At 41.0% G+C, this 141,969-nt stretch overlaps 4 protein-coding genes across 5 annotated transcripts; 1 reads left to right on the forward strand and 3 right to left on the reverse strand.

Annotated features, from left to right (window-relative positions):
- The first annotated feature begins 10,882 nt into the window (after positions 1-10,882).
- On the forward strand, positions 10,883-69,984 carry sema4bb (sema domain, immunoglobulin domain (Ig), transmembrane domain (TM) and short cytoplasmic domain, (semaphorin) 4Bb). Of its 2 annotated transcripts, none has more exons than XM_075463965.1 (15): positions 10,883-11,031; positions 32,818-33,262; positions 49,295-49,455; positions 49,638-49,700; positions 50,285-50,383; positions 52,628-52,739; positions 53,118-53,234; positions 53,690-53,847; positions 58,209-58,390; positions 58,602-58,752; positions 59,618-59,828; positions 59,936-60,051; positions 60,915-61,072; positions 63,305-63,396; positions 64,823-69,984. In XM_075463965.1, the coding sequence occupies exons 2-15, from the start codon at positions 33,142-33,144 to the stop codon at positions 65,593-65,595; spliced, it is 2,514 nt and encodes an 837-aa protein (XP_075320080.1). In that variant the 5' UTR covers positions 10,883-11,031; positions 32,818-33,141; the 3' UTR covers positions 65,596-69,984. The 2 variants fall into 2 exon arrangements, with proteins under 2 accessions (XP_075320080.1, XP_075320072.1); XM_075463957.1 differs by lacking the exon at positions 10,883-11,031 and adding an exon at positions 19,997-20,195.
- An 8,076-nt stretch (positions 69,985-78,060) lies between these two features.
- On the reverse strand, positions 78,061-79,774 carry serf2b (small EDRK-rich factor 2b). Its single transcript, XM_075471767.1, has 3 exons — positions 79,623-79,774; positions 78,680-78,788; positions 78,061-78,457 (listed from the first exon to the last, which is right to left on the reverse strand). Exons 1-3 carry the CDS (start codon positions 79,627-79,629, stop codon positions 78,388-78,390), a joined length of 186 nt encoding a protein of 61 aa, XP_075327882.1. The 5' UTR covers positions 79,630-79,774; the 3' UTR covers positions 78,061-78,387.
- Positions 79,775-80,641: 867 nt separating this feature from the next.
- wdr93 (WD repeat domain 93) lies at positions 80,642-93,146 on the reverse strand. The gene is made up of 17 exons (XM_075469389.1): positions 92,871-93,146; positions 92,537-92,658; positions 86,526-86,619; positions 86,139-86,340; positions 85,335-85,399; positions 85,117-85,195; positions 84,940-85,025; positions 84,570-84,654; positions 84,224-84,320; positions 83,865-83,935; positions 83,482-83,589; positions 83,221-83,355; positions 82,391-82,595; positions 82,183-82,243; positions 81,909-82,065; positions 81,597-81,783; positions 80,642-80,820 (listed from the first exon to the last, which is right to left on the reverse strand). The coding sequence occupies exons 1-17, from the start codon at positions 93,144-93,146 to the stop codon at positions 80,697-80,699; spliced, it is 2,154 nt and encodes a 717-aa protein (XP_075325504.1). The 3' UTR covers positions 80,642-80,696.
- A 3,708-nt stretch (positions 93,147-96,854) lies between these two features.
- On the reverse strand, positions 96,855-121,855 carry LOC142378956 (RNA polymerase II elongation factor ELL-like). Its single transcript, XM_075463976.1, has 12 exons — positions 121,584-121,855; positions 120,962-121,009; positions 108,475-108,602; positions 107,422-107,585; positions 103,709-103,953; positions 102,011-102,135; positions 101,539-101,641; positions 100,620-101,100; positions 99,960-99,999; positions 99,548-99,719; positions 99,392-99,436; positions 96,855-98,302 (listed from the first exon to the last, which is right to left on the reverse strand). The coding sequence occupies exons 1-12, from the start codon at positions 121,719-121,721 to the stop codon at positions 98,192-98,194; spliced, it is 1,800 nt and encodes a 599-aa protein (XP_075320091.1). The 5' UTR covers positions 121,722-121,855; the 3' UTR covers positions 96,855-98,191.
- Positions 121,856-141,969: the final 20,114 nt, after the last annotated feature.

Genomic DNA, 141,969 nt, shown 5'->3' on the forward strand with positions numbered 1-141,969 from the left:
CTGACTTACTGTCACTTTTAGAGAATGAACGTCTAACTCTCTTGCTGACCTCTTATCGATAAGGGGACCAACTGGCTGGTTTGTTGGCTGATTCCTCTCGTTGCCAACTGAAAATAAGAAAAAGGCTATATGTCCCATGAAAACAACAGTGTAAACACACAGTGACATACGTACATGCAATGACTTCCCCCAAAGCCCTCAGCCTCAGTAAGCATGTTTACACGGCAACAGTACAAACAAATTACTGTGTTAGTCTGACCACAGCTGAACTTTTGCCACTCATGTAAACATGTTAAACCACACAAAATCTAGCTTCCCAAAACTGGAGTAACACACACAGATAATGCAGTTTGGAACTGAGTAACTCCTGCATTTATAAGCTCTACTGGACTCAAAGGGGCCTATAGGTGCCCTGTGCGTGCTTCAAAGTTCCATCTTTTTGCAAATGTTTAGCAAAAACATTATATCATTTTAGATATATCAATACAGCCAAATTTCCATTCATATATTTCGGTTTCTTTTACATGACGGTTAAACTTGTCAGAAATTGTTACTGAAAATCAGCCCATCTAAACTCTGTGTGAACTCTTGGTCATATTTAGCAGCTCTGTTCCAGTTAAAATCAAGCTGTAACTGTAGATCTACTCATCTGTGCATGTAGCCCTGCTGAATCTAATTGGCATCTTACTGACGTTAACGTGTTGTTAAACTGAGCATTAAAAAAAAACAGCCGATGACACCTTCATTTTCAGGAAAAAGCCAAATAAGTTCACCAAACAGCAGATCAAATCCTGCTTAAATTGGTGGGAGCGTCGTTTTTGCTGGGAACTATTTTCAGCAGTCGTGTTTCTTTGGTGAGCAAAAAGGGAAGATGAACAGGAAGAGGAACTGGTAGGCCATCCAATCACTGCATTTGGCTCGAATGCAGTGATTGGCTGACCTTTCAACATGCCTTTGACTGACCCACAAGACTCCTTTTTTTTTATTATTATCATTAAACAAATTTATTGATAGCTTATTTAATTTCCCTCTGGGATAAATAAAGTATTTTTTTTTAATTGAATTGAATTTTGGGATGTTGAGAGGAATGTCAATACATTTGACCAAAAGTGCAGTTAGAGAGGATCAGATACTGTGCCTTTGATTAAAAAGTTAGGGTTATGCTGTCACAGTCAAAGAGATAATGCTATGCAAGGTTATGATGTGGATGTTCCCATATTAACTTTTGGAATGACTCATTGAAGATTGAATAATTATCTTATTTGGTTACTTGGAGGATTTGTGTCTTCATTGCCATAGTCAACAAAACAAGCTGTTCCTGCAGATCTGACCGTGTGTCATCTTGTGGGGTCACAGTGAGAGATCTCGCTCAAAAAAAACTCCATATTTGTCGCGTTTCTCCACAGTTGCCCTGTCAAACATGGTTAAGTGTTGATTTAAAGCAGAGACATCCTGTGTTTTCCTTCTCTTGTGTCTCTTTCACTCTCTTGCTCGCTCTTAGTCACTGAAACAAGTGCCGATTTTGAAAAGCAATACATGACAACTTAGAAGTATTTGACCTCTTCAGTTCAAAACATTTTTAAATCTACCACAAACATGACATGATACGAAAATATGATAAACCCTCCTGTGTTTGAATTGTGGTTTTCTGTAGAAAATGAACGTGAGGCAGCACCTAATTCTTTATTCCATAAGCTCTTGGAGACCCTTGACCAGAGAGTCTTTGAGATTGGAAGATCTTGTTAAGAACAGAACAACTTGTTCTGCCAAAGGGAGGCCAGACATATACACACCAAGCAAAAGCTCCTTCAAGACAAAAACAGGCAATTAAAGTAGATGAGCCAAAGCTGAGGAGACAAAGTGATAACCATTGTCTTGACACGTCGTTAAATTCCTGGTAACAGAACATGAGAAAAGGCCCCTTGGTCTGTTCACATTGTATGGTGTTGATGTTGGGGTGGAATTGGACATGAGGCTGAAAATGACAGCGGCTGCCCTGCAGTCATCAACCTCACATCTCCTTTGTCTGCGTTAATCTGGCTGTGGTGACAATAATGATCATGTTTATATACTTCACTGCTACACAGACCTGTGCTGTTTCAACAAGCTCGGTGTCAGACGAAGCAATCTGTGCTGGTATTTTGTTCTGTCACTGCTATTGGAGAAAACAGATATGCCACATGGCCTGTCATTGGTATTTGACAGAATCCTATGAAAAAAAATTCTGGTTTATCGACTAAGTCTGAATGATGTCTGATGAATGAATGTAATTTTGACGAAAACAAAGGAATGTTTTAAGAATCCTTTCGCTGCTGCGTTATTATGGCACTACCACCTGCAGCACCAACTTCAAGAGCAAAACTTAAGATTAGCTTGAATTCACCAAATTAACATCTTCATACAAAACCTCCTGTGCACCATCCTGCACCCGAGGAAACTCTGCTTCAGAAGACTCAGAGCCTATTTCAGATTAGATCAACCCAGTCTCCTCAACCAAAACGCATATTTTTCTCCTGTCTGGTTTTGGCACATCTGCCGTAACTTCTTGTAAATGGTCCAAAAATCTGGACCGTCCTTAAAATGGGGTTGTGGAAAAAAACTATAGCTCAGTTTGATTTAGACCAATGCAGTACTATATTTCAGTCATCAACAGGAAACTCAGCAGTCTCAGCAAATGTACTAGTAAACAACTGACAAAGTTCTTATAATGTACAATAACATTAAAAAAAAAAAAAAGTATATGTGTGTGTATACTGCAGATTCTGATGCATGTATCAAAAAGTTTTGGATTAGCCTGAACTGCTTTCAGCTCCTGCAGAGAGATGAATTTGGAGGAGGATACTCAAAAGTATTAACATAAATGGGATTTATGTTATAAATGTCTCACTTTAACACAATGATGAAGCACTTAATGACATGTACTGTATCTCATGTCTGAAAAGAGCTCTGTTGATGTTGATAGACATTGCTTCTTTGACGCACAGCCTAAAGACAGATGACACAAAAGACCCTGAAGAATGGATGAAAACATTGGGCTAAAATCATTTTGCGATGAAAGAAAAGAAAATATGGCTGACATTGTGGAGGGTTGGCAACAGTGAAGCTTTCATGTGAAAACAAAACGGATTAAAAACAGTTTCTTTCAACAGAGTACAAACTGTGTGGATCAGGCTTTTCCCACATCTCAGCACTGACGCCGGCCATAAATAAGCACAAAAGAGACAGTTCCAATGGCTTTAGGCATGTACCCACAAATGTTTCCAAAATCTCACTTGTTATGTCGTGCCTCACCAATTTTGCTCATAAATCTAAAATCTGTTGAAAACTGAAACGTCAGTAAAACTATGTGACTCCAATGAAGATTAAATCAATCAGGCTCACCATTAAAGAAGAGTATTAGTATGCATCCACGTGAACAGACAAGGTTGCCTCTGTTTCTTTGAAGGAGTCTTCTTTCTGGGTTTAAAACATTCTTGCAGCGCCAACTAGCAACAGGATTCATTAGAGTGACAAAGCCCGAGAATTACACTTAGAACACTTAACAACAGCAGAAACTGAATAGGTTATGCTCAACTAACAATTACTATTACATTTCAAATTATTTCAAACTGGACCCTTTACTAGAGTGAGGTTCAGCTAAATGCATACAGCAGACAATGGAAGCATCAGAGACATACTGTTTCCTCTTCTAACGTTCCCTCGCTGTTGGAAGTAATCGCATATTTTTTTTAACCAAAACTCGCTGTTAGGTCTTGGCAGAATGTGACACACATTCCTATATACTTTCGGGGTTTTCAGATGTAAGCAGGGCAGGTGTCGACACCAAATGAATTTCAAAAGGCTTCCTCTTAGATTGACTGAAGTCATTTCCATGTTTGGGCTCGTGTGAGTGAATCACTGGGGAGAGAAGAAAAGGACAAGCATGTACCTTTTTCTCTGTGCCACCTAAGTGAATCCTCCTTCAGCTGCTTAGGGGCAAGAACAGAAGTCTCTGTGTATCTAGAGTGAGAAAGAGAGAGATAGAGGCCTGACTGGCCATAAGGTTGCCAAGGCAACAGGGAACATTGCAGGCATGGAGGTGAAAGAAGAGGGGGTCTTGGCTTGATAGGGACGACTGAGACGCCAGGGGACACCTTTGTGCATTAAGATACTCCACACTTCCGTCTGAAGGGGAAAAAGAGAGCATTTTTCTTTTTAAACCAACTAAATTAAACCATAAATAGTGCTGTTTAGACAGTCTCTGAAGCTGAAGAGGCCCGAATCAGCGAATATACCTCATGCATAGATGCAGAGTATTTTACGACAACCAAACAATGGTGAATGGGTACTTTGATCTACTTCTCACGTCAGTGCCACAGATATATGGTTTCTATTTAACTGAAAATAAACAGACTTCAAAATATGTGCTTTTTGTGTGACTTGAATGCAAAATACAGCATGTCCTGGAGGCAGTTGTATCTTTGTACCAATAAGAAACATTTTAAGAAGATGTGGGAAAAAAAGAAAGACACGTGAAGTCTCATTTCTTAGGTATCAAGCCATTGGAAATAACTTCATCCATCATCTGAAAAAAAAGAGAACCTGCTGATTTTTCTTCTTTCTTTGTATAGAACATGTGTGTTAAAAACGTCAGAAACATCTGCACCCCATGTACATTGTTTGTGGAAAACGGTGTACCCTACTATAGCTGTTTTCATTAACCTGCCTGTGTTGCATGGACCTTTTAAGGTTAGAACCATAAATACCTACATTTCAAGAGGGTAAGATGGTTCGTTGGTACTTTCTTTTCTGAAGAGACAAATCAAATCATTTGCTGTGAAAAGAACCTCCGGATGCAACAAGTATCTGCTCATTGCTCATACTGCGGTTTCATAACTGAGGAACACGTTCTTGTCACTATTTTGGAAACACAGAGAATATTTTCTATACTCACAAACTCAATCAGGAACTAAGCAACAAGGCCACAAACATATCTGCAATATTTAATAATGCTTGTGGGACTTTTTATAATGAACGCATACCATACTGCCATATTGATAGTCCATCCACTGCAGCTTGGCCTGCCATGTTCATGTGAGTCAGTCTTAATTACTGCTAAGTTCCCCGAGCCTGGGAACCCTGCCACCATGTTGACTCTAGATGTGGCCCCTTCCCAGGAGAGCATGGTTTTGTTTTTGTAAGAGGAAGATGCAGCTCTAAGGGAACTTACTTGTAACAAGCTGGTCAGAATAGGCAAGTAAAGCAGTGTCAACAGCTTCAGGATATTGTTTTATTTCTAAATTAAAAAAGTGCCTCTTAACCTTTTAAAACTGAGACTCCCTTGTGAGGATGAAAGGAGTACACATGGTTCAGTTCTTCAAAATTAGGCTCGTTAGTGTTAATTTTCAGTTTTCTTTAAGGTAGGCCTACACCAATATGCAAAGCCAGCCTCACAGAGATCAGTCTGCAAATGGAAGAGGCATTTTTAAAGCCATCACATTCAATGCAACTCCCTCTGATTTCCAAACTCCAGTTGCTTTTCTGCAAATGCCTGCATAAAATTCATTATTTTTACCACGTCAGCCTTCAGCTCATTCATATCTATGAACTTCATCACTGCTAAAGCATTTTCAACCATATATTTTGAACCAGACATTGTATGATTTCACAGCAAAATCTGCTTCCTCTACATAAATAAAGTGGTTATTGACACCTTATTGTTCTTGATCTGATAATCTAAAAGCGTCAAAGTTTTTTCAACAAGTGAATCCCAACTAGAAGTTTCTGATGCATCGGTCTACCAGAATTCTGCAACTACTAGAATGACCATAGCAGTCAAAATGACTGCTATGGTCATTATTTGTATATAATTTGGATTATCATTAATAAATTGGTGGAATAGGTAAAAAACACAACAGGACACTAAATGAAAACTATAATGTTTGAGCTTCTTCCAGACACCAAGAGACATCACTCTCTGAACCTGCTCCTCTGTCGGATTCTTCCTCATCAAGGCTCTGAAACTTGGCTAAAGCTTCCATAACTGTCATATCTTTCTACTTGTCATTTTTTGTCTCTCTAGGGTTTAGAGTGAAGTTATAACTAGGTTTTAGACTCACAAAGCATAAAAAACAAAGAGACAATAGAGCAGGACAAAAGAGCGGGAAAATGTAGCAAATAGTAAAATATGACACCCCATGTAAAAAGCATGCAGTCAATTTGACTGCTATGGTAATTCGAGGTAGTAATACTCAGGTCTTTTTTGTGGTTTGAAATTTTAATGGTAAAACAATGTTAGAATAAAATATACACATATTTAGGAAAAGTCAGGGTCCTATTGGTAGGCTACATAGGTTTTTTTTAAACAGAGTTATGACGTTGCAAATTTTGAAAGCAGTCAAAATGACTGCCTTGGTAGTTCGAGTGTTAAACTGTTTTGATTGAGATTCCTGCTTTGCGAAATAGCCAGTAAACCACTGTGTTTGGCTCCTGCAGCGTTTTCCAAGAGAGATGAATATGGATGGGGATACACAGAAAGAATGCCAAGGTAAATATGAATATGATTTGGGCATAATGATTGATGTCATATGTTCCAGTCTGGGCCAGATTATCCCGCAATACATTCTGTCTTTGCCGGTCATCTAATTTTTCAACATGTTTGAAATGGAATTATTCTGCCTCTGAAGAACTGAGGGTCCGATCAAATAGTCATTTTTTTTGCTTAGGAAGGTTCCTAGCTGAGTGAAATGACCTGCAAGTATCAAAGCAGTGGCCGTGATGATGATGTTTGAACTTTCGAAATAGAAAAAAAAAAAGAAGCTTCATTACTTCTTTTATTATTTAGAACAATGGACCATTCTTTATTTAAGAAAGGAAACAGTTTTGTCCCACAATTCCTTGCATCTGCAAATTTCAAAGTGATGTTCGATTATATCTATCCGTACATACTAATGATTTATGTGAATAGATATGTGGACAGAAGGGTGAGTGTGAGCATGATGTGACAACAATATATTTCACCTTTTGGTGTTTTTTTCGCTCAGTTCTTCATTAAAAATCTTGATTTGAATATTTTATCATTTGATACACTATTGTAACATGTAACATGAGATAAGATTACATTAGATAAAGCAACTATAGCATTTTTTGGAAAACCTACAACACAACTAAAGTCGTTGCAAATTCCTCCTAATATCGTGACCTATTCCAAGTATGCCAAGAAAAAGGGCTCAGGAAAAGATTATAGGAGGTCTTTTTGTCTATTCCACAGTACTCTGGGTCTTTTACTGGCAGAATGTCTGATTAGTACTGACCAGTCAGTTAGTGGGATTTCCTCTACTCAGCTGAAAAGTAAAACCTTCCTCTTTATAAGATGATGAAAAAAATATTAATCTGTGCCTGGTCCAGGCATAGCTGTCATCCAGTCTTGCGTTTTACAGAACTCCTGCTGATTTAACTTGGTCATCAGGAGTGAATATGTTTCATTTTAGGTGTAAGTATTTCCATTATCCAGGTTGCCCATATGTTCATAGGCTACAACACTGAGGTCCTGAATACTAATTATGGGACTGATGAAGAAACTTCTTTTGGAAATATACTGCCAATTGAATACGCCTTAATCCTGCATGTCTGATCAAGTATTCTGATATCCTAATCCTCACACTTGGATGGCATCATTTCATTACAAGTTTCTTCTCAATTGTATGGCTGCTTTGATCAGAAAAATATGCACCATTACCTTAAAATTTTGATGCAACCACTGCTGCAGCAATCCTATCACACCACTTAACAAATACTCTAATATGAGGTATTAATATAAAACAAGATACAGCCCAGATCTCTGAGTGCCCACCTCACATATGAGGGATGGTAAATGTCCTGTCAGCATTTCCTCCAGGAAGTGACAGATGAGAGGACAAAAAATTATTTTTCTTCAGCCTGCCACTAAACATAGTCTGTGTGTGTGTGCGTGTGCAAACAATATGAAATGTCTCATAAAATTGGCAGGGGAAGCTCAGGGCAGCACTTCAGAAAGTCAGTGACTGTGCCAGTGCTGTTGTAAACAACAATCATCAATCATTCCAACTAAAAGGAATCTTTTCTGTTTGTTTTCCCACTGAGATTTACGCCAGCTCTTTAAGGTACAATGGTTGCATTAGTTAACCCTCGTGTCTGTTGAATTATTGCTCTTGTTATCTTTCTAATAAAGCCCTTGAGTCTTTAGCCTTTCATGCATATGATGATCTGTGGTAAGCAGTCTCAAAATGGCTTGGACACTGAAAATCTGCTAACGTTCTACTCAGTTCCACTTTCCACTTTGGTTAATGTTGACTGGCAAATTCAAACTACAGACTAACAGCAAACCATCTTAGTAGCTTCTGACTCAGATCCATGTTGCTGATGGCGATTAAGCCATGTTGCTTAAAGGCTTTATAATCATATTGCACCACTCTTTTTTATTCAATCCCCACTGTTAAGACGAAAGGTGTTCCACTCCAGAGAGCAATTTGCAAAGTTGTGCAACAGAATTTGCTGTTCAAAAAGTGTTAGCTCTCTAATTTTCTCAACAAGAGTCCCATCTACTTTTTCACTGTGGCGCATCATTAGGAATTTTAAGAGTTTTCACATAGACGCTGTGGCCCAAGAGGATCTATCTCCAGCCTGCAAGACTTCAAAATATACCCACTCAGTGAGCATTTAAATGCACCTGCACGTGCCTGAAATTAAAATCAGCCTTGCAGCTTGCTGTATCATACTGTTCTTTAGGCAATCACTTCATTTCAGAGAACCTCACAAATTTGTACTGAGATTCATTGAAGATCAGAGGGCTCAGTCATTATCTAGTACTGTCAAGCACTTGAATCAAAGCAAAAGCATTTTTGATTTTACATAAATGTTTACAGCTGCTCCCATTACGATGTCCTAGAATCCTCTTGTTGGCAGCAGTCATCTTTTATTGGTCTATATTTATGACATCTTAAATGAAACATCAAATGCACTGAAGATGCATCTTTGAGTAAACCTTATTTTTTCCAAATGCCGGCAAAGGTAAATTAACACCTATCAAGAAATCAACAGTGATTTCTCTATCATCCTACAACTGAATACATGGTCTAACTTTCTTTTTTGTTTTGTAGCCCATTTATCTCATAAATGTGTGTTGGCTGGTGGAAAAGATCCTTAGATCCTAGTTGATGCTAAACATCTACATTTCATTTGGTGTCAAGTCTTCTGTGTATTCAAGACAACTTCAAGTTCTCATTACATCCAAGTTATACTCCTCTCCTGAGTGGATCATCCAGTAATCAGAGGGTTGGTGGTTTAATCCCTAGCTCCTCCACTATGCATGTCAAAGTGTCTTTGACCCCCAATGTGGCATCACTGAGTGAATGTGTATGTGATATAAAAAGGATTCAATAGCCACTGTATGAATGTGTATGTGACTGGTTTAATATGCTTCATAATGTAAAGTGCTGTGGGAAGTCAATAAGACTAGAAAAGCACCATATGAATTCAGTCTATTTACCACAGGCTTTTCCTAACCTCTCACAAGTCACATGGGACTGAGGTGGAACTGCGTTTTTAAAGTGAAATTAAAGGACGAAACATCTGTCTCTTACTGGAGTTGAACCCAGCTTTGCAGTCAATGGTCGAGCAACTTGGTCCACCGGTCTAACCCTCAAAAGCATTCAGACCATATGCAAATCCATGTTTCTATCAATGATTTCTAAAAAACTTAAATTTCAACTGCCTTAGAGCAGAGACATGAGGCAGATTTAACTGCATAAGTCAGACAAAGCCTGCAGAGCTAAACACCGACATTACTTATGAAAATTAATGAAGGGAGCAGGGGGAAGAGACTTTGTTATCTTTGTGTTCCTGACACCAGCATCCCTCTTATCTCATATTCTGCCTGTCTTGTGCCAGATTGGTACAGACAGAGCAGAGGTGTGAGGATGACCCTGAGTTGTCATTGTTTTCCTACAACGCCCTTCCTTCTCTCTCTCTCTCTCTCTCTCTCTCTCTCTCTCTCTCTCTCTCTCTCTCTCTCTCTCTCTCTCTCTCTCTCTCTCTCTCTCTTCCTCATCAGTGATGGCAGGCTGCATGAAGACAGGCGATTGTATATGCCTATGTATGTGTAGGTGGGAGGGATGGGGGGGCTTCAATTTTTCTCAAAGCCAGCAGAATGTGTTTGCAATCATTCACATGAAATGTCAGTGACTTCCTAACAGGTTGTCCGTCTGTGCTTTTTCAAACTGACACAGGAGCCATTAACAAGCTCTGAGCATGTGTTCTTGGGTTAAAATGGGTGGAATTGTGATGTTTTGTGTGTGCGCTAGAAAAGAATGGTAAAGAAAAATCAGCATGAAAAAAAAGCTGTGTGAGTATTTCTTAATAGTTACCAGGAAGTTTGGGTACATGATTCACAAAATGTGATTGACACAGTTGTGACTATAACTCTCCTCTGATATAACGTAGTTCACAATCTCTTATGAACGTAACCACATACCCCACACACACACACACACACACACACACACACACACACACACGCACACACACACACACACACACACACACACACACACACAGGTGCAGGCATCATGACGACACAGCAATGAATGCAGCATGGACACAACCCTAAATCATCCGGTGGTCTGCTGCAGAGGGAGAATATACAGTGTTGCAGACACAAACACAAACACACACACCTTCCCCCACCCGCAGCCCACCCCCTGCAAACCTACCATCCCTTAGTCTATGATGTAATGCTACCAGATCCCTCCTCTGCTGCCTCTCCCTCCCTCCATCTCTCACACACTCCTCTCTTTCCTTCTTCTCATTCTATTGGTGGCTCCCGACTGCATCTGCTGGATCAGCTCTGACTCCCTACACACATGCACACACACGCACACACACGCACACACGCACACTTCGATGCGTCTTCTCACACACACTCTTACACATACACTACCAGGGGGATTCCTCCGCCACTGCAGCCTCAGCGCGCTCCACCTGGCTCCTGTCTTCCGCCGTAGGGGGGAGAGCACGGTGAGTCCCTCCTTTCTCTCATGACAGCAGGCAATTTTGGCTAAGAGTAAGACAAAAGGATGGAAGGACATTGTTTTATTCTGCAGAGAGGGTCGGACAAATGCCGGGAGGCAATGCTGCCACTGCAGCCTGGGAGGAGAGGCTTGCGGCTGAGTTTGTGCTTGGAGTAATGAAGTGGTGTGAGGGAGGTTGCTCAGTTACAACAGATACCGGTCATCTACTCGCTGGGTGCCATGGCAATAGATTGCTCGCTGTCAGGGTGCAGGCTCACAGTGTGTCTGTGTCCTGGTAGGATGCTGAAAGCCATGGTGTGGTACACGTGTGTGAGCTCTCTGTGAGGTGAGAGATGGGTTTGAATGCATATGAGTGCACGTGTAGCCTGAATTAGGAAGCCTTAATATATACTCTAGGTTGTTGTGTGTTGAGCGATTGGCTGTTTGAAAAATGTAGAAAAATGTCACCTTGCTTTAAAATAACAAGGGATGAAAAAAGAGGTTGGGAGCTGAGTGACCTGAATGTGAAAGCAAAGCTGCTACTGCATTAAGTTCCTGTGATGGTGTTTTTTTGGCTTTATAGTAGGTGGTTTTGACTACTGGCTATGATAAAGGCCTTCCAGTCTTATTATGAACATATAGTTCTTCTTGTGTCACTGACAAAAAAGGGTGTGTACATAGGGTGTGAACTTGTGCGTCAGTGACATTTGGACAATCGCAGCACCCTGGCTGTCTCTTCCTTTCCCATTATGTGCACTGGGCTCTTTCACTGTGAGGCGCAGTAACACTGAGTATAATAGAAAAAGTAATTCTATTATTGCCTCAGCTTTTGACTGCTAAATGACACATTAATGATAATGGAAATGAGCAAAATGAAATCACTGGTGCATTTTTCTTCCTCAGCCAAGGCTGACCAATTTGCAAGGTTTTTGTAGCATTGTACTACAACTTTACCTTTTAAAGTCAGTGTGCTGAAATGTTAATATTTTATACAGCAGCTCCATGGTAATTCACATGTGGACACTCTCATAACTAATTCACCCAGATTTATAGTGGACTGAACTGACAAAAAAAGGCCCAATTCAACTGTACGGGTGGAAAAAAGACACATGAGCTCAGGGAGCAATCTTTACAGGGTTTATTTATAATGATTTCAGGGTTTTTTGGACAAAACTAAGGTGTTCTAAGTTATTTTAGGTGTGAAAAATGCAGATAGACCTAAAAGAACATAAAGAAACTTAATTACCAACAGAAAAAACAAGGCTAAGCCCATGCATACAGGAAGTTCAACTTCATCCATGAAGTAAAACTCTGAACTTCCCATGGCTACTTTTTTAGACCTTATATACCATAAGCCCCACAAGAACAAACCTAGACATTTATCATTAATCAATGCCTTTTGTCCACCTTGGTGGTTACAAGGAGTGAAGCACATTCAATCATATAGGTCAAATTTAAACAAAAATATATTCAAATTAATACATTTATTTGAATGTGTATGTACAGTGTGTTGTTTTTTCTTAGGAATGTAACTGATGAGAGTATGCGTCATAAAGGAAATATAATCAAAAACATTATGCTCGTTGCGTTAGCTTAAAAATCCAAAACTCACCCAATTAGTCCTCAAGATTAGTGTGCAACGCACCTACACAACAGAACAACAACTATACATAGCCAGCTTTAAATAGTATATTATAAGGTGCTTGTGCATTGTATCTGATGTGCAGCCTTCACTCTAGACAGCATGGGGTTGCCAGCATGACATCAGCACATTGAAGGATAAACTATGGCTCATTGTAAAGTATTTTTATCCTGTTTAGCTGAGAAGTACATTGGTGGGATGCGTGATTCAAACAAATATCTGCGGTTTAATCCATCAAATGTCACCAGCTCATGGGCTACAAAACAAACAAACATTCCATATTTGATAATCTGCATGCCACTCTCTACAAACCAACAAAAAAAATTAGCTTTGATGTGCCTGTCAGCAAATGTAATTATTTACTAAAATAGCAGCTACAACCACATTGAAAAGAAGAAAGCCGACCAAAATGTTTTGAGAATCAGCTGGCTGGATTCAAATTTAAACCATCACGGAACAGTGGGTGCAAATATGCTTGTGGATTTATTTTTTTTTTTTAATCAATGAGTAGCACATGAAAAGGCTGTTCCTCAAGGCTATTTTACTCCGACATAGTCTCTGTGGGCATAAATGGAAAGTAATTAGGATCGCGGTTCAACAAAAACTAATAAACCGACAGGCAATGAGGAAGTGTAGAATATACTCGGTTCCTATTGGCTGTTGGAGCATTATTTTTATGCTTAGTAGGTTAGTGTGTATTCATTCTGAGATAGTTTATTGATTTCTTTATGTTTGAATCCCATTACAGACTCCGTGTCTCCCCACCGCCCCAAAGACCTTTAGAAGTAAGACCAACACTGAGTCTAAATACTCATTTTCTCCCTGAAGCAGCTCCTTAGTTATTGAATATTTTGCTTGGTTCAGTTATTTTGACACAAATTCGGAATTTGGAGCTTTATCTGAAAGATCTGATGTTGCAGATCTATGTCAGTACGAGTTTCATGCTGGCTGAACTGGGTAATTCTGCTCTTGCTGGCTTCAGTGACGTTGAACCAAATAGCTGCAGTAAAAATTAATGAGTAAAAAAAAAAGCTACTAAAGGTGAGAAAATGACAAAATTAAAAAGATAAATGAATTCTTCTGCCAAAAGGACCTTTCGCTTCAGGTCTGTCACTGCTTCAGTCACGCCGTCGACACAGGTTTTTTCCTTATGAGCTGTAGTTTCTCTCCTTCTGTGACCTAAACACAGACACCACAAGTTTTTCCAAGAATAAAACAAGCAGTGATGTGGGGCCTACTTATGGAAAAAAATACCCCATGACAGCTGCTCTGGTACTTCCATCCCCAAATGAAAACACTTGTGTCTTCAACACAAAAGCACTCTTTCACTTAGACTTTCACAAAGGACTGTCATGGAAAGAAAAACCTCCAACATCTAAATGTCCTTAGTTCAACCTGTACGTATCTCATTGCACTGATATACAGGAAATGTGGAACTGTGTTTCTACTACATCACCATAATTTTAAGTCCAGGAATGGAGAGCGCAGAGCCTAAACACTCAACAGAAGGTTGAGAGAGCAGTAAAATTTTGTTGCGGCTGAAAATCCCACCGTTTTCTTCGTACATTGTCATGTTAGCTAAATCTTCTAAGTATTTGAGAGGACGTTTGATGTCTTTTCTGTCCAAGCAGCTGCTTGAGACCTTTGTTTTCTGTCTGGCTGTCTCTCTTAATATTCCACACACCTTCACCGAGCACGCAGCAATGCTCAAAGTTTTGATTTTCAGGCCTTTCATTTCAGAGAGTGATCACAAAAGGTTTAAAGGACCAAACCTGCTATTCAACTTCAGAAATATAGAGGCAATCTCATCATTTCTTACAGTATTCGTCTCTAATGATGTACCATATTCAATGACATGATTGATAGACTTATTTACACTGAGAAATTCATTTGAAAAAGCCAAAAAAAAAAACTCATTAATTCTCTCTTGATGCCTGGAGGCTTTCCTCTACAGTCAAACCCTTTCCCACTGTGCAGCTGTGCAGGACCTTCACCTATGCCCTCCTAGTGAGGCACCCACTGCCTCCCAGCTTCAAAACCATGAAGAAAGAGCCAGACAAAGAAAAGCAATGCACTGAACAAACACACACACACAATGGTGTCTTCATTTAAACTGCACAGACCGTAACTGACATCACTTCCCTCAAGCTCTCAGGGGAAAAACCAAACCACATTTAGGTGCATTAATCTCATAACATCCTATAGAATTCATATTATCGCCACATGTCAGCCCTTCCCCCAGAAACTGCCGGAAAGCTGATATTGACTCTTATTCATTAAGGGATACGAAGAGTCTTCGAAACAGTTCAGCTGGCTCCAGTATGCTCTATTTTGCCACAAATCAGATTATTTTCTCTATATTCTTCTTTTTTCCGATTGCTTTGCTTTTCACTGACATTTGTAGTGAAAATGCCCTAAGGTTAACCCACTAGCTACTTATATTTTTTGGATCCTTTTCTCTCCACAATCATTCACATTCATTCAAGTATGTCTTTTTTGTTGTTTTTTTTTTGTGAATTTTATCAGGAATCCTGCAGAAAACTTAAAAATATATATTTTTTATTTTGGTTGCAACATCAAATCTAACCCACTGAACAGCTTTAAACGTTAATCATCCAGTCATCAGCTTGGGCCGTTACTGTGTGGAGCTGTGTGAAAGATCTGATTAGCTTAGGGTGTTAGGAACCAAAAACCTTCACGATCTCACTCTGAGAAGACTGAACATGTGTGAAAGAAGGAGCCAGTTAAAACTGACAGGATGATTTGCATCTTGTGTTTAATTATCTCCCCTATCACCATAAACACAGGCCTTTTTCTGAAGTGTGTGGGGATGGGGAGGACAGAGAGTTGGCTGTGAGGCAGCATGAAATAAAAAAAAAAATTATTCGATATGGACATACATGAGCTGCCATCTGTATCAACTGTTATTTTCACTCTTTCTCTGCAGTGCTATTTTGTCAAATTATTTGCTGTGCAATTGGCCATTTCACCAAAATTGATAGAAAACGTTTTTTCATACCCCGACATTTTCCTCTATTGGCCAAGTAGACACAAGTATTGGCCAAGTAGATGGCGGAGTACTTAAAAGCTAGAATTTCAAACAACAGGGATTGTTTCTGTTGCACAGTGAACTCTGGTGCAGACTAAAATACCTATGCAAAACTCATATGAATTAGAATGAAATTTAGAAACGTGTTCCCTTCAGCAGGTGTGGCAACCAACTGAGCATTTTTTGGTTGAGAAGACATCTAAAAGACATCTAAATCCTCATCGACACCCATGCTAAAACTGAATTAGATTTGGTTCGACAGGAAATGTTTAGTACATGTGTATGCCTTTTTGAAGATAACAAAATGTTTGCTTTTAGCCCAGAATTTACCAGGATTTGCAATATCAATCAATTAAAACAACCACATATATATGCCACCACTGTCATAGAAAATATTTCTGTGGTTATTTTAAGATTTTTGCACACATGCATATAACCTGCACAATTACATGTTTATGGGAATTATTCATTTAAACGGTGTCATCATGAATACCACATTTCATATGCCAGTAGAATATGAGTTTGGAAAGATATCACCATATAACCTAATAATATGATCTATGAATTAGGTAGTAAGGACTAAACTGCTTAGGCTAAAAGTGACAAAAGTTGAAAGCATGTCTAGTTCTCTCTAGAAGTGTTAGCCAATTGGCTATGTGCAATCAATGAGCCAAAATATTTCACCGTCCACTAAATAAGTTTCTGAACCAAACAGAATGATCTCAGTTTTGTCTTCATTTAATTGTAGAAAATTCTCTCTCATCCAGGTGTTTACTTCCTCCAGACACTGACACAGTACGTCTGCTGGGCTGCAGTCGTCTGGTGACAGAGACACATAAAGTTGTGTATCGTCTGCATAACTGTGATAATTGATGTTAAAGTTCTGCAGTATCTGACCCAAAGGGAGCATACAGAAATAAAACAGAATAAGTCTAAGAATTGACCCCTGGGGGACTCCACAAGTCATGGCCACTCGCTCAGATTCATAGCTGCCAATTGTAACAAAATAACCAGTTAAGGACCGCTCCAGAAAGTCCAACCCAGTTTTCCCAGGATTCTGTGATCTACAGTATCAAACGCAGCATTGAGGTCCAACAGGACCAGGACTGAAACATAACCAGAATCAGTATTCACCCTAATGTCGTTTAACACTTTGACCAGAGCTGTTTCAGTGCTGTGATGACGTCTGAAGTCTGAAGTTCATCATAGAGGCGTCTAGAGTTCTCTTCTTTAGGAGTGGCTTAATGGCCGCTGTCTTTAGTGACTTGGGAAAATGCTTGATGCCAGTGAGCTGTTAACTATTTGTAGGAGATCACTTTCTACTGAGGTAAAAACAGTTTTTAAAAAGTCGGATGGTATTATGTCCAGAGAACATTTTATTGATTTCAGATGCCGAACTGTTTCCTCTAGGATTTTTAAATCAACAATATTAAATTGTGACATAACGTCAGAGTTATTTCTAGGTTCTAGACACAGATTAGTTTTCCTGTTTGTCTGTGTGGTGTGAATGTTTTGTCTAATTGTTTTGATTTTTTGGCTAAAAAAGTTGGAAAATTTGTTGCATTTCTCAGTGGAGGGGAGGTCTGGGTTTGACTGTTTAGGAGGATTTGTGAATTTTTCAACCATAGCGAACAGAGTTCGAGAATTGTGACAACTTTCTGATAGCATGTTCACCATCTTAGCCTGTTAGCATGCTAAAACTCACCTGTTAGCATGCTGCTGATATGAAACAACAAATTCGATGGCCGTAAAATCAATACAAAAGTGGTGGACTAGCTGGATCCTAAACTGCAAGAGTGTTTTAAGGTTAAAAATAAAACTATTTCTTTTTACTGCTTATGCACGATCAAAGCAATATTTCATCGCATTGACATGAGCTCTTCTGTTGCCTAAGGCTTTTGCTGGGCTGGTAAATCCCACCAAACATCAAGGCAGATTTCCAAATCTGATGTTGCCTGTCATATACTTAACCCCAATAAAAGCTCCACGGGTGGCCATGACCTTAATATGCATGGCTGCTTCACGCCCCCTGCATTCAGGTTCTCACGCGACAATAAGGGGATGTTATTTGAGTCATATTGTGGGTGATATGTTCAGAAGAACTGAATTTTAGTCAAAGTCTTCAAATTGCAAAATGCCCCCAAATAAACTACAGTATGCTCATTAGTTACCGTATATGCTTTTGCTCTTGTCAAAGTGCTCAATCCAAAGCGCAGAGCTATTCTGCATCTTGTTATAGAATCCTCTGTTTGTGAGTGGTAATGTGTGAGAGCTCCTCACAGACCTTTGTCTTCTGTCCGCTGATTATTTTTTCAGCTACAGTTTCCTTCTGAACAGTTACTTTCAATGAATTGCTGCAGAGATAATAGGAACGAATAACAAGTTTCTGCAACATTCTTGGAGGAGTTCTTACTGCCGCACAGTCTATCCACCCCCTGATGTGTCTAGCCTGTCTTTGGCATAAGTTGGATGGTTTTAATCTTCTCAGAGGTAATCCTACTAAGGATTACAAAGGTCTCAGCAGATAAAGAAGATAAACTTTGATTTGGTGCCAGCCTATCGAAGAACCACAGAGAAATATGCGTTGTCAAAGCAAAAGTAAAACGGGAAAAGAAGCCAGAGTAAAATTAGGCCTTGGCATAAGTTTAACCTCCACCTGTCACAGATTTTTCCAGTGTTGGGTGGAAAGTGTGAGGGGACGATTTTACTGTATCTAAGAGAGAGTCCCACAAAACCAGTCAGAGAGTGACAACATCCAGAATAAATGTCAGGCCTCTGTCAGACCGAGCCATCAGGATGCAGCCTCCAGCGTTCTGTGCCAGGCTCAGTTATTGTTATCACATTTCTTTGTGTTAGCAGCCAAAATATCTGACAAATTCCCAAACAGGTGCATGTCACTGAATGCAACGAGCCAGAGACTAATTATTAATGTTATCTTCTCCCCTGTGGGTGTGAATAGTGTTTTGTGTTATGTATAAGCTCTATTTGTGTCCTCTTGTTAGGACAACATGATAATGATTTGATTGGATGTATTGAGCAGAGCAGAAAGACCACTTCCTGCAGTTGAAATTTTAAAGGGGAAACTAGATGACTTGGACTTCACAGTTCTCTTTCCTTCTCTCTTTCTCAAAGCAAAAAGAGATTACATGAATGGCTGAGTCTGGCCGTGCTCAGGTCTTCGCTTTGTACATAATCCCCCGTAATTCTCTTTGTGGTGGACACTCTCAGCTGTCATCCATTGTTTGATGACTGCAGTGAGAATAAAAAGGGAGCTCTGATACCCCAAGCCAACAGAGCAAGAAAACTTTGACTCTGCAAAGAATTCTGCTGCAGTCAGAATCCGAGGCGGGGCGCAGCCAGATCTGAGTCTCTGTCTTTTCTTCTGCATCACATTGCAAAACACATTCAATTCATTCTTCAGAATGTTTTCCAGGGTTAAGTCGCCTAAAAAACAACACTTCCTAATTCCCGCTTTCTAGATTATGACAGCTTGTCTACGGCATGCATCCTTTGTGGTGACATCACATCAGTTCGTAAACTTTTTTGAGAATCAACTCTGTACAAGATGGACAGATGCAGACAGACTGTCCACTGACGACTTCCTGTTAGGGCTGCTTTTAAGTATCAGACAACAGCGGACAACAGAAGTTGTGGTGGAGAGTTACAGAAATGACCATCAGTGACCCTAGTTTGTCTCCCTGCCCATGCTTTCTTTACTTTTTCCCAAAACCTCTTCATGCCTGCTGCATGTAATTAATCTCCTTTCTCTGGCTCACTACATTCAGGTGTTTCACCCGGTCTGCGACACGCAACATGGTGCAGGCACAAAAACAAAATAAAAATGAAGGAATAAATAAATATTTGCTATATATCATGCATCAGCATCACATGCTATAGTTTTGGGCTGGGTATTGAAGCAAATCGGCACAAAATACAACCACGTTCGATCTGCAATGAGGTTGGGAAATTAAAGAACAATTTGTAGAGATTTGAGATTATTTAGACATTCAATTTTCACAAGACGTTACCACAAGTCTGGCAAACGTCCCAAACAGAATTCTTTCTAAATAACGCATTCGTCAACAGTAGGACATCAGCATAGCACACAGCAGAAACGTGCGCATTCAGTTTCGTCATTTCTTTCCTTCGGCCACATTGGGGGCTCCCTCCACAGAAAGCAAACGCTGCCCACATGAACTCTGACATGCTGATGTGTGCGCGTTGCAGGCTTTGAGTGTCTGCAGGAAGGCAGCGTGTGCTGTGGGAGGAGCCAAAATTTTGGAGGCTTGAAAACGGCTAACGTTTACTTTGTAGCGGAGGAGGCTCGGCTTCACATGGACGGAGGATGCGCTTCACCTCTCGGAAACAGTAAAGGATTCACGGCTGATTCGGTTGTCATTTTCGCTCTTTTTTTTTGTTTTAAACGCATTTTTGAAGACTTCGGCAGTGACGGAGGGATTTGCTCTGCGGTTCGTGGATGGTAAGGTCCTGCTTTTCTTTTTTTCTTCTTCTTTTTTTCCGTCCGCTTGGGGACACCTTTACCACGAACAGAGAAAGGACGCGATATTTTTCAGCAAGTTCCAATAAGCGAGTGACGTTTTGTGAATCTCTGCCGCTCCGCAGAAGTAAAAGTTTGACCCCTTCAGATGAAGTGCAGATTAAATGTCTCGGCCCGCTGCTGTTTTTCTCTTTTATTATTAGTACCTGAAACTGCTTGCTGCCTTGCGTGCGACTCGCGCGTCGCTCACCTCAGAGCTGCCACATCTACCCCTCGGTGGGGGCAAAACTCACCTCTGAACAAAGTACCAGCGTGTGGATGAGAACAAATGTGAAGTTCAGCGCCGCTTTTGTTTGAGATTTTCCACTGCATGCAGGTGGAGAGAAAAACCTGACGGGCTCTGTTTTCTGTCTACTCGTTTGGGTAAGCAGCTGCTTTTTCCATCTAACCTTCAGTCTTATAAGACTGTACTCTAAAAGGTTCACACCAGAGAGCGCCTTTTGGAGTTTATGGCTCCAACTTTAGACTCTTTGTGAATATTTAGTCTTCTGATATGTTCTTTCCAAATAACTGTCCTGTGTTGACTCTGACGTGTTTCTGGTATCGCTCAGGGTGACCCTGCACAAGGCATCACCTTTTCTCCAGATTTGATTTCGTGTAAAATCTCTGTTTTATCCTGAGCCGCTGGATCAGATCTGGTGGTTGTGGTGCCTGTGATGCGCCAAAGAGCGTCTGTGTTTACAGTGTGCTGATATGCCTTGTTGGCTTCAGGCTGTGGAGCCGACCTCTCTGCTGCTCGCCTCCTAAGATAGTAGATTTCGTACCGTAAACAAACCTTTACTCTGGAAGCAAGTGTAGGCACGGTAACCCCCCCCCCCCCCCCCCATCCTCCCTCTCTTTCCCTCACAATTATGCTTAGGCAGACCCCCACCCACACATTCAAGCACTCAAAACAAACACACAGTCTCCACCCAACACTCCACCCACTGTAACAACTTCAGAGCAATGGTCAGCATGTGGGGAGGTTGTGGTGAAGAGTTGGAGGGTAAACTGGCCGTAAAGAGACACTCTGCTGCTTTTTAACCCTCAAAGGGTTAGCAATATCCTACAGGGTCCAGAGGGACGAGTATTGCTCAGTCCAAATTGATGGGAACTTGCCTTTTTAGAGTCCCCGTGCAGCCTCCCATGCGGAGCTGAGATGTCGGTATTTGGTCATTTGCTGGGCTGGAGCCAGATCACACCCAGAGACATGAAGCCAGTCACGCTGACTGTTCATCAGCTGAGCAGAAGTCGAGGGAGGGTGGGGGTGTTGTGGATCCCAAACAGAAAGGAGGCTGTACAAATCCCATTTAGGTTTTCGAGGTTTTGCTACAGCTAAATGAGTTGGCAGTGTGGCGCCTACGGTTGAGGAATCTGCAAGAATTCTTGTGAAAAGTCACACGTAGGCTTTACACGATAAGGTTTAATGGTTTGCATTTGCATGCAGTAAAACTTGGCCGGAGCCCCCTTTACCGGCTTTCTCTGCTGTGCTCTCGCATAGCTTTGTCTGTCAGTCACAGGCCCATTCGTATTCAGTATGACCTGCAGGTCCTGTTGAAAAGCTGGCCAGGCCCTGCAGGAGTTTAGATGTTGGGCCAAACCAGGACTGTGACTGCAGGTGATGTTCCTCTGAATCTCTCCCAATGAGGCTGAAATTCTTTAAAACGATGGATTTTTCTGCTTTTCCCTGGTGTTTCCTTTTTTGTTGTCCCCCCCCCCCCCCCCTGCAGACCACTTTATTCATGCACATAATAGCTTAGCTTTCCGTCGTAGATAAACTGCAGGTTTTCTTAGTTCTGTTTGCAAAGCACAAAGTTGCATTGTGCTATACCGCGTTGGAAGCGGGTTTATTGTGAAGGAGGTTCTGCATCACATGGCTGTGTCTGTCAGTCGGATTCTTAGGTCATAAGAAGTGCCCTCTTCAGTCACTCGCATGAGGGCTTAACTGAGATGGCTGTCTTCGGATGGAAATATGTTACGTAAGACACTCTTCTCCAGAGAAAAAATGAATGTCCTCTCCTTTTTCCTTCTGCTGTTTTGAAAGGAGCGCAGAGGAAAAGATAAACTGTGACTTTTGTGATGGAAAAAAGACGTGTTATACGACTGGAATGTTTTTCCTTTTTAGAGTCTGCTGATAGTCAAATCTTATATTTCATTCAGGGGGTGATGGAGACTGTCTGCTTTTACTTTGCCCCAGTATCATCTTGAGATTGAGTTTTTCATGGAAATATTCAGCTGTGGAAAAACAAAGAATTTCATTTTCCTACAGATGTCGGGCGAGGGGAATTTATTAGGTGCCTGCAGCTTAAGAAAAGCAAATAATTTACTGAAGGAAAAAACTGCAGTTTGATTTCTTTTTAAACGTGATTGATGTTTCGGTGACTTTCATCAGTATCAAGTCACTTTGCATCATGCGATATGAAGTTGCAGTTTTGCTTCAAGTAGAGAAAACTCACTGATATTCAAAGCTATGAAAAATACTATCGATGGAAGGCACAGAGGATGCTTCTGTTTTTCTTCTGGCTTAATAGAGGGTAGTGAGACTGTTTTTGGGAGAGCGGTCGTAGATCTTTTGTTCGGTAATTTGTCAGCTCTCCTTTGCAACATGGTTAAAGTGCATGTCACATCTGTTTTGTTTTTTTTTGCTTTGTTTTTCTAGGTGTTGCTTGGTTTATCTTGTAAGAGGACAGGTGCACGTGGGTAAAACAGTTTACAGCCCAAGTTTGGTGTCAGCCCGTTTCACTGATCAACAGGTGGTGTTGACACTTCAACTTAGGAGACTGTCCTGCCCCTTTGACTACTCCACTATAAGCTGTTTAAAGGAGCCATCGTTCTTTTTGAAAAATAAACCACATCTAGCAGCCATGTGGGAAAAGTCCATTATTTGTGATTCTCAGCTTTCCCCAGACAAAACATGAAAGAATTGTAGGACTATCTTAGATTGCGGTTAAAACGGTAGCTCCAAATAATTTTTTTTGAGTAAAAGCCTCATTGATATTAAAATACCTCTTTTCAAAAAGTGTCCTGGACAAGACGGCAGCACGTGGGTTAAAAAATGTACAAACTGAGTGATGTATCACTATCAAAACCTGAAAATTAGGCAGAGCATGTACAAACAGATGTATCAGCCTCCAAGTCATCCAGCTTTTTTTTCTTTTTTTTTTTCCTCCAATGGGACCATGTCATGAAGCCTTTTTGCAGTTCATTCCAGGAAAAGGGAGCAGCGTACATGAAAGCCTTTTTTTTTTTTTTTTTTTCTCATCTCAGTTCGTACCCTTGGGACTGAAAATGATAATGAAAAAAAGAAAGTCCTGTGAACGAAGGCTATAAGGCCCTGAACTCTTCAGATGGAGGAAGCGCAAGAGGTAGGAAGGGGGGAGACAAAGAACAGCCTCATAAACAAAAATATGCCAACGTCTTGGCCTACGTATTGACGAGGAGGACCATCCAACGCGTCCGTATAATGGGTGAAGGATGTAAAATTAGTGATGGACCTCAGAGCCCCGTGATACACGGTATCAAGAGCACACAGACCCCGAGACAAGGTGTGCGTGTATATAACGGCGCTATAAGCAACCAGCTTCCTTTTTGATTCGGCTGATGAACAACATGTGGGGTAAAAGAATGACGGTCGATCAAGACACTGGCTCCATTGTGTATAAACCCAAACAGACCTGAACATCAGATCTCCATAAGAAGTGCGAATGTTGCGGACGTCTGCGCTCTCATAAAAGGTTCATATGTTCGTTACACCAATAGTTAACAGGAGCTGTGTCAATTTTGAGTGGGTTGAACGTGCGTTACTTTATTTTTGCGTTGCATTGTACAGTTTCCAGTTCCTCCCGTTCATCTTGATTGTAATGCTCTGCCTTTCACATTTAGAAATGAACGTTTAAACTTGTGAGTTCCAACTTTTTTTTTTTTTTTTTTTTTTTTTTAAAGGAAAAGGTTTCAAAGGAAACGTAATTTTTGTAAGATTTTACCACTCCACTCTTTACCCAGGTTGTCTTAATACAGACCCTTAAATATTAAAGAATCCCTTTTATGTTTTTCATGCAGCGTCTTCGGAGATAATTGCACGAAAATTGCTTTTCCCTCTCTGTTCCATGTATCAGCTTTTATCAACAGAACTGTTGGCAGGAGGGACCACACTGTTGACTTATTACTTCCTTTATTGTCGCTGGCTGCTCCCACAGACAAAGTCGGGGCCCTTACCTGACGGTAAACAAAGAAGTGCTTCAGCTGCTCCCTTTTTGAAGTCGGCACGTTTTTTGAGAGTGAACAGCCAACTGCTTTAAGGCGATAAAACGAACAAATGACTCGAACCGTACCAGGTTTCCACCTGGAATGACGAATGGGAACGGACGTGTGGTCAAGGCTTGTGGTCACAATCGTCAAAATGTGTACCTGTACATACTGAAGTGATTGCATTTTAGGTTTGACAATGTGAAAGCGCGGCCAGAAGTGGAATACAGTCATCTGACACGCTTTTAAATCCTATTGCGCTGCTTGTCAAATCGCGTAAAGAAATGAGTCCTCATGTTGGTTTAACTACAGGGATTAATCGTGCCCCCCCCCCCCCCCCCTCCAAACTTGATGTGTTAGTCATGAGATGAATAGCCTGCTATGGACAGCCAACCCTTTTGGATTTGATGGTGTAATTAGCAGATGAACTGTGATGCTAACACAGCGTGGTCCAAACCCTACAAAGGCCTCTATTGTGTGATTACATGACTGTAAATCTTTCAACTCTCCTTTGTCACGCCATGCTGAGTGTGTCCATTCTTCACCTACATCATCACCAGCCCAACACATGAGTGAGATGTTGTCCTGTTTTCTAGCCATTTGTGGCCCTGAACAGCAACAGTGTTCCCTTGTATACCAGGGCTAGAAATCACACGGGGACCAAAGTTGAGTAAATCTTGTGACCGCCTTTTGAGTTGAATTATGTCAGCTTGTGGATCTTTAAGCAAGTGGAAATGTTTTTGAGGATATTCCCACCCGAGGCACAATGTAGAGCTCTAATCGGGAGGATTTCCTGATTGGTCAGTGCACTTCGTTAGTCCAAATGGGTCATCAGGTTGTAAAGTGTGGAGAGATTTTCGGCTCAGAAGCAGAGAATAAACAAAAGGGAATTGGTTCAATCTCTTTTCCAGCGAGTTTGTAGTCTAACTGCAATTACTTTTGTCAGTACTGTAAAGTACTTTCTTGTGTGACTTTCACTTCTGCAAAGGTTTCTGTAAGAGATCTGTGTCGGATGGGAAATTATACCCCCCTATCACACTGCGTTCTGACTCACTCATGGCTCATTATTGACACTTTCAAGAGGCGATCTCCCACCGTTCCCCCGTCAGGCTCGAATAATTTGAGGCAAGGGCAAGTCTGTATCAGAGGCAATAAGGTGACCCTAGCTCTCCTTTAAGCACTTATCTCTTCTGCCAGTTCTGCTTCACTCATTCGTTTGAAATGATAATTGCTACTTCCTGCACGGCAAAGCTGAGCGGTATGTACACTAATGTAAAAGGGAGTTTTAATATTCCTCTGAGCCTATTGGAGCTTGGATTACACTGAAAGTGGTGTCACAGCTCGCTCTCTGCTCCTCACTTCAGCACAGTGCGGATGCAATATGCTGGCATGAACGTCATGGAAAGACACACTAAGCTTTAAAGAAGCCACAAAAAGATGGAAAAACTCTCATATCGTCGCTGCATTTCTATCAATGCCACAGTGTTGGAAAGAGTGCGTACAGTAGTCAAACAATTAACACAGAGCATTCTGGTAGTTCAGGGTCACGTAAACCCAGTTGGGTATATTCAATTCCCAGCATGGTACCTGATTACCAGAAGAGAAAGAAATTTGATGCAAACAGGTGGAACCAGGGAGTGCGTTTATATGCTCTCTAATGGACACTAAAATGGATTTCCTGTTTCCCAACAAGAATTTCTGATTTGTTCTCAGAGAGCTGTATGTATGATTAGTCTGCATGCTGTAAACGCATTTACTGGGAGGTGCTCTTTCCAATTGGAGTTTGAAGCCGCAGAATGTCTTGAGCGTTCCTCAAACGGTCCACAGCATCGCAACGTCAGATATAGCTTCGTCGATGACTCGATTTTCCCCTCCTGTGCATGTATACTGGGCAAAGGAGTGGGGTCCAGTTAAATGACAGTCAAACTTTAACCGTAGCTTGACTCAACTGTGCATGCAACTGTTCTGGCTGAGTGTATTTGGACTCATGAGAAACCTGAATGCGAGGAGCTGTGGAATGGTGGTCGGTGCTCTGACTCTTTATTAAAAACCCATCTTTGCTTGGATCACTCTGAACGTCATCATGATTGTGTGCTTGAATGCACCAGGGACGAGCCAAAGAAGGATGCATTACAGTCAGTCATCAACACAAAGATAATTGTGTGAATAATTAATACCACATGCAGTGGAAAGTCCTACTTCTCCTCCTAAAAATCAATCCGGGATCGCACATGAATTATTAATTGAGTCTTTAAATTAGTTTCTCAGTTCTCGGTGACTTTCATATTAATATTGGATGATACATCCTGTTGTATCCACAACATGGTAACCGATAAAGAGTACGACACTCGGAATGGACCGACTTTATATTTGTAACATGGCGCTGGCCATCTTTACAGGATAAATGTAAAGATTTCGGACTACAGTTTGAAACCTGTTAAATGGTTTTTGAGATTTTCAATGAGACTTGCAGCTCATGATCAGTCGCTCGCCATCTTTTCTCTAACCACGTGGTGGAAATGGAGAGGATTTGCAGCCAGAACAGTATTTTGTGCGGTTTGTAAACATTTGACTGCTCCAGAGGAAGTTTGTCTTCAGGCCTCAGGATCCTGAATCTTCAGCTTGCAGCTGCTCCATATTACAGTAATAAAAGTTGGCATGTGCATAAAGGTTTTATTTTATCCTGAGTTAAAATCTCTGCTGCTGCGTACTGACACAGAGGCCTCAGATGATTTCAGAGCCAAGAGAAAGCGTTACCTGCAGGGCATAAAATCATATTGTAGAGTCGATATCAGAGCATTTTTCTTTTATGGATATGAAATATCTGTGCATCTTTTGTTGTTCATCCACATTGTAACAAAAGGGAGTCAGTCAAACTTAATAGGTGGTTGCCTTTTACTTTTCTTTTCGTCTGTTGTTCTAAGAGTGTTTACATTAAATTTGAATTTGATTTCCTGCTCCATTCCTCTTTTTTTTTTTTTTTTTTTTTTTTTTTTTTTTTTTTTTTTTTTTTTTTTGTCCCAAGAAGCAAAAACATCAAATATCTTGATGGAAAGATTGAACTTTTTCCTCCAGGCTTGCATTGTGTTGGACTTGTTATGGGAAAGTTGTCCATATTAAAAACTACTCGAAGGCTACTGTGAGAGGATATCCTGGAGATTTGTCTCTGACGGACATTTCAGCAAAGAAAGCAACGAGTCATTTTAGTGCCCCTGCACTCAACATTTGCCATATCTTAGCGTAGACTTCTTCCTGTTTTTTTGTTTTGTTTTGTTTTTGTTAAGTATTCCACAGGCCCGGTAGTAACTTGTTTTGGATGTTTTTACAGTTTGAAATAACATTAGTCCAGCATGGTGATATATGAGCCACATATAGATCAAGCCACTTTGAGAGGCCGTGTTAGGTGTAGAATGTTTTTTGAAGGTGTGCTCTGTACAAGCAAGAAGGGATTTCACTGCAGTCATCTACTCCTCATCTTTGTCTCTGCTTTGACATTGGCAAACTAAAGAGCCGCTGCAATAATGAATTTACTGTGAGCTCTACCAGTTTAGAAAACAATTGTTGCGGTCCCGTCTGCTGCATGGGGTGCTTACTGTTTATTTTTATTCCAGACCTAATTTATTTAGCAGTCTGCTTTCTTGGTGCAGGGAGCAGTCTGCTCGGCTGAAAGCTGCCACTTCGCTCCCACCTCATACCGTTCCCAGGTGGTCTGTGGTACAGGTTATAATGTGGTGCCCCATTTTTTTTTAAATTTAAAAAAATAAATAAATTTCCTGAAAGTACTGCACTCGTGAGTGTACCATAGAGATGTTTGATAATGACACTGCTCTACCTTTTTATCCCTAAGTAAAAACAGGAGCGTATCCTGCCCCGATTTGTCTCAACTACATGCAGGTCTGTGAGTGCACTAGAGTCCAATGGAGTTCATTGAGCAGAAATATTATTCATCAGAGGTAGTGTGCAAAACTCTTGGTGGCATCTATCTTTCCAGCAATGTGTTGTGACCACATGAACTTGTATGCTGACTTGATTTGTAATGCATATTTGTGGAATACCTGTTTCTATAGCTAGAGACTCGGCATGCAGGATGCTCTACCCACTTGAGTAAGTACACAAGTACTATACTGCCTACTATAATTGTCCATCTAGCTGTCCATGATGCTGTACGAATGGCCTTATTGTCCTTTAATAACTATGTGTGCAGTTTTAACTTGGTTGTTTTCTTGGCGGTCCGTGTTCAGAGAAACTGAGTTTAAATCCAACGGATGTGTCATCGAGTGGGTGGATGGGGTTTGGATGAGGGCAAAGAAAACATCTGAAGGTTTGAGTAATCCGAAATCAATCAAGTTTTGTCACTTCTTGGCCCAAATGTTTAGAGCGGAGCCTGTGCATTTATAGTCCTTTTTAAGTCGCATACATAGCCTATTGATGTATTGCAGATGGATACGTTTTGGAGTAAGCAGAGCTTTTCTTTAGAGACCTGTTCACATAAAAATGCTGTGTAAAGTTCTCAGTTTGCTTGTCTCCAGCTCTCCAGCATCAAAGAAGGTGTCATTTAATGTTTCGCTTCACCCTCATATCCCATCTATTATGTAAAAGCTTAGCCACCTACAAACTCTCACGCAAGACTGACAGCAAAGGGAGCCATAACATCCTTGTTTTCTGTATTCATTTGATTGGATATTTTCATACTTGTATGTGAACTAAAACAGATGTTCCATGACTTTGTTGACCTTACAGTTCACAGTGACAGTTTTGGTTACCTTAAACTTCAGCTACACTCAGTCTCAAAGTTCCCCTCAGCTAGTTTAAGAAACTTCTGGAGGTCCTTCTCCAAGAAGCTTTAAAGCATGCACGAACAGGAGGAGCTCGCAGATGGATTAGTTGGGAGGTTGAAAAATATGTCCGATTTTTTTTTTTTTTTAAGTATATCCAAGGGGTAATTGCTCACATTTTTTGTGACACCCTTTGATATAGTTCGCACCAGTGACTCTACATTAGAGCTCTTAATCGGAAAGTGAATTTGCAGGGAGATTATCAGGGTTAATGTGAGGAAACTGCTATTTTTTAATTATTTTTTTTTTGATTAAGGATTATACATTTAAAATAAAATAAAAAACACGTGTGCCATACAGTCGGGGAAACGTACCCCTCCCCCACTTGCCCCTGCTTGATTTCTCAGCCAATCATGCTCTACCCACTCAGCGAGGCAGCCTGCTATAAGTCTGAGTTATAACGACAGACACAGGAAGGAGTCTCTGCTTTGTCAATCACCCACTGAGTGGGTGAGCAGAAATGTGATATGAACCAAAGATGCTGTGTTACTTAAGGGTCACGTATAGGGGGGACGACATATTTTTCCCTGTAAAAACAAAAAAATAATTGACCCCAATAAAACAAATTCAGCCTTTTTTTGTGTATTTGTGTTATTAGGAGCAGCTACTCATTTGATTGGAAACTTTGAAATGCCTTTTATAATACATTTTTCTCTCAGAACTATTTCATGATGAAATGAATGGATTGGATGCTTGCCTAACTTTGCCTCATGTTGAACTCTGTGACAGTGGTCTGTTCACACAGTGCTGCCAGGCAGCTGATTATCTCCATAAGTGTCTCGATCTGTGCCAAAGACTAAATGTGAGACAAGCCACTTTGTAAAGATGAATTATCAGGAGCTGGTCTTCGAAGAACAAAGCCCAGTCCTTTATAGGAAGCTGGCCAAATGGCATGAGTATTCATGCCGTTCCCCGTCCACTGAACTTGCCATGACCCGGCTGAGTGCATCGTCCAGTGGGTCTTTCACATCCTGTCTCCCTCTGAACAGATGCAGGTATTAATGGGGAGCCTCGAGGGAGGTTTGGAAGGTTAATGAATCTGTAGCTTTAAGCAATATGGCACCACATTCACCCTTCAGATACAAGGAGCCGCGGACCCTCGCCTAGATGAAACAGATGGGTCCTGTGGCATGGAGCTTTGTTGGTCTCTCGTTCTGTAATGGCTCAGGTTGAGTAAAACTCCTAATTCTATAAGATTACAATTGTTTTCTATCAAAAAGATCGCCTACTCTGAGCACTGGCTGTCGGCTATTATTTCAGGATCATTGATATTTAGCACACTCTTTCAACACATTCGCGCTCCGTTGTTGCTAAGAATGGATTAATCAGGCTAAAATGTGTGTTCATGTGACGCGGTGCTCAAGTGGATAAAGTATATTAAATAAATGAGGACAAGTACGGTCTTAAAAGGCATTCGGAGCATTCATCCTATCATGCTCCAGTGCTGGGCCCAGCTATATAAAGATTTCAGTCATGATGTATTTAGATTTTTTTCAAATACCTTGTTTTTCAGTCAGCTTCTTCATATTTTATTAATTATTAACCAAGGAGTACACGATAGCTTCCCCATTGATCAGTGCTGGGGAAACCCTCTAAAACGACTTCCTTTTGTTTTCATTCAAATTTAAAGGACCTTAGGAGTTGCGTAAGGATGCACCCTGGGAATATTGAGACCTGTAGCTGCCCGCCACACATGGGGCTGCCATGCTTGCTGTCCCGGTAGGAATGAGAGGGAACACCAGTGGAGAAGGGAATGTCACAGGACTGTGGGTGGATGTTTCAGCCTGCAGTGACTCAGCTCGCTGCAGTGCAGCTGTGAGAGCCAAAGCAGGCCTGGCAGTGGAGAGGAGAACATTTGTTCACTGCTTGAGGCCCTTAAGTATGGGCGTGGCATTCAGGTACAGATGCAGTGTGTTGGTCCGCTCCCCTTAAACAATGAACAGGTAGCAGAAAGGTTGTAAATCTGGGTTTTTACCATGTTGCGTTAATATATATTTAGGTTGATGAGGGGTTTAAAATGGCACACCACACCAGAAGACTACGGGCTACTCATCGCCCCGCACTTGAATTATATTGTTGGATTTATTAGCAACCATAAATATTTGAAAGAGGTCATCTGGGAGTCGTTGCAGTGATGCCCGAGACTCTTCAGTGTTTACTTTACAAACGTTACCACTCGTATAATCTGCTCTCAGGAGACATTTGAATCGAGCAATAAGGCGTATTGAGTTGTGTATTCACACAGAAACGGGCTTCGTTGTGTTCACTGAAGTTATGTGCCTCTACTCATCTGGAACAATTCATGAGGACTTGTTTGCTTGGTCAGATATTTCCTCCTTCAACTGTTTGATATGTATTCAATCGGCTTGTTACCAGAATTTAATGATTTCTATCTCGTTCGATGCGTCAGTGTGACACAGTCAGCTTCTCTGTCCTCTGAACCGGACAAAAGTCACTGGTTGTTTGTGCAAACAGCAAAGCTTAAAAAAAACACCCTGGACGCCGCCTGTTCAGCAGTAAACAACGAGCACACAAAGTTGACAACTAAGTGCCGACTGAAGCGTTAAACAGTTTCTCTCAGATGTTTATGGAGACCAAAAAAAGAACTCGAAGAGTAAATATTGGACTTAGACGGTGGCCATAAACGTGACTGATTGGTTGGACACGTGAATGACTGTTTTCTAGAAAGTGTATTATATTAACTTAGGTCAGTGATTAACACTGTGTGTATGTTTTACATTTGTGTATGCGTGTGAAATGCCCCCAAAAACATCTAAAGATGTGACAGCTACCAGTTTGTGGTTTTTAGAAAGAACCGTATGGCTTGTGTTATCTGCAAAGCTAATGGGAACGACGTCCTATAGAAAGGAAAATATCAGCGTACATCCATGTTACGAGCACCTTGCCTTCAGTAAAAGTCAGATCTACTATCTGTTCATTGTCCTCTCCCATTATATTTTGTCTGGGATCTTTAACCAGTTGCTGATTATAACATAATTAAGCACAGGGATTTAAAACAAAAAAAAAAAAAAGCAGGCATTTTATCTCACAGGAAAACTTTGTGGGCTGCAGCATAAACAACAAATTCAACACTGGCTTTGACTCCAAAGTTTGTGAAACCCTGTAGGCTACAGCTCGATGAGTGTGTTCACATCAGCTGACTGGTGCCTTGAATTGTTTTGTTTGAGATTTGTTTTTTCTTATTGGAATGGAAAAAGTAAAGCAGAGGAAGAATAAACCGTGTGTGCTCTGCTACAGGTCAATATTTAAGACTCAGGGCAGTGATATGAGGTGGGTGGTTTGTTTTTGAGCATTCATCTTCCAGAATGAACTCAGCCAACAGTATCTTCTATGCCTTTTATAGCTGTTGGTTGCACATTAAAAAGCTGGATATGGATCTGTTGCTGATGCTCGAGTGTCTACTTTCACCAAGCATCTTCTTGGATCCGACATAAAGAAATCACTACTCTTTCTTCTCTCCACAGATCCGGCATGACTTTCACTAAACGGCCGCTCATCTGAGTTCAGCACTGACCCATCGAAGGGGCATTGTAAGTACATGAAAACAAGCAGCCTTTCAGCCTGAAAGGATTCCTCTTCTCTGTGCTAAGAGTCTGCAAACCATCTCTAAGGACCACGGGGAGTACAAGAATTCAGTCAAGGACACATTCACCCCCCCCTCCTCCCCTCATTTTGCAGGAAGATGGAACTGAACAAATAAAAACACCTTGGAATCGAGAGGCACTTAATGAATTCAGAGGAATCTTAAAAACCGAGTGCATTTGTCTGTGTTCGAGAATCAGGCAGCCATGTGCGCATTGGCTGCAACCGTCCACTCTCTTCTGGCTGCTGTCCTGCTATTGGCTAGTAGCCTCAAATCAGCAACTGCAACCGAGGATGATGTGACACCCCGCATCAGCTTCCCATACAGTAAGTAAAAACGATCACCCGTCACACATCTGTTCAGACATTATTGAAAGCATGTTGAGTTCAAGTACACATTTTGCAAAAAATATTGTTGACTACTAAAGCCCCTCCCACAATTGGATGTCAATCATAGCTGAGTGTTGCATGCAAGCATGGTAAGCATGCTGTGCTTGAGGTTTTCCCCCAAAAATTCAAGTGTGCACATGAGGCTGGGATGTTTTCAACATCATTCAAGAGCAAAAACATTGGAAACGAAGAGGCAAATGTCTTCAACTGCAAACGTAGGTTTTTTTTTTTTGTTTGTGTTTTTTTATTTTTTTTTTTTATCTTCAAAGTGGGCCAAAAATGTTAAAATCACAACAAGTAACCCTAAATATAAAATCTTGAAAGCTAAAAAAGGACAATTTACTCATTATCTAGAGCCGGATAAGCAGCTACGAGAGCTCTAATGTGAAAACGTGGACAGCGATCCGTCACTTATGCGTGAGAAGCGTGCCAATGCTGTCGATTTGAAGGCCCGTGCAGGACTGTGCAGTTTTACAGGTGTTAAGTAAAGGGGGCGTGGCTTACCAAATTCCCAATTTCACGCAAAGTAACCACATTCAGGTCAGTGTTGGGCAAACACACCTTCAACAAGCGTGCGGGGAAGCAGACACCAAGTGCCCTCAGGCCTGGCAGCACATGTGCCAACTATAAAGGAAAACATACAAACTCCACTGCTCATGAATATATGAAATGACATGTTTTGGTCCCTGAGGGCTTTTTTTTTTATTTTTTATTTTTTTTTTGTGAAGGATCAGATGTCACTTTGTAGAAAGAATGTTTGCCTGTGTTGTTGTTGTTGTTGTTGTTGTTTTTCTTTAGCCAGAGCCTTGACAAAGTGTCCGTGGCATAACGCATGACTCCTTAGAGTGTGGAGCAAATGAATTGCAACCACTTTATAGAACAGCCTGGTAGTTGTTCTGCAGCCTTTATACATTCAAAGGCATTTGCTTCTTTCTCCCTTTTGCTGCAATTGACCTTTCGGTGATGTGCAGCTGAGTGCAACAATGTGTCGCACAAATGGAACCTAATGTCTCTCCTGGTCAATACACTGATTAAATGAAGACCTTTTTGCACCTCACTTCATCATTGAATATAATTAGTCCACACACACACACACACACACACACACACACACACAGTTGCTCTGCTCATAATAATAATAACTCTGGATTAAGCTTTTGTAATCCAAAGACATGTTGCTGCTTTTTTTAAATATTTGCTCAGCTGACAGCTTTTTGGTTATGATTGATTGCGCCGTGGGAGCTTATGACAAATGAGGAACCTGTTTGGATGTTGCTCTCTAGGGAAATTGTCAGCTTTTCAAAAAAGTCTCTCTGAACACTTATTATTATTATCTGCGGCGTAGCTGTCGAAGCGAGCAGTTCGACACAGCCATCGGGATGCTCCGTGAAGCTTTTTGCTCCCAGCTTCCTGGAATCATCCCCACAAAAATGCCGATCCAGCAGCAACCAAAGTAAACGCTTCCAGAGCTGTCAGGGCGCGTGTTGGCTCCTGGAAAGGGTACCTGAGTGAGGTTTTCATCCCCCTGAAAACACATTCTTGTGCTTGTTTTTCTTCTCGCTTCTGCCAACTCGGTGAGGCGTCATCCTGCAGTTCACATGCAGCACCTTTAAATCATCACTCAGAGCCAAGAGCAGCCCTTCTCATACTTGAGCGTCCCTTATTTCTTAAAGGGCTAAATGGATTGGATTGACTCTCTGGATCGTGGCAAATTAGTATTTTTGCCAATCGCTGAGGTTGCTTTAATTCACTTGGCATTTATAGTCTAAATTTGATAGATTTTGACACAAGTGGTTAGTGATTTAGGTTTTCAGCTGGAGAGCTCAGCTCGCTGTGCCCCCCCCCCAATAATGGGGACATTTTAACTAAGATTTTCTTAATTGTAACCTTTTTTTGAGAGTACAGTTCTGTATAAACGGGACCTGCAGCTTCATCTCCATGTTTAATGATTCACAGACGAGCTAACCTCGTTTCAACCTGCACCACTAATGCAAAACACGTTAAATCGGTCACCTCTTAAAACCTTTTGTTTCAGGTTTGGATTCGTCTGTAAGAAAAGGGGGGGAACAGGGCTGTTTTCCTCAAAAGACCCTTGCCCTTCTCCTGGAAAGGCGTCCTTTTCCTTTTTGTCCTCTTTCCCTTCTCTCTTGCTCCTTCCTTCTCCCCTAATGAGCAAGCTAATCTCTCATGAGTAGCGAGTGAATTTTTTTTTTTTTTTTTTGGGTGGTTGCTGGAGTAGAAGAGCTTGTCTGTTTTTCATTAGAGCACTTGGGCTGAGAGACGGAACAAAGGATCATGGGACTTGAAGCAGAAAGTGTCGGTTAGACATGCAGAATGTTTCTCTGCTACTTGACAGAAACTTCTCAGGCCCTGTGTTGCTCTCTTTCTCCAGAAAGGAGTGGATGCAGATTTTTGTTTGTTCATTGAAGAAATAATAAAGAAAAAAAAGAATAATTCAAGATTTGCTGTTTTGAAGCTTTAAAACTGCGTTTACTTGTGTTAAATAGTATCCTCCTAATGCTTTGACGAGTGCTGATTTTGTTGTTTCTTTAATGATCTTTTAAAGCATTGGATGACGGTGCGATTGATACCATTTTCATATCTGTTAAACATAAAGCCACGACGGAGGTGGAGACTGTAGCCTGGCTCTGTCATCCGTGATCGTTTACAGGCCAGCCCTTTAATATTGTGTCATTTTCGGTTCTGTTTTGTGGCTTCTGATTGCTTTTCATGGCTGTAGGAAAAGCAGAACATTAAGTCTGAACAACTTCTTGTTGTTTTCCACACTTCTAATTGAGGATAATGTGTAGAATTTATCGTTTTTTGGTTTTGTTCATCCATTGGATGTACTGAATTACTCTCCTTCCACTAATTAAAAGGGACTTTCAGTGTTTAGATTTAGAGGTTTGACGAATGGTTTAACCTGGCGGAAACACGTCCAAATGTCAGGGAAAAAAATGTAAACATTCTTCACTGGAAGTTCACATTAAAACATGATTTGCTGTAGAAGGAATTTGTAAAATAGGAAAAAAAAGAATCTCAGATCTGAAGATGCATTCATTTTCCTAATCCATTCACAACTTTTCTTTTAACTCGTCTTTCCTCGGCATGTGTTTCAGTCTGTTTTGCAAAGCCATTTACACACGTCGGCATCTACGCTAGTGTACCCATTGGTGATGTCAAGGCAGCGGCGTGCTGCTAAAGTTTGGGATGGGATGTGTTCCCACACGGACCACCATCTCTTTCTATTTCTCACACACGCAACATCGTCCCATCCTCTCTCCACACACACACCAAATCAAAACATAATCATCCAAAGGTCAGATTGTTGTTGGGTTCAATTGTTTCAAACTCTGCTCTTCTGCCGCTAAATGTAATGTTTTTTTTTTTTTTTTTTTTTTTTTTTTATTTAGTGATCTTTTGGCAATTTATTTAAAAATGAAAAATGCCATCTCACAAAAACCTTTTGAAATGGCTCCTTTCTGTGGTAAACGGTGTCTACCGGTGACGGTGCCCCACCACTGCAGGGGACAGAAAAGGAAGAGGTCGCGTCTCTAGATTAGAGTGAAGATCATAATACGGGTGTGCTGCAAATTTAGTGGCGGCCAACTTGACCTCAGTTTACTCTGTGAGTGGCAGAGAAGAGGAGGAGGAGGAGCCTAAAAATACATTGTTGAGACAATGTAATAGATATCACAATGACATTTTTCTGTTAATGTTCATTTGAACTTTCTCCTTAAAGACCAGAGATCCTCTCCTTCCTTTATTATCATTATTCATCAGCCTCTGCTGATCTGAGCTACGACATCACGGCTGATGACTGGACAACGATGCTGAATTGTAGGCTGTGATTGTAAAGGGTAACGCAAAATTAAAAAAATTCTTCAAAGAAATTCTTATTTACTACTTTGTATGATGACCGCTGCTTTTAGACTTACTTGGAGGTTGTAATTCCTCTATTTCCTCCCGTGTAGCGTCTTTATTTTTTGTGGTCATGGTCTGAGCTGGAGGATGTTTCCGCTTTGTTATGGTTGTCGCCCGCACGTAACTCCGTGCTGATTAGGACAGTTGGGTTGTAACAGCAGACGCACACCAGGATGATCATCCTAAATGAACTGAGATTTTCAGAAAATGGTCACAGCACCATGCCACCGACCTTCTTTGAACCCCATCTCACAGTTAGACATGTCACCAGTGTCTGGGTGCCATAAGAGACAAAAACGCCACAGCTGTCTGATGATGGTCATCTTTTGTCTGGGACAATCCAAAATTGCCTGAGATATATGGTGGGCATTTAGGAGGAAAATATCTCACTCTTGAAATGCATAATTTACATTCCCTGTATGTTTCTCCCAAATCGTCACAATGTGTTTCTCTCGGTGGCAGAAAGCTGAGTTCCTTTATCTGAGGAATACAAGATCCTCGAGTGCATGAAATTCAAATGAAAGTCAAATTTGAAACGCACAGCATCACAAGGAGCATTAAAAGGCTGTTTACATCCATTAGGTTTTGTATGTGATGTAGTGACCAGCAGCTAAAACAAAGGAAGGGGAGTGGCCCACCCGGTCAACGCGTTCACACAGGCTTCTCGTTGAAAATCAGATGACGAGGTCTCTTTAAGCCGAGCTTTTCAAACGCGCGGTGTCTGCTCGGTGTACACGGTGTCCTTCCTCGTTTATGTTGGGTTCATGTTTGGCAAATATTGTGCGCTCTCTCTCATGCATGCTAATCCACTGACCTCGGGGGGGTGTGTCGATCGCAGTTCGGGAGAAGGGGAGGGGCAGCAAAGGGTGGGTGGGTGTGGGGGTCAGTTGGGGTCAGACAAAATGCTCATGGGGTTTTAGACATGCTCCAATGGCCACCTAAAACCCGCCGAGGACACACCCACTGATCCTGAAAGGAAAACGGCCTGCAGCTTCCAGCAGAGGTGGCACTCACAAGTGCCTGCATGTAAAGCCACAACAGCCGCAACAATGGAACATAATTACAGCACATCAGATCCTTCTGTTTCAGACGTTTTAATGACTTGCACGCTCCAGGGAGTGTATAGAAAAGTTCAGTCTGTGCAGATTTTGATCAGGAGCATTTGATTTGATGAAAGTGGCAAGCAGTGAAAGTTAATTGTGTGGCTTTTAATTGGGATGGACAGAGAGGAATGTGAGGTTTAAGGGTGTCATTAGGTGATTTCTGGATAGCAGTGACCGGGAGCAGATTTTTCTAAAATATAAATGTGGTTAGTATCATTGCGTTTAGTCTTCCAGAATAGATCGTCCATATTCCCATTGCTGTAAAAATGGTTGTTTTTATAATAAACTGACTTTTCCTAGCATAATGAAGCATTGACAAGGTTTCAGTGGGGCTGGGTGTACACTGTTCTGAGTTGCTCTGAGACTCAAACAAATGCTTTTTGTTGGGCTTTTATGCGCTGTCAAGAAGGCATTGTTTGTTCCAACTGAACTCACCGTTAAGAGAGGAATAAAAAAACACTGCTTTTTTCCCAGGGCAATGTATTTTTCTTCGATCGGGGAAGCCATGTCTGACCTGCAAAAAGAAACCGCTATCAGGTTTTGCCAGCGGATCATAAATCACGACTCAAAATCAAAGCTAACTGCATTAAGAGAAGATTCATAAGTTACCTTAAAACCCCTCTGCGGTTGCTATTGTTTACACTCTGAACGTATAATGGTCAAACATGCTCAGAGCAGAGAGATCTCAGCGTTGTGATGTGACAAATGGAAGTTTTCACTGATTCTGATGACGTACAGCATATTGCAACAGTCTTGAGGCTCATTTCTTTGTTTTGCTTCCATGGAGCCAGACTTTCTTGTGATCTTTTGAAGGGGTCTTGATAAATAGTTCTCTAGGCTTTCTGAAGGTCTTTCAAAGCTTTTCTTTGAACATTAGCTGTTTTTTGTTTGGTTTTTTTTTTTTTTGTTTTTTTTTTTCTCTCAATTTCAGTCCAGTCCTTGTTGGTTAGGCTACTTAACACTGACCCATGGATCATTCATTCATAAAACAGGCTCCTAACTCAAGAGGATGAACCAGTGCCAACACATAAAAAAAATAATAATAATTTGAAAAAAGAACCTATTTTCAATGGTATCTTGTGGCATTTTGTTGCTGCAGGCTGTCACATAATTTTTTTTTCCTGACTCTTTAGTTGCTACGATTAAAAAATTCCCCAGATAACACGCTTTAATAGACATCCTAAATAAAAATCCTGCAAAGACCTGACACAGGAGCTGAGCATGTCGCCCTTCAGTTGATCCATCTACTGTTCACTGAAGCCTCATCAGAGATGGTCTCCATGGAAGGGTGGCTGTCAAGAAGCCGTTCTTTAAGAAGAGAAGCAGGGAGAAAAGGCTGAGGTAAGCCAAATGACACAAGAAATGGACTGAAAATCAGTGGCAACAGGTCTTAAGGAGGGATGAATCCTCCCCAGAGCCTGGACCATAGCATTATGGAAGCAGTGTAGGATCATGTTGACAGAACGGAACAAAAGGCAGCCGACATCCAAAGAAGAGCTTTGGGATGTCCTTCAAGAAGCCTGGAGAACTATTCCTGAAGACTACTTAAAGAAAGCTTGTCCAAGAGGGTTCAGGCTGTGTTGAAGAATTAAGGCAGTCCTTCCACATACCGGCTTTCACGCTCCTTAGAATTGTAGAACCTGTTATAACTATCATGCAACACTTCTAGAAACAACCATAGAAAATAAAGTGTGTACTTCTTAGGAAAAGTTTTTCATTTGAGTCAAAGCAGAACTGAGAGGGTTAAAAGCAGCCATCTCGTGTATTTTTCATTACAAGTCAGAACTTTCCTGACTCGGTTCCAGTGAGTTAATAAACTCCACATGCCTCCTCGTCCTACTGGAGCACATGTAGGAAAAGAGACTGAGGTGTCGGTGTCCCCATCTCCCCATCTCCTTTACTCCTGGCTGATAGTAGACCCAGCTCAGGGATTTCATCAGGGTCACAGATCTGTCAGATTTTCTCTGCAGACTTTTTTTTTGTTCATTTATCTTGGTCAGCCTCAACAATTGACAGTTGATGTGTTTATTTGAATGTCAGGGTACAGTAATCCTGATAACGGTACCTGAGCTCACCTTTCCCTTCATAGCAACATGACTACAGGAATGCATTTGAGAGTGGCACAGCAAGAGTAAAAGCTTGCAGCCATTCAACTGTGTGTGTGTGTGTGTGTGTGTGTGTGTGTGTGTGTGTGTGTGTATATAAGACAAGACAAGCCTTTAGCAAAAAGTGTAATCCAATGTGTTTGACCACTTCTCATCCTCGATCACTGCGGTAGATGAGTGGAGAGTTGGTGCAACTCCATCCCGCTCCTCTCATCGAGAGCCTCTCCAGGGACACGCATACACATGAATACAAGGTGGAGGGCTGTGTTTGTATGCTGTGGCAGCACTTAAAAGACCTTCAACACATGCCAGTCCAAAGTGAGAGCACTTTGTAAACTGCAAGCAGCTCCACTGGTGCCCTAAAAATCGACAAGTGTGCAGAGTCAAAAATGGATGCATTGACTTTTGCTTCGATGGGACTCTCACTGAAGCAGGAACCATCTACAACCGTGTGCAAGCCAGCTGGAATTAGATTTTGGCAGTGCAGACACATACGGCTAACCCCCCCTCCCTCTTCAGATCCACTTGGCTGAGATGTTGGATATCATGTAATTCATTAAGCAAGTCTCTCATGGTGTGCACATGTTCATGTTGGTGCTGTTCTCTCTGTAGATGGTAATGTCAGTAAATCCCCCACTTTGGTCCCGACATGCGTCTGTCTAAAACTGTTGGATTGATTCCATTTAAAGTGTGTTCATCTGAAGATGAATCGTCTTGACTTTAATGATCCTCCGGGCTTTGTTTTATGCCAGTACGAGACTGGAATAACGCAACAGTCTTTGTTTGGATTACCATGAGCTTTCGTACAGATTTTTTTCTATCTTCCCCAACATCAGACGTTCTAAACTACATGTAAATGTGTTTATCGGACGAAGTTGAACTTCTCAAAGCCGGACTTACACGACCAGATAATGTGGCTCGGAGTTGAATTCCTCCTGCATGCATACACCCAAATGGTGCTAGGTGCCCTGCATATGCTCCAAATTTCCATCTTTTCGGATCTTTTTGTAAAACCCGTGAAAAGCTTTTTCCCGTTTCTTTTGTCAGACATTGAGACCATATATCAACTCTTGTCAATCTGCATCGATAAAATCCTCCTGATTTTTGTATTCAATTCCTGTATCCTGATATTTCGCCATTGAAATAACTTAAAGAAGGCTCCCTTTTTGTCATTATTTTTTTTGGCCACATTTACATGTATGATGATCTCCCAAAAAATTGAAATTTCTTGAATATCATTTTACAGTCCTAGGTGTACCAATGACTGATAGACTCGGTTCAATTGATTGATTCCTCTCCTGTGCATGTACAATGGGGCAAGAGCGAGTTGTCCAATAAGCTATAGATGATAGAGCCATAAACCTAGCTTGACTTAAAGGTGGCATAGGGGTTCTTTCTCTTGCTTGAAATACTCTTCACACCCCCATTGCAACCAATTAATTAAAAGTTTTGACACAAAAATGTAAAGTTTTAGTGGCCTCTAGAACGTAAAATCTAGGAAAAACACTATCCAATCATACTGAACAGACCGTTAACGATGATTGGATTCTGATGCCGTCTATCAAACTGCAATCTGCTCCTCCCTCCCCCTGTGTGCGTACCCTTCTTCGTGAACAAATTACGCGTCCAGAAGCTTGGCAGGAAGCTAAACTAGAGCCAGCTTGGCTAGCACCTAGCATTATTAAACGTATAGTTAGCATATACTAAATACTAAATACGGCAACGATCGATGCTTGCTGTCAGAACAGTGCTCGTGCACCTTCGTGCCCGTGAACAAGCATTGCACGTTCATGTACTCTAGAGGCGTGGCTTCGGGGGGAAAGTGAAGAAAAGGGTTGGGACTTTTGACCTGTGTATTTTCAAAATGCAGCTTCGCTGGACTCAAAATCGAGGATCTCCTACCCTACCTTTACCTGTGTAAATGATGGCACTAACGCCCCCAGAACCTGCTTTCAAGGAGCACAGTGTTATCCAAAGTTCAGCGTCGAGTGGAATTTCTAACAATCAGAAATCTTGTGGTATTTTCCAGTCTTTTGGAGGAGATTTAACCGAGCAAGAGTAGCCTCAGTCGTGACAAGCGCAGGCACGTTTGTTTTGAGTTGGGAGTGCGGAAATTATACCAACTATCTGTCTCCCTCTCATTGGGGTTTACTGCCTTTGTTTGAGCCCCTCAGTCCGACACCACAGAGCGTCTCTTTGTGTCTTTTCCAGCTTACATCCAGGATTGCGTAAGCTTTCAGCTGCAGCAGACCAATGCACAGCCGCTTTGAGTGTTAGGTGGGTGCATGGCGATCCATAGTGCGTGAGGGATGACACCTGAAAGCCTTTAATTACAGAGCACAGTGTTATGTCTGTGTCAACCCCCAGTTCTCTGCTTTTAGAGGTATGCTGTGTTTTGATGCGATGACCTCATCCTTGTTACTTGATTGCTGCATAGATGTTTGTCTGTTTGTTTGGTCCCTTAGAGGATGTAGGAAGAATTTTTAAGAATTGCAGAGCTTCTAGACTACACACAACATTGCCAAAAGACATTCATGTCATGGTTTTCTGTTGTTGCCTTTTTCCCATGTGGCACCATTAACACATTTTTCATTCAGCCAACGCTGGACCTGCACACCGTCAGACTCTGTTTATTATCTGCAAGGTCCAGCTGCCTCGTAGCGTGACGTGCACAGCTTATGTGTGCACGGAAAGCTGCAGCAGTAATAAAGATGAACAACCCAACACACATATGAGCCGTAGACATACTGTTTGTCTTTGAGAGCGATTCAGCCAGCTTTTAATTCTGGTCCAGCCCGATCCAGATTTCTCTCTGCCCACTTTCCTCGTTTGTCTGTATCAGCAAGTTTTTCTTTGTTCAGTCTTTCTACAGTTTTGGCTTCTCGCCAGCAACGACTAACGCTCCTTCCATATTTTACAGTTGTAAATCATTAAATGATTGGAAGGGGGGGCGGGGGAGCATGTTTCTCCAAAACTGGTGAATTACTCCTTCAATTGGAACGTAATTCAGTCGAGTAACCCAAGCAACTCCTTATCGGAGGTCTGTGCCAACGCTGTTTCTGCCCTGACTTGGCTTACATGCTGCAGTGGAAGAGTTCAGGGCCACCGTGGGTTACCAGCTTTTAAAAACGAGAAGACACGAGGCTGCGTTGGCATTGAAAGTGGCTTATTTTGGCTTCTGTCAGCCGCACTTTTCCATTGTTAAATCATCTCAAAGAGAGCCTTGAAGCTGTAAACTGCTGTGAGGGTAGAGATGGCTTTTTTTTTTCCCTGTAGGATAAGATCATGCCAGTTTGAGATTGATGTCCACGGTGTAACTCTCTGCTCTTTTTTTTTTTGGGGGGGGGGGGGTTTCTGAGCCTGGCTGTAAAAGAACCCCCTTTGTCCCTGTTGCCCCGCCGCCTTGTGACTCGGCTCATGCTGCCATAGTAAATCTGGGGCATGTTTACACTCGGCTTTTAGGAGTGTCCTGGCAGGCGTATACCTACCAAGCAGCTAATCAGTCACCCCGCCCCTTCATGTGCTGTTAAACTTTAGAAGAAAAACAGGTTGATTCTGCAATATGACGCTTGCCAAGATGCTGGTGTGAACTGTATTTCTCAGCCACACTGAATTTGCAAGCTGGCACCTTGCAGTGATATGTTAGTTACCTCAGTGTTGACTAAGCGCACACCGAACACATTCAACTGTGAAGTGAATAAAGGGGTTTAGAAGACTGTAGATCTCACTAGACGTCACCGTTATTTTTGGGGGGGTCTGCGATTTTAGCACAACTAGCCTCCCAAGATGATCTGTCAACGGATAGTGTTGAGCAAGATACTGGAATGTGTAAATCCAACGGGTTACCCAACTGTCACAACAGACCCATAAAAACACATCCTTTTAGAGGCACATTATGTAGACTATAAGTAGCCACTGTTTTATTAAGGCAGCCTTTCAACCATAGCCCTCTCCCTTCCTAAGACCGCTACACATTTTTAGCCATCTTATAAGTTCACCACAAGCCCCGCTGTGTGACGAGCATCTGACGAGCTTGGCTTTGACATAGCATGTGATGCCTGGTACCTGCTTGTATCGTGCTTGTCTGTGAATCCACGGGTCGTATTAATGCAAAGTCGGCCGTAGGAGCTGATTCATTTAACTCAGACGAGTGCTAATATGCCCACTGTTTTTGCTGCTTTGGTCATCTTTCATCTGGGACAGAAGAAAATGCTGCAGTCTGTCGGGCTTTTGCTGCGGAGTGAAGCTGCGTTCTGTCTACCTCAGAAGTGGGATGCCAGCACCGGGAATCACATGATCTTTGACAGTGAGAGAGAACAACAAAAACGTTTTTGTCCTGACTGCGTAAACTGCTTTGCAGATGAGAAAATCCAAATTCTCTGGGCATTTTCTTTGTTTTTAATCAATTGTCGTTGTTATTTTTTTTTTTTTTTTTTTTTGTATTTTTAATTAATCTCAGGAAACATTGAAAACGCAACATTTATAGTTGACATAGACTGCAGCATAACAAGCTCAAGAGTTTTCAGGAAGTCTGTCACAGAAGAGAAATTAGTAGGAACTGTATTTTCTGCTGATGAGATTTGTGGATTTTTTTTTTTCTTTTGTGCATGATTTGTGGTTTATTTTTTTTATTTTTTATTTTTTTGTCTTTTTTTGGCCTCGGACGCACATGCTATCATCGGCTTGTGGCTATACACCATCTGCCCAGCCTGGCAACATCCCATTTAAAAAAAAACAAAAAAAAAACAAGGAAAATACCTGCAGAAAAAATATGCTAGCATACACTTCTACTGGGACTGACAGAGTTTACTTTAATGAGTCAACTTGTAACTGGGGGGGACATGTTGCAACTTATTGTTAATGTTGCTCATTTCCCCTTTCGGTGGTTTTAATGTTACCTCTGATCAGAGTATTGATAGAAAACTTTTATATTTTCCTAATAAAATTGATATCAGTACGGTAGTTAATATAATGATATAAGATGGCCCTTTTGCATATTTCTGCTTCTCTGCAGTGAATTTGCACTGAATTAGTCTGTTTTCTTGCTATTAAAAAAAACAGTTTCCTCATGTCTGAAATCCTTATTTCTGCCATCTTTAGCTCCGCTCATTAGAAATGAAAATCGCAGTAAATGAACGGAGTTAAAAATTGAATTTCATGCAATTAATTGCTGAGATAATAATAATGCTGTAATATCCCGGTGGAACAGACAATCTGCCTGTGAACGTGGTTGTTATTGAACTCGGATCTTGTTTCCTTCGCTGTAAACTGTCCCCAGACGATGCGTCTTTCGAACTTTTCCGCTGCCTTCCTCATAACCATGGAGAAGGGTGGCGAATGCACCCAGTTTGACTTCCAGGCTGAAGTTTCAAGAACCTGTGGCGCTAACTAATTTACCATGTTAACACCGGCAATAAAGCAGCTATGTTGATGGTAGGTGTGATGTGATGAGCGTTGGCAGAGGTTCAGAGCCCGACTTGGTGACAGCCAGCTGATTAAACAGCCGGGTGATGAATGGAACTGGAGCCTGGCTGTGAAACGGCCTGCAGTTGCTGCCGCTGTCGGTGGATGCCCGACATTCAGCTGCAAGCACGTCGAAACACTCGCGCAGAACTTCTAAAGGAACTGCTCTCTATTCACGGACAAGGAAATAAAGAATGCCTTGACTTTCTGTGTGAAGTGGCTGTAGCTTGACATTTCTTTCTGAGTGATCCTCTGCTCTTATCAAAAAATCCATCTTCGAGGGCTTTGAATGCTTCATGTTTCTTCACAGGTCGACATCTCTATCCAATCTGCCCGGTTACCACAACTCCCTCTCAGTCCCCCGACCTTAACCCCACCCCTCCCTGCTATCTAGCCTCTGCCTGCTCTCTGAGGGAAGTTTCATGAGTTTGCTCTGCGCTGCTCATTATTCCTTTGTCTGTCTAAGAGACTGTCACTGTGATTTATGTCAGTTTTATTATGCTGGAGAGAGGCTGCAACTGATTCAAGTGACTGTCCAAAACCCATGGGAGCCGTGACAGTCGGGCTATGATATGTCTCCCTGTTGAGACGAGAGATGGCACTCCTTTGTCTGCCAATTGCAGGGTCCACTGAGTCCGAGGATCCCTCTCTTTATGAGCGTTTAAGGATATTTTAACGGACTTCGTTTACCTTTTAAACACAACCCCTTTTTTCTTTTCTCCTCTGCGTAGGAAAACTTTCCTTGTCCTTAAGGACCCTTGTATGACAGTAGGAAGTCTTATTATTTTAAATGCTGTCCCTTGTTTTTTATTTATTTATTTAATGATAGGCCCCCTCTTCATTGACTCCAGATGTCAAAGCATTTTAAAGAGAATGAGGGCTGTTGATCTGAAAAGGGCCTAAGATTCGAATCTGGACGAGATGTGGCTTGTGCAGCTGGCTCTCACTCCCAGAAGGGGAAGATGATCATCTGCCAAAGTGCCTTGAGTGTTAGATGAACCATTTGTTTGTGAGCATATTGAAAAGTTTAAGTCATGGGCTGTAAACATTTATTGCAGTTTTCTGGCAGCGTTTGCATTACGGTCGAACGTGCCACCTGGAGCGTTACAGATAAACGAACTGCTGTTGTCCTTTTTATTTGTTTATCTATTTATTGCACTTACTTATAACTCGGTTTGCCGCTTGTACATAGGGAGGGGGGGGGTTGTAAATGGTTTAACTGCAGCCAAAATCAGTGTTTACCGACGCTGCTTCAAGCTTGTAATCTTGTTTGGGTAAGCAAATGGAGTCTTCGACCCTTTGTGTTTTGGCGTGGGAGGGACATGGAGTGTGTTTAAACATTTGGAATGGGACGCAAGAGAACAACATTTACAAAGATGGTCAAAAACTGGAAAAAAGTTGCAAGTATGTAAACGGTGGATGTGCAGATTTTACATTCGATGTCTCTGCTGAGTTCTCTTCATATCTGATGGATGATTGCATTCACCCAGCATTCCTCTCGAATAAACTGCTTCTCAGGACTGGTTTGACCCAGTGTTGGCCTCTTATATGCAATGTTTTATTTTTATCTTATTTTTTATTTTAGAATTTTACAGTTGTTAAACCTCTTATTTTCTACAACACTTGGTTCCAGAAATCAATCAAGTCCTCTTCAAAACGTGACGGTCACAGTAGGATGCAGTGAAAAAGAGGACTCCGAGTTGTTTGGTTGCTCCCATTTTTATATTAAAAAAAAAAAAAAAAAAAAAAAAAAGGAAACTGTACATCAGATCTGCAGTTCATCACTGGAGTTATTTGGAGCTGCAGGAATAAGATGATGGGAGGGTACAGTAACTCATTTGACTTATGGCCCAGCACTTGCAAGATCTATTTGAAGAGGCAGCAGAATGAAAAGAGACGTAGATTAGTGTTGCGTAGAGGAGCCCTTTACCCTGCTGCCAATACATAGTCGAGCAAAGAGAGCCTCAGCCAGCTGAGAAAAGTGGGGACGTCTCTTCTTGTGACATACATGAAATGATCTCATGGAGCCGCAGGAGCTGCTGGCTGCCTTGTGAACAATAAATGGAGGAGAACCTTCAGGACTGAGTGTTTACTGGAATGACAACAAGCCTGAAAACTTTTCCTTTGGTTCACAAGCCGATTTGACTACCTCTCTTACCTCTTTTCAGCCAGGGCCATTCCAGTGCTGGTTTTGAGGAGATCGCCAACCTGTTCTTGAGCATTGAAGGCTGGTTCCAGAATGGCTTCAACTCTCTGTCAGTCCAAAACCAGGAACTCCTTATGGTGGAGACTGAGATGTGATTGTGATGACCAAAAAGACCAGTTCAAACCTTTCAACCTTCATATTTAGAGATACTGTAGCACCTAGTCTACAGTTCCTCTACCCTAAGGAAGAACAATTACAAAAGAAGCTTCAATATGGTCATGATGAAGTGTATCTAAAAGCGTTGGTTGTAGCAAAGGCCATTTATACATGCGGACTGGCAGTATTACAAAACCGACATTGTGGAGGAGACGGTAGTTTTGTTTCCATCAAGTGTAATTTTAAGTTATGAAAAGGTTGATGGAAATAAAAGGGTTTATGCACATAATCAATCAAAGAGGAAATGGAAATATCTTTTTTTGTGAATAAATCATTTTTTATTTATTTTTTCCTCAAAATTGATCATTTGAATGATCTACCGTGCCTGCTTCTGGAGAGAAACCATGGCCAATACACACTAACATAAGAGTTTTTTTTAGTTTTTTTTTTTTTAGATCGTATATGGCTACAGTCTCATTTATGGTAGCAGGTAGATATCTGTCTGCATTGCATAGTGTGGGAATTTGGGTGTTCAACCAGTGCAGACGGGCGTAGGTAAAAAGCACAACAAAAGCACGATAGCTGCGCTGGACACTCTTAGTTGTTTAGTTTAACTCCTCAACGGAGCCGATCTCACAGCAGAGCAAAGCTGCAGGACCAACAACATCACCAACGCAGCCAAGAGCAGCCCATATTTCCAGCAACTGATGGCAACACTAAAAGAGTACAGAATATGTTGTTTATCTAGCACATGCTTTTAAGGAGAAATTTACACATGAGGAGCTCATGTGAACAGTGGACGTGGTTGTGAATTAAATAGATGACCTTAGTGAAAGATTCCCTGTCATGAACAAAAGCCACCTCACATGTTTGCAAAGTACCAATGTACTTAAACTTTCCTCGTAGTAACAAATCCAGTATCCTCTAAAAAGAAAGATGAGCCTGAGCAGATCTGTGTTTACTTGTACCACAAGCATCAGGACATGTTCTGTGCCACTCTGTTCTCTTCTGTTCTGTCCCGCTCTGAGATGATAATCTGCTGCCTGTGTGTGTATCTTTCTGCTCCATCCAGATGCAAAAGAGAGATCAGCCAAGAGATTCTCAGTGGACGGCGTCTTCAATTACACCTCTCTGCTGCTGAGCCAGGAGGACGACATGCTGTACGTCGGAGCCAGGGAGGCACTGTTCGCCCTCAGCCTGTCGGACATCAGCAAGGCCAAGCTGCAGAAGAATGTTAGTATGACAAAATGCTCCACAGGTTATCGGAGTCAATGTTGCAATCCAGCTTTATAGAATTGCTTGTCCACAAGAAATATGGAAAGTATGACTAGCCAATGATTCAGGGTAAAGTTCAGAATCAGCATGGTTGGCCTGCACTTCACACAACTTACTCAGGTTTTTCTGTTTATATTCAGCTGACGTGGGGCACTCCTGCCGGAAAAAGAGAAGAGTGCAGCTTTAAAGGGAAGAACCTGGAGGTGAGAGGCTTTTTTTTTTTTCTCTTTTCTTCCCCCAAATCGGTTCCACAAACATGGCATCGAAAGCGAAGATATTTTCCGCACAGTGTTTGAACTCCCCTTGCAGTCTCCCATTTGTTTCACATTTGAGACATTGAAAAGAGCTGAGTTTCATGTTGACAAACCTTTCCAATAGTTACAAGCCGGTTCATCAAGTGTGCTCACTCACTGGGGAATTACTCCTTTCTACTTTAGTCTGTCTGTTGCTTTGTTGTCATGCCAGCTGTTGTATCCCTGGGCGACACGCCTCGGTAATCCGTGTGCTGCGTACAACTCTGGCCTGTGTATTACAGAAAGCTCTTAAGGGCAACTGCTGTGGGATGCCGTTAGGTTTTCCCAGCAGTGTTTGAGGAAAGGGGAATACTTTTCAAACAGCTTCTGTCAAACAGTGTCTGAGGCATTTGTTTTGTATTTTCTATCAAAGAATTATATCTGATGTGTTGTATTTCAGACTGAGATTTTAAGGAGCTCTCAAGCGAATGAGTCAGTTCTATAAATTTCTTGTGAGTTTATGGACCTGACACTCCTGATTTGTTCCCATCCAGACTGATTGCTTCAATTACATCAAGATTCTTCTGCGGCTGAATAGCACTCATCTCTATGTGTGTGGCACCTATGCCTTCAGTCCCATCTGCGCCTACATAGTAAGTAACTGCAGCTCAATCTAATTGTTTACAAAGTAGTTTTTTCTTTTTTTCCTCCCATCATTTAGCAAAATCTTTGGTCTTTTTCTTTCCACTCCTCTTAATACAGCAGGTTTCAAATCCAGCTTATTTCATCCCCTGTGTCTGTATTGGATCTGTTGTGATCCAAGCGTAACCAAATCCTGCTGAGACCTTTTAGCCAGACATGGCAACAGGGGGTACACAAGCTGTGTGGTTCCCAGAGAGAGGAAAGAAGTAGATCTGTTTATCTAGCTGACGACTACATCTGGAGTGCTGGTAACCGTCAGCTAAGACGAGAGTGATTTCACTGAAAGGGAGGGGTCAATTTGAGCTCTTAAAACGGGCATTAAACTCGGCCCTTTGACGTCAGAGTGAAAAGAAAAACACGGGATGTCTCTGACCGAAAGATGACTTGGCAGGACGTTGGGCCCTGAACTGGGATTCCAACCTGAGCCCTATTGGCCATGTTGACAGAGTCCACAACTCTGTGCATATGCGTGTCAGTCAGCCCGCACATTCCTACCAGCCAGACACTCGGATATGTATATTATTAAGACTGATAAATGTGTTGTTTTTATAGCGCTTCTCAAAACAGTCACAGCCGTGTAACGGGACACTGAGGCCCGAAAGAGACGCTGAACAATCGAAAGGTCGGACATGTATTAAAACAAGCTCTAAGCAAAACAGCATCACTTATAACGAAAAGCATGAGAAGAATTTCCAGGCAACGGAGTCATTTCACACTGCCTGTCTGTTTAGACTGCTGGCCACTTGAGCAAGTTCTGTCTGTTGGTGCAAATTGTCCACATATTGTTTGTCATGTCACCCTCAATATTTATTTTCAGTCACTCACTATGTACATGAAATACTTTAAGGATGGCCCTAGTTGTCAGTGTTTGCTACAAAGGGAATTCTTTATGGAGAAGCTTTTGGTTTAGATGATGAGTAACAAAGTCTCCAATGACATTGCAGTGAAAAGAAACTTCTTTAATGACGTGTGAATTGAAGAAATATGTAATTTAAAGGAAATATTTCGTTTACGAAGGCATTTTAAATGGTTTCACTCACCGCTTTAGGCAAAGGCTCGTGCCCCTTTAGTGTTGGAACAGCCAAGAGTTTTAGCTTCAGTCTCTCTGCGAAGCCAGCGTCGTACTGGTCCTTCAGAAAGCGGTCGTCCTCTAAGCGTAGCGAACAACCCACACATTTTCTCGCCTGTGTTGCTAGCCAGGAAACGCAAACCGCAACCACTCATCCAAAATCCCTGGGTCTTTGGGGGAAGCTGAAAAAGGGTCGACTTGCCCTCACAACCAAAAACACATTTTCTTGAAGAGATCCCTGCATAGTGGTGTGGTGGTTAGCATCATTGCTTCACAGCAAGAGGGTTCCTGGTTCAAATCCTCTCTCTGTGGAGTTTGCATGTTCTCCCTGTGAATGCCCGGGTTCTCTCTGAGTACTCCGGCTTCCTCCCAACACCCAAAAACATGCATGTTAGGTTAATTGGTGTCCCTGAATTGACCCTAGAAGTGAGTGTGAGTCTCGTTTGTCTCTGTGTGGCCCTGTGATGGGCTGGCAACCTTTCGAGCAATGGCAGCTCAGATGCCAAAGATTGGCTCTCTCTGCATAAATTACTAATACATGCTTATACTTCCTTATTTTTTATTTTTCGGGTGATATTATTTTGAGCAAGAGATTAAAACAAATTCGCCACCATTTCTAGCAACAGAGGAATGCATGAGGAAAGGAGTGAAATTAATGTTCTCGGGCTGTGGTCAACGCTTGGTGAAACAACTTGGCAGGAATACAGAGAATTAGACTTTGATTCGAAAGAAGCACTGGATTGGTTTTGTCATGCGGTTTATTTATTTATTTTTTGTTAAATAATTTTTCTATTTATTTGTTTTTTTGTAATAATGAAAATGAGGACTAATCTGAATAATCTTTTAGCATCTGTTGTAGCAGACGTGCATCGTTAAAATGAACAATCCTTACAGATGCTCTCATTTAAACATGAAAAATTGCATGCAGTGTCCAAAAAGCTTAGGCTTGGTAATCTTTCAGGGCAACATTACACACATGTACGTTTCGAGGTGACCAGACTTCCAAAATGTCAGTGACCTATCTGTATTGTAATGGAGAGAATGAGGTGGAGGCCGCTGAGCTCACTTCAGCTCACTCTTTCACTCTGAGGAGAGTTTTAATTGGACTGTGCCTGATTGTCTTCAGAACACGTCAACGTTCACGCTGGAGAGAGACGAGGTGGGCGAGGTCGTGATGGAAGATGGCCGCAGTCGCTGTCCTTTTAATCCACAGTACAAATCCACTGCCATCATTGTTGGTATGTAGTAACACACGCGCTTGGTAACGGCTTCCACTTGGGAAGAGAGACATTTCTGAAGCCACTTTGATGTTTGCAGCATCTTTGATTCAGTAATGAGTCATGATGTGGCTGCTAATGTTGTTTGTCTGCATCAGACTCTCTAATAAATAGCCGGACACAAACAGACATTGTTTGTGTTCAACTTCCTTAAAAAGCAATTAGTAAGTAATTGAAGTGGATATGACGGGGAGGTGGTCTTATCCCTCACTCTGTTATGGCGCTAACGGCTCTCTTTATCACCGACTTCATCTCCAGCTTATAACTTCTTCATAATTAGTGTTTGTTTATAGCAGGTTGACTTGAATCTTGGTTCTTTTCCTTTTGTTTTTCTTCCAGATGGTGAGTTGTATACAGGTACTGTCAGTAACTTCCAAGGTAATGAGCCAGTCATTTACAAAAGCTTGGGTCAAGGAACTGCACTGAAGACGGAAAACTCCCTAAAATGGCTGCAAGGTAAACTCCCGTTTCTTTCTTTCTACGCATCTTCAAAACAGATAAGCTCCAGAAAGTAGCGATCATTAGTGAGGCGCATTCACTAATGCATGCAGGCAGAGAGTAAAGACAAGCCCTCGTAGATTGCGGGAGTCCGGGCCTATCAGCCGCCACACATGTACATCAAAACAGCCTCAGCCGTCTGCCATCGCTGCCGCCAGAGTAAACTGCACTTTGCGCACAATTAAGGCCTCTCTTGTCTTTTTATCTCTTGGTAATCCACGCAGAGTGCTCCTGATGAGGCATCTGAGTACAATTATATCGAGAATCTGGTCGCCTCTGCTCTCACGGGATTGTTTGACGCAGCTGGTTTACGATGATGCAAAAGTGACGGAACAGCTGGGCAAAAAAACAACAACCTTTGTGTTAATGATAAAGGTATAGCATGTTTACTATGTGTTTTCTATTCTTGACAGATCCGGTCTTTGTCGGGTCGGCTTACATCGAGGAGAGTCAGCCAGTAGGTAACCCGATGGGAGACGACGACAAGATTTTCTTCTTCTTTAGTGAGGCGGGAAAAGAGTTTGACTTCTTTGACAACACCATCGTGTCGAGGATTGCTCGCGTGTGTAAGGTAAGACTCGTGGGGTAAGGGTGAGGTGATGACACAAGATGGTCATGCAAAGGAAACGGGTGCAGCAGGGCTGGTCCCTCCTGTCATTAATCCTGATACAATTGCCTCAAAACAAAATGGAACGCTCCCGTGTCAAAAGCACATTTGGTAACGTTAAACTGTGTGTCATGCCTGTTTGGGTGCAATGGAAAAATGTCGCTGGTGCGTTAAAGGTTTCTCTATTTGACTGTACAAACATGTTTTCAGCAGACTTTGTTTCCTCTTGTCTGAATCATCACCTCCCTCCCTCCCTCCCTTCTCTCCCGTTTCTCTGCAATGTCATATTCCCCTCTCCTTCCATCTCCCTCACAATGTCAGCAGCACTCGTCCATCCCACCAGCTCCTTGCCTTTCTCCACCAGCCCTTTGAGCTTTGCAGGCATTATTAGTATTCAAGGGTGCTTTGCAGCAAAATGAAATGCCTCCCCCCCCTGTTTTTTGTTGCGGGCAAATTATGCAAACTGTGGCAACCGCAGATGTCCCTCGGATCATTTAAACTATCTACACTGTCTCGACTACCCAACCCCCACCCCCCACCTCCTTGAGAGTTTAGTTTGGTCGATCAACCTTGATAAACTGCTGCAGACTTTACCCCTTTTCACCCATTATGAGATCAATTAAAACGCTATGAAGCTGTGATGTACATGCTCTCAGCATCCCTCCCTGACTGATGCCTCCTGTTCATGGAGGCAGTAATGTGAGTAATCGTGGGGGCAGCTTAATGACTTGGTCCTGCAAGGCTCTGGCACTCTGTGCTGCGACACCTCTTGCAGCCGGCAGAGCAGCTCCTGGGTTCTATATATGGAAATCACTGACAGAAAGGCCCCGCAGACAGTGGCAACTTGCTGCAGTTGAACTGTGCAAGAGAGGCAGAAGAATAGCTTTTCTGCTCTGTAAAGCGCCTTTTATTTCACTGGAATGCAGCAGCTCCCTTTTTCATGGCATCTTTTCAAACGCTGTTCTGGAGCGGTGCAGTCGTGCCGCATTGGGTTTGCTCTTAAATATGCTCGATGAATGCTTGATAAGATGAACTCATCTCGATCGGTTACAAGAATCCCATTTACTGTCGAGCTGTGTGCAAAAGAAACTTGCATTGATTACCTGGTGAAGAAAATGGGCGGACAGATTTAAATTGGTGGCAATGGGTTTCATCTGCCCTTTATTAGCTCTATTTGACTGTTGCTGCAGCTGCCGTTGTAAAGGTCGGCTGTAAAATTGGTGACCGTAACACACACAAAAAAAAAAAACGATTACGATATCCAGCTTTTCCTTTCCCTTCATGCAGTAAGCCTGCACAGCGTGCTGAACTCAGAGGAAGGTTAGGTAAAACCGAGGTATGAAGACTCCTCCCTGCCGGCAGGCTCCATATCTAACACACTTGTGCGAACTGACAGAAAGAACACACCATTTCCTCCCGTGTCCCAGGCCAAGTAGTCCAGTAATACTGGAATGTGGTTTTATTTAATATCTGAATCCTGTCCGGTGTGTAGGTTCATCTGGGCGTACGCTTAGAAGGAGAATGTGTTTCTCATCAGATAAGATAAATATTAAAAAAAAAAAAAAGAATAACAACGTGACAGTGTTGGTTTTTTGTTTTGTTTTGTATTTTTTTTGATGGAGTATTGTAACTACTGCTTTACTTGAGTTTGCCAAGAATTCCTGCTTCCGAGTTGTTGTGTTTTTTTTTCTCCCTCCTTTCCTATCGGTCCCCCTCCCTTCTTCCACTCCTTCTTTCTTGTGTTTATTCAGGTGTGCTCACTAAGGGACGGTGGAAAGCAGGCAGATTATGAACACTGTGCAGCAGCATTTTTCCTTACCTCGTGTTCACCTACTCCTGAAGTTGATAAACACGAGGAATCTCAAGTGGGATAAAAACGTGTGAGGGGCGGATAGCGTAGCAAAGAGGAGCGTTTTGGAGGGCCAGCTATCAGAGGGGAGTGGTTGCAGCGATTGAAAGTACAAGCTTTGCAGCAGAGCACAGCAACAACAAGCAGTGGACAGCTGAGAGAGCAGGAATGTGGGCTCCTCGTTATACAGACAGACTGCCAGAGCAGCCTTGTAATTGGTTCCCAGGCCCTGCATCAGTCCCTCAAGGGTTCAACTCACTTCCGAGCGCAGTGATTGTTTGTGTGTGACAGCACACAAAAGGAGGAGGTAGATACAGTTTTGAACTTAATCTCCCCAAAGGTGATTCACCCTTTTCTACCGTTATGAAGGAGTTTTTCTGGGTTTTGAAGGAGTTGCTCATGGGATAGTTTGGATCTGATGCAGTGCAACTGCCCTGAGATTGGGCGCGACCACTTGTTTTGGTCCTCCTCCTTCGGCTCCTCCTGCGATTTCCTGCTCGTTGGCTGGGAGTGTGTTGGAGGAGTGCCTTTCTGTGCGTGTTTATAAGCGGTTCGGTAATTGCTAGTAATGGCTAACTCATCTGAAAGCTGTTGGGAGTGAAAACCTCATCTGTGTGTTGGGGGAGACATCAGACGTGAGCCACTGATCTTGATTTCAAAGCTGTAATTAATAACTTACTGTTGTTTTTCCATTTCCACATTTCCTCTCCTTCAAAGAGGAACTGATAGTTTGAGCTCTTTTTATGCGGAGAGTTGGTTGTAAAATATTTTTTGTAACTCCACGGGAAAGGATTTCAACACATCAGATTGCATGAAGACATTGAACTCCTGCTTCTGATTACTGTTTGTTCGGCTTATTTTATTTAAGAGGTCATGAATGGTCACTAAAACCAGTATTTCTTTCCTTATTTGACCTCAACTGTACCCTTTGACACAAAGGGGATAGATTGCGGCATGATTTCAAAATACTCTGGGTTTTTCCAGCTGCAGTTCAATTGCAACGTACATTATTTATTGGGACTTTGTGATACGTTTCTAACTTTTGTACTGTCTGACAGTAGAGGAGCTTCTCCTCATGAATCTGCTGCACGTTCCTTTATGAAGCCTTGAACCCATGCACATCACCAAAGAATAGGTTTCCAGGTCTGCAGCTGTCTTCAGTTGGGAATTTGAGCTTACACTTCACATCCTCACAAAACTACAGTCAGCGAAACCCGGGTTAGACCGGGTGATTTGGTCACTGCAGAATATTCCACTCCTTTGCCTTGAAAACCTCCTGGTTTGCGTTCACATATGTTTTATGCATTGGGTCCTCGTCCATCTGTACAGAGAGGCGTAGTTAAATCAGAATCAGAATGTATGGACACTTCAGATTTCATTTGAATGGATCCTGTCACATGATCAATAAAAACTGGTGTCACACTGCCACTGAAAGCAGCCAAAAATTTAACAGATGATGCTTTGGATCGCTGTTTAATTTTTCTTCTCAGGATTCTGGTATAAGTTCAAGTTTTAAAGATGGTTAGTCTCATCTGGCCTTTCTATTATTGAAGCTCGCAGGCAGGTTTTCAGCTATGGAAAGGATCCTCTGATCATCTATGGCTGTTGTAAACCATTGTTTTTATGTTGAAGAGCTCACTGGTTCATGTTCCTGAACTCTTTCTATTGAATTGGTTTATTAGCCAAAACATTACTTGTTTCATTTGCACTGAAAGCTCATTTGACTGTATATTGTGGGTTCGGAGCAATAGCTTCCAAAAAAGCTTCCATCTCTGGACCTTTAACCTTCTTAATTAGATGGTTTGATAATGAACAAAAAGCCTGCACCTGTTCACGAGGTGCCTTTCAACTCGACTGTTCAATTACGTTTGAGCCTCTGAAAAGTATCGATCTAAATGTTTAAGATGTTCGATTCCGAAATTCTTCCTCCGGTTTAATTGTAAATGTACATTAAAGCTGAGAGTCTGCTCCGTAAGCCCACATTCATTATACAAGTGTGCCTTGTATACTTTTCTGGAAACGGCTTTGATTACAAACTGGGTGAATGGCAGTGACCTAAATCTGAAATAGTTTGCGCTCTCATTAAGTAGCTGTTCCCTTTGGCTTCAAACGGTAAATGTAAACTCCAATTGAGGGCTAACTAACGGTTCGCTTACTCACTCCTGTTTCTGGAAGTCCTGGCTTTTTTTCAGAAGCCAGGACGTCTTTTACACAGCAGCTGCAACCTCTCCGGCTGAAATCAGATTTTCACTTGTATCAGAGTGGAACTCCCGCCCACTGCTACGGCTCACCTGCTTGTGAAACACGCTCCTGTTCACCCGTGTCCTCTCCTGCCACTGGGTCATCAATAGGCCTGTATCCACACCCCAAATGAAAGATTAAGTCCCCTTCGAGCTCACACAAAGAAATAATTTATGGGAAATGAAGTCTTCTTTGATATTTTTGCAACATGCTGAATCTCCTGATCTCCTCTCAGGGTGACAAGGGAGGTGAACGAGTGCTGCAGAAGAAATGGACCACCTTCCTGAAGGCTCAGCTCCTGTGTTCCCTCCCCGACGACGGCTTCCCCTTCAACATCATCCAGGATATGTTTGTTCTGAAGCCCATGGGAGACAGCTGGGAGAGCACAGTGTTCTATGGCGTCTTCACCTCTCAGTGGTGAGACACAAGTTCAGGAAGTGGTTCAGACTGTGGCCACGCTGTATGTCAGCGGTCCTTTATGTCACACGCAGGCGCTGCTCTCACACGCCGTCCTGAGCCCCAAAAACACCCTAAGCAGTTTGATGGGTTACACTGTCAAATGCTATTTTCACAGGTATTCACACAAGTCAAAATCATTACAACTGTACATTTCTCCATTTGTTTGCAGGTATAAAGGGGCATCGGGAAGCTCAGCTGTGTGTGCCTTCAGCATGGCGCAGGTGGAAAGAGCCTTCAGCGGCCGCTACCGTGAAGTCAACAGGGAGACCCAGCAGTGGTACACCTACAACCACCAAGTACCAGAGCCACGGCCCGGGGCGGTGAGTCATGAAGGCAAAACAAACATCATTTAGGACAACAGTACAACTTGTTTTGATTCAGTTTGTGCATTCAAGTGACATCAGAGGAACACGAGTTCACAAAACGACTACAATCAGAGGTTGTCGTACCGCCTGGAATATGTGCTTTAGTTATCACATGCTCTAAAAGTATATTATAGGCTTCTAAAGATCCACCTAAAGATGTAGCCCGGAGCTCCTCAGCTTGTGAGCCTGATCTATGGCAGATGCTCTGCTTTTATTTTCGTGACTCAAAGATGGGATCCAAAATTGCTGCTTTGCCAATATATTTTGGAGGCATTTTTAATCCCAAACAAACTAACAATATATATCCCATTTTTATTTTAATTACAAACAGGGATACACAGCAAAAGGAACACTCCAGTTAAAGTTTACATGGATAAAAGCTGTAAAGGTAATGGATCCAGATACAACAAAGCGTTAACTTAAATGTTTTCAAAAGGAAAGTAAATGGTCCGGGATAAGGAGTTAAAAATGACCAAAGGTTACAGAAGACATCATTTTTACGTTGTAAAGACTTCCAGGTTTTCAGAGCACAGACACTAAAAGCAGTTTGGTATGGACTGGGGGTACCAATGCAGCACTGATGTGAGGTAAGAAGGTGGCTTCTCAATGAGAGTCGTACAGATTAACGTAAACTCAGCTCTGCAGTAGGATTCAGTGTTAAGCTCTACAAGCAATAAAAACCTTTGTGCAGATTGATTAACAGCATCTATGGCATCATCGTAATCCAAAATAACAGTGAAACTATATTTGAAAGAAATGATTGTATGTGTGCACTTATAGATTTATTTTTTTATTTTTTCCCCATCTCATTCTTCTACAGTGTGTGACTAACCATGCCAGGCAAATGGGCATCCAGTCATCCTTGCACATGCCCGATAAAGTGCTCAACTTTGTCAAGGACCATTTCCTGATGGACAGCGTGATCCGCAGCGCTCCGCTGCTGCTGAAACGCAGCGTACACTACACCCAGATCGCTGTTCACAAGATCCAGGGCATGGAACGGGCCTACGACGTGCTCTTCATTGGGACAGGTGCAGCTTGTCACCACAGCCAATCGCTTTCATGGAGAGGAATACGGTGCCATTTGCATCATCGTGACCACATTATGACTCACTTCCACTACTTCTGTTTCTCATAGATGATGGAAAGCTTCACAAGGCCATCAATGCCAATGATAAGATGCACATCATAGAGGAGATGGTTCTGTTCGCTGAGCCTCAGCCTGTGCAACACATCGAACTCGATCCTCAACGGGTAAAAATCAAGCAATTCAGTGCAGAAACCAATTAAAGTGCAGATGCTACAAATGATTATACACATGTAATAGTTACTATTGTACTCTCTTTTCTCAATTTCTATCAAACGTTAATTCATTTTCAATCAATGAGGATGTGAAAGGGCACACTCTGGCTGCAGTTATTTTCCTCCACAGGGGCCAATCCATTGAGTTTTGCAGTAAGTTATAGCGCTGTCTGGAGTAGCATTTATTATCCTCTCTGGCATCTTACCCAGGGCTAAATTTCATTACCTTTTCTTCCTTTATTACATAAAGATCTCTCCTCTGCCCAGTGCTGCCAAACTGCAATCTTATCTGCCATTATGTCATTCTAATAAAGTCTAAGATTCTTTTTGCGAGTGTATTCTTAGCTCCAAATGGGGACATGAAAGAGTAAGGTGGAATCCACTTGATGTCTATCTAATGCACCATTAGATAAGCTGGCCTAAAAATAGACTGTTTGAGAAGAAGGGGTACACTGTGTGTTAGGACGACTGCACCATGGGGTGGGGAAAATCATGTGTTAAACACATGTCGACGTGAAGAGTATTCAAACTGCAAGAGAATGAATAGAATTTGTTTCGTAACTAACGCTCTTTTGATTTTGAACACGTTATCACAAAGTTTAAATTCCACTCAGCTGGATTGAAGACAGAGAGCAGCTGGCCAGAGTTAGCTCATTATGCAGGTTATGCCCCTCTGTTTCCACCAAGTAATTGTTTCAGCATGGTTTCCCCTTTTTGAAATCAGAAACCCAGAACCAGAAGCGGAAGGCCTCTTGGGTCCTGAATTCACCTTTGGTGTCGCACACACACTCACAGATGTTTTCTGTCTTCTGCAGGGTCTATTGTTTGTGTCGTCCTACTCGGGCTTGGTGGAGGTTCCCGTGGCCAACTGTTCCAACTACCTGAGCTGCGGCGAGTGCGTGTTGTCCAGAGACCCCTACTGCGCCTGGACCGGGCGGCTGTGCCGGGACGTCAGGATGGCTCCACCCGACAGGTGAGATGTCCCAGTAAGGTCATTGGCACCGTTTGACATGTACTGCGACATTGGAGCAACGTTAAAACTAAACATTTCTAATATCCCTACTTTTAATTTGTCCGACCGCTGCATTTGGTCATAAGCCTCTATAACAAAATGGTGCTTTTGCTTTTCTTTTTAAAGGCCTACAGAAAGCTGACACTACACCCAATACATAATGATAATACATACACAGAGGAACAATAATGATCATTGGACTCTACACCAAAACATTTCATAAATGCATGAAATTTGCGATTTTGAATTTGCCGCTAGGAAACCTCCTAGAAAATCCGTGTGACGTCACAAGTGCATGGTTTTTCCTGGTTGCCGTGTTGCCAATTTAGCGACTTTGTCAGAAGACAGAAGCACTGCAGGACGGCGGCAACCCGGCATACCGTCATTTCCTGTCAAAACGGCAGTTTCAAGCTAGCTACAACGAGGGTAGGTTCACTTCCTGTTTTCAAAACAACGGCACGTAATGGCTTCCCTATGATAAAAGGCAACGGGTATTTTATTTTGTCAAAATAACCGGAAGTGCGTTGCTCAATGCGGCTAGCTTTAGCAGCGCCGAATTCGTCGGAACAAAATGGTAAACAGCCGGTATTTTGTCAGGTTTTCAACACGTTGGGGATCTAAACGACTACTTTCTCACCTGAAAAGTTTCAAATGTTGCGGGGACAGAGGAAGCAGAGAGACCTGCGGTCGGAACTTGTGTCTGTGCCTCCCTGTCCGCCTGCCTCCTCTCTGGTGAAATCAGCCGGAGCCATCCCGCCATGTTCAGCTCCCTGCGGTGCGGACACTCAGGGGGAATCCACCTGGCGGAGAGCGGACACACCGCGGGATGGTTGCCCTGAAATCAGCCGGCAGAGCGATCATCAAGAGCCCCGACGTGGACATGATCGCTCTGCCGGCTGATTTCCACTCTCCACCTGGCAGAGTGTGTTCGCTCTCCGCCAGGTGGATTCCTGTCCGACCGCAGGTCTCTCTGCTTCCTCTGTCCCCGGTGGTGTGAGCTGCTGGTGCTGAGGGCAACACACGCACTTCGTACATCTACTCGCAATAAAAACTGCACTGAACCCAACGTTTTATATTTCCAAGCGACGTCCCGCGGCACACATCGAAATTTACCTTGAAGAAGTTGTCCAGGTCTGGCAAACTGCTGGCTTCGCTACTAGAACTACTGGTATCAGACATGTTTATTGTTTGTTGCACTCGTGACGTCACGCACCTGTCGTCGGTTTGCCAAAATTCGAATCAAAAGTGGTGATAGTTTATTGGGTCTAATCAGGACTATCCAGGGACCTAAAATTATTTTAAAATCATAAAATAATTCCATGGTATATAAGGAATCGATCTGCCATTTCAGTTTTGTGCAAAAAATCACCTTTCTGTAGGCCTTTAAATATTATATTAACATTGAAAAGTGTTGAATATTTAAGAAAATGTATGGAATTTAACAATTTTTTTTCACTTGAATTTTAAAAATCGGGGCAAATAAGTAGCTTTACCTGCATGTCAGAAAACAACGAGGCTAAAAGTCTGCATGTTGGGTATTTAGGCGTCATTACGAGTGCACCATTACAGTATTAGCCTGGCAATGCAGAAATGCAGTAATTGGGATAATTACCACTTTCCCCAATTTTGTTTAAAAATCTTAAATCCAAAGAAATAGGTTTGCCATTAACTTTGCAGACTTGTGGTCATAAAACAAAGACCTTAAATCTATTAAATTCTAAGACAGGAATTAGCCATATAGAATTGGTTAAAGCTATCACAATATTGGTGTTTAATTGTTTCCATCATTAGAGCTGACACATTTTTTTTCCCCCCAATTCCAAAAATTCAAGGTGGTACTTGATTAAAAGTCAGAATCTTCACAAATTCAATGAGGTTCTTTTTTTAATTAGTATTTGCTACTCAGTCTGTACAGGAGGACGTGCACTTAAACCTTAAACGACCACATGATTTAGTTTTTGTTGTGAACATTCACCCAGACAAACTCATGAAATAATCACTTAAAGCTCACGGTCATGTGCCTGTGCTTGTGCTTTTAACAAAGAGGATCGGCCTCTTAGTCACGCTGATGAAGCTGAACACACAGATTTTGAAATAACGGGCTTGGGAAGAGGAGGTGAATCCATATAAGGTGCCTGTAATTCCAGCTGCTTCCCCTCACTCTGTTGTTTTCGTTGGTATGTTTTGTTTCAGCCACTGGCAGCAGGACGTGGAGGAGGCTGACACATCAGCGATTTGTAACAGGACTGTTTCCAGCCCCAGATCTGCCAGACCAGCGGCTTCTCGTGAGTGTGTTCAGTCTGCGCACTGGTCTCTAATTTCAAGTGTTGCGATCTACTTGACGCATCCCGCAAACAACATGCACAAAGACGAGATGAAACATGTAATTTCTGGAAATGAAGTTGGGTTCCAATTCTCACACAACCGTGGTCCGTAGTTGGTGCATGCTACCCTTACATGACAACTTGTGCAACAGTTCAATGGAACATTTCAACATTTGCTTTCTTGTGTAGTTACAGTAGATAAAAGGTTTGATACACATACAGCAATGAGCAAAAGTCTTGATCCGCCCCTCATTTCTTTATGTTTTGCCTCCAAGCAGCCAGACTTTCTTGTCATCTTTTTAAGTGTTCTTGAGCGAAAGGTTTTCTGAAGTTTTTTTTTTTTTTTTTTTTTTTTTTTTTTTTTTTTTGATCACTGGCTGCTTGTTCATATTTTCAGTCCGGTTCTTGCATCTGACCATTTCCAGAGGAATGTGTCTTTTGTTTCTTAAGCCACTTAACACTGACTCAGTTGAATGGGTCATTCAAGCGTTAAAAAAGCCATTTCACCTAAGAAATGAACCAGTATTGTGTCTACACATAACAAATAACCCAGCAAAGAGCCAATTTTAAATTGTATCTTTTGGCACTTTGCTAGCAGCTTGTCACTAGGACCATGATTCATTCCCATTTCTTTAGTTGCATCTACAAAAATACCAAAAACAGTATGATGGACCTAAAATAGTATTTTTGTACCATGAAAGTGATTTCCAAAAGCTATTGGCTGAAGACGTCATATCATCGGCATGTGTTACTTTAAGAATTGGAGAAAGCTGAAGTGACTGCTGTACCTGCCACTTCTTTTGTCGTCTAAATAGCATCTGAAAGCAATATCCTCAAGAAGTAAGAAATAAATCCTTCAAAGACCTGACACAGGACCTAAGAGAAGCATCTGGCCCATCAGTTGATCCATCTACTGCTGGCTGAAGCCTTATCAGAAATGGTCTCCATGGAAGGGTGGCTGTCGAGAGGCCATTCTTTAAGAAGGAGAAACTGGAAGAAAAGGACGATTTTATGTCGAATGACGCAAGAACTAGACTGTCAATCAGTGGCAACGGGTCTTATGGAGGGATGAATCCTCCACAGAGCCCGGACCTCAGCATTATTGAAGCAGTGTGGGATCATCTACGTTTGCATGATTCAATAAATCACTGCAACTATTTCCTGGACTATGAACTAGGGGCTTTCTAACTCTACCCTATTTACGTGCATAATGATAATTATAATTATTGTAAGAAGGAAAAAAGACCCATCCCCGTCCTACTTCCAAAAAAAACCCATCAACATGGCATTTATCCTCACGTTTGATTGTATCTGGCATTTGTTTTAAAGGGATCTTGAGTGTTTTAAAACCATTTCTTTTTTTTTCTTTTTTTTTCTTTTTTTATAGGTGGCTCCCATTGCAAACTCATTACGATCCCAGCTAACACCTTTCGAGTCCTACCCTGTAAGCGGCGGTCCAACTTGGCGCAGAGAAGGTGGCATTACAGTGACAGCGCCAGCCAGTTCCTCTACGCCACCCCAGAGGGAAACCTTGTAGTGGTGGCCCAGTCCCACAAGATGGAGACCTACGAGTGCTGGTCTGAAGAGGAAGGATTCCGCCAGCTGTTGGCCAACTACTGCGTGAGGGCGGAGCCCCGCCAGGAAAGCACAACTCTGATCGGTCATTCACGCACACCTCACGTTGCGCAGGAGGAAACCATCATCATGCCCGGCGTGTCTCGCTCTGAGCAGGTCCACATGAAGACGTACTGGAACGAACTCATCGTGGTGTGCGCGCTGTTGGCGTTCTCCCTCGTGGTGTTCTCCTTGTTCGTCATCTACAGGAACCGAGATCACATGAAGTCCATGCTGAAGCAGGGCGAGTGCCCCAACATGCAGCAGAAGAAGCCGAGGATCGTGGGAAAGCCCACTGAGAGCTTACCCCTCAATGGCAACACAATCCCCGTTTCTACATCGGATCACAAAGGCTACCAGACGTTGAATGACAACTACATCTGCAGCACCCCCACACACGAGTCCTCGCCAGACAACAGCAAGAGCTTCTCCGAGTCTTCCGACCGGCGGCCGCTTAACGTTAAAGAGAGCCACGTGGAGTACTCGCCGACCTGCCCTCGGCCCAGAGTGAGGTTAGGCTCCGAGATCAAAGACTCCATCGTATGAGAGCACAGCATTCGCTAAAAACGACGAAACCCTGCATTTCCATGAGGATACAGGCCACCGAGCAAAGGAGAGGAGCACTGGACATCCTCCTACATCACAGCACAATTTTTATTTTAGCCATCTTAGTTCTGTGATCAATGCGGAGGTCATTTCATTTAACCATGTCCACTCCAAAGCCAGAGGTTGTTCCGGTTTGCTGCGAAAGGCAAGAAGAGGAGGCGGCATGACACTCCGTTTTCAACCAGGATAACAAACCATGGCAGCTGCTGAAAATAATTTTAAGTTGTTTTTGAGTCATCCTGCAGGGCACTAACACCATACGTGTGTGTGAACATTTGGACCGGGTAATATAGGTAGAAGCAAATAATTAAACTATAAACAGAAGACCTTCTTCTGTTACCACAGTATCTCTTAGGTATACGTGCGTAAATTATTCAGTCTAGATGTCTGTCACACACAATTCCAGCAAGACAAACTAATTCTAAATTACTGATAGTTATCCAGGCCTGTTTGAGTATAAGTAATCTTGCACATTTTCTGCAGGAGGTGGCCCCCCCACACTTCTGTTATTATGCACACTAGAGCCAAGCTACAGCTATATGGTGACCAAGCGTTCAGGTTTAGGTGAATATTATCCATGTAATGCCTTTTCATTATTATCAACGCATTATGGAGGCAAGTCAGACACACATTTGTCCTGTTTTGGTGAGTAAATGTCATCACTGTACGAAGACTGTGTTTCACACAAAACTGCCATGGACCAGTTTAGGGCGAGACTTGCATTTCTTCTCATCTGGGACAGACTTGTTCTACAGTATTAACCTGCAGGTGCCATGATGGTAAATAATGGACTGTGACACGCATGCCCAGTTTTCTGAGGCGAATATGGAAAAGAGAGACCTGACACTGCAATTGCAGAGAGGCTAGTGAGGGGTTGGGGGGGTTGGGGAGGGGGGTTGAGGACATCCACACCTTCTAACATATTCAGGGCAGCACTGAAATCATCGTGTGTACTGTGCCAAAAAAAAAACAGGAATAACTTGATTGTCTTCTCTAAATGCAATAGTGCCATCCTGTCATGACCATCTCATGCTTTGTGTTAGCATTGATCACTGTTGAAGAGCACATGGTGATGGACCCATGGGTTGGGTTTCACTAAAAAAAAGTATTGTGGCACTAATGCTAAATAAATGTGAAATTCAAGTTGGGAATTTCTCAAAGACTGTTAGAACTTTAAAGAATGCGTTGGGCAAAATATCTGATCTTCGTGTAAAATGGAACTGTGGCCAATGGACATGGCGTGGATATTGAATGTCGTGTGGATGTTAAAATTCCAGTTTTTCTTCTGCCTTCTTACTGTAATACAGGTACAGCCACTTGGAGACCGCTGAGCTTGACTGGCACCAACAGTAGAAACCTTTTGGTTTTGTAAAGTGCTTATAATCTAAGTCAAGATGTTTAAATCAGAGAATAACTAATGGCAAACATTGCTGTAGGTAGGGAAGAGATAAAAGCGTGTGGCCTCGTGGCCAGACTACAGCTACATGGTGTAATTAGGTAGATACAAAGAACTTTGTGTAACCTACACCCCCAGCTAGCCAGGTTGCATGTCTTACTTTCACGGCATTCACCACACTCAGAGGCCAAGGGGATGCTAATGTGACAGCACAAGTAATCAGGGTTACAGGTTTGCACCTTTCAGTACCATTGGCTGGTTTTTAATAATGCAACTACTGAGAGACGAGCGGTGTGGCTGCTAAGAATGATGAATCTTTAGATATTAGTCATAATGGGGACCAGTGCAGCCATCCCGAAACACTTTCATTCATAGTGCATAAACCTTTCGAGACTCCAGCAGAGATTTCCAAAGATGTGGGAAGCTGACCGTGTTCTATAAGTCCCATTTAGAACCATCTACACGACCATAAGGACAACATGGCACCACGTCGCCACCTCACTGTATTGATCAAGTAACTCCCGGTATCAACGTTTTGCTACTTCGGACAGTGAGCAGATGACAAAATGCAACGTAACTGCTACAAGTTGACAAAGTAACTGCTCAGCATACTGCGCTACAGTGGTCAGTGTTTCCCTTATTTGGTCTGAGTTTTTGTTGTGTATATACGGTACCTGTGCTTAATATTGTGTGTTTTCAAGGGACCTTGTGCAAGATGTGTTGTAGAGGTAGTCTTAAAACTAGAGAGTGAACACTGCTGAGTTTTTTGTTTTTTTTTAAACATATTCATAGTGCTTTACTGCTAACTTCAGCATATATTTCACCACGCAGTCCATTCAGCAACTTTGATGCTTTTTTTAATCAAGCACATCAAAACAGGAGTTTTTTGGTTTTTTTTAGTTTTTTTTTTTTATCCACGTCAATAAAAGGGTTAGTTTGGGATGGATGAAAATAAGCAAACGTCACCTTATTGCTGAGAGTTTGATGAGATGTTTGACACGGATCATATCTGCACACTAATTCTGGCATCTATTTTCAAACTGCATACATGTGATGCACAAAGTGCGGATGCCTTTAGGCTTTGCCATGTATTCCAATGCATAGACGGTTGCACAAAGCAAATACCAAATAAGGATGCAAAAGTAAAGTTCATAGAAATGGAAGCTTTAGCAGTCGGAAAGCTTGAGTGAAGAGTGAAGCTAATGGATTGAATTGGCTCTTTTAGAGTTCAAATCATTTCATGGACTGACTGAAAACGTGGATGTCAGTTCTGACGTGTTATCGAGTTGGAAATTAAACTTTTGCTGGAACTTTCATCATTTTGTTGCCATTAAACCACCTCTATGAGGCTATGGCTAATAGCTGGTTGGCTTGGCTTGCCATTGAGACTCCAAATGGAAGGAAAGTGAATGCAGTTTGTTGCTGTTTTTTTTTTTTTCATTTTTTTTTTTTTTTTTTTTTTTCTCCTTTTTTCTATTAAGTGGATAACCAAGTCTTGCTGCATGCAAAGATGATCAACACTTTTAACGCTTTCTGGCAACCTGACATTGCTGTAGTCAGCCAGAGTCCAAGAAGTAATTGTTTTCGGCCAATAGTTTAGCAAATACCTTCCCCTGAAAACATATTCTCATCCTTTGGTTGTTGTACATTAAAGAGTGATACAGATACTATGGGTTCAGACAAGCGGCTTCCTCTTCATATCAGCCTCTGCAGTAGGCTAAGCTAACAGGTTTTTAGGGGTACTGTACAATTACAAGTATCAAACTTCTCATTCAACTCTCATCAAGAAACCAAAGGCTGTTTATAAGAATGTTTCCTGTTGCAAGCTGAGACTGAACAGATAAACCCAAGGATTTTATTTCGCAACAGATCGATAATGAATTAGATTGTAAAGGCCTTTGTGTAGAGTAGAGAATAGTTTCGCCTCTACCAAGACCGCTTTTCTAAATCCTCAGAAACCTGTGTTGAAGTGCTTGGTGGATAACTGCACTACAAAGAAAAAAATAAAATAAATGCCTTTACAGTAGGTGTCAAGTTACTTTGCCTTTAGCCTTGTGCCACGTTGTACTCTACCCTGCAGTGACCTCGCCAACAGAAAAGTGTTGAATGGCGTGATTGTAGCCCTCAGTGGGCACACCTTACTCCACATGACAACACGGGTCAGTAGTAAATTTGCAGTATCCTTAAAGCCACCACCAACTTTCTCGGCATAAAAGGCTGGAAGCTGCTTAAAATATTGTCGCATTCTGTCGCCTTTTGCTTCTGTAAAAAGTGATTGTAGAAACGCAGGAAATGACATCTCTAGAGGTCTGTGTTGAACCATAATACTCTGTAATCTGACATGGAAAAGCTAAAGCTACAATACAGTTTAACCTCACTGGATAATATTACAAAAAGAGAAACTGTCATGAACGTTGGAATTTATTATCGACATGCTTTTTTTTTTTTTTTTTAAATAAAAAGCAAACATTATTACAATAAACGATGGGTCATTTCAGTAGCTCCTCAGTAATGAAACATTCTGTACTGGATATGAATGTAGCCAAGCCAACTATATATTCTGTAGTCTACTTTCCTAAAACGGCTTCAGTAGGCAGTCTGTTGCAACGTCTTTTCAGGATTTAGCTGAAATGGTCATAGCTACAAAGAAACGGCACAATAGAAGTAATGAATCCTTTGTGCTGCATGATATAGTCCTAAAATGCAAGCACAGCTCCAGATCCTCCATATCGGCTCGGCCATGGGACACGACGGCATTGCCTCGGCATACTGAACACCATAAGCTTAGTTGACTGAATAACTATTAGACAAATGTGGTCTTGCCTGCATGATTTATTCTTTCTTAATTATTTGTTGTGTACAAATAACATTGTGAACTGTATTTTTTGTATCATTGAGATTGTGACTGTTGTTTTTATTATATTGTACATAAAAAGCACTTTATTTTAATTTTTTAAGATAAATGAATAAAATACATGTTTTGACAAATGCACGTGTGCTGTAGGTTACTGAACACCTTGATGTTATGACACGGTCAGTGGTCCACACATGGAGGGTCTTTTTAAGCTCGCCCAAGTTCAATAAAGCAGTTAACATGTGTTTCTCATTCACCCAATACAGCTCTTCTTAACACCGACGGATCCATATATATGAGAGAGAGATAGACATGCACTATTTATACCGTATGCAGCGCTTTCTCTACAGTCACACACAAATGAACAAGTTGGTTGAAGGAGTTCAGTGTCTCACCAAAGGGCACTTTTACATGTGAAAATATGGGGACTGAACTGCCGACCTTTAGTTTGGAAGACGACCGCACTAACAGTTGAGACGTTCAGCTCTGCGAGGCACACAAAGCACCTCATTGTCATGAGACAGAAGTGCAAACCTTACAGTTGAAATGCGTTTCTTTGGACAATAAAATCAATTTATTGCTGGTTTTCATTAAGCCATCAAATAAAGTGACATTTTAATTATATTGCTCAAAGAACTAAAATCATCAAATTGCATTAAGTCTTTTACATATATTTCTCTTTTTTTTTCACAATGTGATCTGCTTTAGCTAAATTACAGACTGGTCATGTCACAAACGGGTAAACTACATATAAAAGATGGACATAGCAAACCGTGACGCCACCGATCATTCTGTGAACTGCTGCTTGGAGTTTGGATTTTGCCCATCCCTATCTTGAGTTGTTGCAAAGAACCTTTGTTGCTGGAAAGCGACTTGCCGTAACTGAGGTTAAAATTAAACTTGCTCTCTTACAGAAAAGCCAGCAGGAGGGCATCGGATCATCAGTCAAGCTGATGTATTATGCAGAAGGTTATAGAGTGAGTCCATCCCTGAGTGGTTCAAAATTAGCAACGCTGAAGTTTTCGGAGTTTCTGTGGTCAGACCTGATCTCCATTGAGGTGCTGTTGTAGGTCCTGAAAAGAACCGCTCATGCTCACAGGTTATCAAATGTGGCCGCATTGAGCAGTTAGACAAATAAGAATGGGCCAAAACTTAATCGCAGCAAAGCCAAACTGATTTACAGTTCATTGAAGTAGTTGATTTGCAGTTGTATAAAGTAAAACGGTGCCTTTGAAGTTGATCAAAGTTTTTGTTGTATAAAAATCTGATCAAGTTTAGCATAAGATACGCAAAAGAAACCAAGAGGGTGTAAAACACTTCAGTTGCACTTCCTCTGCCATCATCAAGCCGGTCAGCACCCGTTAATTCACTTCCAGTCAAACGCAGAGCAATATTAGTTCATTGATATATTTTTAATCACAGCTACTGCAGTCAATATGCAAGTCTGAGCATACTTCAGCACATGAGTACCGCATATAACTGTCCACCATTCTCACAAAACATCTGCAAACATCCAGGCAGTCTGAATAATTTACACCAGACTGCATTATAATGAGGCCACGCTGAAAGACGTGCATCATCTGTTGCTGTTGTGCACTGACAGCTTTAATCTGACTCTTCGTTGCTCCGCAGGCAGCAGTTACAGTGAGAGCAGTTTGGGATGTAAAATTTTGCCACATGGCCTCGGATACTTTACTCTCACTGGGACGTATTTCATTGGAAGTTTCAAAAATTTGAAAAAACAAGGTTTATCACTTATCATTCACTGACATTTAACACATGCTGTCAAAAGACTTGGGCTCTCATACTGTTTCCTGGGAATGCCGTGGTCTGTGTTTTTGATTCCATAGTTCATTGGTCTGATTTTGATCTTGTGTTCTGGCTTAGGTAACGTTGTAGTTCAGCCTGCTTCCTGTTTTCTTTTGCATAGCCTGACCCCTTGTGTTTTCTGTTAAGCTTGCTTTCCTGTTCTTGTTTTACATTTGGCTATCACTACCACCTGCTTTTTGTCAGTGGTTTGCTCCTACAGTATAAAAACTCCTTAGTTTGTCCTTTGCTAGATCCTTGTCATTACTTACTTCATCATCCCTGTTGGTCAGTCCTGTTTTCCCCTGGGTTTTGTTTCTTGTTGGGTTTCGGTTTGAGTTGCCGTTCCTGCCTCTACAGCGCCTTGTGTTTATTATATCAATAGAGTCTCTGTTTCTGCTGTCTCCATCTTTCAGCAATAAGCCTGAGGGAAAAAACAACACACCTACCAACACACTTGAAGATAAGGAGATTATTCAATGAATAAAGGGAAAAATATAATAACAAATTGTTTGCAATTCTGGGTGACTAGATTTGACTGATTGCAAAGTACGAGGTAGAGTAATTATAGCAAGACAATTATACAGGCAGTTTACATTTATATGAGCGTTTTTCAATGATTTTTAAATCTTTTCGACGTGATTTCATTAAAACAGAAGTCTTATAAAGACTGTCACAGCCCGGCTCGAAGGCTGCAACAAAGATGGGAGACAGACAAGAGTTTCCAATTTCAAAATAGCTTTTATTAACAAGATTATCTAAACTAAGGAAACGTGGAACTCAGTTGTCAATAGTGCATGCATGCATGAGTGTGTGGATGTGGAAGCGATCAACAAAACAACAGCCGCCCCGTAACCTGGTCTAACCAAATCAATCCAAGTGGGGGGGGACGTAACTGGCAGGAGAGGAGCTTTTAAGATCAGAGGCTTATATCAAATTGACCAAAATAAAACACATTTACAAGTCAAATTTTCTCATATTTGTAGGGGAAAAGGCTAAAAAAGGTTCAGTCGGTTGTTATTTTGTTTCTTTCTTTTCATATGGCCACCAATAGCCACTTCCTAACAATCTTGAAACAATATTTGTTGTGTTCCAGGTGTAAGGTGCGAGATGTTGGCCACAGAGTAAAATTTCATCACAAGTACACATCTCCTCACTTCAGATCTCTGAATTGGACAGATTGTCTCTATTTCATTTTTGTAAAAATACAACGAAGAAACAATTTTTGCATGATAAGAAATTTCTTCTCTAAAGGTTTTTGTTAACATGCTGAAACCATCTTGCACTCACATGTCAATTTTTACATTTAAATAGTTGAATATGAAAGCTACTGTTAGAATCACGCTGTCTCTCATGGGAGCTCTCATCCAGGCCCATCTTATTTCACATCAATCGACTCCCCTATTGTATTGACATTGCAGTCTATCTATCCCAACACTTAAAAATTCAGCTGTGAGTACAATTTACTGGCTCCCTGTATCACAGACTGACCATGTGAAAGCCATGATGGTCACACGGATTGCACCCAAAGCTTAAGATGATGGACCGTCAATTAACATGTGCGATTCGAGCTTAATGGATTAAAACGACATGCTATTCCTACTTTCTCTGGCCTCAGATTTAAGGCCTGAGTCTGTGTGTCAGCGTCTCCTCTCTCCGTTGATGTCCTGTGACACATCCCATTTACTTTCAACACCGTGCAGCTCATCTGCTGTCACAGACAATTTGATGAAGAGCAAAGATGGTAATTTGCGATTCCTTATTAACACATCACTGCACTGTGAAAAGTGACTTTTGTTTGCCGCAGCCTTGAAAAGAAACACAGTCAACCCGCATTTCAGCTGCGATTGTGTTGCCTATTTCATGACACAAACAGTCATGACATACGCTGTTTGTGAAACCCAAAAGCAGATCTTCTTTTCACAGTCAATAAAGGGAAATGAAAGATCTTTTAAATTAATACAAACCACGCATTCCAGGTCAAGTATGCCAACTCATCTCCCTGCCAGCACTGGTTGTTCGTGTAAAAATGAACAGGGTTTCTTTTGTTGGGTGTTTTCTTTTGTCTTGTTTTTATTTTCTGGGTTATTAAGATGTTCTGTAGTTCAGCCAACCATTTCTTGTACTAATACAAAAACGGTTTCCCCTCCTTTCCAGATAGCTAAAGAAATATGTGGCAAAGTCTTTGACGGTGAAAATGATGCCGCTGACCCGTCAGATAAGCATGAACTGTGAACCGGCCAGTTTGTGGGAAACATTCAGAGGCTCACAGAGCGAAACCTGCATAAAGAGATACCAAACAAAAAATCTTCCATGTTTCCGGTAGAACAGACTCACCCAGGAATGACAGGCGAATATGAACATGACCAATTTGAGAGGTAAGACAGCCGAGAATACCGTGCTTTTACAAATGGTAAGCAGCAATTATCTCCCAGAGATGAGACAAGATTGCAGCAGGGGGTAAATTGTGCCCTGTTCTGCCCACGGATAGAGCTATACGTGACAAACGACCCTTAAAAATCTGTTTTCAGACACTGTATCGTGTGGAACGATCAAATGCAGAATGTCTTTCTTCTTTCTTTGACTTTTTTTAAACCATGACACACAGCAGCTGGATCAATACTGTTGGCAAATTTAAAGAGAGTCTGTATGCAATTTGCAGGACATAACACCACAGCTGTAACTTATCATTTACATCTTTTGATCTGTCATGGTGATTTCACACGGCAAAACTAAATGGGAACAAAGCAGTCACGCTCGGGATTAATCCGTCACCTTCAGAGCCATCCATATTATTATCATCCAGTTCAAATAATGTGTCCTCCGGAGGAACAAAATCTTCTTTCTATTTTATGAAGCACTTTCCTTTCAGAGAGTTTGCTGCACAAATAACATGAAAATGAATCAATTAAATCACTGATAGGCTACTGATGAAATAGCAGCAACACTCAGTCTGTTCATAAGGACACAATCTATCCAAAACACATGAGTCTGAGTCAGGGAGTTTGTGTCGGTACCTTTGTTGACTCAATAGAAAATGCATCATCCATATCATATTTCATTTATGTACAATTACATATCATTCATTCATTCATCCATTTTCTATACCCACTTATTCTAATTCAGGGTCGCAAGGGGGGGGGGCTGGAGCCTATCCCAGCGGTCATTGGGCGAGAGGCGGGGTACACCCTGGACAGGTCGCCAGTCCATCACAGGGCCACACAGAGACAACCATGCACGCTCACATTCACACATAGGGACAATTTAGATTCACCAATTAACTTAACATGCATGTTTTTGGACGGTGGGAGGAAGCCGGAGTACCCAGAGAGAACCCACGCACACACGGGGAGAACATGCAAACTCCACACAGAAAGGCCCCAGCTGGGATTCAAACCAGGAACCTACTTGCTGTGAAGTGACGGTACTAACTACCACACCACCGTGCAGGTGCAGGTGCGTATCATTAAATGTTTATAGACATATCAAATGCATTTACCTTTGTGTGAAACGGCAGCTTCAACAGGCAGCAGCATAAACTGCCACAGAGTTTAAAAAAAGGACACTCTCAAATTAGGTAAACATGAAACCTCAAACGAAGAACAACACAGGACATATTACGCATCTGTGGAAACACGGTCGTTATTTATTAAACAAAAACCAAGGCACGATGCAGAAGCAGTATGTGAATCTGATTTGCTCTCTTTATATTTCAACGAATGTGGCGCTGCGTATCATGACCAAACATCTCTACTTTGGTCTTGTCTGTCGAAAGGTGATTGTTTCAGAAATCTTGTGTTTGTTCAGATGTAGCTTTGCTTTCTCCTGACAACAAACAAGCCCCACCTGTTAAGCCTTTTGCTAACTGTATTGTAATCAACCTCAACATCTAACATGCTAACTGAGGCCTACAGAGTCTGAGATGTAGCTCTTTGGTTCTCTAACCGTTTCTCAGAGCATTCAGTCTGAACTTAGGGTGAACGTGTGTGAGGGCACATCTGGGAAGATGGACAACTGTCTTGAATTTCTTTCAACTTGTGAATAATCTATCTCGCGGTAGAATGATGGACTTCAAATCGTTTGGAACTGGCTTAGGACCCTCTCCAGATTGACGGGCAACAACAATTACTTCTCTAAGATCATCGCTGATGTCTTTCCTCCTTGGGATTGTGTCAACACACGCATATGAACGCTCCAGACCAGAAGAGTGCCAAAACATCTGCTTGTAGAGATGTTCACATTTGCTGATCATCAATAAATCAGGTGCATTTTATCAGAAGCATTTTATTACTGTGCTCGTATATTTATTTTCTAATGCCACGTCTCTTCGAGGAACAGAGTAGGCTAACATCAGTGAAGATAAAAAAGGAAAAAACATATTTTCTCCATTGAGCTACCAGATCCATTGTTAGTTGGTTAACAACTGACCTCTAAGTTTGTCAGACATAAATGTATCTGAGACTGAATCGAAAAAGTCTTAAACCCAGGGTATGACTTAGCCAACTCGTAACGCCTAAAGAAATTCCTAATCACAGCTGCAGTCTGGGGAAATAGTGCTTGCGAAACTCCCAAAAATCCTTTTTGTCAGTCTGACTGACACATGTAGGAGATGTGGAGTCAACGTCATCTCGTAGCCAGAACAATGGAGAAGTTGATTGTTGGCATGATCAAATAGTGAGATGTAAGCTGAATCTCTGTAGGGAACTGACTGAGGGCAGTTGTGAGCCTTTATTGTCCCACTGCAACATTTTGTGCTGTGGACCAGTGTATGTGGTTGTTATGGGATTGAATTCAGTATGTGGAGAAAGTCTAATCTGCTTCAGATTATAAAACTCTTAAATTTAAACTCAGTTTTTTTCTCGGGCCCTGAGGTTTCACTGAGCACTACAATTAAGACAAGACCGGGGCAGCCAGTGGGACACTTTAACTGACGATGCACAGTTCTTGAACCCTTAAACAGATGTAATGTTACTTCACCTTTTTAAGTGCAGTGAAGAAGTAGAACTGGACTAAATGTGGGGTCTGGTGCATTCCTGTTACTTATGCTTTCATCCTGTGCTCTTTTCTCTAAATCTTTAAACAACACACAAAGGTCATCGTGGAATGATTTGGAAACTGACTTAGATTCCAGTCTTCCATCTTAGACCACATTTAACATATGAGAAGGCAGACACATGCACCACGTTGTTCTCCTTCCGTCTTGGACTTTGACACGGGCCTGTTCAGAATTGTAAATAACATGAATAACGCACAGCAATGCATTTTACCCAGGTGCTTCTACATCTTAACAAATTCAGCAGAGGGAGATTGAAGAAATGCGTCTCCCCATATGAATCTAATTAAAGGAGCCGACTGGAGCTTTTCTTTTCATTTCTCAATGCCACCCTCGATCTATTGAAAAAAAGAAGACAACCTGCCAGAACCCATAGTCAGCCTGTTGTCGGCCGTACGCCGGATTTCCAGCGACATCTATGCAAAGCTGTGGGCAGAGTACAGTGGATGATTGCGGATAAGCTTTGAATTTTCTCACATTTACAAAACTGGCTGATTCTGCATTATGTCCCTCCTTGCTATTCAGTTCCGCAGCAGCTCTTTAGCTACGTGAGATGGGGAAAAAAGGATTCATTTGTGACTTAAGTACACTGTGCTTGTGCTCCCTGAAATCTGATAACTGAAGATGCAAGCTTACTGGGCTTGTGTCAGGACTCATAGCTTATTTACTGTTAATAACATGAACAACACTGACTTGAAGATTTCAGCAGTATTAACTTTATGATGCTTGAGTCATGTGCTCAAACGGACCCCTTAAATCGTCTTAAGATTCAAATTGCAAGCAGTGTGTTTGGTAAAGATGACCAGCAGTAAACTACAATTTACTATTGTGGGAAAATAGTGGAAATAAAGTGGTGTCTGCTGCCACCTGGTGGTCATAGTGAAGCTGAAAGCTGCCTGTAAACCCATTTGAGAACTCGACACAGATTTAATCAGGTTAGTCAAGTGATAAGAAGTCTTGATGTTTATTAATTGAGGTCTGTGTTTTAAACTAAACTTTGACAGATTTGTTTACCAAGTGGCACCTCTTCAAAGTTAGGTTTTACTCTATGAAGGCCACACAAGGCTGAAGGGGTTCATGTACTTTCACTGCAGCATGTTTACAAAAGTTATGAATCAGGGGATTTTTGCAAATTTCTGTTGGAATATTGGATTAAGAAGTCATTCAAATACTGAAAAAGCACAGAAACAGCAAGTAGTTTTCCCGATGACCCGTTGCAAAAGGAAACTTCAAAGTGTACTTTGTTTGGCTCCTCACACGGCACCAGCATTCTGAATAACTCAAGAAAGCATGAACTAAAAAGATACACTTTATTTGAAACCAGCAGGGGACACTTTTGTACAAAAATACACAACTGTTAGTTGGACGCTTCACGTCAAGAACTGTTCAGCTGTGTCCTGCTTACGCCACTGATGATCCTCAGCATGCAGGACCAACGTGGGACAAGCCCTAACTTGCCAAGACATAATTTCACCGAGTAAAATAACAAATCCAATTAGCAATGTCATTTGTCGCAGGGAAAAAGTGAGGATCCTGGATTCTTGAGTCTTGACCAAAAGAACGACAGAAAGAATGTCGAATGGGGGATGCTCTCATAACAGTGAGCCGAATTCTTCTCCAACATCATTTTTTAACTGGATCTTTATCCGTTTCATTTGCCTTCTTTTGCTTTTGTTGCATTATTTCAGCATCCCTTGGGAGAGAGAGAAAAAAAGAGACATTTCAAGAGCAAAATAAATACAACATGAACTAGTTATCATCACTCAGTGTACAAACTGTAGACATGTGCTATTAATGTGTATTATTACAGCAAGGGTTCTATATTCAAGCATGGAAACAGTGTAGCAAACATCCAAAACCTGTGTGCATCCTATTACTATTATAATTATCCTTTTACAATAAATGTGCTGCTCACCTCTGTTTCCGGGCAGCAGCAGACAGCCCATCTTCCTTCCGGCTCCCTTTACCATGTTCATTCTGCTTTTTGGCATGCTTCTGGCGTGCAAGCTCACGTTGGTTTCCTCCTGCATGAAAGACAAAGACGAGCACAATGTAGATGAACAATGGCACAACAGTGAGACGCACCGGCAGGTATGTGAGGTGCACCCTTCAAACTCTTAATAATCAACCTTCTGCAAAAACAAACAAACACATAAAATAAAAAATAATCTGGGTTGGTTTTTCTGTGCGAGTGTCTCATAAACCATAATCTATGAAGACCGACAGGTCAGTTTGTATCATGCACTGCTCAAGCGAAAATGGAGCAAAACTTGAGAGCAGCCGACGTGGCAGAGGCGCTCGAGAGCAGCTTACTGCTCGGACCAACAGTACAGAGGGAAGAAAAGCATCTTCCACCGATTTGTCGCACCCATTAGGGCTAAACGAAGACAGGGCAGAGACTAAAACTAAACTAAAATTCCTCGTTGGTTAACGCTTGTAGCCTACAAGCAGGGTTGATACCCAATCGTTCAGTGTTTTTTTTTTTTTCCAACGCTAACAGCGACCTAGCAGCAGGCCAGGACTTCGGCTAACAGCCGGACAACAAGCAGCCCTACGACCCGTCGATACTGAAAAACTTAAGAAGCCTCTTATGTAACATGTCGACACGCACTGTGGTCTAACAGCGAATCGTTAAAACCCTTCCGACGGCAGTACGGATAGTGGTTACGGTGGGCTACTATTCAAAGCGACGATACAGACAAGAAAACAGTGACATGGGTTGATCAAATTGGGTTCCGTCTATTTGCTGAAACAGACGGAGCCCCACGTCGGCCTGTGCGAAGTGGCCGAGCACAGACAACAAACAATCGCGCAAAACGAAGAATCCCTTAAAAAACGAGCCACACGTCGATACTCACTGGTCATTTTAGCAATCAGCGCTTCTTTCGCCCAAAGTCCAGATATGCTCAGCCAAAGGGCCGCTGGCAGCCTTCTCGTCGCTCCAGTCGCTGTTTTTGCTGTGGTTGCGCCTCACTGTGGCTGCCAAATATGCGCGAGACTTCCGTACAAGAACCAGAACGTTCCGTCTAAACACAAAAGCTGCGCATGCGCTGACAGAAGAAAAGCTTTAACGAAAAACTGCGGTCACGCAATCTGCGCTTCAGAGGCACGATCGTGCCATCTACACTTGAAAATCGAGTGCTTGTCTACATTGCGTCGTACGGTAAAGCGTTTGAGCCCAATGCATGATGTATATGGCCAGATTAAAATATTCATAATAACAAAAATTCAAATTGTTTTCTGCAAACTCCACCAGATTCTTGTTCTACGTGTCCCCAGCTACCTTTGTTGTGATTTTCAAGTTATTTCACTGCATAAATGAAGTTTTCAAATCTGACTATGCAGAAATGAGTTTGATTCTGAATGTGCTTCAATAATTTTGTTCTATCATTTTTTTAACCTGGATTTAAAAATGTCTACATTTGGTGAAAGTTTAATCTCCACTGGCAGTTTGTTCCATTGTTTGCAGCATAACAGCTAAATGCTGCTTCTAAATGAATACCTATGGAAGGTTTGGCCAGAGTTCTTCTACAACAATGTGAGAGACTGATGACGTCAAAAAGAAAGTTCCCTCAAGTTATTTCAGCTGAAGGTTGTTCTATTGAATCATGTGGTGTATTTATTTTTTCCACAAACGATTTCTGCATTTAGCTTAGTTTTTGTTGAAGAAATAATGACACATTGTAATATGTCGTCTCTTGTTTATAGAAAGTCTATAATAACAAGATGTAGTTATTCCAATTCACTTTGAATAAAGAAAATAAATGAATAAGGGCAACTGGACTTCTTTTTGTGGTTCTTGAAGACGTTTCATCTTTCATCTGAAAGGCTTCTTCAGTTCTTGAATTTGGCCACGCTTACAGGCTCTTTATGTTGAATAGAATCCAATAAAGTGGGACTGAAAAAGATCAAAATACTACATGCTGTAGTACCTATTTGTTGAACTTCTTCAGCTGGCGGCAGCCCGGCTGTCTTTGTTGTAGAGTCGCTGCGGTGTTCGGTAGCTGCTCCCATGTTTGTGCGGCAGCTTTTTTTCTTTCGTCAGCAGACAGCACTCTTCACAGGAAAGCACAGGGGAAAAACGCATGACATTTCATTAACATTCAAATATGAACAATTTTGTGGTTTGTCCTTAGGGGCAAATGTAAGGAATCTTCATATCTTCTGACCCATCTTGAGAGTGTGAGACTGTAATACCATGATGTCACAATACAATATGTTCTTTTTTATACTTTTATATTTTATACTCTATTCTGAATACACTTCTATGCTTGCTTCTATTGCTACTTATAAACGTATACTCTGTAACAATCATATATAAGGAAATGGAAAAGTACACTGTGTTCTGAATGTCCGAAGCTCTGGGGAGACGTAACACAAAAGGAAGGGCAAGAGTTGAAAAGTCTGGTGTCTGGAGAAAGTAGACATAGGAAAGAAGAAGTTTGTTATGGGCAGGGGTGACAGGGGGGTGAAGACAACGCACACACACATAAGAAGCCATGCATTGAGATAAAGGGTGAAGGCGAGAAAAATAGATGTAACACACACGCACATAAGGAGTCCGACATTAAAGGAAAAGGTGAAGACTAAAGATAAGCACACGAGGGAGCGCGGCTTCAGAACACAGGGCGCTTGGCTTAAGAGCAGATTTTTTCTGTATTGCATGTTCCCCAAGGATCCTTGGTAATAAATAACTGCAGTGTGTACTCCGTTCTCTCTGTCATTTTATTCTGTCGCATCAACCCACTCGGGGAAGTCAAAATACAAATTCAACAAGAGTGAAATACTTGAAATACTGCATAGCAGATTAGAGAAGCCAAAACAATGCAAACCTCTGCTGAAGATACAGATTGCACATTTCCTCCAGATTAACGTGGCTCTGTGTTATTTGTTGTTGTGGAAAGTCCTCATGTGAAACAAAATACTGCTTAATGATTTCAGAGTGACCGAAATGAAAGACGAAAAGCTGGCTCTGCCTGCTTTCTTCAGAGGAAGCACTGCAGATGGTGTTCCAGTCACCTAGGGCACACATAAAACTTTAGTAACAGAACTTTTGTCGTGACAGCATGTAATGCCTTTCAACACCTACACAAATTACCACTATTATCAATACATAAATATATATCTGCTGTGTTTGGGTGTACCTCGTATGAACAGGGCCTGCTGTTTGGTGTTCAGTGCATAAACAGGATTGCAGGGAGAAGCAACTCGATAGGATGTGGGAGGAGCCAAGAAGCACACAGTGGCTTTGTTGATTACATCGAGAAGGAACATTTTTCCACTTCTTTGCACCACAAGTGACTAGTTTAGGAAGGAAAAACAACACACAAGGAAACCCAAAGTCTGAAATTAATAAATGAAAGTGTTGTGAGTCATTAATTCTGTTCTTTTTTTCCTTTTTTAAAAAACAGCTCATACCACACCCCGCAGGTGTGGCACTGACATAGTGATAGTTGTGAGGTCCTTGGGGTCTTTTGGCCTATGAAGACATATGAAGTAATGTGTAAATGGATGAGTCTTTGCATTATATACAAAACAATACATTCAGACGGACACCAGAATTTTGTTTGTGAAGGAAAAATGTTAAAAGCACAATAAATACGGAAATATATCAAACTCAGGTAACCTTTCAACTAGCTGCACAGAGGACTGTGTCCCTCGTCCTGTAGCGACTGTATAAATTGCTCCATTTTCACACAGGACTGAAAGATGGACCATTTCTGCAGTGAAAAAATGACAATCAGCAGCAGACACAGGCCAGCAATCAACAAACTGCATCCTGAGGAGGGCGCTGTTTTCTGCCGGCATTGCGACCACAGAGAGAGGAGTTCCTGACGGAAAAGAACAAAGACAGAGACACAAAAAGGTCTAAAGTTATTATCCTAGCAGATTATAACCTTAACCTGTAATGGTCCAAAATACCCTCTTACTGAGCCACTTGGTGTAGGACTTGAGTTACACAATCTCAGAACAACCACAACACTAAAACAGAGTAAAAACTATCTTGGAGCCCCTCAGAGCACCTTGATAATATCCATTAAGGATATTACACTCCTCTCTTTGTCTGAATTTTTTTTTTCAGCTAAAGAACAAAGTTCATTCAGTTGAGAACAATTGAGAAGTTTGATGCCTCTGGACTGAACAGCTGAAACTCAGACGTACTGACACACAGAGGGAGAGACGCTGTGTACGGTTTTATGATCCCATAGCAAATAGCTGTTTGGTGCCGTGTTAAGATTTGAAAGATCATATATTGAAGGTTTAATCTGATTCTACCCTAACTTTGGTTAGGACTTAACTTTAGTTCCAGTGGGGACCACAGATCTTGACTGAGTTGGTAATTACAAAAAATGGCTTCATAGGCAACACAGTGTTGTTTGCAGAGCTAAAACTATTCAGATATGACTATTTTATCCATGTTATACATTACACAATAAAGCACAAAAATTTGCTCACCAGATCGCCTGTCCCAGACACACACCAAAGCATCATCAAGCCCAAGAGCTACGTAACGGGTGCATGTGCTAACAGCTGAGCAGAGGATTTCCTTTGCATTTGGCCACAACACATCTGGCATGTGTTCCACATCTGCTTAAAAAAGAGGAAAGATCCAAACAAAAAAAAACCCAAACATATTATCATCACATTGCCAACTCTTATCAAGAAACATTATGTCAAAAACACAGTCATGAGCATCCAGGATATTTTCTGTAAAACTGAAGGAATAAAACATCCTCCCTGGTTTGTTCTTTGGAGCTTTTTGCAGTGAATACTGAAGGAGATTATGGCTGCCACTCCACCACACAGCGACAGCAACAGGCATTCCTGCTGAGAAAAGATCTTTATAAGTTAGTGTGCTGGGAGCATGGGCTGTGATCGCAGTAGAATATGCTTTTAAAAGGGTTTGATTGTACAAGTGCTTGTCAATCATCGAGTGTGCAGGTGTGCTGGCATGTGCTGCTTAATGAAAATAGCTGTGGAACACTCCTATCCATTTTTTCCTCTTAAACTGTAAAAAATATTGTTGTTCAGATGAAATTCACACGTAAAACACAATTTTCAGCTGCACGGTCCAGCAGGACATCTACTCCATGACAAACCTGGCTGGAAATGAGCTTCACTTTCATCAGGAAACTGCCTACAAGGCAGAAGGAAGTGCTGGGTGCAACGCCTGAAAGAGAATCCATGTAACTAATGTGAGACCGGTCGATGACAAGCATTTACAGGTAATGATCACAGCCTGAGAATGCATCAAATTTGACATTAAAACATCAAAAGCAATCTGTGCGCGCACATCAGTCAAAAACAAGTTTGCTTTAAATATATCAAATCTACAACAGAGCTTTCAAAGCAGCCCAGCTGTCAAATACTGATTGTATTTGTTTAAACATATCACACCTTGTGCTATCAAGGTATCTCATTTAGTTTTCCTGAATATATATTGAAACACTACTTCTACCTGTGAGGACTGCTGCCTGTAACTGCATCCAGAGCCAAGAAGTCTGTCAAATAGTCTGTTCTGTGCAAGACCCCAAGTGGACCTTCCGTTACTCCGCCTGCAAAACAGCAGAAATGTGCAACACTTGTCTGCGTTTTCACCTTGAAATTCTGCTCCACCTCATTATGAAATCGTTTCTTTTTGTTTGAGAGCGGAGAAAACAAAATCAAAACATAGAACTGATAGTTTATTCAATCTATCAATACCAGAGATAAGGTATAGAAAAGCGCACACATAAATCCACACATACATTAGATTTATGCCCCTTCTATTACACAGCAAAACAGCTGTGAAATGTTTGTTATACCTGCTGGAAGTTTGGGTGGTGTAACTTTCATCATCAATGTAACTGGAGACCATTTCACACTTGAAGCTCCTGCTAAGTTGGGGTCCTGAGGTTAAAAAAAAAAAAGAAAAAAAGGAGGAGTTTTTTTCTTTAAATAGCTCTCTGAGCATACAACCTATGACACACTAGAGTGTCCGGCAACAGTTCCACAAGAAAGCAGAAAAATGCTGTCCAGCCCGGTCAGTTCACAGGAATGAAAGGAGTGGCATAGCTGGAAAAATGATCACACCTCATGTGTACACAGAATGAGCACTTGATACCAAAAGACAGCTACAAATCTTCCTTTGGCAGCAATGCATACCTATGGTCAGATTAAATTATAGTTCATTACCTGCTTTTGCGATGCCACCATCTCGAACTCTTCCAGCCATGCTGCTGTGGGAAACTGATAGACCTCGAGCCAAACAGCACCACTGCCTGAAAAGACATGTTGGAGGTCATTAGACTCAGAATTTAAATGTAAAGTCTTGACTGAAATTGTTTCAGAGAATAAAAAGTCCTCACTTACAGCTGATTGACGCAGCTCCCCAGTGCCCCCCTACATGTAGCTCAAGTGTCAAACAAATGCTTCTTTTGTTGACATCTTCCTGTTATTTACAAAATTCGTTGTTATTCTGCTTTTGTTCTGCCCGTGAGTAGAATTAAAAGATTAAAAGAATCAATTCTGCCTTATTAAACTTGACATTTTTCAAAACAACACTGAAAACAGAAAGGGAGGACACGAACCATGATGTTGATAACGCTTAGAAGATGAATGTCATCAGAGTGATGCGCAAACACTCTGGCTACGCCTGCGGTGGGAGATGACAGAAGTATGACAATATAGTTCAGTTAAAACTTGACCATTCCTTACTCAGATTGATACCTCAGTACAGTAACGCTCCAAGATGACCCCAGGACCACGTGTATTTCAAGCTGACAAAGAAAGGTCAGTCTGTGTATATCAACCCTAACGCCGGTAATACATGCAAGCGTGTGACGCGGGCGAGGCGGGGCGTTCCATTATTTTCCGTTGGGAAGCGGTAATGAGGAGCGAAGTTCGCGAAGCGCTAACCAATGGGATAGGTTTCAAATGACGTTAACGTCATGGCGTCAGGTGCGTCACAAGCACTACGTGAATCCAAATCCACCGTGGGACATTTAAAAATGGAGGAGGTTTTAATAGCGGCGGTATCGAATAGCCCGATATTATTTGATAAGTCCCTATACGTGTATAGGGACGCTTTGAAAAAGAATGCAGCCTGGGTGAAGGTGGCCAGCATTGTTGGTATTCCTGGTGAGTTTTTATCTACTTGTACAATTTGTAATTGAACAGAGATTTTGAACAAAAACAAACCTTGGTTGCGATGGCAACGTTCTTCGACACGCCTAGGCGAGGCGGGCGGGCGGGTTGAGAGCGGGGGGAAATCGCTCACACGTATAAGCAGCGTTAGAAATCTGACCGTCTATATAGGTCTATACAGGTCTAACATGAAGGAGGGATGGAACATTTGAAGCATCTTGATGGCTGATCGGAGGCATCCCACTCACCCATATCATCAACAGTGCCTAGCAGATAGGTATTCTCAGCCATTTTGGTCATCTGTACGAAAGTGATTTCCAGCCCGTCTTGCAGCCACTCTGCAACACGGATCAAAGAAGATGCACACCACACAGACAGGCCCTGGGAGTGACCCCCACAGAGGTGTCTGCCATCGTCTGAACACGCCAGGCAGTTGGTGTTCGCTGGAAGCTGAAGAAAAGACCCAATCAGCAAAAAGTAATAGCTTTGCAGACCTACGATGAAGCCTTTTGGACTTATTGACATTAAGACAAAAACCCACGATCTGGGTTAATAATAACCGAGGCTTTAGAAAAGCATTTAACCAGAATATTTCACAAGATGCTAACGTCTCTCTCAGGAAGCCTGTGCAGTACCTCTGTCGCACCATGGAGCTCCAAAGTTGTAATTTCTCCAGATTTCTCTGCTTTGCAAGTGGCTTTCATTTCTGGTGTTCCTTTGGTGGCATATAATGCAAAAACATATCAATTTCAAACAAAGAGGTTTGAATCTGATTAAACACTACGATAGCTGGAAGACAAAAGGTAATTACCATGCAGGAGATAAGATTAGTTAGACCTTAGAATAGCTGAGATCTGTAGCTAAATTAATCTCAGTTTTGATCGTATAAACATTTAAAATTTTACAGAGTAGTAAATGATTGTTTGGACTAATACTGAAAATGTTTTCTATTACCGTCTGGAAGATAATGCACGGTAGTGAGCCTTTTATTTAACAGCTTTTAGTTATTTTGCCAGCTGAGCTCATATTTCATCATCGACTCCCTTAGGTACATTGATATTCTGTGATGAGCCCTGACAACAACGGTATTATCCCAACCATAATGCCTAATAAAGTAAACACAGAAGCACGCTCTAAATAAGCATCAAATGAAGAATCAATAGTGCTAAGATGGTTTATTGATGTGTTCAGATGGACAGCGATATATTATGGCATGATGTAGAACAGCCCTTTCTGAAGCACATTATCACAACATGCAGGTGATACCAAGTTATGTTGCCAATTAGCATTGAAAAGATCATGGGAAGATTTTGAATAATAAAGCTTATTCTATTCTATACAGGACCACCTATTTTTTAGAGTTTATTATGAAATCAGCACTACACCAGAGGGGTATTCCATGAAAGTAGCTAAAGAAAGCCAGGCTGTAGAGGGAAAGCCTCGCTTGAACTAACACCATCTCCCAATTAAACCTCAAGTCGTTCCACGAAGACATTTTAGCTGCATCTCAGCGAGGCTAATCCGAGCGAGGCTTACATAGCCTGGCTAAGTGCGAGTGCACGAGGAACGTAAGAAGCCCTGACGAGTGGATGGTGGAAAAACGGAGATGGCAGAAAAGGAGAGCAAGACAAGAGCTGTTATTTTTCCGGCAGCTAAACAAATAATGCTTATGGAGCTGTATGAGGATTTTAAAAGTGTCATCACCAGAAATGGTAATACAGCTGCGATCAAAAAAGCGAAGAAAACGGCATCAACTGCAGACACACTAAACGCGTAAGTTATGAAAGTTCCACACCATTGTCAATTGTTAGACAGTTATTTTACTGTCCTCATGTATTTATGCTCTCCTCTGTGTTATAATGTGTTTACATAAAGCATGCTGAATTGTCTCTGTATGAGATGTACTGCACACATATACTGGCCCTGCTCAGTTTATTAATAACCCAATAATCGACACGCATCATCATACTTTGTGACTATATTATCGTGAGTGTGTGACCCACATATTATTTTTTCACTGTTATATCTCTTAACAGCCAAAAGCGTACCTGGCAGCAGGTGAAAGTAAAGTACAGGAAAATATTTCAGAGTGGTAAGTAGCCTTTGAAGAAATGTGTTTGTCCAATAAAGAGAGCACCAAACTAGATATGGAATACAAGAAACTGAAAATAAAAAAGATCAAGCTAGAGATTATGAAACTGGAGAGGGATGTTAGTATAAATTCAGATAAAGGAGAATTTCGTGTTGTGAACTGTATTTAATTCTGTTTTCTCTCCACAGCTTGAGAAACATGTAATAATAATTAAACAATTCAACACAACTTGAACTCAAACTTGTCATTATTGTACAATTCATGCAAAGTGTTAGAAATGTGTTTTTTTACATTTATATTCACAGTGGGGTGCCATGACCTAAACGTGAGGAAAGTTATAAATCATCTCTGTCCATTCAGCCTTCTTACACTTGCTGACTTAAACTGCTACTGTGTCAATGCTAAATTATGAAAAGAAGTTCTAACTCAAAGGTCACAACAATAAGGATCAATGGAGAAACTGAGTCCTTTCAGGCACTAGAACCTGCAGGGACTCAACGAAGAAAAGACTTGAGCCTGAAAAGTTGTCCACAAGACAAAATGTATAGAATATGAAGTATACTATTAATTTAAGATGGCTCTGTCAGAAGTCAGCCATGGTGCCTGAGAACTTTAAGCAATAAACCTGTATTTAATTTGGCCAAAGGTCATTTCTATCCGTGCCCTTGTTTTAGCATGTGCATGTGCATGCCCTTGTTCCTGGATCAGGATATGACGTGAGGAGGTCAACCAGCATGCATAGCCTCTGTCCCCAAGCAGGACACCATTGAACTCTCCTGCAGAATAAGAGAAATGTTGGATGGATATACATGTGTTAAGACTTGGCAATTTGATGCAATATGTGCCTTATATGGCTATCTTTAATAAAGTATGACGAGCACTTTAAATTCCTTAAGGTGACCTCTACACCTGACCTCTCATTAGATTACCAAAATTATGACTCTGCCATACACACCTTACTTCAAAAGTATACTCCTTCGGGTAAGTAAAATTCTTGTGCCTTGTGCAAACCTCTGTGCCAGTGAGGATGCTCGGAAGATCCTAGAATCATGAACTGATCCCGGCCATTTAGCCTCAATGTTGGAACTGAAATGACCATCACAGATCATCTGAATGCTCGGAGGATAGGAGTCAATGATGAGGTACTTGGTTTCACAGGGCATAAATGTAACATTGCTCAGCATTACTCAAAGGGGTTGATGTGGTATTTTTCAAAATGAGAAATCCAGTTCAGAGTCTATGGACAATTATCCCCAAGTGTACCTGTACATTTAGGACATTTAGTTTCGGTTTACATAGTCAGCCTCCACGGGTCCAGCAGGGGCCTGGATGCGTACATGGGCACAGTGTAGTCACTGTAGTGCACCGATGACATTGGGGAAGCCTGAGGGAGATGATGAACTTAATGCAAATACTTCAGCCAAGTAGGTTGTTTTACATTATCGGCTACTGTAAATGTGGAGCAGCAGCCTGAAAGGACAGAGGTCAAAATTCTTCTGTACACATGTAACAGGTATGAAACCTCTGCCTTGTGTTAAGGTTAATGAAGACCACACCGCTGCTCTTTCGAAGGTCTTTATTTTCCAACCTTTCCTCACCGAACATCACAAAAAAGAGCACAATTACAATGACGCAAACATTAGCACAAAAAAGTAAAACATGGAGCATACCTGAAAAAATAAAATGACGCATATAAATGACAAAATGGAAGCTCACCTTTCCTCAACGAACATCACAAAAAAAGAGTTTTGTCGGGACCGTGGCTGTGTTCGAAACCGCCTACTTCTCCTACTATTCCTACTAGTCATACTTATTTAAGTTCCCGGATGTACACTAGATGCATACTAGATTCGCCGAAATGTTGAGTATTCATCATGAGGTTACTTGTCACACTCAAACTACCCAAGATGCAACGTAACGTGACGTCGCCCATCGCCATTTGAACGGTCAAATTCCGTTAACGGGTCGAGAGCAGTCAAAACGGCATAACCGGAAGTGCGTTGCTCACTGCGGCTAGCTTTACTAGCGGCGAATTCGTGGGAACAAAATTGTAAATAGCCGGTATTTTGTCAGATTTTCAACACCTTGGGGGTCTAAATGACTACTTTCTCGCCTGAAAATGTGTCAAATGTTGCTAAAGTTATATATTTACAGAGTTTATAGCTTAAGCAAAATCAGCTTTTCAGGCCGGCTGATTTCGGCTCGGGCAGGAGTGAAGTGCACTGTGTGTAAACGCTCTGCATACTGTCTGATCGATCAGTATGCCGTTTTCAAGTATGTAGTATGTAGTAGGCGGTTTCGAACACAGCCCGTGTCTTGTCACAAATGTTGCTCCCCATAAAACAATGTCCAGAAACAAAAAGAAAACAAAAGTTCCACCCGACTATTCTTGTCAGGTTAAAAACAATAATTTTGTGGAATTATATACAAGCCAAATTAACCCTTGTTACACTCATGCCATCCACCCCCGCCCGCAGTTGCGTTTCTTTAGTTGCACTGGCACCGACTGATTGATTTTTCGAGACAGTGACAGTGGTGAATAACCACAGTTTTTGTTTCGTTTTTTATACAACACACGAGTTGCGGTGGACATTTCTTTCGGGAGTCTGTTTCAGCAGGTCGGACATTCTTTGAGATGCAGGTCCGGGTACTAAAGTATAATCACCAGGTCCGGGTACTAAAGTATAATCCGTTTTTCTGTCAAAACGAAAAAACGAAAAACGGAAGTAGCTGTCCTTTTTCCTTTTTTCGTTTTAAAACGGATTATACTTTAGTACCCGGACCAAAAAAAACGGATTTTGTTGATTTCATAAAAAAACGAAAAACGAAAAAAACAAAATCAAATAACGACCCAAATTTGGTTTTTGGAAATTACTTTTTTCATTTTTCGTTTCTTACGTTCGAACATGACGGCAGGCAGACCGGAAGCGGATGTAACGCCAAAATAAAATTAGCGTGCTAATTTAATATCAAACATATTTTCCGCTTTTTATACACCCATTGCAGGTAGTAGGCTGCATTTATTTTAGTTAAGTGAAACTACAACAGCTGGTTGTTTGGGAGAACGTGATAGCCTATATAAAATTATAATACGCTTAAAAAAAGTGATCACAGGCAAATATGACAAAAGATGAGGCTAGCCTTTCATTTCTAGCTGAACATTGCATCTACAAACCTTAAACAAAATAAACCGTCTTTTTTTTTTCTTAAAAGATGTTTTATATTGTTTTCATATAATTTTCTGATGGCAATTATAGAATGCGAGTGCGTGTGTTATATTGAAAGCGAGGCTGTCTATGAATATAGACAACAGTGAGGTTTTTTTTTAAATGTGTTTAATTTTTTCAATAAGCAGACATACAAAAGACAAGACTAGAAAGAATAATAAAACGACGACAACAACAACAAGCTGGGAACAACAACAGAAAAATCAAAAACCCAAATGGAAGGATCAGTTTCAGATAGATGTGACAGGTACATTATACAGTATAAAGTGAGCTAGAGATACAGCGGGAGCTGAAAAAGAAGAGAGACCCCCCCCCCCCCCCCCCCCACATGTCTTTATTAATACTTTGTTTACTTTGTTTACTCCACTTTGTCCGCACACCTGCAACATTTTGGCTTCAAAGGAGCAAAATGCAAGGTCACATTACAGGGTCTGACATGTTCACTCTTAACTGTAGGCTATGTCAGGGTGTATTTTACTGTAATCTCCAGCAATCCTGGCATGGGCCCAACAGTGAGGAGGACCACCACATTCTCCAGATTGAACAATCTAGACACCAAACTGCTGAAGACCTTGTATTGAGAGCCCGCTGGGACCTGCACTGAGGCAGACAGGAAGAGGCTTCAGTGGGTAATCAAAGCAGTAGTAGTATTAGCTAAATGAAGGAACAACATGAACTTGAACATGAATAAGAAAAATCAGTGGAACTCTGTTATTTTATGTCAGGGACACTTTGTTTCATCCATTTCTCAACATATTCTTATTCCGAATCATACAAGGCTGTAAGACAAAACATAATAAATCCCTGGAATAAGGGTGAAGCTTGTCCGCTGACATGTATACATACACAACTGCCATTAGCAAAGAGCAAAGCATATTTGTTTATAGTGTAGGCTACAGTGCTTCATTCAATACACTGATTCGGAAGTTAGGGTAGTTCAGCGTATTACATGGTAAGTGAGTGATGGCATCTTATGCTGTAAGAGTGGAGAAGGTGGGAATTGGCCAGGAGTTAGGCTACACTGGAAGTCCGGGCAAAGTAGGACATAGAGTAGAGAGTAGAGTATCATTTATTAATCCAGAGGGAAATTAAGGTGTCCAGTAGCAAACATACATCAATAGAAAATACACAAGGCAATACACACATCATTACACATATATCAACCATATAGCTCTTCCATACATTCAGCAAAAAGGCAGATCTCTCTCACACACACACACACACACACACACACAGTATGTGTCTATTGTCCTAGTGAAAAAGCGCAGAGTCCTAGTGCAGAGAAGTTGTTCCTGATTATTGGGGGGGGGTTATGCAGTCCAATCACCTATGGCAGTCTCTTTCTGTGTGGTGTTGGATAGCTGGATTGCCCTGGGGACAAAGGACCTCCGTAGCCTGTCTGTCCTGCAGGGGATCGCGCAGAACCTGTAGCTGAACAGGCTTCTCTGGCTGGCAAACACAGAGGGTGACTGTGGTTGTCCATTATAGAGAAGAGCCTGCTCAGTGTCCTCTTCTCAGCTGTGGTAGTGAGAGCCTCCAGTTCTGTGCCTACAACAGACCCAGCCTTCCTCACCAACCTGTCAAGGCGTCCAGCATCTCTCTTCCTAATGCTACCCCTCCAGCATGTCACAGCATAGGAGAGCACACTGGCCATGACAGACTGGTAGAACATCAGCAGGAGTCTGTTGCAGACATCTCAGCTTCCTCAGAAAGTAGAGCCTGCTCTGACCCTTCTTGTAGAGTGCGTGAGAGTTTGCAGACCAGTCCAGTTTATTGTCCAGATGTACCCCTAGGTACTTGTATGTGCAGACTGTCTCCACTGTCTCCCCCTCGATAGAGACAGACACCAGGGGCGGGGTGGTTCGCCTGAAGTCAACCACCATTTCCTTTGTTTTGGTGGTGTTCAGCTGCAGCTGGTTGGTCCTGACCTGCACCATCCGGCAAAGTTCTCCACCAGTCCCCTGTACTCCCCCTCCTGCCCATCCTTAATGCATACAACAATGGCGGTGTCATCTGAGAACTTTTGCATGTGGCAGGTCTCTGAGTTGTAGTTGAAGTCAGTGGTGTACAGGGTGAACAACACCGGGGAGAGCACCGTTCCTTGTGGAGTTCCAGTGCTACTGACCACAGTCTCTGACAGAAATTGGTGATCTTACTCACTGTTTCTGATCCTGTGTTAAAATACAAATTTATTGGAGTAATATCTTATTTGAAATGCAAAAGATTGTGAAAAAGGACCTCGATCTCGACCCGGTCTCTCTCCTTCTGGGCCTTCCCAGTGGGCCCATGCCAGGATTGCTGGAGATTACAGTAAAATACACCCTGACATAGCCTACAGTTAAGAGTGAACATGTCAGACCCTGTAATGTGACCTTGCATTTTGCTCCTTTGAAGCCAAAATGTTGCAGGTGTGCGGACAAAGTGGAGTAAACAAAGTAAACAAAATATTAATAAAGACATGTGGGGGGGGGGGGGGTGTCTCTATTCTTTTTCAGCTCCCGCTGTATCTCTAGCTCATTTAATACTGTATAATGTACCTGTCACATCTATCTGAAACTGATCCTTCCATTTGAGTTTTTGATTTTTCTGTTGTTGTTCCCAGCTTGTTGTTGTTGTCGTCGTTTTATTATTCTGTCTAGTCTTGTCTTTTGTATGTCTGCTTATTGAAAAAATTAAACACATTAAAAAAAAAACCTCACTGTTGTCTATATTCATAGACAGCCTCGCTTTCAATATAACACACGCACTCGCATTCTATAATTGCCATCAGAAAATTATATGAAAACAATATAAAACATCTTTTAAGAAAAAAAAAAGACGGTTGTTTATTTTGTTTAAGGTTTGTAGATGCAATGTTCAGCTAGAAATGAAAGGCTAGCCTCATCTTTTGTCATATTTGGCTGTGGTCACTTTTTTTAAGCGTATTATAATTTTATATAGGCTATCACGTTCTCCCAAACAACCAGCTGTTGTAGTTTCACTTAACTAAAATAAATGCAGCCTACTACCTACAATGGGTGTATAAAAAGCGGAAAATATGTTTGATATTAAATTAGCACGCTAATTTTATTTTGGCGTTACTTCCGCTTCCGGTCTGCCTGCCGTCATGTTCGAACGTAAGAAACGAAAAATGAAAAAAGTAATTTCCAAAAACCAAATTTGGGTCGTAATTTGATTTTGTTTTTTTCGTTTTTCGTTTTTTTATGAAATCAACAAAATCCGTTTTTTTGCCGTTTTTTCGTTTTTGGTTTAAAACGAAAAAAGGAAAAAGGACAGCTACTTCCGTTTTTCGTTTTTTCGTTTTGACAGAAAAACGGATTATACTTTAGTACCCGGACCTTTTTTGCCGTTTTTTCGTTTTTGGTTTAAAACGAAAAAAGGAAAAAGGACAGCTACTTCCGTTTTTCGTTTTTTCGTTTTGACAGAAAAACGGATTATACTTTAGTACCCGGACCGATGCAGCCAAGTTAAGCTTCAACTTTAGCCTGCCCGGGACCAGGCTAGTTCAGCAGCATAAGTTACCATGGTTACTCAGCGGGCATTCAAAAAAGCCAAGTTCGTGGAACGGAACTCAAGAAGACTCTAGAAGAATCTAGAAGATTAGCCGGAAGTAGCGAGAAAAGCCAGGCTTTCCGCTAAAGCCAGCTTCGTGGAATACCCCTCTGATCACCCTTTAATAATAGATATTTGGATATGACCACTGGCAGTTTGACTTAAGCAAAAGGAACTTTTCTCACCCTCTTTAAACTCAATTGAAAACGGACTGCTCTCGGACATATAGAACCAACACTGGAAACTCTGTAACAACACACCCTCTGCTCTACATATTTGGTCCATATGTTTCATATGTGGAAGTAAGGCACGTTTACGGTGAACGTGAAATGTTAGACTCGGAAAGTTGGTGAAAGTTAAAAGGTCGTGTGGCAAATTCGTCACTTTGAAATATTAATACACGCCATTAAAAGCCTTACCTTAGTTTTGAGTTTACGCTGAGCTCCACCACAATGAGACGTTTCAGGGTCGTCATGACAACAGCGTCTGGTATGACATGATTGCGCATGCGTTAAAAACGGCCCGAGACCAGGCAGTCTGGCCAAGAAGTAGTTTATGGATTGATTTTCAATGAAAAGGCGCAAATCATTTAAAATGTGGAGAAAATGTGGAGTGTTTTTTTTTATTTTTTTACAAAATGAGATAGAAGTGGCTTAGGACAACCAGGAAATCCAGGCTTTCCTCTGAATTCAAGAGTTCATACCATTACACCATGAGAGGCAGGAGGAGAATTGGCCATGTCTCTGCCTTCTTGGGACAAAAACATCACTGAAACCAGGTGATGCATATCACAGTGGATTTGGAAGTAGGTATGTACCCTATGAGAACTGTAATATACACCATATACCCTGCACAACACCGATTATGCGTAGGGACCAAATGACGATATTTGGTCACACGTTTGATAAACATAAATATCTCACAGAAACCTGGCATGAGATGGTATAATATTGAAAGAAAAAAAAAAAAAAAACATGAATGAGGTCTGATGAGTAAAAGAAAGAAGTTAGTTGCTGAGTATATGTGCATGCAAGAAAAAAAAAAGTAGCAAATGCAGCTATTAATTTTTTAACGAGTGAACAGCATGGAGAAATGAGTACAAAAGAGAAAAAAAAACATCAAGAGAAAAGATCACTTGGATTCTTTTTTTAATTATCATTTTGAACCTTGCAGAAAAGCACAAGATAAAGTACACATTTGTAAATTGCAGTTCATAATGCATACTCTCCTCTGACTAAGGCCCTCCTCGCAACAGTGTGTGCAGTACACACCGGTAAATGTTCATCACTAGACGCCCCCCAGAAAAAAAGAAAATAAATAAAAAGCTGTTATAGGAGCTTGTGATTAAGACTTGAGCAGATAAAATCCATTCAGTAATTTTGCAAGATATATTTTGCCTTTATGACTCGTGATATTTTCACAAGACATAACCTGTGGTCTCCATCAAATGATCAAAATCAATAATGCACTGATAATTACGGTCCTCAATAAACCCCATGACACCATTATTAATGAAACTTCTACACAATTTAGACCCATGATCTGGCAGAAACCACCAAAGACACAAATGACTCCACATTCTCAAAGTCAAATGGGATGTCAACAGGAGCATCAACAGCAGCATAAAGATCTGTGGTATTCCTAAACATAAATACCTGAATATTTACTTCTGTGACGGTTAAAAAGTACCAGTGGTTATAAATGCAGCCGATGAGCTCAAACTGTTCACTCAACAATTTGTTAAGTACGCTATAAACAGAAAGCCACTGGTGGCGTTTATTGAAAGAGTTCTAAATAAAACCAGTAAGATAAGGCAGAAAACAGATGCGTGTGAAAAATGACCTCTTGTTTGTATTGGCAGTTTTAAGACTTGAACCTATGAAAGTGGAACTTTAAGGCTTCTATTTCACCGACTGTGTAATGACATTCAGCACCAAAATACAACCACACTGAACAATTACAACTGGAATGGGCACTGATCATCATTTTGAATGTGAAGGCTATAAATCAGCTCTCTGGGGCCGATTCTGAAATTATTCACTGTGCACTATAAGGTCCACAGTTTAGTGCTACCTCTCCCACTCACCTGCCCCCCCCCCCAAAAAAAAAAAAAAAAAAAAAAAAAAAAAAATGCAGAACAACATGAACAAATGCAACATTAACATGTTCTGTCCTTTACAATACTAGAGTAGTGTCTCATACTGTTGTTATAGGCTTGTAGGCTTTTTGCTGCAGTATCAGTCCATTCATTTACAGAGGCCTGTAGGGGGCAACTTTAACCCAGAGACTCTCGAGACAGAGACAAAACACATGATATAACATTATACCTTTTATCTATTCACAACCTCCGTCACACGCTTTCCTCAGCTGCCCGGTTACAAACACTTTGATTCAATAAGACCAGATGCTACAAGCTGCGGATACCAATGTCACAGAACAGAGAACAAAATGGCTTCAAAATAAATACATCAGTAGTTCTATGCAAAATGAAATGGACGCCTTTTTTCACTGGGTTTAAATACTTTATACGTATTGATGATAAAAAATAAAAATAAAAGAATAGAAAAAAGTAAGTATTTTGGTTTGTTTACCATTGTTCAAACAACAGGGGTGTGGTTAATAAATACTTAGAATAGATAAGATTAACTCAAGTGCATTTGGGAGACGGCAAGTTGATCAATTAATTGCAGCAGACTTATTTAATTGACTTCTTTCCAAGTTTCGCTGCTTTTATGAATGACCCTAAAATAAGTTTGCGATATGCCAGGATCACACGCTCTGTTCATGAAGCAAACTAAAACAAAAACCAGGATCCTCCTTACCTTTCATAAAAATCTACTTTTAGTAACTTCATGCACACGTTGCTGGAACAAGTGGATTTATTTCACCCTGCTTGCTTTATAAAACGCAAGGGCCAATTCTGAGATCAAATCATTCAGCATATTTTGTTTTTCTAAAGTGGGTAACATCAATCATTTGTCACAAAGGAAGTCCTCTTCGTATAAATTGAAAAGTATCTTCTCTTTTACAGTTCTTATATTGAAATCTCAAAAAAAAAAGTAAGAAAAGTAGGAAAGAGAGATGCTGCCTGAGGGAATGTCTGATTAAAAAGAGTGAAAAACAGGGTGAATAAGTTAGTCATCGCTACCTCTAAAATAACTCCATTAAAATTGCTTCCAAAATTTTTTTTCACTTTTTCTTTTTAAAATCAGGGTGACTTTTTATGTTTCTCCTTTTAAATTTTCCAAGGCAAATATGCTCAGAGAAACTAGAGCAAAAATCAGTTTCTGGTCTCAGTGATCACAGCATCATCTTTGATCACAGCTGTAGTCTCATTCAAAACTTTTTATATCGCTCCCGTGTGAAAACACTTTTGACACTCGTAAATGCAAAGTGGACGGTTCTGTATATAAAAGTCTACAAGCAAATGCTATAAGGAAGCCTTGGAGAGATCATGGTCTATGATGAGCTGTTTGATGTAGGACAGTTTCTCATGAAGATACTCGCAGCGTTTCTTCTCTTCCCGGTAGCCTGGAAACTTCTGTGGAGAGACGAGACGGTGTGTCAGTGAAATGATTGCCTTCAAAATACATGGATAGCATCCAGTTAAGTAGAGGCGGACAAATCGCCTTGCATATTCATGCAAGTTATAGGTGTGGGCAAGGGTCTGAGAGAGAAAACTAGCACTCCAAACACGGCTACGAGCTATGAGATTCTACATGTGCCCTGAGGAGCAACATTTTTATAATGCAGACCAGCGTCCAATGACCTGAAACATCTTCAACCAGTGACATATGGAAAAGATAAATTCAGCTAAGTGACACCACAAAAACATTTAAACCAAAACACATTGACGTGTTCATTTGTGATTTTTTTTCTACTGAACTTCCACATATTGTTGGCCATTTTGGGGGTTTCTTAAATCGACTGTTAAAAGCGTACATTTGATTACTTTCTCAAAATTTCATTTAAAAAAAAAAAAAAAAAAAAAAAAAAACTATCTTGTGCAAAAGGAAGTCCATCTACTAAAGCCATGTACTCTGGATCTAATGAGTACAGGTACTTTCCTGTATCCTGGTCAGGAATAGAGCGGGCCGGAGTCTATCCCAGCTGTCATGAGGAAAGAGGCTGGGTACACTCTGAACACGTCAATAGTTCATTACAGTGACGGGCAACCATACACGCATATACTTATTACATAATCACCACTTAACCCAACACATCTCTTTGTACTGTGGGAGGACAGCACAGCACTCAGAAAACCCTCCTATTAAAATAATGACAGAATTTATACTGGCACCCAATGTGAAGGAGGTGGGAGTTCATCTTAAATTGCTTCTACTGGGTGCAATAATTCCACGGACGGTTGCCGTAATTCAACCATTTTGAGACGGTAAATATATTTCAGTCCCATCAGAGCCACGAATCAATATTTTGTGATGGTATCACTGAAAAACTTAAGAGTCAGAAGGCTTTTTGGCTGATGAACTTGCCACCATGTTGTGATAAATGCCACTTCTCTACTCATTTTGGCATAGGAACTTAATACCGAGTTTCAAGATGTAGGGATTTTAACATAAACAAAAAAAAAAAAAAAAAAAGAAGGAAAATGCTGATTAAAAGCTGTTACCTTTCGATATTTGTTGTACTTTTCTAGTATTTGGTCTTCCATTATCTAAAGAAAACAAAGCACAAATCACCAAATTGTTGCCACCAATGTCACTGCACGTAAAATATATATCTTGGTTCAACGCTACATGCCTTGTATCAGTTCATTTGTAGATACCTTATATTCTCGTGTGCCGGGGGAGAGGCTCTTGATCTTGGACCCAAGCTGAACAAACATGTGAGTAATGGTGGCGATACGGGAATGGAGGTCTTTGTATTCATCATACTCTGCACAGAAATCCTCTTGGTACCTCTGACGTTGCTCCAAGCTCGTTATGGTGCCGTATGCGCTACAAGGAGACACAAGGAGCATGCATTTTATCCGGCAGATAGATAAAAGTAGTAGTGACCACCCTTTTCTCTATGGACAATGACTGAATATGTCAAGGTTTTTTACATGAGACTACCGGCATTGCCTAGCATTTGACTTTTATTTTATTCTTCTGTAATACCTCTTTTTGACACAAGATGGCAGAAAGCCACAAGGCTATGTTCTACTATGCGTTACTTTAAGTCATGTTTACACTTACAGCACATAATCCGGCTTCTCCTCAGAGGCCATGTCAGCATCTGGAGCAAAAAAAAAAGACAAAAGAAAAGTGCGTCACCCGAGGTGAGTCAATACAGTCAATGATGGGATGCTTTGCCATTGTCTGCATGTTTAGCAATGTGTTTTTGTTTGGCTAAAAGCCACACGATATGCATGTGTGCGCGTTTCTGCCTGCCTCTGACTGGTTAAGAGCTTGAGGGTGTCAGGGGACCCCTCAGCTTAGAGATCCTGTGCACTGCTCAGGCTGTTGAGTCACTCAGCCACATAAGATAGAGGACTCAAGAGGGTGAGCTTAAAGGAGCAAACACAGTCATGCTAAAGGGATAATACTATACAAACGCAGCAGTGGGCTGTCAGGTAAATGGTCACTCAGAGCGACCTCATGCACTCACTCGTAATCTGTTCTAAGTACGTGTGGATAAACTGGTATTCTATATGCAGCTGCAGGGGAGAAAAAACAGTTCAGACACGTAACAAAAGGGTGTGACCACTGAAGCATGACAGATGTGGCACTCAGACAAGAACAACAACAAAGACTGCCACATAGAAGTTAGGAGGAATGTGGTAAAATAGGGTTTTATGATTTCAGCAAACAATGCAATATATATAAAAGTGAAAAGGATAATCAAAAGGGCCTTACTGTCAAGTTTGTCTGGATTCTGCTTGAGATCAGGACTCGACTTTAACCACTCGCTTCCCTTGTCGTCTTTTAACCTCTCGCGCTCCTTGTCCTTGTGCTTTTTGGATTTCTTCTTTCTGTGCTGGTTGTTAGCGAGCTGCTGCTGAGTGCAGTTAGAGTCATGCTGAGGTGGCTGACGGCCGTTTATTTTGGGCTCTTGCTCTCTGGTCTCTGAAACGGGTCTATCAGAGTTGCTGTACAGTTTGTGTATCAGGCTGTGGTGGCCCCTGGGTTGGCTGATTTGGTTATCAGTTTGGTTACTTATCCTTTGAGATTCAGTCTTTGGGTGGAAACTGGGGTCGAGGGTCAAAGTTGAATTATCGTGCGCTCCTTTATTGTTCAAAAGTCCGTTTACTGGGGACTGGTGCTGTAACCTCTGATCTGCAAGCTTCTGTCTCTTAACAGCCAGTCTGTCCAGTGAGTCAAAAGGCACAGGGCGTTTCTGAAAATAGAAGGAATCATATAAATAAAAAAAAAAAATTGCAAAATAGTTTAACTGATGTGATGTCAAGCTCCGGTACGAAATGCCATTCACACCTTCACTTCAACTGACTTCACCCGACTCTGGGGTAAAGACGAGAGGATTACAATCTAAACGCAAAGTTTTCTAATTTACATGAACATGTGTTTAAAACATGATTAAAGAGGAGCTTTTATGACCAGATTAGTCTGGTCATAAAAAAAAAAAAAAAAAACTCTCTGTGCTTCTGGTGCCAAGAAAGATTGGCAGACTTACATAGCAGGTATCAACATCCCCTCTGATGACATTTAGCTTTCTGAATTCACAACTTGATTTACTCATTTGTGCACACACTGACAGGTTAATCACAACCAAAAAAAAAAAAAAGAAAAAAAAAAAAAAAAAGAAAAAGCCATTTACCACAGCAGGATTTTTTGCTACGCTTTGATCCTCTGAGGTTTTCAGCATTAATGAGTTTGCTTGAAGATTTCTTGACAGGTTGCTGATATGTGGCTGCAACTTTCTGTTAAAGACAGAAAAAGAACACTGATATAGCCTCTGGATGTCAGAAGCATTTAGTCTGAATCAATGTCATTGCAAAGTCACGTCGATTTACAGGAGACCAGCTATAGCCATGCATGAAAGTGAGCAGATTATTTGACAAGCGAGTACAGACAAGCTCTGCCATCGAGCGCCGATTGGCACGAGTACAGAGATGTGTCAGACTGAAAACAGAGGATGAGCACAACAGAGGAAAAAGGTGACTGATGAGCTTGTTCCTGCCTAAACCCAAAAGAAGAGCAATCAAGTGAACAAGAAAGTTTCCATTTCTAATTACTACTTTATATACGGTGACGCCTTAAAAAAAAAAAGTGCTGCCTCTCTAACATACCTGGCCAACAACCGGCTGATCAGCTGCTTTTCTTCGTCGCTGTAGCCCGGCCAGTCCCTCTGCACATGCTTGTAGAAATCATCCTTTAACAAGTAGCTGCTGTCTTTGGGATTCACTTTGGCCACCTGAAACATTAGAAAACACCGTTTCAACTTTAAGAGCAGGGTCATGAAATTCACAGGTAAAGTTGTAGACTGCAACCAGAGTAATGCAGTCCCTCCACAGCTGTGGACTGTGCAACTATGGTTGCAAGAAAAGTGCAACAATCAATCCATGTGGGAAAATGTAGAAAATATATGATGTGTCCAAGAATAAACGTGTTGGGACTAGTTCCTGAGGGAAGAAATAGGTACTTTAGTCGCTAAAGGTTCTCGATGTTCACCAGCTAGTGGTTAATTTACCCTTCTGTTCAGTAAGGGGCAAGTAGAGCACAGATGGATCTTTAGAGCATTTTCTCTTATAGGCACGGCTTGCTGTGGGCTGCTAGCGGTGAGCCCGAACCAAAACAGCAACAACACCTCCTTACATTCTTATTAAGATCATTTTCACGTATTCAAAATAAAAAAAAATAAAACAAAAATAATAATCACCATTCTGACTCAATATTGACTGAAATTGAGTGTTAAATGAGTGAATTAAAATTAAATTAATGTGGGAAATTAACAACCATAACGATTTGGCCATTAGGATACATTCTTTCGTTACAATATTTCATTATTCCTAGTCATGGCAAAAAAAAAAGTTTAAAAAAAAGTTACTTTGCACAAAATTGAGTTTAAAAAAGTGACATATCAGCATTCCTAAAAAAAAAAAAAAAAAAAAAAAAGAAAAAAAAAAGAAAAAAAAAGGTAAAGCTCCCTGTGCTTCTGGTGCCAACCAAAAATCTCAGACCTTCTTTCTCACAGTGTATCAACATCTTGTCCTATTGCCTTTCTCTGAGGACATTTATCTTTCTGGTGCCTCCTGACAGAGCGACCCGCCCAGCAGCAAACACAATCTCTGAAGAGACAATTACCGCAGCGACCTAATTACTCGCATGCACCGACGCAAAAACCACATGCATGCACACACATCAACACGCAGAAGGCCTGGAAAACACACACTGGTGCTGCGAGTAGAAACACACATACATCATTTAGGAATTACTCAAAAATGTATACAGGAAAGTCACAGAAAGTAAACTTCTCCAAATTAGATCACAACTTCAATGAAAGCACAGCTGGTTCTCGTTTTCTTTGAGCCCAAGATTTTATGTTTGCTAGACCAAATATTTGTCTCTAGTTTGTAAGATCTTGGGCTACAGTCATGTTAGAATGAACATCCATTTTCTGCCTGGGGTTTTTAAAATGGTACTAAATGCTAGGATTGAAGCTGCTGGTTAAAAATGGGGTCAAATGTGTTCTATGACATGTTAATGGTTGGAACACTGTGTTGATACATGTTAGTGTTTTGGGGATGAAAACCCAAACTGACAGAAACATGTTTGTGTGGATGTAAATAAGAATTCATTCAGCTGTGGGAAGTTTTCAGATAAACACACACAAGCATACACACAAGTAAAAGTGCACGAGTATTTGTTTTGATGACATTTATGTTGCATAAATGCAAAAAACTGTATTCCACAAATACATTGAACAGACAAAGTGTGTGTGCTTGTAGGTTAAGTGTCTGTGTTTATATGCAGGATGTGTCAAGTACCTCTTCAAGTACACTACTCAGCTCGGCCTTGTCCTTCGGTCCGGCTCTTTCTCGTTCCAGCCACAGCAGAAGCTCCGGTTTCCTGTACGGTTTGAGGGCCAGCAGGTGAATGATGCGGTCCTTCAGGGGCTTCAGGGTTGCAGTGGCCATGCTGCTGTTCCTCCGGTTGTTGGATGACTGCTTATAGAAGCTGCTGTCTGGGGCTGACAAAGGAGCTGGTCTCTTCTGGAACTTTATGCATTTACCTGAACACAGAATAAAAGCCAGTTCTATTTAGATAAGTGATACTTGATCAGATTAAGTCATTCTTCTAGTCGCATAACTGCAACGTTACCCTCAGACTCCAAAGTAAATCATGTTTTAAATTTGCACATCTTTAAATTCTACAACACATTCCTCTCCCTCATGTCAGCAGGCCCCAAGACTTCAAATCCTCAGATTGGAGTTTTTTTACATTTATAGAAATGTAAATTCTGTAAGTAGGACTCAGGAAAGAGCACGGCATTTCAATCATAGCAATACATTTTCCTGGTAGAGGTCAAACACAAGCTGCAAGATGCAACAACGAAAGAGCGACTGACAACCCTTGAAACCTCTGGTACCTGTTCAGAATATATGTCAGCATTATTTTAACCAGCTGGTTAATTCATTTAAAAGCATTCATCACAATATCTGCTGATAATTATCTACACGTCACAGGACTTTAAGGCCCGTGGCTATATATCCTCAAATGTAAAGATTTAATTGATTACTGCCTACATCTCTGCTGCAAACACATGGGGCATGTTAGAGCAGTGAAAGCCATCTCTCTCTGTGCTAATCCCATTACAGGTTAATCTGTACTTTGAAGGTCAGTGTGGGGGAGAAGAACAGGAAAAGAGAGCTTTCTGTGCAACAACTAAAGTGTCCCCAGCCAAAATCTAACAATATCCTGCATTGTCACTGGTATACTACCAGCCAAGAATGATAAATTACAGATAGTAAATAATATCTTTTTCAATTGAATTTTTTTTCTCTCTCCAATAGAAGTCAAATTTAGTCAAGCTCACAACCCCTAAATATCAACAATTTAATAATACGGAGCAATCCTATAAAACAAAGTGTCAGTGCTGTTGTTTAATTGCCAGGCTGAGATTATCGACAACATTAAAAAAAAGATCTCTAAGGAATTCCTGTTCATAGAAAAGCGTTGAAGTGCTGAAACTGTTGGTGATGAGTTGGAAGTATTACTGTGAATGAGAGTAGAGGAAGTTGCCCTGGATATAGCATAACAGAGTTGAAGCACAGAAAACATAACTCTCTAAAACCAAACACATGTTTTAGTAGGGGTTGTTTACATGTTTTACTTCTGGGGGACTGAAATGACTACTGGTATTCAAACAGGAAAAGAAATTCGAAACCAAAGCACCAAAAATGCTATTTCAAGAGTGGAGAACTTGTGCAAACAAAGAGGATGTCCTTTTATTTACAAAATGTATTCTTTTTTGGCTTCTGCCTTTCTCCCCGTCTTCTCTCCATTTTCTCTGAACTCCTCTGTATACTCCTGCTCAAACAAATAGGGATGACTCTTCACTTTAAATACTCCAAAAAACTAATTATTTTCATAAGAAATGGTCAAGTCTGATTAGAATTGGCACACCTTCACCTTTTACGATCATCTCACAGCATGCCAGCCTGCACAAATAACACAGGCAGGGAAGGTCGACAATACAACTGAGAATGGAAGAGGTGAAATCTAAATTAGGTCACCTTTCCGCACCTAAAGCAAATTGTAAAATGCTACATAACATGTACTTTTAATCTTTCAGGTAAACCATTCACAAAGGTGGAGGGACATCTGGCTTCACAAACCGCAGGCTCATCTTCAAATGATCAGGAAACAACAGAATTTTTTACTTAAACTGTTTTAAAAAAGGCAGACAAAGTTGCTTTATGTCACGGTTTGCAAACCCTGCAGTCTAACCTGGTCCCTCCTCTCCTGCTCAACAGGTCAGCCAGTGTTGTGTGAGAAGTGTTTAAAAATGTGAGACTACAGAACAAAGCAGTAATTCAGAGAAGTAAAACCTCACTTACAGCTTGTTTTACAGTGGTTATAATTCAAAGCACAAATGAACACATTCATAGCACCTAAAAAAAAAAAAAGAAACCTGCAGGAAAGTGCTGCTATGTTGGATTTTGTGTTAAAGTCTCATTTTACCAACCCAACAAAGCATAGGCAAAGAGGGCTCACAGTTGTAGTGGACCGCAAGACATGACTGACAGGCATTTCATTTCCATGTGCCTCTATTGTTCTTGCAGAAATATTCTTGCTTTAATTTGATATATCACATTATATATTGGATTTAATGAAAATGCTTCTGAAGTGGTTTACTTCATGAACAGACAGCACTGTGTGTGTCTATTCTAAGGCTGTGCTGGCCTGTCTTCATAGAAATAATATTGCTTCCGAATTAATTTCACCGTCATGTTTATCTTTGCGTTACTATAGTATTTGCCGTCTTGATTATTTAAAAAGATGAAAAGAAAATGAATGGTTTTCACCAAAAGGAAAACGCATTTCCATTCAGCCATGGATTATAGAGACATTGTACATTTGACTCATTATGCATTTGCAACCTGTAAGAACAAAGAGCAAAGTCTAAAGCTTTCCTCTTTTTTTTAAAATTTTTTATCTACATGTCTCTGCAGGTTTTTAATGCCACTCACTCTGAACTGTTCTTGTTTTGTCTGACATTAAGTTCTGTATTTTTCATTTTATTATCCATATGCATCTATTTGCATCTTTCTTAATTTGTATGCATTTGCCCAGCTTTAAAGAAAATGTGACCTCTGCCTCAGTGTATTTATTGACTTTTATGAAGGTTGAATGAACAGTAAGTCAGATGCATTGTTTGGTATTAGCATGCTTTATAATGCGCACTGCATTTAAGATATCTTGAGACTGAAAGGGGAATTTAAAGCGTAGTTATCCCCTTTGGCACTGCATGTTGCTCTGTCATCTTCACCTTAAGATCTAATGTTACACAACCTACAAAGTTTAAATTTGGCCCAGATCAACCAGAGTTTCAGGTTCCCTGGAGCTCTAGCCCTGACATGAGGGTCGAGAATCGGGCCAACAAAAAAAAATTAAGAAAATGGTTTTTTTTTTGCTTTGAGCAAAAATCAAACTATTGTTGGGGAGGAAACTTTGCATTAAAAGGCATGTTGGGTTGACATATCTCACTCAGGTCTTTCAGTGCAAAATAAGATCATGACTTTAAATCTCATACTGGTCTACTGTGCTTTGAGTTGCCTGTGGTATGAAATGTGCTATATAAATAAAGATGCCTTGTCTTGCCTTAAATGTGTGGTGTTGCTCAAAGCCATTTCTGAGAAGTTGAGATAAAACAAAATTTTAAAAACTGGTAAAACGGACATTTTCATTAAAATTTTTTTTTTTTTTAAAACCAGAGACTATACTTAACTTTGGTCTCATATGTGTAACTGAAAGCACAGCCTGCACATCTGGTTTTATTGCTCATCAAAACAGGAAAGTATCTGGTTTTCAGCTTTAAGCGGTGAATTAAGCAGTATTGTTTCAAGTCAGGCAAATATTCATATTACTTTTATTGGTGCTATTACATTTCCATTTGATTTAGCCTTCAAAACATAAAACCGCCTTTTAACAAACACACTGTTTTTCCACCGCAGGGCCCCCCCGAGTCTAATCTTACTTGGATGTGTAGCTCCAGGTTTGATCTCAATAGCGGAGCGGCTCCAGCTGTCCTTCTCCACCTGAGACATCCTCTCACGGGTCATCTGGTAGGAGTCGTCAGTGGCACACACAGTGATCTTGTCCTGGATGCTGCCTTGACCCTCAAGCTGCTCACGGCCATCACTGCAAAAACAAACAAATTTAAAAAAAACTAAAAAAAAACAACAACACACCACTGGTTAAGTGCAGAGCTTTCTGCTTGCCCTACGGTAAGTTCTGTGAAAAACAGTCCTGCTAGATGTCTCAGAGCAGTACAGTGTCCATGCAGCCAAATATGTGGCTTTGTGGTGAAAGCAGCTCAAGACAGATCTATGGTTACTGTAGGTTATGTCACATGCTTGATATAGACCTGTAGCTTGGTTCAAAGCAGGACAGAGCATGTGGGAAAACCACCAGGATTACCTTGGCTCCAGTCGGCAAAATAAGGATCATCTTTGACAAAAGCAAATAGTAGGATATGTGAACCTGGGGTGCATGAATGCTGTAAGAAGGATTTACTGTGCTGCCAAACTCATTTTTCATACTGTATTAAAACAGGAACCTTTAATCCTCATTCAATCTTAATTTGAGTGCAAATACACACATGGTCACTGACCATCTTCTCCTCTATGTCCTATAAATAATGAAAGTACATGTGGGGGCACAGAGAGCAGGATCGTGCCCATGCTGTTATACTATTTTACTTGGTTGAAGCAAAAGACTGGAGCCAAAACCAGTAAAGTTTGTCCACAATTAGCTACCTGGCACACACAGGCAGAAACAGAGCACAACTTTTAGTTTCCAAGCATATCCCCATCATAAATAAAGTATCACAAGTCTCAGGAATGAGAGCCTCAGAAATATGAAGCAAATTACGACTACTAACTGCTCCATGTTGTGTGCAAAAAGCTGCAACCTCACGATTTCTCCTGATGCCAAAATATGCTTCTTTTAAATACATAATGATGGTAGTAAACTTAACCTCTGTCATTGTTATGTAAAAACAACAGGTTTCAACTGATTAAATCCATACCTTGAGACATACTGATGGATGCAGTCAAAACTGGCTTGTGGCTGGTCTTTGCTATCACTGGATAAGTAGAAGGAGAAGACACGAAGAGCAGAAGGAGACTCCAATGTTGGAGCTGGAATCTTGATGCACTGAGAGGAGAAACAGAAAAAAAAACATTTCTTGCATAAACCAATAACCAAATAATACAAAACAGAACATCTTGTTCACTGGCCTGGTATCAACTTGTCAACTTTCACCTAAGAATTTATACATCTTTTATCATCCTGCACACTGCGAATATATTGCTGGGAAAAGCAGTTATCGACTCAGCAAAATTTCAGACCAACTATGCTGCCAAATTCACTGTAGCCAAGAAGCACAAGGCTGTCCAAGTCATGGTTTTTGCAATCAACATAAATCAGTGCATATTTTCACAACTAAACAGCCTGCAGCAAATATCAAGTTTGGGTGCTCAAACTTAACCAGGTCTGGAAGGAAGCTGGAGTAACCTGGAGAGAGTAAGCTGAAGAGAACCCCGGTACCCCTTTTAAATATAATGGAACACAAAAAACCCACCCAGGCAACTTGTTTGGAAACCTAGATAACCGACTCTTCTTTCATTCCCTCAATGTCTATTTCCGTCATTGATCCCCACAAAGGAGGCACCAAATGTTTGTACAAAGACTGGTTAATATCAGCAGTTTAAAGAAAATTACTTTCTGAAACCAGATGACACACACACACGTCCTCCATCAAGGCTGAGGAGGAAATTACAAGCATAATCTCATCACACAAAAGACGTATAGAGAAAAACAAAACAAAAAGAACATTAGAAAATAACCAAAGCCTTTTTAGACTTAACTAAAACATAGCATTTGGTCTATCATCATTACTTGATAATTGTTAGAAATGATTGTGATCAAATCATCTCCATTCATCTGTATAGAAATTGGATGCTTAAAAAACAACAACAAAAAATAAATAAATAACTGCAATTTCTTTATATATTTTTTTAAGTCCAATCCTCTAGTGCATCATCGTCATTGATGTTCCATAATATATTGCCAATAAACGGCTAATAATCAACACTATCCATCATTTGCTCCATTTGTTTTCAACACAGCTTTGCATGAGTAAATGCATTGTATAACACACACACACTTTAGATTCTGTACTGCGCTGTAACTGTAAATAAATCTCCTTGGGTAAGCAGTGTTTTTAAGAGTTTGCTCCACTGAGGCGTCCTTGAGATCTCTTGGCAGACTCAGTGGAGCACAGCAGAGCCAAGGCTGCAACCTCCAGGGCAGGGCAGGGCAGGGCAGGGCAGGGCAGGGCAGGGCAGGGCAGGGCAGGGCAGGGCAGGGCAGGGCAGGGCAGGGCAGGACACACACACATATATATAAAATACATTTTCACAGATTGCTGGGAGCAGTATCGGCTGATACCAATCACCGAATGCATTGTGTATTTGAAGCCTTCCATTTATAATGCAACATTACTAATATATACATACATGCACACTCCATTTAAACAACATTCCATCATAAGTATCAAATCAAGAGCTGAGAAAATGTCACGATTTGACAGCAGCTGATTTATCATGAGGTAACATTGCTCCTTTAAACCACACAAGCATATTGAAAATAAATGTTTTCTGGTGGTATAAAATAAGTCAAATTCTATGAAAAAAAGAATACAATATAACTGGGAACAACACACCAAGTTATCAATATGCTGACTGAGGCTATAAAATAAAACTATTCCCTGTGTTGTTGTTTTTATCCATTTATTCTTTAAATTACTCAGTGTTAATGAAGGTAATGTACACAATGAAAACAACTAAAGGCTAAATAGGTTATGAACTTGACCGGAGCAAATAATGATGTGAAAGAGCCTCGGCTCAACTTTCTGCTGTGTGCAGCAAAGCCACACAGACGTTGGCTCTTATTTTCTTATCATGCTGCTGCACATGTCTTTACTGGCAGCTTTTCACGGCAGGAATTTATACAAACTATATACGGCTGAACTGTGCGAGCAGAGTATCTTGCATGCAGCTGCTCAGGTAGACCTCAGTTTCTTACATAACATGTGTTTTGGTGTGACCTTGCTGGATTGTGTAATGTTAGCCACAGGTTAACCTCTCACTGATACACTTAAAAGGTCACACTTTGAGTCTTCAAAAAGAGAGAAAAACAAAATGTTGATTATAGGGATCACCCTAAGGAGACATTTTCATTAACATTTTCCAATGGGATGCGTGTTCCATCTTTTAAATCACCACTTAGTCATTCCCTAAACGGCAGTAAAGTTTAAAAACCTTGTTATTTAAACAACCACTAAAGTGATAAAAAAAAAAAAAAAATAAAAAATTGGCAATGCAAAAACAAGAGGTCGCTGCACCATTTAGTTTTTGCACATTTTACCCCCACTTTCCAAACAATAAACTCCTTTTGATGTGAAAGTATGAACTAGCTATTAAACGACAAAAACAGCTGACAGGTTGGTTTTAAGCAAGAGTTCATGTTTCACTTGCAAACTGCAGGATTGGAAATAGTCTAAAGGGGTCAAATAATTTAGCACAAAGAAAAAGAAGGAAGAAAGAAAGAAAGAAAGAAAGAAAGAAAGAATAAGCAGGACAGCAACTATAAATAATCGACGACTCTGCAAGGAGATTTGAAGTTATCCACATATTAATAATTCATCCTTAAAAGAAAAAAAGCAGGCCTTCAATGACACACTGACAATATCATCTTCACTCTTTAAACACTTACTTGTTTTAGTGCCATAGGATTTTCTCCTATGTCAGGAAAGAAGTCATCATTTCCTTTTTAGTACAAAGAATATGCCAACTTTATAGAACCGACACATGAATGGAGCTGCATCCTTCTCTCCAAGCACAAAATGTTTTCTGCATAAAAATACTAAAACTATGAATTAGCCTCGAGGCTACTAAGCTCCTAGCATAGCTGACTCATGCCAGAAATATTTGTTTTTAACAATGTCTTTGAATTTACCTCACATCTCATGTGTGTTGGCCATGTACAACACATGACGTGACAAAAAGGCGATTTACAATACACTTCTGGGGGAAAATTAAACATCTCAACCCAAGTGTTATCCTCATAAAAAGGCAGCATTCAATTATGATAAAAACCTGCTGCTTGGTTAAAGAGGTCAGAGGACACTTCCTCTGGTCTTCCCCACAGCAACAACAATAAATAATTCAGAGACTCTGTTCAATTGTTTGTACTTTGTACTGCCACAGAAGTCCAGCTGTGGAAGATGTCCTGCCATGCAGTGCACGTAGGAGAACTCTCCGGTATTTATCGTTTGACCATTGCTTGTACGACTTCCATGGGCAGATGTCTGAGCTCCCACTGTGAAAACCACAACAAGCACTTCAGGTTCCAACACAAAAGCCAAGCACGGTCCCCCGAGAGGCACACACAGCAACTTAAATCCAGAGAGGAGCTCTTACAAAGGATTTGGCTCTTTAAGAATTCAACTGACCATAAATAATCAAATATTTATTGACTTCCTTTCAAGTGAAATATTCAGAGAATCAGCGGGTTGCTTCTAAACTTCTCGACTCTTGAATGAACAGAAATGAAAGACTGGAAGAACGAACAAGCAACAAGTTACCAAGATGATGAAATGGAAAACAGTTTGTAAAAAAAAAAAAAAAAAAAAAAAAAGGAAAAAAAAAGTATTTTTTTCTTGAAACATGTAAAACATACAAACAAACAAAAAGCCCTTGAGAGGGACTTGTGTGACCCCAGTAAAGCTTCGTGACCCTCGGAGGCCAAAAGGCAAAGCAAGTAGTGCCCGAATCCAACAAATGTTTTGAGATATTTTAACTTTAAAACCTAAACCAAGCTTCTGAACTGTCTTCTATTGATTCTTATACCTTTTCACCAATTTCTACATTTTTAAACATAAAGCCTTTCCAAATTCTTGTCTATGGTGCAACGTCCATCTGTTAGTCTGCCTCCGTCTCTCCCTCCATCCTTTGTCTCCATCAATCTCTCTCAAAGCCGTTATTCTTGGCATAAGCCTGTCTCCATCTGTTTTCTTCATTCTTTTGAGAAGTTTTATCAGTTTTCCTGTTTCAGACAGTAACAGACTCCTTTTACAAGTTTCCAATAACATTTGCATCTTAAAAACAAAGAAAGGAAACTGTGTCAATATGATCAGTATATAAAAAATGAAGCACCAACAGACAAAGATATCATCATTTTAAGCTTAATGCAAGCCACACACTGCAGCACTGATGTATGCAGACTGATCATATCTGCTCAATTGTAGGCTACATCTCCATTTGACTCCCTTTGCTTATTCCTTGCCACAATTAAACAGCAGGCTTACAATAAACTGGATTTTCTTCTTGGAATACTAGACATTTTGTTTTGAACCTTTTCTCTCCTCATTTATTCAGTTTAGGTTCGTTTGAATGCTTTTCCAAGCGTGCCAATGTCTCATAAGTAAGAGCTTCATTTCATGCTGAATTCATATCGGTTGGCTGCTTAAATTAGGGTCTTAACAGCAGTTATACCGTGACATGCATCATCTTCAATTCCAGCAGTGGCTACATTTACAGAAATATTCTGGTATTCAGGCCTTATTCTGAAAAAAAGATACTGCCATGTAAACAACATTTTCTGATCATCTTAAAAGTCATATTCGGAGAAAGCAATAATTAATGTGAAGTACAGCAGTATTATGCAGACATGTATCCACTTTATTTGTAATATTACATCCTACCAGAGTTTAAGGCATTTTGTGAAATATAAAGCTACTTTTCTATAATCATCTACTCTAGAGTTGCCATGCCTGCTCATTATAAGCAACTTTCTAGGTTGTTTCTTTTTAAAGGACAGAGCCACTTGTTTTGGGCACTCGTTCATAGATTGGGTTGCTGTTTCTGTCACAAGATCTAGCAACACCAGCTCCAACAGGGTTCTGTGCACAATAAGAAGGCTAGAAGGCAGTAAATAGAAGCAACTTTGGGTCCGACTAGGCTAATCCTCTGAGTTTAGAGTAATATGGATGGAATTAAGACTTTGGATGGTCGCAAACATTAAAATTTTACAGGCAGATAAATATGTGTGCCATCTCTCAAAACTATGCCCTCCATGTAATCAGGAATATGAAACAAAAATCCCATCCCCAACTCATACAAACATAATAGTCCAAATACTGTGGGAGGATTGCTGTCCACTGACACAGAGTCGGAATTTAATCTCCGGCCATCTTTGAGGCCAACCTATTGCCACGTTTCTTTTATGCTAGTAATATATGATGTGGAACAGGTCAACATTGCATTAATCAGATGATTGAAAAGTAAGTGTGCCAAATTTTTTTTATTGTACAGTGTTAACTGAAACGTCACCCTCCGAGTGTCCTTTCCGCTGTTTTTACAAACGGAACCAAACAGGACAGGTCGCTTCCTCCACTTTACAGACATACAGCCCCTCGGGTCTTACACCTTTTTGCTATATTTATCATGGTGTAACAGCTGATTGACTTTTTTTTACTTTTCCCAGAATCGGCTTATGAGGAGTCACTGCAGCTGCATTTTAAGTCAGAATGAGTCATTACCTGCATGTCCCTGGACCCTATAGATTCTCCAGCTAAACTGACACTTCTGTGTGTAAATCAGAGTACAGCGATATAAAGCTATTTTTTTTATGCATGAGTCTTTTTTCTCGTTAATTCTCACCATGGTAACATCCCTAATATCCCAAAAGGGTTAAAATATTGAATTAGTGAACACTAGTCAGTTATTACAGTTCCACTTAGTTACAAAGTGAATATGCTGAGATGCTGAATTTGATATATCTTGATATTTAAACTAATTCAGTTAAAAAAACTAAACAAACAAAACTGATTTAAACATCTCACGTGGGAAAAATTAGTGAAAGAAACAGACACTTCCTCACAAAACTATGGACTGCAAAAGGTTTGATACAAATAAAGTGAAAACTGTCAAATTTGTGTGGAGACATTATCTTAATGAGCTGAAGTTCACGGTCAGCCGTCATAAATGTCTCCACATGCTGAAGGCGCAGAAGGGGAAAGGCTCATTTTCCGGGCTTTATCAAACTATAAAGTTGATGGAACAAAAACTGTAAGAGACTGCTGTCGGTGCACAGGGCTTATGTTTCCTGCAAGCTTTTGGGTGAATGTGAGGTCTGGGTGTAGATCTCATGCAGGCTATTGTTTCCACATCCTCTGCAGCCTGAGTAATGGCCGTCTGAACACAGGCTGTCTTTTGTCCGGGCCTCCTCGGCTCCGGAGTGAGATGCCATGGCACTGCTTCCCCTTTCTGGTAGATGGGAGGAGAGGGGAGGACATGCAGGAGGAGGAGGAGGGAGTTAAACCTGTCGCCACCACCTCTGTTTGTTATCAGCAGGAGCCAAGTCACTCTGGGGTGGCTGCTACGGCAAACTCTGCAAGTGTGAGTGCATGTTAATCCAGCATGAGCAAAGAGAGGCCCAGCTCCAGTTTCTCACAAGGCCGTAATCAGCATTACTGCCACTCATAAAAGTGAGGCCAAAGTTGAGTGATCAGGGAAACATCTCCACCACTGGCTTAGAAACACACACACACACACACACACACAGAAGCACAGACCACAGCCACCCACTGCCCTCATCCATACCACACTTCAGTAAACACTACTGCTCATCATCTCATCGCAAACAAAAGAAGTGAATTGTTCCCAGGACCACAAGTTGACACTTGCCACTAAAGACAAGTCCCCTCCTCCTACAACAGAGGACAAAGATGCAAAACACAATGTGCGTCTGTGTTTCTCGTTGCATGGAAGAGAGAAGACGGGGGCAGCAGAGCTGAAGAGGAAAGACAGAAACTAGCATTTCTTGTGTGTTTTTAATGCAGGGGTGTGTTTATGATCCCACAGTCAATCAGTCAACACTTGAAGCTGCAGAGTCTTCTCCCTCGCTGAGTTCCACATGCTGACGCTGGGTGATTAATGTGGCTGCTTTGAGTGGGAGACAGTGCATGTAATCAAGCCCCAGCCTGTAATCACCTTCCATTCCTTTTCATTTTCACAGAGGGGCAGAGCTGCTGCCAGAGATGCAAGCTCCAGCAGTCGCTGAGAATAAGGCAGACAGGCAGGGGTCCAGCGCCACAAGCTTCCTCTGGGGTTTACCCCTCGACTGCCAAGAATGATATGTCTCCGGCAGGTGCCTGAGGGCCAAAATGCGTATTTCACCAAATTGTGGGTCATGGGGCCCAACTAAAGCCTCTACTTCTACTCCGCGCAACATTTAGTTTCCAGACATGTGGAGCCATACCATGTATGACACACGTCAGGGGGGGCAGGGTCACAAACACCCCATCTATGCCTCATTAACTTACGGTTGTCACATGAGGCAATTACACAGGACGCATTCCTCAGCAAGCCAAGATGTGCTCCATATCTCGACCCGGCCTAATCAGACAGAGAACCCATTTTTTTGGATCCCAGAGGGATGTTTGTCTTCGTTCAGCAATCACACTCTTGCAACAGAAACTAATGTGGTCGGAGCATAAGATTTTCATTGTTGGCTTTTTAGAAGAGGTAGAAATAGGCTGTGCCGTTTAAAACATCATAATCCCAAAACAATTTTCCCTTTGTGGGCCAACACTACTTAATGTTGTCTGGGAGAAAACAGGTTTACCACAGCTGACATACACGGCACATAAAATATACTGAGGAGATTACGGATAAGAAAAGAAAGCTCTTTTGCAATAGAGAGTGTACCTGAATGTATTTAGATAATCTGCCAGTAATTCACACCAACCTAAAGCATTTACTGCAACTGATGTAACTTCAGTTTTTCCAGATACAAAAGAAAAAGAAAAAAAGGAAACAAAACAAAAACAAACAACAAAACGGTGCCACATTAATTTCGACATTAAACAAACGTGTCTACGATGGAGGACGTTTGGAGTGTTCCTAGTCTCAGTTTCCACTCCATTATCCACAGCAGGGACGCTTCTATCATGCTGGGCACAAACAAACCCTCAGGGCAGGCCACATCACATCTGGACTGATGGCAGTGCATTGGGCTGAAAAACCCGATTCATTTTGGGTGATCCAGGGAGGGCGACAACACATAGCCTGCATTCCCCTGCTCATTGTTATTCAAATCAGAGGAGACAACACACAACCCAAGGGGACTCCCAGGATCTCAGCATGGGCAGCCCAAACGCACACACAGACAGATCTGCGCATTCAAACACACATCTGCTGTAAACCCAGTATCAAAAATTCACTTTCAATCATGCAGTCAACCCACACTAACATACACACAACTTAAAGAGGGTCCTCGGGGGATCAACTCTGGTTCTGCCAGACTGACAACTGCAGCACAATGGGCACAGGGAGGCAGGACAGGAAAAAGGAGGTTGGACATGAATAAGTCATGTCTTTGGACCACACAGGACAGAACATAAACAAAACACACCCACATTAAGGAAAAAACAAAACAAAAAAACCCCATCCACACCCAGGTTAAGCAAACAAATAAATGTGACAAACAGCATGCACATATTCACAGCAAAATGTGCATAGTGATGACGATAGCATTTTTATACACGTCTGCTCAAAACCAGACTGCCGCTCTGCTCAAATAAAATTTAGATTTTATAACCACAGATTCATGTGACAAAAATCACCATTCAAGTAAATTGAAGACTATATCTGTGCAGTGAATTCAGCTAAGCTTACATGAACCATGATCATATGCGGAGAAAGTTGGAAGCGGCAGAATGTCTTTATTGTTTTTCCCCGCATCGTACCTGGGCTAATAAATTGACTCTACTCTTGTATATATGTGAACAGGAATGGTGGTCCATTTAAATGGCCACGGTGAGCTGTAAACACAGCTGGACTCAAATGTGCATGCAACCGTGCCAACTTATCGCCGTTTTATACCTTCACAGGAGAATCAATCTGCACCTCTCCAAGTCTCTGCAAATGGCTATTTTCTAAAATACAGATGAACATACGTACAGCCATCCAAAAACTATGCATTAATCTAATACTGATCAAATGAAAGTTAGCTTGAGCCGGGAGCGATCAACAACTACCAATTTCACAACAATGACAAAAAAAACCCAAAAACTATAAATAGCAAAGAAGCTTAAGTGACAGCACAGACAACAGCTACACAGGACACTTTTGATTACCTCAACACTTAGTTGTATTCCATCACAAAGCAGATCTTTTTCTACTCCGACTTCTGGCTTTTCAACAACAGAGCAAAGCTAAATAACCAACACAACCAAGAGCAGCTCACAGCTCAGATTGTTTCCACATATCTATGAGATTGTCCCCAAGTGCCATCAAACACTGTAACATGTAGACATACGTTTGCGAGGGACTAATGTAGAGGTTATAGATATCTATGCTCAGCCCTTTACACCACCTTGGCATTTAAAGGAGAATTCCGGCATTTTTACAAACATATCCCATCTGTTGGAGACCAAGGAAAGTTTGCCAAAGGGAAAAACGCAAGACATTTTCATGCCCGCTGCGCAAAGTTGTCCGATTGCGCTGATTTCCATGAAAGCGGGCTCTATCGGGCAAGCTTCTAACCTTTCCTGAGGCTCTTAACGTGTATCAAAATACTTTTTACCGAATTTGCCGTGGTGTCAGTAGCAATACAATTCAACCCAAGGGCTAACCATACCATTAGCTAGCACAGACATTATACATTTTGAGATTTCAAAAACAGCGCACTTACCTTTCTCAGCTTCCGTGTTCCACAGGCGTGCGCACAAATTAATCGATCGCCGAAGTCATACACTATAGTATTTCAAAACTGTCTTTTTGTCCACCAAAAACGACCCTCGGGAACCGAACTACACATTGCCATGTTTGTTATTGTTTCCTATCGAACAGCTGACTCGTTTCAACACCCATTTTCGCCGTGATGTCATGACGTGTCACATGACTGCTGAAAGGAGCACACCTTCGCCCATTATTCAGCTGCGGGAGATAAGAACCCTCGGGATTTTATTGGAAGCCATTTCGAGATGGATAGTTCGTCAGATTCTGATGTTGGAATGGAAGAGTTTGACGAGTTTGATGGTCGGGGTTATCTTTTTGAACCAGAATACACTGATGAAGAGTTGTTGGCACAAGATGCAGCGAGGATGGCTCAAAACGATGATCCAGAAACGGGAGCTGCTGCTAGGTCACGCATTGGGGAGACATGGTGGTGCAGATGTGGACATTGTATTGCACTGACCACAGAGGAAGACAGTACTTTGGAATACTATAGTGTATGACTTCGGCGATCGATTAATTTGTGCGCACGCCTGTGGAACACGGAAGCTGAGAAAGGTAGGTGCGCTGTTTTTGAAATCTCAAAATGTATAATGTCTGTGCTAGCTAATGGTATGGTTAGCCCCTGGGTTGAATTGTATTACTGACACCACGGCCAATTTGGTAAAAAGTATTTTGATACACGTTAAGAGCCTCAGGAAAGGTTAAAAGCTTGCCCGATAGAGCCCGCTTTCATGGAAATCAGCGCAATCGGACAACTTTGCGCAGCGGGCATGAAAATTTCTCCCGTTTTTCCCTTTGGCCAACTTCCCTTGGTCTCCAACAGATGGGATATGTTTGTAAAAATGCCGGAATTCTCCTTTAAGGTGCGTTTGCCCTTTATAGTTAAAAGGTGGGACTCTAACCTGGGTATGGGATGGAAAAATAATCAGGCCAGAGTTCATGTCATCAGCCTCACTATTAATCCAGCAAAAATGTGTCAGAACCACACACACACACACAGTTACAGATGTCTGAGTAAGGCAGACAGCGAAAGCTAATGCAAACTGAAGTCATGATGCCTCACTCTGTAATCAAGAGCATTATAACCACTGTAATTACCTCTAAACACTAATTTGGCTAATAACTTTAGCTCTCTGTGCCACATAAGAGTGGTGTGATATTCCCTGCAATTCTTCAGCCATCAGAGCACACAAGAGAGCTGTCAGGAACTATTTGTATTGCTGTACTGATATATTTCAGTCCAGCAGTCTCCCAAATTAAAGGCGCACGTGCTTGGATCCTTGGAAAAATCTGCCACTTCCCACTTGCATGCGCAAGACAAAGCCAGTAAAGGAATACAAAATGAAAATACTAAGCTAACAGGGATTTATTTTACAATTAGATCAGTTTCTCTTATAAAGAACACCTTAATCGAATTACTGTGTTTAGTTTCATGGCTAACTACTAGTACTTATCAGCAAATACGGTCTCACAGCTTTGGATTTGCAGCATTGCTCTTAATTCAAATGTCACATGTATTCTTATCAGTGCTTTGTGCGCTGGGTGTCGCAGTTATAATCTTTAGAGCCAAAACTCCAACAAAACAAACAAATGAGAGGGAAAAAACATCCAAACAAAAAACAGCTGACTGACCACCTTCAGTACCTGAGCTCCATGGACACAAGTATGACCAGACAATAAATCCTACACTGCACTTTGAGTAATGTCAGCTTAGAACCATGCAGGAGCTCAATGTAAAATGTACTCTTACGGTCAGAAAGTACAAACAAATACTGTCCTTTCCGAGTTAAAACTGTCACACAAAAGACACACACAAAGTAAGGTTTCACCACCCATACAGGTTTCATCCAGTCTGTTAACCACACAAGCCCCCTTTCGAAAACTTACACCCACTCTGCTTGTCTTGTCGTGACAGGAAGGGGGTTGCAACTCTTTCCAACCAGCCTGTGCAATTAGCATTGACTGAAAAGTAAGTATTCCCCAAGGACACAGCTGCTCCTGACTGAAGTCAAAACACACATAGTTCAGGCTCCTTACTGCACAACATGGCTCAGTATCAAAGAGCTGAAGAAAAGCTGCCAACACATTATATCTTAATGTATTATACACGCACACAAGTGCACATTACACTGCATTTCCCCAAAGAGAATGCACACAAGGCAAAGTTGAACGATTTGATCGTCTCTCCATGTTGACTCTGGCTCTGACAATGTCTCCCCCCCTCTCCCTCTCTTTCCTCTTCATCCTCTTCCCAGCGCCGTTCACTGACCCAACAAAGCCTCTGCACAGTCACCAGCCTGACCCAGTAACCTGCATGCCTCCTATCTGGAAAAGACCAGCAATAAGCTCCCACCCCAGCTCTGTGAGGGTGGCGGCACAGTGCAGCAGGCGAGTCAGCAGCCGAGGGTAACAAATACAAGGAAAACAAGAAATTATCTGCTGGGGTTTCAAAAGAAGTCACGGTGAGATAAGTGCCTGCTCACCACAACCACTCATCCCATAATGCAGTTTCATCCATTTAAGCAAATGAGCTGAAGCTGTGACATATGCAGATGCCTATAACCTACTGTATCACAGGTAAAAGGGGTTTGGAAAGCGACCCTCGACTTCAGCCTGGTTGTTTTTAAATGACGGTAATATGCACATAAAGCTGAACCTGTTGAAAGAAGGAAAGAAAAGAAAAAAAACAGAAGACATCACACTTACCCCCTGGTTTCCTTTGAAACGGATTGATGGTTCACTTTGTAAAGCTCCCTAAGGAAAGAGTAGAAAGAAAGATGGCATTTGTTGTGGCATTGTTGCAAAGGTAAGTGTGGAACCTTAATTAATCCAGTAAACACATTCACACCGTAATCTGTTTAAATGCAAGTTGAAGTTACACAATCATTAAAAGCCCGTGTGCTCTCAATAGTGTCCACTGGAGATAACTGGGAGTGAAACTAACTACTAGTCAATAAGTGAACCAGCGTGTGCTGCCAAACTGCGGGCTCTAAGCTTTACTTTCAAGCACTAGGAAGGTTTGAGAGCAAACGGCTGAGGAGCCACTGGGTTCTGTCCTGCTCTGCTGTGCAGCAGTGGTCCAAATGATTCAGGGGTAAATAACGTAGACGCAAGCAGCTAGTAATAGGCGACTCAGTGTGTTTACGCCACAAAACAGACAGCAAGTTTAAAGAAAAAGGTGGCTACAAAAATAAAAGCACGGTCATTTTTTTTTCCAGCAAAGCGCAACAATTTTTTGTTGTTTTACAAAGAACAGAAGCTCAAACGCTAACTTTCAGAGGTGTGGGAGAAATAATTCGTCAGAAAACACAGGACAAAAAAAGGGTACCTTGAGATTTTGGTAAGCCTCCAGCGCTCTGATGGCCGTGTCCGTGAGCTTGACATGGTACAGCGTTGTGTTGGGGCTGTTTTTGTTATTTTTTCCACAGGAGAGCCCGTAGCGCTGCTCCTGCCTGAGCGAAGCCATCGCTGGCTCTTCTCGCTATCCTACAATTAAAGCCGCTTTCCTCCCTCATCTCAGCACTCTCCCTGCTACGTCACGACATGGGCGGGGCCTCGGTGGCACCGTGCTCAGAGGGCTCACTGTGCACCGAACCACACCACCAACTGTGTTTAAATACGTGACGTTCACTCTTATTTTCGAGGACAGCCTTTGAACATTTTTTCTTCAGCTGTTACACATTTCCTCAGGTCTGTGCCAGGACGAGTCATCCGTAGGATTACAAGCAACTGTGAACATGTTGCAGTGTAGAAGCAAAAACAGCAGCCTGCAAGTCTCACCAGGCAGTCCTATCATCCGCACCTCCACAGGTGCAGCCAATAAAGCCAATTAACATACTGGGGCCCTTCAGCACCGATACAGCTAGTGGGGCTGCCGAGGCGGTGTGGCACCAAAAGTCCTCATATTCCTGCCAAATGTTGGGCCACTCCTCCTGCAGCTATCGAAACTTTTTTAATTTACTGTGCAGTAGTGCAACACAGACTGTACAGAAGAAGAAGTGTGCAGAAGCTGGACAAGAGGTTGAAGATGAAGAGTGAACAACCTGCAGCACACTAAACAAAGGGAGAGTATCCCTTGAAGTCAAAGGCTGTGTCTGAAATGACTCAGTACTTATGAAATAGGACTACATGTTGGGTTTGCCATACCGTAATACTGTCTGAATGTATGGTGAGATTTTAGTTACACTATATAGTGCACTCAAAGTATCCCACAATGCAATTGTTTTTGAGTCAACACAGTGTTGCACTTGTTGCCATTCATTACAAGCGTCACATTTCAGAACCATATGTCAAACACAATATCTTTACAATATTTATCAGTTGTATATGTCACTTCCAGCGAGGAGAGACCCATTGGTCAAACAAAAAAAAAACTACAAATCAAAGGGCAAAATTTGACATTGGTAAGAATGCTGAGCTTAATTCCATGTGCAATGATTAAGAGCTTACTCGTGATGACAAATCAGCCTCCTCTGTGCTTTCCCTGAGCACCAAAAGGATTTCTGCTATCGGTTAGCTTATTGGTTGGTCTCAAAGCATCCAGATTGATTTCACTGACTGAGAAATAAATGCTGACTGCTTATGTGTTTGAATGGAGCCCCTCAGTCAGTCCTGGATGTTGTTGCAGGAAGGGATCGCTAAACAACACCAGGTCATCAGTGCGATGCAGCAGCATTCACCAAAGGCCTGTTTTGGCTGATCCCATTCATAGAAACATGCCTTCCTGCTGGATTACTTTGTAACACGAGCAGCATTAACGGCATTTCTGCTGTTTACATGGTGATCCGTTTGACAACCAATCTTCAGACCTCACTTTCCATATAGGTTATTTGTGCCGTCTTGTAAGTTGTTCAGCTGAGATAATAGTGACAAAGTAAACAAAGATCTGATGCAATTGTGATGCATTAAAAAAAAAAGAAGAAAACCACAATTGTAGTGTTCACTGGACCAATATTACATTTTCCCTTTGAGCTCTTTTAGATGGCGAAAAGTCACTCTTTTTTTTGTTCCCGCTCTCAGTAGCTGGTAGTTTTGCTCCCCCATTAGAATTCCCCCCAGCTTCTCTAAACAGGGTGCCTGCTGCAGGTAAGGGACTAACTACTCATAAGTATGTCACACAACATCACTTCAAAAAACTTGTCCTATCCCTTTAAGTAATTCGATTGACTCAGTATGCTTACAATGAGAGCTTCAAAGTTTGGGAACATCTCTGGAATATTTCTACATTTCTGCCAAAATACAACACAAAAATATCAATAGATTTTCCAGATTAGAAGGAGAGTAAAAATACAGTATTTTGCTCATCATTTATTTATGCTTATCATTTATTTATATACATCAGCTTGGAGGAATTCTTGTGACGCACAGGATGTCGGTGAGTTTCTTCACACCAACTGTGCAGCTCAGGTCCCTCCACAACATTTAAACAGGATTAAGGCCAGGACTTTGACTTGGCCATTTTTGAACATTTACTTTACTCTTATTCAATCATCCTTGGAAGAACGACTTGTGTGCTTAAGTGTGTTGTCTAACTACATATACAAGTTTCTGCTGAAATGCAAATGCATATTTTTTTCTTTCTCCATTTATAATGGAAAATTGAAAGAAAGCAAGAATGAAAGACAGGACAAGCTCAGCGTAGGTCAGTCAACAAATAATTCTTTACAGAAAAGATTCTTATCCGATGAGTTAATGGGCTTAGTTATCATCATTTATGACACTCTGGCGTACTTTCCCTTTTCCTGTTGCTGTTCCTTTGTAGTTGTAACAGCGACTACAAAGGAACAGCTAAGAACTGATTATAAACACATTGCCCAGCTTGCTGTTAAGGGTATTCACATGCCGAATTAGTGTCTCACAGTCCAGCAAACGTGACCGAGCTGAATGACAGCAAATCAAAGCAGCGTTTAAGTGTTAGCATAACTGTGAGAAAGCACTAAAGCGAGAGGTGGAGGGTGGCAAAGCAGATGAGTCTGACAAGTAAGCCTATTTAGTTAAATTGCTAAGCTACTGCCTGAGTGAAAGCACATGGGGGGGGGGTTACTGGCGGTCAATAGTAGACAGACGTCACAAACATCTTTACGTCAAACATCATGTATGAATTTAGAAAATCGATTTTTCCTCTGATCTCAGTGCAAGTCTCTAACATACAACAATACTGAAGTTTTACGAGAAATTTTCAGTTTAATTTCAAATATCGCTCCTTAGATGATTACATACTGTGTTATGATTGGAATTGTACAATCTATCAGTGCAAATATCCCAAGGCTTCAACTAGCTCCTCCAGTTGACAACCAACAGGAGATTAACCCACTTCTCCCCCTCCCTCTTCTTTACTGGCTTGTCTATCTCATCCAATCATTGTCTGTGGCTCTCCATCTGCTGTATAGGAAACTGCTAATGCACACCGACCCCTGGGAGTGACGTTCCACACCTGAGGTCGGTGACTCCCAGACATCTGGAACCAACATAATGCGGAGTTTATTCACATTATGCTATTGTTCAGAGGATGCAGTGATGGACTTCTGCCATCAATTTAAATCTAAAATGTTGAGTAAGAATTAAATCACGGCCTGACCGAAAGAAAAGACAATCTAACAAGTCTATGATGTATAATAATTTTAAATTCTGTTGAGAACTGGATGGTTCTCCATGGTTTGCACGAGTCAGATCCAGGATTAGCAGATCAGAGGCATTCAGGAGAAATGTCTATTACAAACAGTCTTTTTCCTGATCAGAATCCGGTGCCTACATTGCCCATGATGCAATTCTACCAACAAAGCGGATATGCTCCATCAAAAAATTTAAGCCTGCTTACATCCAGCAGAGATCAAACTCGTCAGTCAAATGTCGTGGCAAGGATGGTGTTACAGAGAGTGAGAAAGAACACATATACTTGGGAGAAGCATCACACAAACACTTTGCTGGATGAATATTTGTATCCTGCTGTCTATGGTTGTCTTTTTCTTAGGTGTGTTTTTCATTGTAAACTCTGATATCATATTCATTTTATTGCTCAGATACAGTATCTTTTTTTTGTTTGCTTGTTTTTGTACATCACTTAAATGTGCTTTGGAAATGCACTTACTTACTGTAAATGAGACCACAATTTGTCTTGTACACTGTCAAAGCTAAACTTGATTAACTTTTAGCTTGTAAAGGAGGAAGAGTGCATGAATGAATGCTGGCTGAGCTGCACCGGAGGTCGGTCAGTTTTAGTTTTGCTGAAACACATGTGATGTTCACAAATGAGCATGATGTCAGAAGCCGAGACAATATCACTGCCTTTCGTGATATCTTTGAAGACAGATAACCTAGTCCTGCTGGCTATTTGACTTCTTTTACATATCTGACTTTCACGCCTGTCAACACGAGCTGTTGTCCAACCAAGTAAGTTGAGACGCGTTATCAAATGTGTCAAGACACTCGGCACACCCATGTGTGTATGGTCAATAACGTAATTAATTCTGCATTTTTGTGCTGAGGAACAAGATAAAACACTAACTGAACACCATCCTGCTACAAGTTGATAGATCATTTAAGTGTTGCTGACGTATACTAATTATGGGAGTATGAGTTAAGATTGCATTTAAACTGTGCAGTAAACTGTGCGGGAGAAGTGCAAAAAAAACATCAATGACATACATTCTTATTAACATTTGCTGAAATGTTTAGCTCTTTACAGCTTAAACTGATGGAAGCAGTGTGTTTGCACATTATTCATGAGTATTATGTTGTTTTTTACTCATTCAACATTGAAAACTTGAGTGAGTGAGAAAAACCTGAGTGGGAATCAGTCAGGAATCCTGAGATTGTTACATTGAGCCACACTCAATGTAACAAGGCTTCTGTGCTTCAGAAGTGGAGGAATTTCAAGGCTGCGTGTTACTTGTGAGGCATGTTGGCAGTCAGCTGCAACCAGGACCTCACAATCCCTCACTAAAAGCTGCAGTCCTGCCGTCCAGAGCAATCTCTATGGCCTTTATGTTTTTTTGTGAAACCTGAAGTGACGTTAACTTTTGCATTGTTCAACTCAACAATATTAGTTGTGCTTCATCTGACATCCACACACAAGCGCAGGAGAGACTCAAATACATCAAAAGCTCCAAAAACATCATACTTGCTGATTGCACAGGCTGTAACGTTTGATCCGGATTGCCTCATGCTACCAGCCTCTGTCCTACAGAAACTGTTTAAAAAATAATAGAAAAACATCTGGAGCTGGTAGTCTATTGTAAACTTTGGCTTTCTCAGCAAATACTGTGGATTATTATGTTCACACATGAGAGTGGCACATTTGTTTCTCAAAGTTAGGTGAGTCAGACAAAGTAACCCAATCAGACACGAAAATAAACTTTTCATGCCCTCTGAAAATGTGTGTGCGTGTTCCTCTGTGTCTATGCCATCACACCCCTACATGTACACACTTGTTGCTAAGCAGACACAGGTGTTTTGGTGTTTCACAGAGAACACAGACCCTTTATTGCCATTTTTGCGGTGACTGTACAGGCATGAGTGATCATTCAATGCACGAAAAGAGACGAAACTCAAACAGCCCTTGTTTTTCATTGTCTTTCACCTGGCAGACTTACTCATAACATTATTCCTGTTGAAATTTGAGAAGGTTTGGATTTAAACAGTCTTTCTGTAAATGTTGCATCAATTTGCCATTTTTTAACCTTCTCCCTGTTTTCAGTTTGCTTTCAAGTACTCCAGTACCAACCACATTCAGCTAAAAGCAAAATCTCAGAGGTGATGGGATATTTTGTGTCTGTGTTTTCACAGCTTAATCATCATAATTGGACAATTTTCTGATTAAAACATCAGTCTAGCCTGAAATAACCAGCTCTCAGCCACCGCACACTTTCAGTGACAATGAGTGGTGCCTGCCTCCTAGAACAGGATTGAGTAATTGGAAGCTGGAACCAATTTCCCATAATCAAGGGGACAAAAGTGATAGAGCGCCCCAATGAAAGTCAGACACCAGACTACTAAAACATTTATTACAGGGTACTAGAAAAGAGCTGTGTTTCTGACGCAACATTTTGAGTTCTCACTCCAACCAAATGAATGGAAGAGCCACATTTTGATAGCAGCAACTTTATAAAAGGAAACTTCGATATTCTCTGTAGTTTTATTATCTAAAATGAAAGATGAACTGGTCCAGTCATGCATTCAGGAGGATCCGGCTGATGTGGTTAAACATCCTGTTTACACATTCCTCGAAGTGATAGTGGCTGAAGAATAGATGGTGGCAAATTAAAGGGAATTTATTCCTTTGGAGGGAATGGTCAATGAAAAAACAAACGTTCACAGAAATCATAGCATATATTTTTTGCCATCCTCGGACGTCAACCAAGCTGAACACCTGTGTGAGATTTTGGACCAACAAGTCTGACAGTTCTCTCCACCGCCATCATCCATATGCCAAATGAAGGAGTATCTTTCAGACAAATGGTGCGTCCTCCCTGCAGTGGAGTTCCACAGACTTGGAGAATATCACTTTGCTACTTTACGAGTTCCCAGAGGTAAATTATTTTGGCGCAGCACAACAATGAATGATTAAAGAGTTTATTTATTTATTTCCTCTGTTTAGCCAGGAAAATCTCATTGAGATAAAACATGTCCTCTTCAGGGAGTTCTGGCCAAGAAGGCAGCATGAACAAATGTTCAACATAAAAGCTTAGCAGAAAAGACTATTCAAAATGTTAGTGCAATAAATATGACACAGGTAGTAAAAAAGACAGGTCCGTACCAGCTAAATTCAACATATTTCTCTTTTTTCCTGAAAGATAGTTCTAAAAACATCTTTAAAAGAATAGAAAGTGGGAGTCTTTGTCAGCTTATGATATTTTGAAGCTCATTCTATACATAAGTAGCTTAGAGGGTGCCTGGCTCTTAGTGCACCCTTGGAAGATTTAAAGAAAGCAAAGTTGTAGATTTAGTACATTATTGGCTGGTGTAAAATGTCAGAGGACTAAAAGTGGAAGTAGGTATTTTGCCTACATTGTCTTTGCAATAAACAGCAACATGTGCATATTTCTTGTCTTTTTTCAAGAACATCCTGATGAGTCATTCAAAGTGCAATGGTGAGTGTGAGCCTGATTTTGATACAATGTGCAATGCAGCATTACACGTCACATTGGGTAAAGCATCTTTTAATAAACACACAAACAAAAATAAAAACAGTTTAGGACAAAACGTTTTTTTTTCTTAACTGTCAACACAAATTTTAAAAAATTAGCTTATCATCAAGTGACATGCCTAGATACTCTACAAGAAGCGACCCTTTGCGATACACACACCATCTGGTGTCAAAATAGAAGAACTAGCTGCTTTACGGTGAGAATGGGTGAAAGTACAAACATTGTTTTTTTTATTTCAGTTTAGGACCAATTTTAGTTTTAACAGCAAGAGCTGCATTGACTGAAAAGCCTTCCGTCAGAGCTTTACAGCTTGTTTCCAAGAAGGTGTTGATGTATAAAGGATTGTGTCATCAGTATAAAGATGTATCTTGGCCTGTTTTAATCACCTTCCTTACTCATTTACAAAAAAAAGGAAAATAAAATGGGGGCTAAAATATATCTTTGAGGAACACCTGTGGTTACTGTTAAGAGAGGCTGATGTGTATTGTTCGGCAACACGTTTTCTACGGTAACATTTTGAGTTTACCATTTATATATAGCATTGCTGCTGTAATAGTAGTAATTGGTTGAGAATATTATTGTCAGATATGAATTGTTTCAGTTGGTCATTTATGAAGGATTCAAATATTTTAGCCAGTTGCAATAATCTGCAAATACGGAGGTTGGAACTTAAATGTGAAGGGTTTTTACCCTTAAACAGCAGGAGAACCAGAACTAAATTTAAGGTAGTGGGGATGACACTGGGAGAAAGGCTAAGCCTGACAAAGGAAGCAATAGACTCAGCAATAAATTCAGCAACACTTTTTTCATATTTAAAGAATGGTTTCATCTCATTTTGCAGTCTAAGCTCAATAGAGCTTTTTCAGTCTGAAACACAGAAACATAAGAAAAAGGAAACAGCCTGGCAGGATGACCTGAGATATGCTCAAATATTCTTTTTCAACTCGTATCCTTGCATTGTTAAAGTTAATGACTGAACCTGCAGAGACTAAGTGACTATTAAAAGTATTAGCAATGTTCGTTCTGCCCTTGGCTTCCCTTTAATTCACTTTTTGAAAATTAGACAGCGTGATGGACAAAGTGAAAGCTGAAGAGGAATTAAGTTGCTTCCAGAAAATATCAGGATGATTCAAGGTTTTCATTTGACATTGTAAGATGCTAATCAAGTTATTATTATTCATTATTGTTATTCATTTCTGACATTTATTTCTTGTTGCTCTGTATATAGTACAAACCAAAAGAATTTTTGGATTTCTTTACTTTGGCTCAGGCAGCATCTCTTTGCAGGAAAACAATGGAAACACTTTCAGTGACTCAAGGGTTGTTTTTACTGCTAATCCTGAATCTTCCAAAAGGAGCGCAGATTGCCAGAAAAGTAGATTTGAAAAAAAAATCTTTTGAAACATAAACCATCTGAGAGACAATACTCTGAGCAAATTATAAACATCATGTAAAAAGCTTGCTCAATAACATGTTTAGAATGTCCTATGAGTGAAATGTGGTTTATTCTTCAACATCTTACAGGTTCTCACACACTTCAACTTTGAGGTATCGAGACTGCACATTTTTCTGACACCACAAATATCCACCTCATGGTTACGCTAGAAGAGTATAGTTATCATTATAGCCAATGGATTTCATTGACTGTACCCAACAAAATTTAAATTTCAGTTCCTTCAGTAGTTGGCATTTACACATGAATATCTAAGTGTGGACCTAACCGGTAAGATAAACTATGTAAAAGTTTAATTAGATTTAAGACTTCAGATAAGGATTGAAATATTTTTGTAATTTTGTGTTTATCTTGATCAGTGCAGATGACTCCGTCCAGATGACAGAACATCGCACGCATCGCAGCTCATATTTCAACACTCTTGACTCCAAAGCAGGGTTGTCATCATGAGAAACATCTGAGAAAATCCTTCTCTTTGTGAGTCTGTGTGTGTCTTGCCACCACATAACGCCATTTTCTTTGAAGCTTGATTAAAGTCCTCACCTTGTCAAGAGCGGCATTATGTATCACAACAAGGTAATCACACTTGAAAGTCAAAGGACTGAAAACACAAAAAATGAGTCTTATCTCCGAGTTCAATACTGCTCATTTTGTTCCTGTTGTTCTGCCGGATGATTGGAGCCAACTCATCCTGAGCTTCATGGGGGGGGGGGGGGGGGGGGGGGGGGGGGGGTAGTCATTCAGTGAGCTCTAGCTTTGCTGGCAGCTCTTGAGGGTGTTGATGACTCACTCAGGCCAAAGACGTCATCATATTCAGAGCACTGCCACAGCTGCATGGCACTTCAAAAATTGAATAAGTAAGAAAAAAAAAGATAAATGTGGAAAAAAGAACAAGACAAAGAAACAAATGGGAATACAACAAAAGAATAGCCTTGGATATCGCAAATATGTATGTTTTAGGTAATTTGGTTGAGAATTATACATAATGAAGCTGACCACTCCTAATAATAAATGGAACCCTTCAAAAGAGGAGAAAACAGCTGGTCTACTGTTGATAGGGGGTGGAGGTTGTAAAAACATTCATGTGTCCTGTGTTACTTGCTATCTAAAGCTAAGCTGTTTAACTAGTTCAGCACACTTCTATGAAATTTGCCTGAAATTGCAGTCAAACTAACTGGCAGGAGGGAAAGCCCAGGAACCTTACAAAATAAACGAGACAAACAACAAAGCACGCTTTAGAGCATGCTCCACCTCAGCATCAAACTCTGCGAGCCGCTTTCATACAATGGAACTAGATCTTTTTAATAAAAAAAAAATCACATTAACTCAGAGGGGATGACAAAATATCAGTGTCATGTTTCCATTTTCAAGTTTACAGTGAAAGATGTAATGCTTTTTTTAAATTTCTTACAACAGCCGATATTGCTTGAAAATGATGGAATACAATAATGAACTCCCCCACGACACGACTGTGTTAACTACCTGTCGTTATCAACGTTACTCTGGCTTTTATAGCCAAAGAGCCCTGGGAGCTGCGACGAGACTAAAATTGCTTACTGCATCTAATTCCACTCTTCATAATATTTGTCTCCACATGTTCCCACTGGGAAAAGGCACTGTGGATATTTGTTACACCTCACGAAAACCACAATGGACGTAACCGTACAGAACCTGTCTTTGGTACACTCTCCCCTCTGCTCTGGTCTCAGGTGCCGTGTCTCAAGATGGGTAAGGGGTTCCCATGTGTCCTTCCACTCAGTTAATTGAGGCCTAGTTAATGCAGGTTGCCATGGTGGGAAAATCTCACATCTGGGATGGTACATTTAGTGTCATTCCATTGGGAACACTTTTAGTGTGCTGAACATTTCTATAAGTGCACAGAAAAGCTTAAAAGATGTTCCATTAGTTCTTTAAATATATAATTCTGTTCATTTGAAACTTAGCAGATTCGCACATGATAGGAATATTCAGGCTTATGTGATGTTTATCTTTATGCAGAATTTTATCAATCCAGCAGCTGTTGAGGTGATCAAGTGGCATTAATGTTATGAAAGCTATGTGATGTACTACTTTTTTAGACATATTACATGCAGTTACTATGTTATCAATGTTGTCAATTTGTCCTGTTACACACTGTCCACCATGTATGTCGTTCCACGATGGTGGAATAACCTATCGAGCGCTACCAGAACAGGGGTATCTCTGTCTATCTTGAAGAAACTCTTGAAGACCCAAGTCTTCAGAGAGCATCTCTTACCCTAGCACTTACCCTGTACTTCCCTACCCCCTCTACTGCACTATCTCCTTCTGTAGTTGCCTCTATGCCTGCACTCTATTTCTACAATGTCACACCTGTCACCTCTGACACAGCCTGACTAGTGGTTTTCCTTCTATGTAGCTTATTATTAGCTTTGATGTTAGCTGCATTGTTATATCCTCGTTGGTAAGTCGCTTTGGATAAAAGCGTCAGCCACATGCATAAACACACTTATGTTTGGTAGAGAGACATCACGTGTATTCTGAGTGTTTTCATGGATTCCGCAGTGTCTGTCAGAGAGTTGGAACGATTCACTGTACTTTACATGCAGAGTGGGAAGCCTCCGGTCGCATTGTCTTTGTATGAAACCGGCCGATATGAGTCAGTTAGGAACGGTGGTGAGCTCATCCACTGCAGGAGGATGAAGAAGAGACAGACAGATGACGACAGGGACATCTGAAAAAAAAAAAAAAAAAAAGCAATGTAAACAAGCATGTTTGTAATTGTAATGGTTGACCAGATCCATATTTTGAGAGTTGAGGATGAGTGTGTATCTGTTCACTGTACTTCTGGTGCAATTATCCTTGGCCAAACTCAATTTGATCTTGGACCATCCAACCTTGTACTAGGGATGTGGCTGTTACCTTGGCAACCATTGCTAAACACATCATCTGGACAATGTTCCTTTCATTGCTGCTATAAGAACAGTCTTGATGTTAGCCCACACTGACAATGTGGCCAATAAAAATCTATGAAACAACATTAAGAATTATTCTGTAATCTGGCTTTTATAGGGAAATTATTAATGTAGTAAAGAAAAAAATGTAAAAGAGGATTGTGGAGGATGGCAGGCTGTTTCATTTATAGCTGATTTAGTGCACATTCTGATTTTCACACAGTTAAAATCAGGTTACAGACACAATTAAACTAGGTAAACACGGGGTGTACATCTGGTGTAAATTTGAAAAAATAAATCCATCATTACCTCCTTGGATGGCTGCTGCTGTTCCGTGAAAAGTAAAAGAACATTCACTTTAACTGTATCAGAGGACAGGCAGAAACATTTTATCCCACAGTGAGTAAAAATCTAAAACCAGTGAGATGGAGGCAATCTCGAAAGTGAGTAGACTAAATTAATTTAGCTATTTGTTGTCTGGATGATTTCACAATGTTTACTTGTTGCCACTACTCTTATCATAGAAAGGGGTTTGTGACAGCACTTACCTGAGTATAGATAGTGTGAGGCCTCTGCTCACAGTCACAAGCAAAAATCTGAATTTTGGTACATACATTTTGACTTATTGACATAATTCTTGTTTTTCAAGCTGCTAAGGTAAAATACAAGTAACTGTTCGGCAGGAAAATTTTTAAAGTGAAATTCATTTGTGTTTGTTTCCACACTTTGAAATGTGTATGAAAAGTTTGAAATCCAAACTTCTGGTTCACAGAAGTGCCTTCTGCTCTTTTTGCTAGTGTTTTGCTGACATGTTTCTTTTGTTCTCTTTGATCTGTCTTGTCTTTGAGGGATTTCTGTGCTTTCATAGTTACACCCATGCTCCTGTCAGTGACATTTAGTCCAGCCTAACCTCCACCCCTGTTGGAATGTATTTTATCATTCCACAGCCCACAGTCGACCAGCTCAACTTCTGCAATCCTTGAGATATCATCTCAACAATCACATGTCCTCCCTTGACCACATACAGTATTTCCCCTCAGGCAAGGCAACAACAAAACTCCTTATTCTGAACAAAATGCATATGAATCTTCTAGACTCACTCAGGTTTTACTATTCAAATGTACATCAATAGTGGTATTTCCATGGCAAGAAAGAAGGGGAAAAGATGAGGAAAGAAACATTAGACTTTCATCTGAGCAATCAATGACTCTTTCACTTTAGGCAGCGTATTCATAAAGCGGCCATTCTTTTTCTTGTCAATACTGTCTTTTGAAGAAGTCACTACGCCAGCAAAGATGGCCCATTTTGCAACAAAGTGATGCAATAACGCATTTCATTGTTCTTTTCCACGATGCAAACTTTGTTTATATTGAAACCCTTATGTTGAGTGCAGAGGAGGACAAGGGTGCAGATTAAAAAAAACAAAATACACAGCATTGCATATAGATGACTACACCTGTGAAAGCTGCTCACTCAGAGCCTTAAGAAAGAGCCAGTTTTTAAAACATCTTTGCATTGACTGAAAATATGATGCAGATTCTCATACCTCACTGACTAACAGTTAAGTTGAAAGCTGTTAGCAAAGATTCCTGCAACTTAAAAGTGTTGAAATCGTCCACTACTGTGTTAATTTAATAATGTACAACCATTATGAAGCACTTAATTCGCTCAGTCATGTGTGGAACCTTCACAACCAGCAGTTATCGCAGCAGACGTACGATGATCTCACACAACTTCACACTTGAAATAGTACAAAAGAATTAATCAAAGTAAGAACAGTTACTTAATCAAGGGTACTTCAATCAACAAACACTGTTATCTAATATGTTACCTCACTATACATAAGACAAACGATCTGGAAGGGAAGTTTCTGTGGCCAAACTGACTTTAGAGTAAGAGTCCCGTTTAATCAGTGTGAATGATCTCAGGCTGTGCAGTTCCAAACAAATTTTTTTTTCTTATCCCAAACCTTAACCATCTTCATTTTGAAAACACATTTTTGTTTTTGTAATGTGTAAAACATCTACAAAACAGCAAGGAAACAAGGACTGAATGAAGTTCTTTAATCAGATCCATCAACTTGTATTTAGACCCTTTCATCCAGATCATTTAAGGAGGTTTTCTACCTTAATTAACACTTTCATATTAGATTTGATCTGTTTGTCCTTGTTAACAGGGTGTGTACCACAGGTTTATAAGGTTGCTGTAATCAAACCTTATAGTTCTTGATCCTGGACTGCAAATTATAGACCTATATCCATTTTCACATCTGTATTTAATATATTTGCAGATATTACATGTATGTTATAATTATTTACGCAGAAATGATCAGTCTGAAGAGTTTCAGTCAGGATCTGCTCCTGGCCTCTGATAGTGGATTTGTGTCTGCGTTTGTCCTGTTGGATCTCAGTGCTAAATGTGATGCGATCCATCACAACATTCGCCTGCTGACGCTTGAAGATGGAGATGACTTTTGCTGAGAATTGGTGCTATGCGAATGAAATGAAATGAAAATCTAATTTATTTGAATTAATCTCTTTGCTTGGTTACCACACACTACTTGAGTTAAAACCTTGAATATGAACACAGAGACATTTGCATACTTGAAACAATGCACATGTTTTTGCAAAACTTCCTGTCAAAAATGCCTGTTTCCAATACAGCACAGGCAACACAATTCCACAGACTAATGTCAAAATTAGCTCCCAACAATCAGAGCACGAGGGATGCAGAGGATGGAATCAGAAGGTCTCATCAATCATTCATGACAGCAGGCAGGACTCTGGCAGCGTGATGGATGATGGCAGCGAAATGAGACAGAGAGAAACGCACTGTACGTCTAGCTTGTCACGTCAGTGCTTTAAACACTTCATGATCAGTGTTAACAAAGATTCCCCTAAAACAGTGCAGCTAAGGCATTAGGACTGTGTAATCAAATGTTGGCGGAGGAATTATGGTTGTCATGTCCCCACGTTACTCCACAATTTCGTGAATCATCTGTCACCTGTTGGGACGTCAGTCTGGATGTGTTGAAGGTAATGACAGAAAAAAGATACTAGCTGTTGGCATAAAATCCCTAGGTTAAATATAGGAAGAAATTGAAGGAAAAACAACATGTCCCTACCAATAATCTGTCTTTGATTACACTGGAGATATGACTGACAGTGTGAGGAACAACAGTCACACAAGGGCAGCATTACCATTTAGAGGCTCTGTACAGCAGAGGTGGTGATTATTCCACTTTGAGATAAAAATAGTTTGGTTAAAGCAAGATGCTGTCACTAAAAGCAGCTGTGGGGAAAACAAGTCATAGTCAGACATCCCGGGCTGCCCTGTGTCGCCACCAGCCCAATAAACTGACCACAGTGTTTGACATGCTGTTCTACAGGCTGTTAAAGTCTCCTTACTCCAGCACGCAAGGAGCCAGGGCTGTTTATCCACATTTTGCTCTGTTTGCAGTCACTCACTTTCATGGAACCATCCATAAATGCTTTGTCTCAGAATTTAATCTTTCTCATATATCCAGGGCAGGACAATGACAGAACTGGGCAGTTATGAGGGACTGAAACCAGTGGAACAATATAATGATTTTATTCTTGGTTTATAAAGAAATATGTGCCTAATAAGATTCTGTTCAAAGTATTTGAAGAAAGCTGATCAAACGAACCTTATCAACGGCATCAAATGTGTTAAATACAGTATGTAAGCAATAGGAAGTCCAGAGTTTGGGGACCTCAGATAAAAAAGGGGAAATCAGAGTGTAACAGATCAACAACTTTAAGACCAAACTGAACAAATTGGGGCTCTATGAATAAGTGATACCTAAAAAACAAGCCTTGAATCCATCAGGCAAGATCTGAAAAACTCAGATGTTACTGAACCTTTCCTAAAAGAATAAAAGGCCTCAATGCAACGCATTAAAATGTGTTGCATCAGTAATAATGATACTAATAAAATAATGATGCATTTTATTTAGTCATACCTCTATGACTTGGCTTCATTTTCACATTTGACAACGTTGAAAATTGGCACCAGTTGAGTTGATGGGGGCTGGTGTCAGTGCAGAGGACTGGGTTGTGTGTGCATGACCCCTAATGGGTGACTTCAGTGTGCACTTTCTGTACTCAACTAACACGCAGCATCATGGTATCACCAAACCTGCCCAGTAATTTTATCTCTGCCCAAACAAGCGTAGCTAATGAAACTGCCATCAGTTTGTGCTGCACGGTGTGTTTAGGGCCTGTAAGCAAATGGTAGTATGCAAACATGTTAAAGGCAAACATGGTTTAACATTCGTCCTGTTTTTTGCTGGTCTGGATTTTCATGATTACCCTGTTAGCATGCTGACTGCATTTAGCTCAGAAAGTCTGACAGAGTTTGTGAGGCTTAAGTCCCTTTTGTCTTGTTGATATCTTTTAGTGATATTCATCATTGATTATTGTAATGATCGCTCTCACCTGTCTGCTTTGTGCCTCATGGCGCCTAAAGCTTTTCCTTTACAGTAACATTGGATTCACATGAATATATATATATATATATATATATTTTTTTTTTTAAAGCAAGTTCCTTGAATTATTTCAACAGGAGAATCGGTTCTTCAATGCAACTCATTCCCAAAAAACCTTACGTGATAATATAATCCATCTTTAACACCTTGTGTCGGCCACCACTCAGCTACAATTCTTCCCTCTGACTTTTAGCCGTGTTACTTGTTAGCACAGGCTTTAAAAAGGCTGGTGCTGCAGTCCACAGTAAAAATCAATAGAGAAAAGAGCATCCCTCTTTATTGACATTGAGCACACACTGTATTACAGCCGGTAATGTACGACCGGTTGTTGCAAGGACATTTCTTACTGACGTTTAACAATGTTTGAAGCAGTGTGCTCTAAAGATAATTTTGACCCTGGAGCTTTGAGGGGGAACAGGCAAAAACTGTATATTTGCCTTTTTAAGTCCAACAGCTATGGAGAAATGAGCTGCACACCAGAGCAAACTTAAAGCATATAATTAGATTCTAAAGAGACCATACTCTTCGCTCAAATAGACCACTGGCTAGACAATTGCAGCAGCAGTTTAATTACTCATTGTATTCACACAGCAATTATGTCCTTAAAATACAGTATCCACCTTCAGAAAGAAACCCAACCCTGTATTCACTCTCCTCCTACAGCTCACTTCCACCTCTGTCAAAACATTTGAAGATGTCTATTTCAGTTTTGCTTTGCACACTGTATGGTGGATGTTCGTACTCAGGTTTCCCCTTTAAAAAAAGGCATCCAAAACTTTCCACAAGAACACAATTTAAGTATGTGTTTTTTTCAGTGAGACTGCAGAGCATTAGGCATGTGGAAGTTCAGCTTCGCACAGTGTGCTTCGTCTTCTTCTATTCATAGCTCCAGAGTCTGAGAACACATACAGATTTGGGCAGACATGACTCAGTCATCAAGCTTATTTAACAACCAGACAGTCAATAAAATCCCAGAACCAAGCCTGGTGAGAAACATCTTGCGGTCCTCCTGCTAGAGGATTTAATTCTGTACTTGTTCCGACCTTGCAAAATGGGGAAATTATTTTGATGATTCCAGGAAATCTGTGTGTGAACCAACAGTCTTTTTCAAATAAGTTTGACAAGTTTTGTTGGATATAATAAACGTGTTTCTGTTTACAAATATCTTAAACATATTAGCTGTGGAATGCACTCTCATTATTCATTGCTTCTCTGTGAGACTCCTTGGAGTGTGTGCCTTTATTTTCACATTTATTTAAGCATGGTCTGCCACCTGCTGGTTGAGATTGACCTTATGGTCACCTGTCCTATTAATTCAGCATTTCAAGCGTAAACTGAATATTCTAAATATGTGGTACTGATCGAACATATTTGTAACTCTAGGTGGTTAGATCAAGTGGTACCATCTGGAGGGAGTCTGGTGTTTATTCTGCATGTTTGAATGCAGAAAAATGTTCAGCGATGAATATAAAAGACAAAATAACAATTTAAAAAACAAAAGTAAAACATAAAATGATTTGTCGATAGCAAAAAAAAACAACAACATACAAGCAACATAGCATTAAAATGGATAAATAAATACCCCCAAAATGAGTGTCTGTACTAGATGGAAGAAATAAAGAAGTTTAAGAAGATGCTTGGAAAAACCTAATGGGAATCTACCAGTTTAACAGCATTGCTTTAAAGTCAGAGGATGGCTACACCAAATGTTGATTTACAGCCATTTCCGAAAGAACTTACAACGTTGGGTAAAATGGTACAATTGGCTAAATCAGAACACATTCACGACTAAGGTGAATCCCGAATCACACAGTGATCTTATATACATGTCTCTGGAGAGAATTATGAGTACAAAACCTAAAACAGAGGCAAAGGGAGAACACGCAAACTCCATGCATACGGGCCTCGGCTGGGGTTTGAATTCAGGAATCTGACTGCTTTGTGGCATCAGTGCTAAACACTCTGCCTGCATATGGCACCCTCTGCTTCATGATATGACTAAACGCTTCAGATGACCAAGAGATGTTTGGTGCACACCCAGTCTTGACGAAAGGTTGAAAACCAGCACAGGGTTGCTGTGGTCTTCAGGCCTCAGGCAGCACTGAATTAAAAACAAAGAGCACATGATTCTGTAAAGTAAACTGCTGCAAACAAGATCTAAAAACACTGCCTCCTTCTCTGGGCCCATGCTCGTTTATGACGGTGGTCTGACGAATTAATATCTGATTTCTATTAGGAAATCATTGACGCTGCATACGCCAGGCTAAAGAAGGGGGGGGCATCTTAACTACTGTCAGTCCAGAGTTCGCCAGGATCTCAGATAGTATGAATATGCATTTTAGCACATGAAAAGACGTGGTGCAGTTTCACAAACTTGTCCAGACATTATAAAGAAAAAGTATATAATAGAGTTTTTTAAAGCAAAACATTTCTTCGTTTAAATATTTCTCACGTTGTCCTACTTTGTGTTCTTTGTCATTTTCAAACAGGGTTGTACCTACAGACATACAATCTATCACTTTTCTTTTCATTTCATTTGATTTTTTAAAGCGTCCTTACTTTACTTTTCTTGTAGTTTAGTAACAGAATAGCTACATCTACTGGACAGAAAGTGCTTTTAACACTGAATGGAAATGTAAGCGTGTCTCCATTCTTGGTTAACCGGACTGATACTGCGGTCAAGTGAGCAGACGTTCGTCTTTTCGTGGTCAAGTGAGCAGACTACATCAAAGTAGTAAGCTAATTATCACACTACAGACAAAGTCCATATTTATTTTTTTAAATAAAAACGTAAATATTTCACGTTTATTTGCCCCAACTTTATTTATCCCTTGGGATGACTCCCTCAGGGAAATTCAAGTCCCCAGTAGCTCCAAACACACACATAGGATCTCTATAAATCTAAAATACAGTATAGAATAATTAATATAATATATAATTAAAATATAATTAATATAGAATAATCTAAAACAAAGTGTAAAAAAGAATATAGGCTATACAAGATATACAAAGTAAAGAGAGTTAAATAAAATAAGTTAAAGCACTATGGTTGAGTTATTGCCCATATTGCACTACACTTGTGTTAATTACACATTTTATGCACATAGTCTGACCATAAATAGATATTGCACAGTAGTGACATGAATTATTGCACAGATGACCGAATAAATAAAATATCGCACAGGGTCTTTTAGTATGTGAAGTACTGAATGTGGGTTTTTGAGTATTCCTCTGTCCTTGACCCCCCTACCCGCACAGATATGTATAGAATGCCATTCTACATATCTATGCCCCCCCCCCCCCCCCCCCCCCCATGTGATGAGTTGTACAACCAACCTCTCTCTCTTTCTCTCTCTCCCTCATCCTCCTGCTTTTCTTCTTCTTTCTTTACTCTACTTTCAAGCATTAACAATGTTTTAACTGCATGTATGAATACCTGGACTTGCCTGTCCTATTTCCAAAACTTTATTGAACCTCAAAATCCATTGGCAAACTATGGTCTATTACTTGGAAGCTACAGACTGTACTTAAGACGAATAACCCTAGGACGTTGAGTCAAGTTCATGAGCCGCCGGATCTGCCCAAGGTTTCTTTCTAACTAAACCACCTATTGTGGAGTTTTTCCTTGCCCTTGTTGCTCATGGGTGCTCCTCGTACTGTCTGTAAAGCGCTGCGAGACAATTGTGTTGTTATTGGTGCTGTACAAATCAAATTGAATCGAATTAACTATATAAAAAGTATACTATCTATAAACTATATGTAACTATATATAAAATATATATAAAAATCTATAAACTATATGTAACTATTAACTATATGTGACTATATATAATCTATATGTAACTATATATAACTATCTATAAACTATATGTAACTATCTATTAACCTATATGTAACTATCTATAATTTATATGTAACTATATATAATCTATATATATCATAGTTTATTAAATTTTATGTAGTTTATTAAATATATATTTCTGCGAGATAAGAGTAATGGTGTCAGAGCAGATCACTTACCGTAACTCAGTTTACCTCAGGTTTGACTGCCTCCCACCAGGCAGCTTGCCTGTGGTAAGATGGCCGACTAAACTCAGACGTAACGCATCTAGCCATTCTATATCCATATCTATGTGCCTGTCAATACTAGAGGGAAAATCTGAACCACTTCCCGAAGCTTCGGACGTCATCATTTCCAGCTCCTCCCCTAAATGAAGCCAGCCTCGACACATCTCGTAACATCACTACTATTTTCCCTACCTGCCTACTCGCCCTTTATTTTGCAGTTCTTCACGTCTTACCAACTGGTCTTCCTGAGATGTCAAAATCTTCCTTTTTTAATTTAAAACCCCCAAAATGAACAAAGGGTGAGGCACAGAGTTAAACAAGCCCATTCAAAAACTGTTTACCTTTCACAAACAATAGAGGCAGCAACAGAAGGAGCCACAGAATGGTCATGCTGCCGGTTGGAGGTGCCAAATCCAAATAATATTTGGATTGCTTCACTTACCCTAATTCAAAGAGTTTCAGTTGCTGAGAACATTCCTCTGAGAATTGGGTTTATATTGACATAACAGTATGATACAGTAGTGGCAGCTTTGCTGGTAGGACTCTCTTGATGCTGATCTTCAGCTCACCACATCTCAAAGGAGGGCAGATCTGGTGATTGCAGAGGC

Source organism: Odontesthes bonariensis, chromosome 1 (genome assembly GCF_027942865.1).
Source record: "Odontesthes bonariensis isolate fOdoBon6 chromosome 1, fOdoBon6.hap1, whole genome shotgun sequence".
Classification (NCBI taxonomy): Eukaryota; Metazoa; Chordata; class Actinopteri; order Atheriniformes; family Atherinopsidae; genus Odontesthes; species Odontesthes bonariensis.

What these genes read in the sequence shown, in the direction of transcription:
- sema4bb (XM_075463965.1), top strand. Translation starts at nt 33,142, where the DNA reads ATGTGCGCATTGGCTGCAACCGTCCACTCTCTTCTGGCTGCTGTCCTG. An exon ending in AGGCCAAGCTGCAGAAGAAT is followed by an intron (nt 49,456 to 49,637) that starts GTTAGTATGACA and finishes GTTTATATTCAG; the next exon opens with CTGACGTGGGGCACTCCTGC. An exon ending in CTCCCTAAAATGGCTGCAAG is followed by an intron (nt 53,235 to 53,689) that starts GTAAACTCCCGT and finishes TATTCTTGACAG; the next exon opens with ATCCGGTCTTTGTCGGGTCG.
- serf2b (XM_075471767.1), bottom strand. An exon ending in GCTGCTGCCCGGAAACAGAG is followed by an intron (nt 78,458 to 78,679) that starts GTGAGCAGCACA and finishes CTCTCTCCCAAG; the next exon opens with GGATGCTGAAATAATGCAAC.
- wdr93 (XM_075469389.1), bottom strand. Translation starts at nt 93,146, where the DNA reads ATGGTGCAGGTCAGGACCAACCAGCTGCAGCTGAACACCACCAAAACA. An exon ending in ACAGGCAGCAGTCCTCACAG is followed by an intron (nt 83,936 to 84,223) that starts GTAGAAGTAGTG and finishes ATTCTCTTTCAG; the next exon opens with GCGTTGCACCCAGCACTTCC. An exon ending in TGTCTGGGACAGGCGATCTG is followed by an intron (nt 82,596 to 83,220) that starts GTGAGCAAATTT and finishes CTTTTCCGTCAG; the next exon opens with GAACTCCTCTCTCTGTGGTC.
- LOC142378956 (XM_075463976.1), bottom strand. Translation starts at nt 121,721, where the DNA reads ATGGCTTCGCTCAGGCAGGAGCAGCGCTACGGGCTCTCCTGTGGAAAA. An exon ending in AGGCTTACCAAAATCTCAAG is followed by an intron (nt 121,010 to 121,583) that starts GTACCCTTTTTT and finishes CTCTTTCCTTAG; the next exon opens with GGAGCTTTACAAAGTGAACC. An exon ending in GAGAAGCCGGATTATGTGCT is followed by an intron (nt 99,720 to 99,959) that starts GTAAGTGTAAAC and finishes GTCTCCTTGTAG; the next exon opens with CGCATACGGCACCATAACGA.